At 37.2% G+C, this 144,179-nt stretch overlaps 1 pseudogene; it reads right to left on the minus strand.

Annotated features, from left to right (window-relative positions):
• Positions 1-3,378: 3,378 nt before the first annotated feature.
• Positions 3,379-115,908, minus strand: LOC102414418 (annotated as a pseudogene).
• Positions 115,909-144,179: the final 28,271 nt, after the last annotated feature.

Consider the following 144,179-nt stretch of genomic DNA (forward strand, 5'->3'; position numbering starts at 1 on the left):
CACAATAAGTTTCTGGGTCTAACAATAAATTAAAAATCAGTAACATGGAAAACATCTTTCCCAAACAAGGGGAGAATTTGTTTTGTTTTTCTTTAAAGAAATGGCAATAATCTTTTATCATGTAAGACTCTCAACTGATGGATCAAGAAGACTTGAATCTGTTTAAGAAAACAAAATTTTAAAGCTTTATGTATATTTTCAGGTTTTATTTTAATATCCAAAATTTAAAATCATCTTATGTCTCTTTAATGACCCCTAAAACTGAAGAAGTAAACAGATGCCAGGAAATAATATGCTGTGTAAGCTGACTTTTGCAGCCACAAAATGGCTTGAACTTTTTTTTTTCTTTACTATGTTTTATAGAAATGCTTGTGGTAAAATAAGAGGTGGCATTCTATTGGAGAAAACATATCAACATCAAGCTCTTTACTCACTCACTATGAGAATATTTGTTTGTTTATTCATTTGTTTTTGTTAATGTTGTGATTTCCTAGATAAACATATGGTATCCACTTCCTCTTTTTAGACTTTTAGTGTCTTTATTACATAGATGTGATCAAGGTCTTCCTGCAGAGAGTGTCTGAAAACTAAGCAAGAGAAGATGAAAATTTCATTGTTTTAATACTCCCTGCTTTTGACATTTTAAACAGGATTTGGTTAATACCTCTAGTTCACTTCCCATAAAGTTTAAAAAAAAAATACTTTTCAAGATAGAATCCAAAATTATTTTGTTACAGCTGAAATAACAATTCATTTAACTGGCAATTTGAAGTCTGGTTATGTCAGAAAAGATAGATGATTAGGAAATATATATTAATCTAAAACAAATCCTATTTGAGGGCTAAATCCTAAGTAATCCATTATGTAGTAATCCATCTTGTACAGTTAGATTCTCCTTTCTCTGCAATTCCACAGAACTGGGCTAGCTTTTTTTCTCAGTATCATAGTTGTCCATTTGCCAGGCACCCTTCCCATTATACTGTTCCTCTAGGTCATGAGCTGTGTCTTATTCTTTGTAGAGATTCCAGTGCCTGGATAGTGAATGACTGAATAAATAAGGTATGAACACACAAGTAAATAACATCAGGAAGAAAGATTTGAAACATAACTTGGGGTACATGATTATTCAAATGTAAAATAATGTATGGAAAATGATAAATTAAAAAAAAAAAGAGTAGTGAAATGAATTGTGTATAATTTTTTTTTCTAAACACTGAGCTATGGGAGTTGAATTAATATTTATTGGACTATTTGTTAGGCTTCTTGGATGATCTAATCAGTCAAAGAAGGAATGGGGAAGGGAGAAAGAATATAAGGATGACTCATTGGAAAAGACTCTGATGCTGGGAGGGATTGGGGGCAGGAGGAGAAGGGGACAACAGAGGATGAGATGGCTGGATGGCATCACTGACTCGATGGACTTGAGTCTGGGTGAACTCCGGGAGTTGGTGATGGACAGGGAGGCCTGGCGTGCTGTGATTCACGGGGTCGCAAAGAGTGGGACACAACTGAGCGACTGAACTGAACTGACCTAATCAAATTTTATTAATCAGGGTTGAATTTTAACCACAGAAACTTATCTAGCTTGTGCATTCAAATAAAGCTGAAAATCAGTTTTCTGCCATGTAAACTTTGGACTTTTTTTTTTCACGCTTGCTGCTGCTGCTGCTGCTGCTACGTCACTTCAGTCGTGTCCGACTCTGTTGGACTCCATAGATGGCAGCCCACCAGGCTCCCCTGTCCCTGGGATTCTCCAGGCAAGGACACTGGCGTGCCATTTCCTTCTCCAATGCATGAAAGTGAAAAGTGAAAGTGAAGTCGCTCAGTCCTATCCTACTCTTCGTGACCCCATGGACTGCAGCCTACCAGGCTCCTCCCTCTATGGGATTTTCCAGGCAAGAGTACTGGAGTTGCCATGGCCTTCTCCGTTTTTCACACTTAACCTTAATCAATTCAAAGAATTAATGGTTGTGAATTGTGGTACTGGAGAAGATTCTTGGGAATCCCTTGAACAGCAAGGATATCAAACCAGTCAATCCTAAAAGAAATCAACCCTGAATATTCATTGGAAGGACTAATGCTGAAGCTTCATTTGAAGCTGAAGGTCCAATAGTTTGGCCATCTGATGCAAAGAGCACACTCATTGGGCAATAGAACATGAGATGACTGGATGACATCATGGGCTCAATGGACATATATCTGAGCAAACTCTAGAGATAGTGAAGGAGAGGGAAGCCTGGAGTGCTGTAGTTCATGGAGTTTTAAAGAGTTGGACACAACTTAGTGACCAAACAACAACCACCTTTATTTATTTGAACAAACTTCGAAAAGTTTGCAAAATATAAATAACATTAGAAAAATATTAGGGCTTCCTAGATGGGTCAATGTATAAAGAATCTGCCTTCAATGCAGGTGATGCAGAAATATATTATACATAGGATTTTGACATCAGATATAGAAAGCTAGGTACAGCTACCAAAAGCTGGGTTTACAGAAGAGAAAGCTCAGGATTAGGACCAGAATAGAACTTAATAGAATAAGCCAAATAATTTTCAAATATTTAAATTTGTATTAAATGCATGAGGCATTTCTCTAGTATCTTACAGTTCCAAACTAGGTATTGACCAGCCACACAGGTGAACAGATAGGTGGCCTTGGTTCTCCTGATGGAAGCTTCCAGGGAGAGGTGGTCAGTTGCCTTTTTCTTGCAGGCCTCACAGTCCAACCTCCTGGGGGCTGTCACATTCCACTGGGAAATCTGGGATGGCTGTGTGGTCTGCAAGTCAGGCAGTGACAGACACAGAATGTTGTCCCCAGGTTTTGTCTGCCTCTGACTTCCCAGGGTGGGCCTACTGGACCAGGTTGGGAGGGTCTGGCCTCTGGGGGAAAAAGATGAACCCAGTGAGAGACATAGCTGATTTCCTCTCAGAACATGACATTCTGGATGGTCCACTCAGGGGTCCTGATCCCTCGCTTCCTTTCGAGGTCAATAGCTCCTCTGGACTCCATCTCTAAGCCCTTTAAGGATTCACATTGCCCAGCTTACCCAGGCTCTCAGGACACATGTCAAAGTTTTATAGCTCTACTCTCTAGCCATAAGACCAGCTGCATAACTCCCCACATTTCTTGAAGGAATTCGGGATGATGTTGGTGCTCACTGACATGAGCCTGTTTTTGGACACCAGTAACAGAAATGCAGTCATGTGGGTAGCGTGGGCCCTGGATGTGGATGGATGATCTGCAGCAGTGACCATGGAGTCTTTCTTGGCCAGCAGGAGTTGACATTGTCTCCAAACTTGGAACAACCTACCTGACCTGTGTCTCCTTGGAACCTGAGGCCACCCTGTCTGCGGCTGTCTACCTCCCCAGCTCCTACTCCTAAGTCAGCTGCTCTTAGTAGTGCCTGGTGTCCTACTCAAGTTTTATGACCAGCTGCTTGTCAACTGTAAAAAAAAAGTCCTTGATTTCATCTCAGTAATCCCACATTGCCTCCCTGAGGTAGTGCATGAGTTCTCAAAGAGCTGGGATCTTGTTTTTCTCTAGGGCAGACTTCAGGGAAATGATAATTGGAATAATACTTTCTAGGAAATTCCTCCTTTGAACTTAAGCAAGCTCCTTCTGCACCTCCTACATGAACACTTTGGCTTGGGCCAGGTCCTCCTCCTCCACAAGCTGGTCCTTGTCTGGTTTAGCCCTCAATGCCTGCAACCTGATCTCCTTCAAACTGAGCACCTCAAATGTGTCTGAGAGGAGTTTGCTGTCTTCTGTGTCCACAGGAGGTCACTGTCAGTGAAGTACACCAGGATGTAGCTGAAGATTCTGGAAGTGATGTTGAACCCCTGCTCATCAGTGAAGTAGTGTTCCAGGAGAAACTTGTAGATTTTCATCTACTTTTCCTTGTTCATATTCCCCTTCAGGGAGACTAGCCACTTCTCTCTCTCCACCTGGGGGAGCCTAGTGAAAGTTTTGTGTTTCTCAAAGTTATTGAAGAGGAAAATGCACTCAATGAGGTGCTGGAAAAATATGTTTGGGTTCCTCTTCAGGAGCAATGGGCCAGAAGGACTGCCCTGGTGCTGGTGACCTCTGGGTTCAGGTCTACTAGTGTGCTGATGAAACAGAGGAGCAGGCAACACTTTCACTTCACCAAGTCCTCCTGCAGGGGTCGGGTGAACAAAAGTAGTGTCTGCTTCTGGAAGAAAGTGTTCAGGTCCTTCAGATGTGTGCGGATGTAGGGGATGTACTTGTTTGTTGGGGCTGTGTAGTGGACACAGAGGTCACATAGGATTATGTTGTTGAGAACATTCCTGCCTATGCCCACCTTCTAGCCCCTCTTTCAGGCTCATGCGAGTCATGCCTTCTGTGATCAGACAAGCCATCATCACCTTGGGAAAGCTGTGGTTACAGCATAAGGACCTTGTCAAGAATAGTGTCCCCATCTTGTGTGAGAGCTGGAGGTGGGCATAGACAGGAGCTCTCATTGTCCATCACAGCCAGGATAACCCCCTCCAGCCAGACCTTCTGTAGATGGACACACCAGGATTGACCATCAGCAGCTCAGTAGAGATCGCAAAGCCTGATTGTTGACAGACATGGTGATACCAAAACACTGATTATGCAGGAAAGGAAGCTTGTCTCTCATACACAAGATGGCACAGTGTTTCAAGATGTTCACTAAGACCTGGACTGCAGATTTCCTGACGTTGGTCTTCTCATCACTAACCGTGTTCCTCAGCATCATCATGAAATCCTCTTCTGTTGAATTTTTCTGAGCACTCTTTTGGTGGCTCTCTACTCCTGAAACTGCGGGAGTGTTATCCAGAAATGCCTGCATGCTGTCCAACGGGGATGTAACAGAGGACTCTAGGCCATGTGCAAAACTGGACACAGCCTTGCTGTGGACCATTGGGTCCTTGTCTATACAGCGGGCAAACAAGATTTCCTGAACCAAGAACTTATGCTTCAGGAACTTCTCATGCTCAAGGGGAAGTGGGTCATCCACCTCTTGCCAGGTAGTTCCAGAAGAGCCAAGGCAACATCTAGAGTGAAACCTGGAAAAGACCTTAGCATCTGGTGCTAATTCACAAATTCGGGCCATGAAAGAAGCATATTCCTTACAAGGACACTTGTTGAGCAGCTGGCCCAGAGGATGAGCCACATGGGTTTCAGTTCAGTTGCTCATTCATGTCCGACTCTTTGTGATCCCGTGAAACCACAGCACACCAGGCTTCCCTGTCCATCACCAAGACCCAGAGCTTGCTCAAACTCATGTCCATCAAGTCGGTGATGCATTCCAACCATCTCATCCTCTTTCGTCCCCTTCTCCTTGTGCCTTCAATTGTTCTCAGCATCAGGGTCTTTTCCAATGAGTCAGTTCTTTGCATCAGGTGGCCAAAGTATTGGAGTTTTAGCTTCAGGATTAGTCCTTCCAATGAATATTCAGGACTGATTCCCTTTAGGATGGACTGGTTGGATCTCCTTGCAGTCCAAGGGACTCTCAAGAGTCTTCTCCAACACCACATTTCAAAAGCATCAATTCTTTGGTGCTGAGCTTTCTTTATGGTCCAACTCTTACATCCATATACAATTACTGAAAAAACCATAGCTTTGACTAGATGGACCTTTGTTGGCAATGTAGTGTCACTGCTTTTTAATATGCTGTCTAGGTTGGTCTAGCTTTTCTTCCAAGGATCAAATGTCTTTTAATTCATAGTTGCAGTCACCATCTGCAGTGATTTTTGAGCCCAAGGAAATAAAGTCTCTCACTGTTTCTATTGTTTCCCCATCTATTTGCCACGATGTGATGGGACCAGATGCCATGATCTTAGTTTTTTGAATGTTGAGTTTTAAACCAGCTTTTTCACTCTCCTCTTTCACTTTCATCAAGAGGCTCTTTAGTTCCTCCTTGCTTTCTGCCATAAGGGTGGTGTCATGTGCATATCTGAGATTATTGATATTTCTCCTGCAATCTTGATTCCAACTTGTCCTTCATCCAGCCTGGCATTTCACATGAGGTTTTCTGCATAGAAGTTAAATAAGCAGGGTGACAATATACAGCCTTGATGTACTCCTTTCCCAATTTTAAACCTGTCTGTTGTTCCATGTCCAGTTCTAACTGTTTCTTCTTAACCTGCATACAGATTTCTCAAGAGGCAGGTCAGGTGGTCTGGTATTCTCATCTCTTGAAGAATTTTACACAGTTTGTTGTGATCCACACAGTCAAAGGTCTTGGCCTAATTAGTAAAGCAGAAGTAGATATTTTTCTGGAACTCTCTTGCTTTTTCGATGATCCAATGGATGTTGGTGATTTGATTTCTTGTCTCTCTGCCTTTTCTAAATCCAGCTTGAACATCTGGAAGTTCTCAGTTCACATAGTTTTGAAGACTTGCTTGGAGAATTTTGAGCATTACTTTGCTAGTGTGTGAGATGAGTGCAATTGTCATAGGTTTGATATTCAGATTTATTGAACACCTTGCCACAGATGTGTTGTAGGACTGGATGTATATAGTTTCTTTTAGTTCACCCAGAACTTACAAGCTGGATGACCAGGTTTCTACTGCTGACAACTGGATACATGATGGCAAGGGGGCTGTGATGGCAGTCTTTGCTAACTTGTCTCATTAATATTATGTAAAGCATTTGATGGAAAACACATCTGAGAATCTTGTTTCCTTCTCTTGAATAGGGAAGCAAAGCAAATACAACCCATGATAGGCCAGTTCTGATATATATTTTGCTTCATGGAGATTTCCAGCTCGCATAACATGAAATTCATGAACAACTGGTTCAAAACTAGCTAATGCAACAAAGACTTTCTACACAATTATGTATACACTCTGGCTTCTCTTTTAGGGAGAACTTGGGAAGAAGTCTTGAAAGCTCTTCAAACATGAAAGGTGGCATTTAGAATTTGACAATGGTCTTCAGAAGAAGAAGAAAAAATCTCTTCATCTCCTTTGTCTCTTCATCCTCTTCTTTAGTAACCTCATCCATCTTTATCACCTCTTTCCTGCAGGGCTTCCCTTTTCCTTCTCTTCTTTGGATTGGCCTCAGTGTTCTTTGGTTGCTCTTTTTTCTTTTCTCATCTAAGCTGGATTCTTGAGCCCACTCCTCTTTAGAATCTGAACATATTTATCAAACAGCAGTGGGTGGAAAACTTGATTGAATTACCCTGTCTGCTACTTCCAGAACAAGAAGATAAAGCCCAGCAGTGTGAAGGTTGAATTCCTGCTGTTGAGCACTGTCATTTTTCTTAACCACCTTATGAATGAAGTGATTAAACATGGCCATCAGCATGTTGTGGGAAATTCTGTTCTCCCCAAAAAGGTCCAAATGCTCTTATTCTAAGGAGACTGGCTTGCCTTTTTGGAAGTTTTTGGTCTTCTGCCTGTGTTCAAAAGGTGTTCTGTAGGAGCTGTTCCATATGCAGATGGATTTCAGATGTATTTGTGGGGAGGGATGTGCTCTTCCTGTCTTATTCCTCTGCCATCTTGGAAGTTGTTCTGGACTTGTTTTTCCTAAAGTACTCTCTATTATTTTATGTAACAGGGTCACAAGGCAGCCTGCATTCGCTTATGTATTTCCTGCAAGATAACCAGAAACATGAACTTGTTCTTCCTTCTATTTATTTTTTTTTATTTAATTAACATTTTAATTCTTAGTATAAGGGATAATGTAACTTTCCTGAACCTATTATATTAAATATTCTCATGGTTGTAATCTGTCATTAAAGAATTACATTAGAAGATAGCTGGTAGGAAACACACTGAGGAAAAAAAGTTGTTTTTAACTAAATTCTAGAGAACCTCTGTTGCTGAAATTTGATCTTTGGAATACTGGAATAATATTACTATAGAATATGTTAGTACTGGAATACTAGGAATAGCAATTACTATGGAATACTGCATAGTAATTGTTAAAGCTTATTGAGCATAATCCAGGGATAGTTTTATGCTCTGTAATGACCAAAATGCGAAGGAAATCCAATAAAGAATGGATATATGTATATGTATAGTTGATTCACTTTGCTGTACAGTAAAAAATACAACAATAGTGTAAAGCAATTATACTCCAATGAAAATATATATGTATAAATAGATTATTTTTGATAAATTAATACAATGAAACATAGTTTTTAAATTCATGGATGATGGAACTATTATTTTCATATCCTAGCTTTGCTACTTGCATATTATTTGGAGAAAATTGCTATGCATTCTCAAAAATAATCCCAATTTATAAGATAATGCTACTTTTTGCTCAAGTTTATTACATTGTCATAAGATACATTTCAGAAAAGGTACATAAAATGCCTATGGATCATGTGGAGGCATACAACCCACAATGCCTGGCTCAGAATAAATGTTCTATGAGTAGTGTGTATATACTCAGCCACTTAAATGTCTAGAGATTTTAAAACATTGGCCCAAATCATACATCTTATATGTTACACTTTTAAACCATATCAGATAATAAAGTCCTCTTCTGTCTCTACAGACTGTTTTCCACTATTCTCCACAAGCTTCTGTAATATATGAATTTGAAAATTAGCAATCCTCAAAATGAAATTTAGGAAAGTTCTCTATCACTTAGCAACAGGGATTTTTCTAGCACCTCAGGTTATCACAGGTTATATCAATTCAGGTCAGTCACTCAGTGGTATCTGACTCTAGGCAACACCATGAATCGCAGCACGCCAGGCCTCCCTGTCCATCACCAACTCCCAGAGTTTATTCAAACTCATGTTCATCGAGTCAGTGATGTCATCCAGCAATCTCATCCTCTGTCGTCCCCTTCTCTTCCTGCCCCCAATCCCTCCCAGCATCAGAGTCTTTTCAAATGAGTCAACTCTTCACATGAGGTGGCCAAAGTACTGGACTTTCAGCTTTAGCATCATTCCTTCCAAAGAAATCCCAGGGCTGATCTCCTTCAGAATGGACTGGTTGGATCTCCTTGCAGTCCAAGGAACTCTCAAGAGTCTTCTCCAACACCACAGTCCAAAAGCATCAATTTTTTGGCACTCATATTTTTCACAATCCAACTGTCACATCCATACATGACCACTGGAAAAACCATAACCTTCAATAGATGGACCTTGGTTGGCAAAGTAATGTCTCTGCTTTTGAACATGCTATCTAGGTTGAACATAACTTTTCTTCCAAGGATTAAGTGTCTTAATTTTATGGCTGAAATCACTATCTGCAGTGATTTTCGAGCCCCAAGAAATAAAGTCTGACACTGTTTCCACTGTTTCCCCATCTATTTCCCATGAACTGATGGGACCAGATGCCATGATCTTCGTTTTCTGAATGCTGAGCTTTAAGCCAAATTTTTCACTCTACTTTTTCACTTCCATCAAGAGGCTTTTGAGTTCCTCTTCACTTTCTGCCATAAGGGTGGTGTCATCTGCATATCTGAGGTTATTGATATTTCTCCCGGCAATCTGATTTCAGCTTGTGCTTCTTCCAGTCCAGCGTTTCTCATGATGTACTCTGCATATAAGTTAAATAAGCAGGGTGACAATATACAGCCTTGACGTACTCCTTTTCCTGTTTGGAACCGGTCTGTTGTTCCATGTCCAGTTCTAACTGTTGCTTCCTGACCTGCATAGGGGTTTCTCAAGAGGCAGATCAGGTGGTCTGGTATTCCCATCTCTTTCAGGTTTTCCGCAGTTTATTGTGATCCACACAGTCAAAGGCTTTGACATATCAATAAAGCAGAAATGGAGGTTTTTCTGGAACTCTCTTGTTTTTTCGATGATCCAGCAGATGTTGACAATTTGATCTCTGGTTCCTCTGCCTTTTCTAAAACCAGCTTGAACATCTGGAAGTTCATGGTTCACATATTGCTGAACCCTGGCTTGGAGAATTTTGAGCATTACTTTACTAGAGTTTCAAATGAGTGCAACTGTGCAGTAGTTTGAGCATTCCTTCCCATTGCCTTTCTTTGGGATTGGAATGAAAACTGACCTTTTCCAGTCCTGTAGCCACTGCTGAGTTTTCCAAATTGCTGGCATATTGAGTGCAGCACTTTCACAGCATCATCTTTCAGGATTTGGAATAGCTCAACTGGAATTCCATCACCTCCACTAGCTTTGTTCATAGTGATGCTTTCTAAGGCCCACCTGACTTCACATTCCAAGGTGTCTGGCTCTAGGTGAGTGATCACACCATCCTGATTATCTGAGTTGTGAAGATCTTTTTTGTACAGTTCTGTGTATTCTTGCCACTTCTTAATATCTTCCGCATGTGTTAGGTCCATACCATTTGTGTCCTTTATCAAGCCCATCTTTGCATGAAATGTTCCCTTGGTATCTCTAATTTTCTTGAAGAGATCTCTAGTCACTCTGTTATTTTCCTCTATTTCTTTGCATTGATCACTGAGGAAGGCCTTCTTATCTCTCCTTGATATTCTTTGAAACTCTGCATTCAGATGCTTATATCTTTCCATTTCTCCTTTGCTTTTCAATTCACTTATTTCACAGCTATTCGTAAGGCCTCCCCAGACAGCCATTTTGCTTATTTGCATTTCTTTTTCTTGGGAATGGTCTTGATTCCTGTCTTCTGTACAATGTCATGTACCTCTGTCCATAGTTCATCAGGCACAATATCTATCTGATCTAGTCCCTTAAATGTATTTCTCACTTCCACTGTATAATCATAAGGAATTTGATTTAGGTCATACATGAATAGGAAAAGGAGTAAGTCATGGCTGTATATTGTCATCCTGCTTACTTAACTTATATGCAGAGTACATCATGAGAAACACAGGACTGGAAGAAGCACAAGCTGGAATCAAGATTGCTGCGAGAAATATCAATAACCTCAGATATGCAGATGACACCACCCTTATGGAAGAAAGTGAAGAGGAACTAAAAAGCCTCTTGATGAAAGTGAATGAGGAGAGTGAAAAAGTTGGCTTAAAGCTCAACATTCAGGAAACTAAGATCATGGCTTCTGGTCCCATCACTTCATGGTAAATAGATGGGGAAGTAGTGGAAACAGTGTCAGACTTTATCTTTTTGGGGGTTCCAAAATCACTGCAGATGGTGATTGCAGCCATGAAATTAAAAGACACTTACTCCCTGGAAGGAAAGTTATGACCAACCTAAATAACATGTTCAAAAGTAGAGACATTACTTTGCCAACAAAGGTCCGTCTAGTCAAAGCTATGGTTTTACCAGTAGTCATGTATGGATGTGAATGTTGTACTGTGAGGAAAGCTGAGTGCTGAAGAATTTATGCTTTTGAACTGTGGTGTTGGAGAAGACTCTTTAGAGTCCCTTGGACTGCAAGGAGATCCAACCAGTCCATTCTAAAAGAGATTAGCCCTGGGTGTTCTTTGGAAGAAATGATGCTAAAGCTGAAAGTCCAGTACTTTGGCCACCTCATGCGAAGAGTTGACTCATTGGAAAAGACACTGATGCTGGGAGGGATTGGAGGCAGGAGGAGAAGGGGGCAACAGAGGATGAGATGGCTGGATGGCATCACCGACTCGATGAACTTGGGTTTGGCTTAACTCTGGGAGTTGATGATGGACAGGGAGACCTGATGTGCTGGAATTCATGGGGTTGAAAGAGTCAGACACGACTGAGATACTGAACTGAACTGAAGTGAACTGATTGGTCTAGTGGTTTTCCCTACTTTCTTCAATTTAAGTCTGTTTTGGCAATAAGGAGTTCATAGTCTGAGCCACAGTCAGCTCCTGGTTGTTTTTGATGAGTGTATAGAGCTTCTCCATCTTTGGCTGCAAAGAATATAATCAATCCGATTTTGGTGTTGACTATCTGGTGATGTCCATGTGTAGAGTCTTCTCTTGTGTTGTTGGAAGAGGGTGTTTGCTATGAGCAGTGCGTTCTCTTGGCAAAACTCTATTAGCCTTTGCCCTGTTTCATTCAGTATTCCAAGGCCAAATTTGTGTGTTACCCTAGGTGTTTCTTGACTTCCTACTTTTGCATTCCAGTCCCCCATAATGAAAAGGACATCTTTTTGAGGTGTTAGTTCTAAAAGGTCTTGTAAGTCTTCATAAAACCTTTCATCTTCAGCTTCTTCAGCATTACTGGTTGGGTCACAGGCTTGGGTTACAGTATATTAAATGGTTTGCCTTGGAAACGAACAGAGATCATTCTGTCATTTTTCAGATTGCATCCAAGTACTGCACTTTGGACTCTTTTGTTGACCATGATGGCTACTGCATTGCTTCTAAGGGAATCCTGCCCACAGTAGTAGATATAATGGTCATCTGAGTTAAATTCACCCATTCCAGTCCATTTCAGTTCACTGATTCCTAGAATGTCTACATTCACTCTTGCCATCTCCTGTTTGACCGCTTCCAATTGGCCTTGATTAATGGACCTAACATTCCAGGTTCCTATGCAATATTGCTCTTTACATCATTGGACCTTGCTTCTATCACCATTCGCATCCACAACTGGGTATTGTTTTTGCTGTGGCTCCACCCCTTCATTCTTTCTTGAGTTATTTCTCCACTGATCTCCAGTAGCATGTTGGGCACCTACCAACCTGGGAGTTCCTCTTTCAGTGTCTTATCATTTTGCCTTTTCATACTGTTCATGGGGTTCTCAAGGCAAGAATACTGAAGTGGTTTGCTCTTCCCTTCTCCAGTGGATCACACTCTGTCATTCCTCTCCACCATGACCTGCCCATCCAGTGGCCCCACAAGGCATGGCTTAGTTTCATTGAGTTAGACAAGGCTGTGGTCTGTGTGATCAGATTGACTAGTTTTCTGTGATTATGGTTTCAATGTGTCTGCCCTTGATGCCCTCTCACAACACCTACCGTCTTACTTGGGTTTCTCTTACCTCAGACATAGGGTATCTCTTCATGGCTGCTTCTTACCTTGGACGAGGGGTATCTCCTCATGGCTGCCCCTCCTGACCTTAAACATGGAGTAGCTCCTCCCTGCCCTCCTGCGCCTGTGCAGCCGCTGCTCCTTGAACATGGGGTAGCTCCTCCTGGCCGGTCCTGCGCCGTCGCAGCCTGGCGCTGTAGGCCACGGCCCCTGACCTCGGACGTGGGGTAGCCCCTCTCATTATATAAGGTTAGATACAGGTTGCTGCTGCTGCTGCTAAGTCGCTTCAGTCATGTCTGACTCTGTGCGACCCCATAGATGGCAGCCCACCAGGCTCCCCCGTCCCTGGGATTCTCCAGGCAAGAACACTGGAGTGGGTTGCCATTTCCTTCTCCAATGCATGAAAGTGCAAAGTGAAAGTGAAGTCGCTCAGTCGTGTCTGACTCTTAGCGACCCCATGGACTGCAGCTTATCAGGCTCCTCCGTCCATGGGATTTTCCAGGCAAGAGTACTGGAGTGGTGTGTCATTGCCTTCTCTGAGATACAGGTTATATAAGGTTATATACAGGTTATATAAGAATGATAAATAATATTTGTCTCTTATAAAGAATGAAAGTTCTCAGCAGTTTATATTCTCTAGTAGTTGCTTATACGTTCTGCTTCTTTTATTTTTATGATTCTTAAATTAATTATTATTATTGAGCAAGTAGGAAGACAATTATCAAATGTAGTTTTGTCTTCTTAGAACAAACACTTTAAAATGCTCCTTTTAAAAAACAATTGCAATTTTAAATTCTCAGATGACTCATCCATTTTCTCTCTTACTTCTATTTAATAGGGGGAGGAGAGAGGTTTTATTTTTTCTTCTTAAAGAATTTTTTCATTGTTTTAATTTGAACAGTATTCCTGTGAACAAAATGTTGGAGTTTGGGATACGAGAGGGTAGATAAACTATACCAAGTTCCCAGATTATAAACACCACCTATACAATAAAAGATATTAGATTCACCTGGCTCAGACAGTAAAGCGTCTGCCTACACTGTGGGAGACCTGGGTTTGATCCCTGGGTGAGGAAGATCCTCTGGAGAAGGAAATGGCAACCCACTCCAGTACTCTTGCCTGGAAAATCCCATGGACTGAGGAGCCTGGTAGGCTACAGTCCATGGGGTCACAGAGTCAGACACGACTGAGTGACTTCACATCATACAATAAAGGAAAGGGAACACTGGTGTTACATATTAATCATTTCATATGTTCCATAGAAAAATATAGAATAATAACAACTGTATTTTCTATCCCAGGTGGTAATTCCGCATTGCTGCCAACATCTGCTGGAACATCAAAAAGGCAAGAGAGTTCCAGAAAAGCATCTATTTCTGCCTTATTTACTATGCCAAAGCCTTTGACTGTGTGGATCACAATAAACTGTGGAAAATACTGTAAGAGATGGGAATACCAGACGACCTGACCTGCCTCTTGAGAGACCTATATGCAGGTCAGGAAGCAACAGTTAGAACTGGACATGGAACAACAGATTGGTTCCAAATAGGAAAAGGAGTTCGTCAAGGCTGTATATTGTCACCCTGTTTATTTAACTTATATGCAGAGTACATCATGAGAAACACTGGGCTGGAAGAAGCACAAGCTGGAATCAGATTGCCAGGAGAAATATCAATAACCTCCGATATGCAGATGACACCACCCTTATGGCAGAAAGTGAAGAGGAACTAAAAAGCCTGTTGATGACGGCGAAGGAGAGTGAAAAAGGTGGCTTAAAGCTCAACATTCAGGAAACTAAGATCATGGCATCTGGTCCCATCACTTCATGGCACATAGATAGGGAAACAGTGGAAACACTGTCAGACTTTCTTTTCTTGGGCTCCAAAATCACTGCAGATGGTGATTGCAGCCATGAAATTAAAAGACGCTTACTCCCTGGAAGGAAAGTTATGACCAACCTAGATAGCATATTAAAAAGCAAAGACATTACTTTGCCAACAAATGCTCATCTAGTTACGGCTATGGTTTTTCCAGTGGTCATGTATGGATGTGAGAGTTGGACTGTGAAGAAAGCTGAGTGCCAAAGAATTGATGCTTTTGAACTGTGGTGTTGGAGAAGACTCTTGAGAGTCCCTTGGACTGCAAGGAAATCCAATCAGTCCATTCTAAAGGAGATCAGTCCTGGGTGTTCTTTGGAAGGAATGATACTAAAGCTGAAACTCCAATACTTTGGCCACCTCATGCAAAGAGTTGACTCAATGGAAAAGACTTTCATGCTGGGAGGGATTGGGGGCAGGAGGAGAAGGGGACAACAGAGAATAAGATGGCTTTCTGGCATCACTGACTCGAGGGACATGAGTTTGAGTGAACTCCAGGAGTTGATGACGGACAGGGAGGCCTGGCATGCTGCAATTCATGGGGTCGCAAAGAGTCACATAGACTGAGCGACTGAACTGAACTGAACTGAATCAGAGTTCAGTTATGCAGTTAGTATATTCTTACTATTGCCTTTTGATCACCAAGAAAATGGCTGTTTTAAATTTAAAGACTCAAAGAATTCAATTACCATATAAATAGTAGGAAGAAATAAAGCTTAATATACAGCTCGTTTATTATTATAAGATAGACATTGCTTCTATAATGCAGTGTAAGTCAAACGAACTAATCTTATTTACTAAAGCAATAGTGACTAGATTTACATTGTCAGATAAGACACCTACAGACACAAGATAAAAGAAAGTACATATACAAAAAATGGAATTATAATCTAACATCAAGGGATTTTTCTTTAAAACATATTAGCTTGGATAATCAAGAGTTTTTTACTTCATCTTTAACATTTCTATTAGTATGAACTTACAAATAGATATATTTCAATGAAACAAATTAACAAGATAGGACAAATGAAAGAATGAATCAATTAACTATAATATTCAATTCCATTAATAATTTTCAATAAACGATTTACAGTTCATTTAATATCACTGGGGCATAGTAAGGCCACAGGTTTTCTAATGTGTTTTTGTTGCTGACAATATGCTAAATGTTCTCAGAGATTTGCAAATTCCTAACTCATGGTCAACATTTTGTTGACGTTTATTGTCTTATTACTGTCAGCAATTTTTTCTAATTCCATTTGTTTACACAAAGCCTAGCTGTCTGACTACAGAGGATACTAAAAATCTTCAGTCCATAATTTTTTATGTCTGAACACAATTATTCATCTTACAGAAATATGATGAATCTCCTAAACGCCTAAAATATAACTAAGTAGCAAAGCAAGCCTGATGTCTGGGACCATGAAAACAGCTGGTTTTATACTGTTTTCTGCTACACTCTGTTCTTTCAGTTTTAAAGAATCTGTTAAAGAGTCTGTGGACTGTTCTGTTGGGATTGTCCCTGTGGACTTGAAGCAGTGAAATGGGGACACCATGAACATGGAATACACTGACACTTCTCTTATAAGTCTCTCATTTACCTTAAGATAGGGAATGGAATTTATATTATAGGTAGTGTCTGCTATTATACGTGGGTTTCCCAGACAGTTTAGTGGTAAAGAATCCACCTGCCAAGCAGGAGACACAGGTTTGATCCCTGGGTCAGGAAGACCCCCTGGAGTAGGAAATGGCAACCACTCTAGTATTCTTTGCCAACAAAGGTATATCTAGTCAAAGTTGTTTTTTTTTTTCCCAGTAGTCATATATGGATGTGAGAGTTGGATCATAAAGAAGGCTGAGAACTTAAGAATTAATGCTTTTTAACTGTGCTGTTGAAGAAGACTCTTGAGAGTCCCTTGGACAGTGAGTAGATCAAACCAGTCAATCCTAAAGGAAATCAATCCTCAATATTCATTGGAAGGATTGATGCTAGAGCTCCATTACTTTGGCCACCTGGTGAGAAGAACTGACTCATGGAAAAGACCCTGATGCTGGAAAAAGTCAAAGGCTGGAGGAGAAGGGGTTGACAGAGGATGAGATGGTTGGATGGCATCACCAACTCAATGGACATGAGTTTGAGCAAACTCTGGGAGATGGTGAAGAACAGAGAAGCCTGTCATGCTACAGTCCATGGGGTCGCAAAGAGTCAGACATGACTGAGTGACTGAAAAATAGCAATCAGTATTCTTGCCTGGGAAATCCTATGGGCAGAGGAGCTTCAAGAGCTACAGTTCTTGGAGTCTCAAAGAGTTGGACACAATTTAGCAACTAAACAACACATTGTGCATGATTTTTAATGATAAGTAAATGGATACATAGAATTATTTAGACAGAAAATGAGATTTGTATGAGATCTTACACCAAACCTTGAAGATAGGTATTTCTTTGCTTTATACTTCAAAATATATTAATATTAATTTTTAAGAATCTCAGATGAAGCATAGTTAATAGCATTATTTCCTTTTACATGAACGTCTAAAGGGAGTGCACATCGTTCAACCCCTGTTCATGCATTGCTACATTTTAGGTAGGAGTTCTGGTTGATTGAACTATAGAAAGAGAATTAAACAAAAGAGATTATACATGGATACTTTTGCTGGAAAAAAGTGTGGTACTTAAGTTGTTTCTATGATTCTTTTGAATTTTGCCAAATTTGGGTGCTACAATATCAAAGATCACCACAGTCAGATTTCCACAGTCAGTTCAGTCACTCAGACATCTGACTCTTTGCAGCCCCATGGACTGCAGCAGGCCAACTTACCTGTCTATCACCAACTCCCAGAGCATGCTCAAACTCATGTCCATCAAATTGGTGTTGCTATCCAACCATCTCATCCTCTATTGTCTCTTTCTCCTCCTGCCTTCAATCTTTCCCAGAATCAGAGTCTTTCCCAATGAGTCAGTTCTTCGCATCAGGTGGCCAAATTACTGGAGTTTCAGCTTCATCATCAGTCCTTTCAATGAATATTCAGGACTGATTTCCTTTAGGGTTGACTGGTTGGATCTCCTTGCAGTCCAAGGGACTCTCAAGAGTATTCTCCAACACCACAGTTCAAAAGCATCAGTTCTTCGGCCCTCAGCCTTCTTTGTGGTTCAACTCTCACATCCATACATGACACTGGAAAAAGCATAGCTTTGACTAGACATACATTTGTTGGGAAAGTGATGTCTCTGCTTTTTAATATGCTGTCTAGGATTCGATGGATGTGAATCTGAGTGAATCCAGGAGTTGGTGATGGACAGGGAGGCCTGGCATGCTGCAATTCATGGGGTTGCAAAGAGTCAGACACGACTGAGAAACTAAACAGAACTAAACTGAATTGAAGGTTGGTCATAACTTTTCTTCTAGGGAACAAGCCACCATCTGCAGCAATTTTGGTGCCCAAGAAAATAAAGTCTGTCATGGTTTCCATTGTTTCCCCATCTATTTGCCATAAAGTGATGGGACTGGATGCCATGATCTTAGTTTTTTGAATGTTCAGCTTTAAGCCAACTTTTTCACTTTCCTCTTTCACTTTCATCAAGAGGCTCTTTAGTTCTGCACTTTCTGCCATAAGGGAGGTGTCATCTGCATATCTGATATTATTGATATTTCTCCTGGCAATCTTGATTCCAGCTTGTGCTCTATCCAGCCTGACATTTTGTATGATGTACTCTTCATATAAGTTAAATAAGCAGGGTGACAATATACACCCTTGACATACTCCTTTTCCTATTTGGAAACAGTCTGTTGTTCCATGTCCTGTTTTAACTGTTGTTTCTTGACCTGCATACAAATTTCTCAGAGGGCAGGTCAGGTGGTCTGGTATTCCCATCTCTTGAAGAATTTTCCACAGTTTGTATCATAGTCTCTCTAAATTTTATTTCAACATTAAAAAATAGTGTTACCAAAAGTGGGGTCTGGCTTCTCACAGCTCTAAAGTCAATAAAGAGGCAAGACTCATAGAAAGGAAAGGAAAGGAAAGGAAAGGAAAGGAAAGGAAAGGAAAGGAAAGGAAAGGAAAGGAAAGGAAAGGAAAGGAAAGGAAAGGAAAGGAAAGCAAGTTTGCTTTAACTTAACTTTAAAGGCTGGCAACAGAATGTGGGGGACATTCCTGTCCAAAGGCTGACTTCCCCTACTGACAATCAGCATTCAAGAGATTTTAGAGGCAGAGGGAGGGGCTACATGCAGAAATGGCACAGTCAGCTCTCACAGTCATCTTAAAATTGGTCATGTTCTGATCTGATGAGCATCATATTGATTTTTTTTTCATTTCATACATCATATTTTACATGTTTCAATGCCATTCTCCCAAATCTTCCCACCCTCTCCCTGTCCCACAGAGTCCATAAGACTGTTCTATACATCAGTGTCTCTTTTGCTGTCTCGTACACAGGGTTATTGTTACCATCTTTCTAAATTCCATATATATGCATTAGTATACTGTATTGGTGTTTTTCTTTCTGGCTTACTTCACTCTGTATAATAGGCTCCAGTTTCATCCACCTCATTAGAACTGATTCAAATGTATTCTTTTTAATGGCTGAGTAATACTCCATTGTGTATATGTACCACTGCTTTCTTATCCATTCATCTGCTGATGGACATCTAGGTTGCTTCCATGTCCTGGCTATTATAAACAGTGCTGCGATGAACATTGGAGTACACGTGTCTCTTTCCCTTCTGGTTTCCTCAGTGTGTATGCCCAGCAGTGGGATTGCTGGGTCATATGGCAGTTCTATTTCCAGTTTTTTAAGGAATCTCCACACTGTTCTCCATAGTGGCTGTACTAGTTTGCATTCCCACCAACAGTGTAAGAGGGTTCCCTTTTCTCCACACCCTCTCCAGCATTTATTATTTGTAGACTTTTGGATCGCAGCCATTCTGACTGGTGTGAAATGGTACCTCATAGTGATTTTGATTTGCATTTCCCTGATAATGAGTGATGTTGAGCATCTTTTCATGTGTTTGTTAGCCATCTGTATGTCTTCTTTGGAGAAATGTCTATTTAGTTCGTTGGCCCATTTTTTGATTGGGTCATTTATTTTTCTGGAGTTGAGCTGCAGGAGTTGCTTGTATATTTTTGAGATTAGTTGTTTGTCAGTTGCTTCATTTGCTATTACTTTCTCCCATTCTGAAGGCTGTCTTTTCACCTTGCTAATAGTTTCCTTTGATGTGCAGAAGCTTTTAAGGTCAATTAGGTCCCATTTGTTTATTTTTGCTTTTATTTCCAATATTCTGGGAGGTGGTTCATAGAGGATCCTGCTGTGATGTATGTCAGAGAGTGTTTTGCCTATGTTCTCCTCTTTACAATATTGTACTGGTTTTGCCATATATCAAAATGAATCTGCCACAGGTATACATGTGTTCCCCATCCTGAACCCTCCTCCCTCCTCCCTCCGCATACCATCCCTCTGGGTCGTCCCAGTGCACCAGCTCCAAGCATCCAGTATCATGCATTGAACCTGGACTGGCGACTCATTTCATATATGATATTATACATATTTCAATGCCATTCTCCCAAATCATCCCACCCTCTCCCACAGAGTCCAAAAGACTGTTCTATACATCAGTGTCTCTTTTGCTGTCTCGTATACAGGGTTATTGTTACCATCTTTCTAAATTCCATATATATGCGTTAGTATACTGTATTGGTGTTTTTCTTTCTGGCTTACTTTACTCTGTATAATAGTCTCCAGATTAATCCACCTCATTAGAACTGATTCAAATGTATTCTTTTTAATGACTGAGTAGTATTCCATTGTGTATATGTACCACAGTGTTTTTACCACACTTAATCTTCAGTTCCAGGGTCAGTTTTTCCTTTTCTTTGAGGCAAGTTCTCAGAATTGTGGCAGCTTGGAGAAGGCAATGGCACCCCACTCCAGTACTCTTGCCTGGAAAATCCCATGGATGGAGGAGCCTGCTGGGCTGCAGTCCATGGGGCCGCTAGAGTCGGACACGACTGAGCGACTTCACTTTCACTTCTCACTTTCATGCACTGCAGAAGGAAATGGCAACCCACTCCAGTGTTCTTGCCTGGAGAATCCCAGGGATGGGGGAGCCTGGTGGGCTACCGTCTATGGGGTCGCACAGAGTCGGACATGACTGAAGTGACTTAGCAGCAGCAGCAGCATATCATGGCTATAGTCTGGTCATCACGTAGTTAATTTCTTCACCTGGATAGGGGGAGGAGAGTGGATTCAGTATCTACATGACAGCTCAAAAGTCCTGTAGACACGTTTATCTCAGTTGTGGCCTAGAAGTGGAGGGGAGGACTAAGGAGCTATTGTTTTGTTTTGTTTTTTTAATTTTATTTTATTTTTAAACTTTACATAATTGTATTAGTTTTGCCAAATATCAAAATGAATCCGCCACAGGTAGACATGTGTTCCCCATCCTGAACCCTCCTCCCTCCTCCCTCCTCTCTCCCCATTCCATCCCTCTGGGTCGTCCCAGTGCACCAGCCCCAAGCATCCAGTATCGTGCATCGAACCTGGACTGGCAACTCGTTTCATACACGATATTTTACATGTTTCAATGCCATTCTCCCAAATCTTCCCACCCTCTCCCTCTCTCACAGAGTCCATAAGACTGTTCTATACATCAGTGTCTCTTTTGCTGTCTCGTACACAGGGTTATTGTTACCATCTTTCTAAATTCCATATATATGTGTTAGTATACTGTATTGGTGTTTTTCTTTCTGGCTTACTTCACTCTGTATAATAGGCTCCAGTTTCATCCACCTCATTAGAACTGATTCAAATGTATTCTTTTTAATGGCTGAGTAATACTCCATTGTGTATATGTACCACAGCTTTCTTATCCATTCATCTGTTGATGGACATCTAGGTTGCTTCCATGTCCTGGCTATTATAAACAGTGCTGCGATGAACATTGGGGTACAGGTGTCTCTTTCCCTTCTGGTTTGGAGCTGTTGTTTAATGGGCACAAATTTTCAGCTTTGGAAAATGAATGGTTAGGAAATGGTGGTGAAGTTTTCTAAAAAATGTAAGTGTACTTAATGCCAGTAAAGTGTACACACATTTTTTTTTTAACATGGTAGGAAAAAATACTATATTTTCCTCTTAAGGCTGAGATAGAATAAAGTTCAAAGATAGAATTTTAAAATCTCATCCTTTAAGCTTGTACTATTTCTTTCATTATTGTGTAGAATTATCTGTATCTGTTTGGGATCACTCTTTACATCCATTTTAGTTAACAAAAATCTTGTTATTTGACCCCATTATTTATCTGTAATGACTGCAAACTTTCGACTAATTTTAAACAAATTGCAAGAGAGTTCCAGAAAAACATACTGTGGATCACAAGAAACTGTGAAAATTCTGAAAGAGATGGGAATACCAGACCACCTGACCTGCCTCTTGAGAAATCTGTATGCAGATCAGGAAGAAACAGTTAGAACTGGACATGGAACAACAGACTGGTTCCAAAAAGGAAAAGGAGTATGTCAAGGATGTATATTGTCACCCTGCTTATTTACCTTATATGCAGAGTACATTATGAGAAATTCTGGGCTGGAAGAAGCACAAGCTGGAATCAAGATTGCGGGGAGAAATATCAATAACCTCAGATATGCAGATGACACCACCGTTATGGCAGAAAGTGAAGAGGAACTAAAAAGCCTCTTGATGAAAGTGAAAGAGGAGAGTGAAAAAGTTGGCTTAAAGCTCGTCATTCAGAAAACAAAGATCATGGCATTCAGTCCCATCACATCATGCAAATAGATGGGGAAACAGTGACTGACTTTATTTTGGGGGGCTCCAAAATTATTGTGGATGGTGATTGCAGCCATGAAATTAAAAAACATTTACTCCTTGGAAGGATAGTTATAACCAACCTAGACAGCATACTAAAAAGCAGAGACATTACTTTGCCAACAAAGGTCCATCTAGTCAAGGCTATGGTTTTTCCAGTAGTCATTTATGGGTGTGAGTATTGGACTATAAAGAAAGCTGAGCGCCGAAGAATTGGTGCTTTTGAGCTGTGGTGTTGGAGAAGACTCTTGAGAGTCCCTTGGACTGCAAGGCGATCCAACCAGTCTATCCTAAAGGAGATCAGTCCTGGGTATTCATTGGAAGGACTGATTTTGAAGCTGAAACTCCAATACTTTGGCCACCTGATGTGAAGAGCTGACTCATTGGAAAAGACCCTGATGCTGGGAAAGATTGACAGCAGGAGAAGGGGATGACAGAGGATGAGATGGTTGGATGGCATCATCGACTCAATGGACATGAGTTTGGGTAAACTCTGGGAGTTGGTGATGGACAGGGAGGCCTGGAATTCTGGGGTTCATGCAGTCTCAAAGAGTCAGACACAACTGAGCAACTGAACTGAACTGAAACAAATTGTAGCCAAAATTTAGAATATGCACAAAAAGTGTAATGTTAAAATAGCAGCTAGATTAATTTATAAAGTAGTTCCTCAAAGGTACAAATATTTTCAAAGTCTTATTGATAGCAGGCTACAGAGAGAAAACATATTATTGCATTCATATATATATATATATATATGTTTTATCTCAACATTTTTATATAACAAAAATAATAGGCATATGAAACATTTTAAACTTTTGACAATTTTTACTTTAATATTACAACTTGTTTAGATGAAGTTTTTATGTTCCTAATAATTGCATATATTTACTTCATATTTTTCTAATTTACTAAGTGATATGTTTATCAAGATCATGTGTTATACCAAAACTTGTGCTTGTGTTATTACAAAAATGATTTGTCTGAATTTTGAGCTTTCCAACTGAATTTATATTAATAATCCCAATGACACAAGATGTTTCATTTTAACCAGAGTGAAATTCCAAAAGATTTTTGATTCCATGAATTAGTTTAAAAAATTAAATCATTGTTGGAATTAATTTGGCTTCTTTTTTATTTGAAGACATAATATTAACAATTTGTAAGTTCTGTGTAAACTTCTGCTGCTGTAATGAAGCCTACCAGTTAACATCTATGCATCACTTACAACATGTTCAAATAAATAATGTTATTGCAGGAGAATAGTTATTTAAGTGAAAAGTAATGTTTCATAAAGATACATATGAATCTAACTTCTATAATTGCACTTGGGAACAGGCCCCGGCCCAGGTGGCTCACTTGGTAAAGAATACACCTGCCAGTGCAGAAAATGCAGCTTTGATCCCTTGATGAGGCCAATCCCCTGGGGAAGGAAGTGGCAACCCACTCCAGTATTCTTGCCTAGGAAGTCCCATGGACAGAGGAGCCTCCTGGTTATAGTACATGGGATCCCAAAGGGTCAGATACAACTGAGCAGACATGGACACAATGGTATGTTCAGAGATGATGACTTAACTATCTAATTAGATGAAGACCACCTACTTTACGGAGGATAATCTGCTTTACTCAAACTGATTTGAATGTTAATGTCATTCAAAAAGTTTACCTCCTTAGCAACATCCAGACCAGTGATTGACCATATATCCAAGCACAGTGGAGTTGTCAAGTTGATGCATAACCACAAGGTCATTGAATGAAGTAGAATTGCTGCAATGAATATAGAATGTATTTCCAAAAAGAATAATATATTTATTTCTTGATATAACTGCCTCTTCAACCATGAAAGTAGTTTTAGGTTGAGAAAATGGGAGGCATGAGTCTTATTCTTTTGATTTAAGTAAGCTTTAGCAAAGTAGGTCTTGAGGGTCAAATTCCATTAACCAGCTTTTTTGTAAATAAAGTTTTATTGGAACAGCCATTCACTTAAGCATTGTGCACAGCTGCTCTCATGCTACAAAGGCAGAGTCCAGTAGTTGTCATGCAGACTTGGTGGCCCAAAATCTAAACTTGTTACTACATTTTTATTTATAGAAAATTCTAATCATTTGTCTAGAATCAAAACATACATGTGTTACCCAAACATCCTAGAATTTTAATATGAAACAGATAAGATCCAGGAAAAGTAAAGCTATAATATTCATCACACTTTCCCTCTGTCAAACAATGGGGAATAACTTCAATTGGTGGTAAATTTGTGCTGTTTGTAATTCTGCAGTAATTATAGTGTGTGTTTGAATGAATTGGACATGAGAATGTCTTATTACCTTTAGAAATTGCAACCAAAGTTTTCAAGGGACTACTTTTGTATTTGAGATGTTATTGCTCATTGCAAGAGCTTTACTAATATATATATATATATATATTTTTTTTTTTCTTTGTAAGGCCAGAGTTACTACTCTCAATACTTGCAAAATGGATCCTTGGAACAAAAAAATGAATTATGTGAACTGAGTGGGTTATAAAGTGTGACCAGATAGGCTGTTAGGAAATTAATTCTCAACTAGTTTTCTGGTTGGAGGCAACTTATGCTTTTTAATCGCTAACTTGCCACATCCCACTATATTTTGCATAGAGAATAATACATTCAATAATTTGGTTTCAAAGGCTAATGTGGTCATGAAAATTCAGTGTTTGTAGCCACTTAAGCTAATTGTTCCATTGAAAATATAATGAAGAAGCCATAAAGGAATTTCATAGATTTTTCAAAGTGCTGGAGCAATAAATGATCCCTCGTGGTTCCTCTTTGAAACATTATTTTCTGTGCTTCACAGCTCTTACTAACAGAATGAGAAATATCTGGAATGTATTTATGCATTAAAGGAATATGGACATTCCTGGTCAAGGCACAGATGGTAGAAATTAAAGTTCATTCCCCGGGACAGGATTCAGTATATGAATACAGAGATGCTGATAAATGATTTAAAAAGTTGAAGTTTACCATAGAGTGTGAAATCTTTCTAAGAAACATGTGAATCTATAACAGTATTGCCAGGTGATTCTCCAAATATGTTTTCATATATCTCTTAAAAATAGATTACATTTATTTTTAAGATATAAAATTTTTAGCTGGTACTTAACACCGTTTAGAAAGTAATAAGCAAAGCATGTATGCCAATATGGATTAGGAAAAACTAAAATTGCTTACATTAAAATAAAAGATTATATTATATCTAGTACTTAAGCTAAACTGCTGTTGTTAAAGCCAAATATTAGCTCCCTCCATTAAATCAAGCCCACTGGTTTAGAAACATCTAGTCTGAATTCAGATCATCAGTATTTCGGTGACCATACTAAGAATTAGGCATGAATTTTGTTGTTTCTTGTCATCAAAATTAATCTGCTAATTCTTACATAAAATAATGTAATATTTATAGTATATTTTAAAATGTCTTTTATAAGTATATATTACTTGCCAACTATGTATTTAAAGCATTGGCTTTGGAAAGGAAAAAGAATGCAGAATTCTAGGATGACTGCCAATGACCAAAGCCATTGAATAACCCTTATTATTTTATGTAAGCAGAACCTCTGAATATGATGGAATATCACTTCCATGATTAAGTTATGTTATATGACACACAAAAAAGTAACCTGATATTTTGAGAGACAAGAGCAAATTAGTAAAAAGAATATAACATTAGGCAATTTTCTTAATCCAGAAGAAAAAATAAAGTAATAAAAATCCATAACTTACTCTTTTCATCAAATTGTTATTTAATTTAGCTATAATTTATAAAATAAATTGTTGGTTCTAGATATTGATAAATAATGGAAAATGAAAAAAATACATCATCCCAACTTTTGCTTCATTTTCAGTAAAAGTTTAAAAAGAATATCCTGAGGTTGCTGAAATTGCTTTAGATTTTTTCTTTTATTCTCATTTATATATTTAGTTAGATTGGTTTCTCCTATGAGTGATGATAAAATAAAACATAGAAACTTTCACTGTAAAGTGTCAGATACTGTATCATTGCCATCAATCCAACTTAGGTAAGACAAACAAGCAAACTCATAACACTTTATATGCATAATTTCAAAATGTGCAAATATACCTTAAATATTTCTTTTAATATTAAAAATATACCTTTTCATTTATGACATTTTAATTAATTTATTTTAATAGGAAAATAATTACTTTGCAATATCATGATGTTTTTTTGCTGTACATAGACATGAATCAGCCACAGGTGCATCGCAGAATATCAAACAGTTGTGAATATACAACCATTTTCCCTATTGCCTATGTGCTTATTTTTAATTTTTATGATAAGCTTTAATTTCATTTATTGAAATGCAACTTTAACAGTAAAATTTGGGGTTTGTAATTTGTGTATATTTTTCTAAATTTCATTTTCTAGTTCTTAGTTTTTTTGCTTGTGTATGTGTCTTATAGTAGAATTAATCCATGGCTTTTCTTCATGGACGAAGAAAATCTGGCTTTTCTTTATGGATGGTTTTAGAAGCAATATCCTAGACTTTGGCATAATTTTTTAAAAGTTATATGCAGATTATATTTATATAACTTGAAAGTCATATCTGGACAGGACCCTTAAACACAGGATTGACTCCAGGACTGCAACAGGACTGAAGTGCTAATGGTGCTTCAGGCATGGATTTAGTTGTGAAAAGCAGGTAAGAATGGATGTACGAGTTGTACTTGATATTTATTACAAATAAGTACAATGAAGATAACTCAAGCATAGTTATCTATGCTTGAAAATAAATATCTTAAAATATATTCAAAAGCTATTTTGAATAAAATTTAAAGTGATGAGTATCTAAAGAAACTGCTGAGTTGCACAGGAAGTTCTCTGAGCTCTCTCCTAAATGGCCATGTACAACATTTACAGGGAGAGATTCATACTTATCCATTAATGCCAAAAGTGGTATACAGCAATAAATCCAGAATATTCAATTACCTTTACTTGGGTTTGAAGAAAGCAGTGGAAAACATTAGTAGATTTGAGGATCACCAAAACACTGGCCTCTAAGGGATAAAAGATATTGGTAGAAAATTCTTGATGAACCTTACCACCCTGGACCCCTAATAGTCCATGCAGAATAGGCATCAAGACGTGAGGAAAGGAAGCACTGGCTTTGTTGCTAGACATTAAAGATGTGCATTTCCTAGAATGCCCTGAAAATTTAGGTCTTCATTATTTGTTATTTTAACAAAAGCAATAGACAGTCTCAAAGAACACTGAAAAGCTTACCAAGCAAGAATTGTGCAGATGATAGCCCATGAAGATGGAAGTTGGGAGGTTAGAAATGCATAGCTTGCATTCTGTACCAAAGAGTGATAGCTGATATGAATTTTAGAAGTGAAAAAATTCTCTCCTTAGAAATGTGAGCTCAGATTTTGTATGTGAGCCTGCAGCAGTTGGAAGCCCTAGAGCATTTTTGACTCCAGGAATGTTCTTCTCTCACTTTAACTGCCAGCTCCTGGTGGAATGAGACTTGGACTTTGCAGGTGAAGCTCAAGGACAAAACCAGGAATCACAGTCTGGGATATGTCAAAAATCAAATCAGATGACAAATGCCGAAGATGAGTCCTATCCATGGGAATATATGGCCAACAAGAGTCAAAGGAATGGACAGGAATTAAAAGTAGGGAATAAGAGAAAGAAATTATAATATTAATAAAAAATAACAATGACAATAATAATGCCTAGCATAAATTGATCACTTGTTCTAAACATTGTCCTAAGCACTTTATGTATATTAATTCATTTAATTCTCTCCATGTACTTAAAAGATGGAATTTGTTATAACCAATCTTTTGTTTACAGATACAGAGACTAGATATAGTGAGGATAAAACTTGTTCTTATTCAGATAGAGAGCAGAAAAACTAATGTGAAATTGACTTAGAGATATTTACCCTGGTTACACTTGTGAAAGGATGCTGCTGCTGCTGCTGCTGCTAAGTCACTTCAGTCGTGTCCGACTCTGTGCAACCCCATAAACGGCAGCCCAACAGCCTCCCCTGTTCCTGGGATTCTCCAGGCAAGAACACTGGAGTGGGTTGCCATTTCCTTCTCCAATGCATGAAAGTGAAAAGTGAAAGTGAAGTCGTTCAGTCGTGTCCGACTCCTAGCGACCCCATGGACTGCATCCTACCAGGCTCCTCTGTCCATGGGATTTTCCAGGCAAGAGTACCGGAGTGGGGTACCATTGCCTATTCATTCAAAAGATAAACAATGAAGCAGGTAGAGCAGCTATTTGGATTTAGTTTGTAAAAATGTGTGAACAGCATACTAAGTACTTCAGATTTCATTATGTTTCTCTGCTCAAGTAACTCCATAACTCCTTTTTAATAAGAAATAAAGAATTGTCTAATAATTAGAATTTTTAAAATCCATTAGCCACCACAAGAGTTCTTCATTACTACATTGTTGAACATGCTTATGCAGAGTCTAGAAGTCTGTCAAGGGTTGTTTTAGAATAGAATCCTACATTATTTGAGATATTTTTAATTATAACCTCCAAGTTAGAGACCTTAAGATCCATTCTGACCCAAGGTACTTTTATTGTCTCTCAAACAGATATCCTATAATTAAATATATGACATTACAAATTTTTGAAAATATTATCCTGTATTGTAATATAACATGCTATGTGGGATTTTACTCAAAATTTAGAATAAAAATCACATGCTCAGATACCCTTTCAACCATCAATGTAATTTCAGTTTACTTAAAGGAATCTTTGCATAATAAAAGAATAATTACACTGAACTCCTATTATGTTTGTGTTAAAGAGATATGAGATGTAAACTCTGTTGTGCTTTCTCATTTTCTAATCCTGCCAGCTATTACTGATTATTTAAAGCCAATATATAACTTAAACTTCTTTTCATCTCTAGTCATCAATGTGCCTTGATATCTGTTTTTGAAACATTGTTAACATTCACTGAGATAGCAACCAGAATAGAGGAAGCATAAATTTATGTTTGCCTGTTGGATAATAAGAAGACTTAGGTTAGGCAAGAGTGTTAGATATTGAATTTGGTTTTGAGTTTGCTATGCCTGAAAGACAAAGAAGTAGGTGGTTTGGTTTTGCCTGAAGTTTTGTTGTTTTTTTTTTCCATAGAAAATTATAAATAGTCTTCAATTCAGTTCAGTTCAGTTCAGTCGCTCAGTCGTGTCCGACTCTTCGCGACCCCATGAATTGCAGCATGCCAGGCCTCCCTGTCCATCACCAACTCCCAGAGTTCACTCAGACTCACATCCATTGAGTCAGTGATGCCATCCAGCCATCTCATCCTCTGTCGTCCCCTTCTCCTTGAGAGAATGTTAAATTTCAAGCGGAGTTATAGATGTGCAATGCATCCATGTATAGATGATAATTAAGAGAATAGGAGTGAGCTTTCCCAGAAAAAGAATACAGAATGATTTGAGACCCTGGGAGAGAGAATAGGATATAGCACATTGTGGGGAAAGTGCTTAGCATCGGCAGAGTCCTTCCTCAGTTGGAGAAGCAGATATGGTTTAGCTGTAACTATGGAATCTTGGGAGTTAGGAGATAAAACTATTTCTCCTGTGTCTGGTCTTAGACTCACGGGATTTGAAGTTAAACAGACCCAGGTTAAATCTGAGTGTGACCATTTCAGTACACTCAATTTTATACTACTTACCTGTATATAAATCTACTATTCTTACCTGAGCAATTGTCTGTCCTCCTCAAAGAGTACATGCTCATCCTTGCCACTTTTCACATATACTCTCTGTTTTACACACAGGAACTAACAGACTGTTTTAAAATATAAGAGATTTTGTTATTAATCTTGCTTAAACGCTTTTAATAAAGCTTGAAGTCCTCATGGTGAACAAGTTCTACATGATCTGCCCTCCCCCAGCCCCTCCCTCTTGCTGTATCAGCCACACTGTCCTCCTTGCTGTTCCTTGCACCCTTGTACTATCCAAACGCAAGCCTGCCTCAGCACTTCTGCAGTTTGTTTTCTGGCAGTAATCTTCTTTCCCAGATGATTGCATCTCTCCTAGTTTTTACTAGGTTTGGCCTCATATGGGTACACACACACACACATATATCATATATATATATATATAAAAGACGGCAGGCTCATTCATTGCCCTCTAAAACATTTATCTGCTTAATTTTCTTGATGGTACTTATTGTCATTTAATATGGTACATATTTACTTGTTTAGACATTATCTGTCTTCTCCCACTAGAATGTAAACTCTTTGAAAGGATTAACGTTGTCTGGTTTATTCATGACTATATCCCCTATGTCTAGAACAGGTCCTGTAAACACTCCATAAACATATATTGAATATGTAATAATAGCTAATGCTGATAAAGCATTAATTGTATTCCTAGCACAGTTTTACGTGTCACCTGTATATCAATTCATTTGATCCTTGCAATGAAGATAATATTGCCTGTATGTACCATTATTATTCCTGCTTAGAAATAGGGTCACTAATGCACAAAACAGTAAAGAAATGTGGTCAAAAACACAAACAGTTAGGGGCTGAGCCAGGAATACTATCCAAGCAGCCTAGCTTTAGATTTTAAACTTGTCATGAAAGCAGTAGTGGGGATGGATAGATGGATAGATCTTCTAAAAACAGCTATATAACATTGTATACCTTCTCTAAGCCTCAGTTTCCTTGCCTGTAAAATGGGAATACTTATACAATTATCTACTTTATAATGTAAATGTCAGTTATTAACATTATGATGAAATGATATATTAATAATAGCACATCAATTTACCTCTCCCAGGCTGGGTTTTTCACATTTTATAAGTAATATTAGGCCAAAGGAACAGTAAATTTCTCCTGTTACCCGAGTAATGTCGTTTTAAGAGCATGGTCTCTTGAACCAGAATGCTGGGATTAAAATCTAGGTTCCAATGAGGTGGAGAATAATGTTCATTTACAACTGGACATAGAAATGCTAGCCTTACCTCTGGGGATGCCTGCATATCTGACCTTGACTTTTGGCTAATATCAGGGCAATAGAATTTATAATGGGCTGTTTATAAGGTGCAAAACTCCCATGGTGACACCCAGAGCTGGTTTGTTGGTTGGTATTTTTCACCTGACTTCTGTGGTTAGACTGCCGGGTTTGACTAGCTGGTCAGAGGGGCATGAAAAGACCCCATTTCTGGGGAACTTGTGTCCTGAGCTATTCTGAAGCCAGGAATCAGGACACACACCAAAAAACTGGTTTTTTAATGCAGAGACAAATCATGCCCATGTGTTCATAGGACCTTAATGAGATTTTCCCTGGATGTCTCACATTCTCAGTGCTTGTCTGTATACTCTCATTCTGTAGCATTTAAATAAAACTTCATTGTGAGTATGCTCTGGGAAATTTGGTAAGTCCTTCAAAACATACAAATGTATGCAGTCTTCACAAATAACAATTGCCTGTGTTGTTGAACAACTTAAGTTTTTTCTCTGGTACTCAGTTTTTCCTCTACTAAACAGGGAAACATTATCTTACATACCAGGATGATAAAAGTTTAATTTAATTACATATACTTCTCATAAAAGTATGTAATACATAGGAGAAATAAATGTTATTTTTATACACTTGATTCTTTCAAAGTCAAACATTATACAATGGCTTGACTCTGTGCTGATAGTAAAGATTATTTAAGGTCATACTTGCAATCTAATCTTGGCACTTCCAAAAGTACATTTGAATGTTATCATATAATTGTGTATTTTTGTTAACACTTAAAAATGTGGTGAAGCATCACATACACTTGACCACTATTCTTGACTTATCTATAACAACACAACATATTACCTAGGAGAAATGGACAACATGAAAAAGAACCAATTGTGAAAATGTCAACTGAGGAGTAATTTTCTTTAAAGCAATCTCATCTTTTAAATGCAATAAAAACTAGGAATTATAAAATAATGAATTGTTGAACTACCTCTTAAAATTTCATTTATCCAAACCCTGCCCAGTCGCTTACCAGTTATGACTTAGGAGAGGGAGTTAACCTCTCTGTGGCTCAATTTTCTCCCTTATAAAAGTAAGAAAAGTAATAGAGCCAAATTCATAAATTATTGTGAGAATTCAATGAGATAATCTATGTAACATTAAGTGCTCAATAGATACTCTACTTTCTTTTCATTTAAAATTGGTGATTTCAGAATTTCAGAAGAGCAAAATTAAAAAGTTGCAATTTAGTGTGATAAAAAGCATTTAGTTTCTTAAATTTATTCATGTATTTAAAAAGATACAGTGAGAAAGTACCGATTATATCATACTTATTATTTGATTATTTTCTGTGTTTATTATGGGCCAGTAGTCTGAAAGATGAAGGAATAAAATGCTGAAAGATAGTCACAGTCCTTCCTCAGAGAATTTATAATAAATAAGTAACTTAAAGAGTGATAAGTATTATAATAAGAGAAATGCCATGTAGCAGTAGCATATGTAGAAACATATAAACTATTATTAATACCTTGGAGACTTCAGGAAATCAACCAGAGAAAATTTGTTCATTTGTGACTTGAAGGACAGGTAGATATTAATCCTGTGGCTTACAAAGTTAATAACATTTATAGATATCCAGACACTTAATACAAGTTTGTTTATTTCATGGATTGGGTGAAGTCCAGAATGTCTGGAGAATAAATTAACAGCTAATAGTTTCATAGCTCAACAAGAAACAGTTGATGCAATCTAATTAAAATAAGTCATTAAATCAAGTTTTGTCATTAATAAACATTTATATATCCCACATTTTAAACTTCCTTTATGACTAAAGCAATTCCATTAGAAATTATTTTACAGCAATTCTGGGTGCAAGTTCAGTTCAGTTCAGGTCACAGTCATGTCTGACTCTTTGCAACTCCATGGACTGCAACACTCCAGGCCTCTCTGTCAAATACCAACTCCCAGAGTTTACTCAAACTCATGCCCATCTAGTCAGGGATACCATACAACCATCACATCCTCTGTCATCCCCTTCCGCCTTCACTTTTTCCCAGCATTACGGACTTTTCCAATGAGTCAGTTCTTCGCGTCAGGTGGCCAGAGTACTGGAGTTTCAGCTTCAACATCACTCCTTCTAATGAATATTCAGGAGTGATTTCCTTTAGGATGGACTGGTTGGATCTCCTTGAAGTCCAAGGGACTCTCAAGAGTCTCTCCAACACCACAGTTCAAAAGCATCAATTCTTTGGCACTCAGCTTTCTTTTTTTTATTTTTTTATAGTCCAACTCTCACATCCATACATGACTATTGGAAAAACTATAGCCTTGACTAGATGAACCTTTGTTAGAAAGTAATGTCTCTGCTTTTTAATATGCTGTCTAGGTTGCTCTTGGCTTTCCTTCCAAGGAGCAAGCATCTTTTAATTTCATGGCTGCAGTCACCATCTGCAGTGATTTTGGAGCTCCCCAAAATAAAGTTTGTCACTGTTTCCATTGTTTCCCCATATATTTGCCATGAAGTAATGGGTACAGTTGCCATGATCTTAGTTTTCTGAATGTTGAATTTTAAGCCAACTTTTTCACTCTCCTCTTTTACTTTCATCTGGAAGCTCTTTTGTTCTTCTTCACTTTCTGCCATAAGGGTGGTGTCATCTGCATATCTGAGGTTATTGATATTTTTCCCAGCAATCTTGATTCCAGCTTGTGCTTCTTCCAGCCCAGTGTTTATCATGATGTACTCTACATATAAGTTAAATAAGCAGGGTGACAATATACAGCCCTGACATACTCCTTTTCCTATTTGGAACCAGCCTCTTGCTCCATGTCCAGTTCTAACTGTTGCTTCTTGACCTGCATAAAGATTTCTCAACAGGCAGGTCAGGTGGTCTGGTATTCCCATCTCTTGAAGGATTTTCCACAGTTTGTTGTGATCCATGTAGTCAAAGGCTTTGGAATAGTCAATAAAGCAAAAGTATATGTTTTTCTGGAACTCTCTTGCTTTTTCAATAATCCAACAGATGTTGGTAATTTGATCTTTGGTTCCTCTGCTTTTTCTAAATACAGCTTGAACATCTGCAAGATCGTGGTTCATGGACTGTTGAATCCTGGTTTGGAGAATTTTGAGGATTACTTTGCTAAAGTGTGAGATGAGTGCAATTGTGCAGTAGTTTGTGCATTCTTTGGCATTGCCTTTCTTTAGGATTGGAATGAAAACTGACCTTTGCCAATCCTGTGCCCACTGCTGAGTTTTCCATATTTGCTGGCATATTGAGTGCAGCACTTTCACAGCATCAACTTTTAGGATTTGAAATAGCTCAACTGGAGTTCCATCACCTTCACTAACTTTGTTTGTAGCGATGCATCCTAAGGCCCACTTGACTTCACATTCCAGGATGTCTGGCTCTAGGTCAGTGATCACACCATCTTGATTATCTGGGTCATGAAGATCTTTTTCTGTACAGTCTTCCATGTATTCTTGCCACCTCTTTTTAATCTCTTCTGCTTCTGTTAGATTGATACCATTTCTGTCCTTTATTGTGCCCATCTTTGCATGAAATGTTCCCTTGATATCTCTAATTTTCTTGAAGAGGTCTCTAGTCTTTCCCATTCTATTGTTTTCTTCTATTTCTTTGCATTGATCGCTGAGGAAGGCTTTCTTATCTCTTCTTGCTTTTCTTTGGAACTCTGCATTCAGATGGGTATATCTTTTCCTTTTCTGATAGCAAGAGATTTTCTTAATTTTTCTTCATATGACAGTGTCTTTCTCCTGCATTCCTAAAGAATATTTTCACTAGATATTTATGGGTTGCCCATCTTTTCTTTCAACATTTGAAAAATGTTATTTCCTTTCAAACTCTTGGCTTCTGATGAGCAATCCTCTGATATTTAATTTGTTACTACCCTATAGATTGCACATCTTTTCTTGCTGGCTGGTTTAAGATTTTTCTTTTTCTTTTGTTTAAAAAAAAATGATTCTTATTTTCTGGTTATTTATTTCTTTGAATTTATTTATTATGATAATTATTTTGGATTGTACTAAGCTTCTTATATCTGTAGACTTAGGAGATTAACAAATCTAGAATGTCTTCAGACATTAACAGATCTAGAAAGTTTTCAACCATTCTTTCTTCAGTTTTTTCATTTGAATATTTCTCCTTTTTCTTTTCCTGGAACACTAATGGCTATGAATGATCTGTCAGAGTGTTGCTCAAGTTCTGATCTGGGCTGCTTCAAATTGCTTATGTAGACAAAGGTCCTGACCAAAGTGTCTTGTATATACTCAGTGTAGCTTTGAAGAAGATATAGATCAAGATTGATGCTTTTTACCAGTGCTAATCTAATTGTTCCAACACTTTCATTGAATTATGTTTGAAAATCAACTGACAATGTACAAGTAGGTCTAGTTCCTGTCTCTATTCTCTTCCATTGATCTATGAATTTATCACTTTAATAAAATTATGCTGCCTTCATTATTATAATTTTATAGATCCTTAAATTATATGTACTTCAACTCTTTTCTTCTTTTTCTAAACTGTTTTTACTATTCTAGTTCTTTCACTTCTTCACAAAATGTTTAGATTCACATTGACAGTTTATGCTAAAATATTGTTGCTTACAGGTTTAAAAGCTGCTGATATTGCATAGAAATTGCATTTATTATAGAATTATTTTTGCATTTAATTTATGGGTTAATTAGAGGAGAATTGACATCTTTATAATGTTGAGCAATCTGATCCATGAACAAAGAATACTGCTCTACTTATTTAGTTCCTGCTTAATTTGCCATATAAATGTTTTACAGTCTCAGTAAAAAATATGATTAGTGTTTCATACTTTTTGCAATGCTACTGTAATTTAAAAAATTCTAATTTTCAATTGTTCTTTGTTATCATAATTAATTATATACATTAATCTTGTATCTAGTATCCTTGATAATATAACACTACTTGATAATAGACCTTTTTGTAGATTCTTTAGAATGTGTTGCATAGAAAATCCTGTCAATTGTGAAGAAAAATAATTTTCTTCTCACTTTTTTTTCTGTTTTTTTTTTAAAATTTTCATACCTTATTGCACTGGATAGAACTTTTAGTGCAATATTTATGAAGACTCACATCATTATTCTGCTCCTAATATTAAGGGGAACATAGTGTTTCATCCTAAAGGTCAGGTTAATTATACATTCTTCAAGGACACTATTTATCAGGTTGAAAATGTTCACATTAATTCCTACCCCCTTATAGATTATTTCAATGATAAATTGATGTTGAATTTTGTCAAATGCATCAGTTGAGATTATAATATTTTTTTCATCTCCAGTCTGTGGTTTGAGCTACATTGATTGATTTTCAGATGTTGAACAACCTTAAGTTAACAGAGCAGACTCCACCTTATCACCGTATAGTATCAGCTTTCCCTTGCACTGCTCTGCATACCCTTAATACAATCTTGTTGAAGAAATACATAAATATTTATATTTATCTATATTTACTAATATTTTGTGGAAGTTTTTGCATTTATGTCCATTAAAGTTATTCTGCAGTTTTATTATAACTCCTTTTTTTGGTTGGAAATCAGGATAATTCTTACCTTGAAAAAATCAATTGGACATGTGTTCCTACCTCCTTCTCTAATGTAAAAAAGGGATTGTTTCTTAAATACTATATAGAATTAATGAGCAAGATTATTTAGGCCTAGAACTTTCTTTGTGGGAGAGTTTTTAAATATAAATTTAATTCATTTAAAATGAGACAGTTTGGATTATTCTTGAATTTCTATTGATGCTTTCTATAATTCAAGTAACTTATACATTCATACACATTGTCAAACATTTTAACATGTTTCTTTTTAATCTCCCCTTAGTTTTCCTTTAATATCTGCAAAATATTTATTGATGGACCAATTTTATTCCCAGTATTGGTAATTTATTTTTTTTTAACATTTTGAAGTAATAATAGATTTACAGAAGAGTCACAGGAGAGTTCCTGTGTATTCTTTACCCATCTTCCCCTAAAGCTAACATTTTACATAACCATTGCATAGGAAATGGCTACCCTCTGCAGCATTCTTATCCGGGCAATTCCATGGACGAAGGAGCCTGGCAGGCTACAGTCCATGATGTTGCAAAGAATCGGACATGACTGAGTGCGCACACACACAGCATGGTTATCAAAACTGAGGAACTGACATTAGAAAAATACTACTAACTAAAATGTTATCTGTATTTAAATATATCTTTTATGACTCCAGGGTCTAATCCATAGTCTTACTTGGCATTTAGTTGTCGTGTCTCCTTGATCTCCTCCCATTTATGGCAGCTTCTCAATCTTTGTGTTTCATGACCTTGGCACATTTTAAGTGTCTTTGTCAGTTATTTTATAGAATATCTCTAAATTTGACTTGTCTTATATTTCTTATGCTTATTTAGAGCTAATGCATTTTTGGTAAGAATATCACAAAAGTGATATGCTCTTTCTTGGTGATTTGTATCAGAGGTACATGTTGTCAATATGAAGAGGAGCCTGGCAGGCTACAGTCCATGGGGCAGCAAAGAGTAAGACATAACTGAGCACAACCAGAACAGTGATGTTGTAATTTCTATAAATTTGTGCCAAAGAATGTATCTTCTCCATTAACTTGCCCCTCCCTCAGTGTTAACCTGTTGCTTTTTGTTACTTAGTGCTTGCCAGTATGCTTTTGGAGAAAGTATCCTTGCCTCATGTGTAGGATTTTCTGTGTTTCCTCCCGTCTTCCCCATGAGACTCAAATTTTTGAATCTGTAGTGGGTTTTGTGTGGGAAAAAGTGTGTTCCCCTAGAAAAAAGAGATTTCTAATCATATTGATATAGGATCCTGAGCTCTAGAATATTTCTTGATACTCCCCTAAGTTTTTAGGGTGTTTTCTTTTATCCTTCTCCAACTCATAATCAAATTTCACTTGCATCTGACAACAGCAGAATCTGTTGCTCTTCTCTCTGGTGAAGGCTTTTCCTCAGTATGAGAAGTGAATGCACAAAGAGGGTAGAGTTTAGAATCTTTCCAGCACCAGCAGTAAATTCCTTCCTGCAGGCGTTGAGGGACAGAGATTCTCTTTGGGTTTATTCACTACTCTAGTCTTTCTTATAAGCTTCTAATGTAGATCTGTGACAAGGAACCTGCAACTGACTGTGATTTACCTCTTTTCTGGGGCTCCACGGGGTCCTATGGGCTTCCCTGGTAGCTCAGCTTGTAAAGAGCTGGTAAAGTTGGTAAAGAATCCACCTGCAAAGCTGGAGACCCCGGTTCAATTCCTGAGTCTGCAAGATCCACTGGAGAAGGGATAGGCTACCTACTCCAGTATTCCTGGGCTTCCTTGGAATCTCAACTGACAAAGAATCTGCCCGCAATGTGGGAGACCTGGGTTCAATCCCTGAGTTTGGAATATTCCCTGGAGAAGGGAACAGCTATCCACTCCAGTATTCTGGCCTAAAGAATTCCATGGACTGTGTAGTACATGGGGTCACAAAGAGTGAGACACAACTAAGCGACTTTCACTTTCACAAGGGGTCCTATACTGTCACTGCAGATCACATGCATTCTTTTCACATTTCTTTACATTAGTTCTGTTTAGTCTTATTCACTTAGTATCAGTCGTGTCTTCCTCTTAAGTTCTCTCACATGTAAATCAGTCCCTGGCGTCCATATATCTCTCCAAATTTATATTTTTTGTAGCCATTTCTCATTTATCGAGTGAGATTTTTCTTCCAGCTTTTTCATTCCAAAAGGAAAGGAGATCTTTATTTTTTTAATTTAAATATGGTTATAATTGAAAATAGCTAATAGCCTAATTTTAAAACAAATAGCCTAATTCTTAAAACAAATATATAATAGAATTTGGATGTTTATTATTTCCCCAGAACTTTTGCTAATGCAGCTAAGATGCAACAAATCAATGTTTCCAAGAGAAGTTTTTACAAGATAAACTTGTTTAAACCTACTTAAAAGAATTACCTCTAATCATGACAAATTTTTCCACATGCTTAGAGTTCCAAGACCTTAAGATCTTTGTCATTTATTTTCCCATTAACCAGTTCACTCTATGGGCAGAATATTCTGGGCATCGATAGCTCAGTCTCTCCTCTGTCTCTTACGATCTTTGCACTAATAGAAATCATGGATTGTCTTCTACTTCTCCATATTACAAATGTAACTAGCCAGACTACATATATGGAGACCAATTCTTTGGCTTGATATTGTTAGTAATTCAATAGATGTAATTCCTTAATTCCTTGAATTCAGTTATAAGGCCCATTTGTATTCCATACTAACTGCATTCTCTAATCCAATTGCTATAAAAAATAGTGGTCATATTTTATTCCTTACCTAATTAGTTATTCTTTTAAAAATTTTTAATACTTTTTGAGCCTCAACAGGGAAGAGGTGCTCTGTTGGGGACACCAATATCTTTTGCATGACTGTAGACTTTGTAGAGTAGGAAAACACAAAGTATATAGAAGTGACTTTTTGTGGAATCTAGCTATGTGTCTTTGGACCTTATAGGATTTGAGTGGAGCTTTGATTTTAATGATTTCTAGTGCCTGACAAGTTTTAAGCCTTGGGCTTTATGGTATTTTGAATTTGGTGGTGAGTCCTGTTTATGGAAGAAGCTTTGTTCATGGTTCAATGGCTATGTTTAGAAAAGTAAAGAAGTAGGAAAATGTAAACAAATCTTGGGGAAGGTGTTGGGAATGCAAACATGTAAAGGTAAATGAGTTTATGTGAGCAAAAGCAAATGCAAAAGGAAAAGAGGGATGAGTGGCTACTTTGGGGGCTAGAAAAGAATTTCATATATACTGCAGGGTACAGAAATCAAAATAGGTGGGCACAGATCCAGAGATAATTCAATTATAAGAAAAGTAGATGGGTGACCTCTCCAACACCAGGTAGCCAAGAGAGTAGCCACAATTCCAAGGGTATGTGTGCAGGCTCAGGTAGTGTAAATTTGCAAGCTGTTGCTAATTTGCAATACAGGTGCAGTATCTCCTAGGAATATTTGGCTGAAGCAAAGATTTGATGGTAAGAAAATGGATATTTTCAGTCTTTTTAAGCATTTATGATGTGCAGAATAATTTCAATTGCAGTTAAAATGCAAGGCATCTGAGCGTGCTTGTTCTATGGAGCACAGGGGAATTTCCAGCTTTAAATTGTTAGAGCTAGGCTTATGTAGACATGACTAAGTACACTGAATCAAATTCCATTCTGCGTTCTGGGCCATAGAGGATTCTGTGGAGGGATATAGAGACTTGTCCACAAGCTCAAGAATGAGAATTACTCTATGAAATTATTACAGTGTAGTTTAAGATGAGAGTATTATAGTAAGTAGGTATGCAGATACTGCTTGTGCCCATAAGGATTATTCCTGAACAACTTACGGAATTGAAAATGGAGGAAAACAGCATTTTAAGGAGCACATAACTGACGTTTGGTCCATTCCAGTTCACCTCACCCTTAATTTCTGCCCACTGTGGCCTAGGCTTCAGCAACATAGCAGTTTCAAGTCAAAAATATGGTGAGTATAATTCTCCAGTCGAAACAAATGTAGGGACCTTGCCTAGGAGGCAGATTTCATAGAATGGCTGGCTCCTAGATGTGGTAAATGTGTTGCAACAAAATTAAATTCTTGTTGGAATTTTTCCTAATTGAATGTTAATGAATCCATCATGGATTCCAGACAACTGGCACAGACTTCCTTGTGTTCCAGACTTCCCAGTGTTTCTTTTTTTCTTTTTTTCTTTCCACTAAAGCTGAACAATACATTTCTGTACATTCTCCTTCAGCTCAGTTCAGTTCAGTCGCTCAGTCGTGTCCTACTCTTTGCAACCCCATGAATCGCAGCACGCCAGGCCTCCCTGTCCATCACCAACTCCCAGAGTTCACCCAGACTCACGTCCATCGAGTTAGTGATGCCATCCAGCCATCTCATCCTCTGTCGTTCCCTTCTCCTCCTGCCCCCAATCCCTCCCAGCATCAGAGTCTTTTCCAATGAGTCAACTCTTCGCATGAGGCGGCCCAAGTACTGGAGTTTCAGCTTTAGCATTATTCCCTCCAAAGAAATCCCAGGGCTGATCTCCTTTAGAATGGACTGGTTGGATCTCCTTGCAGTCCAAGGGACTTTCAAGAGTCTTCTCCAACACCACAGTTCAAAAGCATCAATTCTTCGGCGCTCAGCCTTCTTCACAGTCCAACTCTCACATCCATACATGACCATAGGAAAAACCATAGCCTTGACTAGACGAACCTTTGTTGGCAAAGTAATGTCTCTGCTTTTCAATATGCTATCTAGGTTGGTCATAACTCCTTCACTTGAGTACAAATAAAACTCAGTCTTGGACTATAGTGATCCTGTGTACTCAGTCCCTGAGTGTTTAGCATTAGTGTGACTTTGTTTCCCAAATATATAGCTAATGCTTTGAAGATTTTGTTTCTTAATCTTTTATTCTCTTTAAAATATGAATGATTCCACTGAGAAATGTATGATAATTTGTTTATCTATTGACCAGGTGGTAGATGTTTGGGTTATTTACAGTTTGTGGTTATGTGTTGCTAAAAGCAAGAAACAGCTTGGACGCATCTTAAAAGGGAAATAAAATAGACATAAAGTCCACATACCTTATCATTTTACTCATATAAAATTCTGGAAAGTCTAATGATAGAAAGCAGCTGACCAATTGCCAGGATCCAGGAGTTAACCGGAAAGTGTTACAAGCGAGATTTTGGAAGTGATAAAAATATTATATATCATGATTGCAGTAGTGATTTCAGGGCTGTGCACATTTGAAAAGTGCACTAACTTGTACACTTGGCAATTTAAAAGTATGGACACATTTGCACATTTAAAATTGAACCAATACAATTCAGAGACTCTATAGAAACTTTAACAATCAACAGACAAAACAACATAGGCTGCAATTGCATAAAGAAAATAAACTTTGAGAAGAAACTTGAATTCAATAGGAAAAAGGAATCGGGGAGAAGAGTTTTAGATTTAAACTTAAGGTTTCAGTCTTTGAACTTCTAAATATGAAAGGAAAGAAAAATATTTTGAACTAAAATGTTTTATTGTTTTAAAATTCAAGAAAACTAATATTTAATCTTAATTTCTCACAGACAGTTTGTTACTCAGAAAGGATGTAATATAATCAAGTTTGGCCAAAATACTGATACCTAATTAAGATAGGTTTCAAATAGGAAAAGGAGTACGTCAAGGCTGTATATTGTCACCCTGCTTATTTAACTTCTATGCAGAGTACATCATGAGAAGCACTGGGCTGGAAGAAACACAAGCTGCAATCAAGATTGCCGGGAGAAATATCAATAACCTTAGATATGCAGATGACAGCACCCTTATGGCAGAAAGTGAAGAGGAACTAAAAAGCCTCTTGATGAAAGTGAAAGTGGAAAGTGAAAAAGTTGGTTTAAAGCTCAACATTCAGAAAACGAAGATCATGGCATCTGGTCCCATCACTTCATGGGAAATAGTTGGGGAAACAGTGGAAACAGTGTCAGACTTTATTTTTTTGGGCTCCAAAATCACTGCAGATGGTGATTGCAGCCATGAAATTAAAAGACATTTACTCCTTGGAAGGAAAGTTATGACCAACCTAGATAGCATATTCAAAAGCAGAGACATTACTTTGCCAACAAAGGTCCGTCTAGTCAAGGCTATGGTTTTTCCAGTGGTCATGTTGGATGTGACAGGGAGGCCTGGCATGCTGCACTTCATGGGTCGCAAAGAGTCGGACATGACTGAGCCACTGAACTGAACTGAACTGAAGCTATATTCATAATTTTCTGTTTTTAAACATGGTTTTAGTTTAGAAGATATACTGGCCTCTCAAAGTAGTTGGGTAGCTTTACTTATATCTCATACTCTCTTTAAGAGTTTGGATAAGATTAGGATGAGCTGTTCTTGAGATTTGGATGGACCCTGACTATAAACCACTTACATTATAACATATTCTATTAAAAAGTACCTAGAAAAAGGCTGAGAGTCAGTTTTTTAGAATAACATACTCATCCAACCAAACAAATTCCCCCCTCCCCACCCCACAATTGTATTTTTGATTTTGAGAATATGTTTGGCTTATTATAGCTATTTTATAAAGATGCCACAGTCATGATTTTGCTTTATGCTATGTACTCTGAGTCCCATTTTTGTTTAATTGCTGGTGATGAACTTTATACTATTTCTAAGGTTCTTGGACTTGGAGGGTTTTCTGTGTCTTTGCTGTGTTATATTATTTTTACATTTAACCACATTTTTTTAAAAATTATGAAGAAATGATGATGACATTAATAACATTACAAGGTTTAAACAAGAAAAAAAAATCCTTCAACGTATATCACTGAATAAAAATTAAAGCCTGTAAATTGCTGACTTCTTTTTTAAATTTTTATTGGAGTATATTGATTTACAAAGTTGTATTAGTTTCTGCTCTACAACACAGTGAGTCAATTATGAAATCAAATTATGAAAGTGAAAGTGCTAGTAGCTCAGTCGTCCCTGACTCCTTGTGACCCTGTGGACTTGAGCCAGCCAGGCTCCTCTGTCCATGAGATTCTCCAGGCAAGGATACTGGAGTGGGTTGCCATGCCCTTCTCCAGGGGATCTTCCCAACCCAGGGATCAAACCTGTGTCTCCTGTATTGGGAGATTCTCTACCATCTGAGCCACTAGGGGAAGAGTTACACAGCAGGAATAAGTTGTACACATGCATACATATACTCTTTTTTAGAGTATATGGGCCATATAGGCTCATATAGGCCCTATAATGGCCCATATAGGCCATTGCATAGTATTGAGTGGAGTTCCCTGTGCTATAGAGAGGTTCTCATTAGTTATCTTATATATATATATATCACACACACACACACACACACACACACAAACTAGTGTGTAAATGTCAATCTCCCAATTTATTCCCCATTCCCTCCCTTCATCTTTCCCCCCTGGTATGCTGTGTTCTTAATTTAGCTTAAGATGTCTATTTAGAGCTTCTGTGTAACCTTTTTTTGCTTGAACAATTAGAGCAGACAAACACATTTTTTGCCCTTATGTTACTAGCACTTTTGTTTCATATATTTTGCTACTATTTATTATGTATTTAGAATTTACTTTCTAACATTAACATCATGACAACTGTTTTCTTTTTATTCGCATTTTTTTCTAGATCTCATCCATTCTTTTACCTTGCAAATCACTTGGGTTTAGGCAAGTCTCTTTGTACACAATATACAGTTGAATTTTATAACCCTGTATAGTTGGATTTAATTTTATAACTCGGAGTGGGAAGTTATTACATTTACGTATATTGACTTGGCATATAATTTTGGTTTTATTTTGTAATCTTATTTGCTTTTCTGTTTTTTTTTTTTTTTTAATGTTTTACTAGCAGTTTCCTTTGTTTTCTAGCATGTACTTTATGATCTGTATTATTGTTTCAATTCTGTTTTCTTTGGATAATCTGGAAATTATAGAATACTTTTCATTCTATTAACATAATTTCTTTATATGTTTATATCTATCTTTAATCTATATTTCTTGATTTATAGACCTCAGAAACCAAGCTAAGGGTAGTGACCCTCTTTATAAAAACTAAACAAAAAATTACTTATGCCTTGTTCTATCACCATTCCCAAATCAGTTTTTATGTCTGAGATTTTGCCTCAGGTATTTTTAAGATAAATCATAATAAATTTTACAACTGACAGTGAATTTTTCACAAGTTGTAACACAACTCGATAGCCATAATTATCAAGTTAATACAATTCTGTGTTTATAGCTAGATTTAATGCTACCATTAACTTTGATACTGTTGTGTTCTGATTTTTATAGTTTTTATTTCCATTAATTGTTCAGTAATTTAGAGGGTGACATGAAGTAGATTTTATTTGGAAATTATATAGACTATATGCTTCCACAGAGTGGTTGGGGACTTTATTTTTACTAAAATTATTTGGATGTTTGACATCTGGTGCTTATTTATTAAAATAGTTATTAGTAATCTAGTGACTCTTTCCTTTCAAACACATTTTCAGGTGCTGAGTATACAGCACTGCATGAGCAGTCAAAAAGACACAGATTTAAAACAATTCTTGACATGTGATTCCATGCTAGTAGATTAGTCATGGGACTGGTTGATACAGACTGAGATTAGCTGAAATTGGCTCCAAGGTACAGTTTGGTCCCTTGTCTGCCTGCATGTTTGTTATCTTCTCTGGACCGTTGAGTGAATTGAGGATTGGAATATACCAGTGAGAGGCATGGACACTTCGGGCACAGAGGATCTTCTCATGGGGTTGGAAGAAGCTCAAAAGCAGCAGGAGGAAACATGTGATATCTCTTAAGGCTAAGCTTTCAGAGAAGGCAATGGCAACCCACTCCAGTACTCTTGCCTGGACAATCCCATGGACAGAGAAGGCTGCAGTCCATGGGGTTGCTAGGAGTCAGGCACGACTGAGCAACTTCACTTTCACTTTTCCCTTTCATGCATTGGAGAAGGAAATGGCAACCCACTCCAGTATTCTTGCCTGGAGAATCCCAGGGACGTGGGAGCCTGGTGGGTTTCCCTCTATGGAGTGGCACAGGGTCAGACATGACTGAAGCGACTTAGCAGCAGCAGCAGCAGCAGCAGTGGTTATATGCTGCCTTTCCTCACATATCTGTGGTCAAGCAAGTTTTATGGTTAAGTCCATCATCAACGGGGCAGGGAAGTAAATTTCACCTCCAAAAGGAAGAACTACAAAGTCATATGAAAAGAGTCTATTTTGAATGCAAGGAGGAGTGGGGAACTGGGATCAATAATTCAAGTTGCACTGTGTCAATTTTTTACATTTTTCCATGTAATGAATGCAAATATTTTCATTAATGATTCAAGATTTCCTTTACTTCACTGAACATTTACTTTTTTTTTTTTAAGAATTTGAATATTTCCTCCTTCATTGCCTTTGTTCTTCTTTTGGGGTAAACTAGAATCCCACTGTTTCAGATCTCCTTTGTCTGTCCTCTACTTATCATGTTCTTTATATGAACTGATCCTCTCAGCCCTTTTCTTTCACATTATATATGATTTTTGTGAACCTGTCTTCCATGAAACTGATCTAGCTTTTTACATTACTGATTCTTTCCTTTCTGCTTCATTTCCACCCTATGGTATCTAATTGAGTTATTTTTCCTTAATTTATTGCCTTTGTGTACCTGGCCCAATCTTATCTTTTTCTTCCTTCAGTAGAGTTCTTATTTTTTATATCTTAGAGTATGAATGGAAATCTATTTTCCAATTTTTCCTCATTTATTTATTTTTGTATAAAATCTGTTTACTGCATTTTATTTACATGTATCCTTTTCTTTTGTTTGGATGATTAAATTTGGACATAATACCCCTTTCTCTATCTGTATCCTATTCCTAATCCTAGGACAAATCATAACTATGTACCAAAGTATCTTAGTTATATTTTGGCTGAACTGCTCAGTTGTATATTAAATTGCCTATTTTGATGTTCGTTTTGAGGTCTAATTATCCTTTAAAAATTACCATGAAAAAATAGATTTTTTATTATGCTTTAAACCTGCTTGTCCCTCTAGCTACCCATATCATTAAATGATAGCCTTGTCAATTCAGATGTCAAGCATCCTCTTTTAATTGGGATTAAGCAGTAGTTTATCTGGAATATACTCTTCTAAATTTGTAGTATGAGATTATGATCATTTCCTAGCATTTTAGCATATATAAAGATCTTTTAGCCTCTTTTTGATAAATTATGTTGTTTTCAGGGATGGGATATCATAATTATTCTTCCTTTTTTCCAGAAGTACTAGCTTTTTAATAATTATGAGGACAGCTATCACTCAAAGAAACTCCTTTTGGGGGAGAAAGTAGTTTTTTTTTAAATGGAAACAATTAATGAGGTTTTACATAAATCATTATTCTAATGTTTTCAGAATTAATAAAATTATCAATTTACAAAAAATAAACCCTGTCTGTCAAAACCTCATCTCTGCGAAAGATTCACACTGGTTTGTTTTTGCCTGCTCCAGCAATGTTACTATGAGGTTCTCAGCTTATACTGGAGAAGGCAAGATCAAAGTAGCAGACTTGTTGTTTAAAAGGAAATGCTATTTAAAAGAACAGAGAATCTGTAATATGCTAAAACCTAATTTCATATGATGCTTATATTAGTTTCCTGTGGCTACTGGCACAAATTAAAATAAACTGAAGGCTTAAAACAACAGAAGTTTACTTTTTATTTATTTTTAACAATTCTGGAGGCTCCTGAATGTATGTGAGTGCTTGCGCGCGTGTGTACAAAATCTCCCTTTACTTCCATCTTAGAAGGAAAGAAAGTGAAGTCTCTCAGTCGTGTTTGACTCTTTAGGACCTCATGGACTGTAGCCTACTAGGCTTCTCCATCCATGGACTGTAGCCTACTAGACTTCTCCATCCATGGGATTTTCCAGGCAAGAATATTGGAGTGGGTTGCCTTTTCTTTCGCTAGATCTTCCCGACCCAGGGATTGAACCCGGATCTCCTACATTGTAGATAGACGCTTTACCGTCTGAGCCACCAGGAAAGTCCGGAACTCTAACGCCAGAAGTCGGAAATCATCTCTGGGTTAATATCAAGGAGTCAGCAGGGCTCTTGCTGTAGAATGTAGGCAAGAATCTATTCTTAGCCTCTTTTAGCCTCTGGTGGCTGCTAAAATTCCTTGTTTTGTGGGAATTCCTTGTTTCTGACTTCCCTCTTAAAAGACATGTGGTGGCTCAGATGGTAAAGCGTCTGCCCGCAATGAGGGAGGCCCAGGTTCGATCCCCGGATTGGGAAGATCCCCTGGAGAAGGAAATGGCAACCCACTCCAGTACTCTTGCCTAGAAAATTCCATGGATGGAGGAGCCTGGTGGGCTACAGTCCATGGGGTCGCAAAGAATCGGACATGACTGAGCGACTTCACTTTCACTTTCAAATACATTTAAGATCCATCCTTATAATTCTGGATGTCTCAAGATCCTATTAATTACATTTGCAATTACCTTTTAATTTATTGTGTAATGTTTTTAGGTTCCAGGGAATAGGACCTGATATCTGTTGTTCAGTTGCTCAGTCATTTTATTTATTTATTTATTTTAATTTTATTTTATTTTTAAACTTTACATAACTGTATTAGTTTTGCCAAATATCAAAATGAATCCGCCACAGGTTCAGGATGGGGAACACATGCTCAGTCATTTTAGACTCCTTGCGACCCCAGGGACTAGAGCACACCAGGCTTCCCTGTCCTTCACCACCCCACAGAGTTTGCTCAAGCTCACATCCATTGAGTCGATGATGCCATCCAACCATCTCATCCTCTGTTGCCATCTTTCTCTCCTGCCCTCACTTTTTCCCAGCATCAGGGTCTTTTCCAAAGAATCAGCTCTTCGCATCAGGTGGCCAGAGAATTGCAGCTTCAGCTTCAGTCCTTCCAATGAATATTCAGGGTTGATTTCCTTTAGGATTGATATCTGTAGGGAAATGTTTTTTTCAGCCTACCACAATGCTGTGGCATATCCTGTCTCTATTCTACTTTTAACTAAAACAAGTTCTTCCGTAATTCACCTTCATTTGGTCCTCTTTCTTTCTCCCAAATGTTAGCTGCTTTTATTCTCTGTCCTTTGGGTTTTTAGTCCATTGGAGGGAAATAATCAGCTTTCCTTAAATCTCTCCTTAAAAGTACTCTCATCCATATTAAACCACACACACTTCATGTTATTTATAAATGTACTTTTAACATAAAATAATTTCAAAAAAGTTTTAAACCTATTTTACTGGATAAAAAATGCAAGCATCTCATTTCATATAGAAATAATGCTTACTGTATATGATAGTTTCTATAAGTAGCCCATGCCAAATTTTATAAACATTTTATTATTAATATCTTTTACTCATTATCTAATTTTCTTTGTAAATAATTTTTTCCTTCTCCATAATGACATTATGAATGTGTAGATTTGTGTGTGTGTTTATTTTCAACCTACTTAAATGGGTTTAGAAATGGAGAAATGTAGCTTGTACCAATGAGAATACAAAAAGAAAAGTCATAAATTTTGATCACAAAAGAATATACTTCTTTTTGTAAAAAAAAAAAAAATCCAGGTGTATTGAGATATAACTGACATGTGACATTGTATTAGTCCAAGGTATGAAAAACAATATTAGCATAAATTGTGAAATAGTCACCACAATAAGGTTCAGTTCAGTTCAGTCGCTCAGTCGTGTGCGACTCTTTGCAACCCCATGAATCCCAGCACGCCAGGCCTCCCTGTCCATCACCAACTCCCGGAGTTCACTCAGACTCACTTCCATCGAGTCAGTGATGCCATCCAGCCATCTCATCCTCTGTCATCCTCTTCTCCTCTTGCCCCCAATCCCTCCCAGAATCAGAGTCTTTTCCAATGAGTCAACTTTTCACATGAGGTGGCCAAAGTACTGGAGTTTCAGCTTTAGCATCAGTCCTTCCAAAGAAATCCCAGGGCTGATCTCCTTCAGAATGGACTGGTTGGATCTCCTTGCAGTCCAAGGGACTCTCAAGAGTCTTCTCCAACACCACAGTTCAAAAGCATCAATTCTTTGGTGCTCAGCCTTCTTCACAGTCCAACTCTACATCCATACATGACCACAGGAAAAACCATAGCCTTGACTAGACGGACCTTTGTTGGCAAAGTAATGTCTTTGCTTTTAAATATGCTATCTAGGTTGGTCATAACTTTTCTTCCAAGGAGTAAGCATCTTTTAATTTCATGGCTGCAGTCACCATCTGCAGTGATTTTGGAGCCCAGAAAAATAAAGTCTGACACTGCTTACACTGTTTCTCCATCTATTTCCCATGAAGTGATGGGACCAGATGCCATGATCTTCGTTTTCTGAATGTTGAGTGTTAAGCCAACTTTTTCACTCTCCACTTTCACTTTCATCAAGAGGCTTTTGAGTTCCTCTTCACTTTCTGCCATAAGGGTGGTGTCATCTGCATATCTGAGGTTATTGATATTTCTCCCGGCAATCTTGACTCCAGCTTGTGCTTCTTCCAGCCCAGCCTTTCTCATGATGTACTCTGCATAGAAGTTAAATAAACAGGGTGACAATATACAGCCTTGACCTACTCCTTTTCCTATTTGGAACCAGTCTGTTCCATGTCCAGTTCTAACTGTTGCTTCCTGACCTGCATACAGATTTCTCAAGAGGCAGGTCAGGTGGTCTGGTATTCCCATCTCTTTCAGAATTTTCCACAGTTTACTGTGATCCACACAGTCAAAGGTTTTGGCATAGTCGGTAAAGCAGGAATAGATGTTTTTCTGGAACTCTCTTGCTTTTTCCATGATCCAGCAGATGTTGGCAATTTAATCTCTAGTTCCCCTGCTTTTTCTAAAACCAGCTGGAACATCAGGAAGTTCACGGTTCACATATTGCTGAAGCCTGGCTTGGAGAATTCTGAGCATTACTTTACTAGCATGTGAGATGAGTGCAATTGTGTGGTAGTTTGAGCATTCTTTGGCATTGCCTTTCTTTGGCATAAGTTTAGTTAACCTCAATTACCTGGTAGTTAAGCATTTTTTCTTGTCATGAGAACTTTTAAGGTCTACAGTCTTAACAGCTTTCAAATATACAATACAGTATTATTAACTATAATCATTATGCTGTATATTACACATGCAAAATTTAATTATCTTATAATTGGAAATTTTCACCCTTTTATAAAAGGGACAAAAATCCCACAAACTCATAGATACAGAGAATAGAACAGACTGACGTTTGCCAAAAGTAGGGGTAGAGAATGGTGGAAATGGATGAACATGGTCAAAAGGTAAAAAGCACATTTCTGACATAGAAATTTTTATTGATATTATTTGAGAGACATGGCCTGGAATTGCTAAATACATAATAACTGATAATTCTAGCTTTTTAGCTTAAATATCACAATTTCTAGGTTGAGTCACTGAGACTGTAAAGCAAGCATGAAAGACCAATAGCTTGCATTTGGAGATAACTTTTAATGTATGCATTTTTAATGGTAACACTTATTGGATTCTAAGTGCAAATCATAGAATTAATTAGCAACCTTAAGGATTTGCAACAAACTTAAGAGTTAATATGCTTACTAAATTGATACAATTCTTTTGTATTAGGTCCATGACTGTCTTTGACTCTTAGGTCTATACATTTTTACTAGCTTGCAATTTTCTAGTCCAAATATATATTTTTTCATTATTTATCAGTAGGCTAAGAAGTGAACTAAGAAACAATGAAGGCACTGAACCCAAGGCCACATCTGTTCACTGCCACCAATTAGAGTTGCATTAAAATAATCCCTTTTTTTTTGTTATAATGATGACTGAGTTTTATTAAAAATAATAAACTCCCAGCTATTAAATCTGTAAAAAGCAGAAATGGCTCTGTTGGCAACCAGAGCAGCACATTCTCAACCACATACCAATAATGCTTACAGAATACAAGAAATGATCCAGCTAGACTATTCTGTGAGCTGAACTGAACTCCAGGCCACAACACTGCCCCACTGCTAACAGGCTTGACTGCTGATCCCCCAGTCATGATAACTCTCCTCCTGACAGTGTGCTATCAAGAAGTTGTCCCACTACCTTGGAAACTTGTCATCAATTCCAGCCCAAGTACAAATCCTGGTAAAAGCCAGCAAGCCCTTCTAACTCACATTCTCCCATATGTGATACCCCATGCTTGCTCTGAGGTATGTCTCCCGTGATGGAGCAAGCCCACTAAACATCTTCATTATTATTACTGTCTACTGATGTGTTTCTTGGGGCATTTGATCAGTGCGATTTAACCATGATCTCTCGAAAGTTCAACCATCTTCTTTAACATATTCTTCACAACTGTATTTTCATTGCCATATCTACTAACAAACTTCTGCATCACTTTAAACACCCTTGCATAGTCATTTGTGTCATTCATACATATTTACATATGTCCACCCTCCTCCTCCTAATCCTCCTCCATCAAAGGATAAGATGCCCTCACCTTTGAAGTTAGGCATGTCCCTGTTACTTTCTACGTTTAATGAGTCAAGGGTGTCTATCTGGCACAGAAACTGCAAAAATTAATCATACCTACTCTTCCTTCTGTCTAGTTGATTTTGAAAGCATATATTGAAATGGACCCTCTCTTACTCCACAACCCAGAGGAACTACAATGAGAAGATGTTCTTTGCCCCTCCAGGCTTGTTCTAGATACACAGCATAAATAAAAATATTTTTTTTAATTTTATTTTATTTTTAAACTTTACATAATTGTATTAGTTTTGCCAAATATCAAAATGAATCCACCACAGGTATACATGTGTTCCCCATCCTGAACCCTCCTCCCTCCTTCCTCCCCATTCCATCCCTCTGGGTCGTCCCAGTGCACCAGCCCCAAGCATCCAGTATCGTGCATCGAACCTGGACTGGCAACTCATTTCATACATGATATTTTACATGTTTCAATGCCATTCTCCCAAATCTTCCCACCCTCTCCCTCTCCCACAGAGTCCATAAGACTGTTCTATACGGGGAATTCCTTGGCAGTCCGGTGTTTAAAACTCCTTGCTTCCACTACAGAGGGCACAGGTTCTGTCCCTGGTCAGGCAACTAAGACCCCACAACCTGTGGTGCAGCCAAATAAAAGAAAAAAATTAATTAAAAAGAAATTAAAAAACAGGTTTAGCAGCTGGGAATTTTGAATATTGTAAAACCACAATACCAACTAACTTTGCCTGACTGATAACAATGCACAGTCGTATTTGTGAATGACTTTTGCCTGCAATGTTATAAAATTCCTAGACAATTCAGAGCTGTGATTTGTAACTGAATTTCATTTGTATATCATTAATAGGTACCTTTATTTATGTTAAGAATTAAATCTAATGATTCAGAAACTCATATATTTGTCAAAGTGTAGACTGTTGTTAAAAATGCATTTTGTCCAATTACTTCTACAATATTCCAGAGTCATATATGCTAAGAATTATTTGAAGTCTATTTTCAAACTTCAGAATTTTACTTTTTATAATTACTTATTTTCGAATTGGAGTTATTTAGTTAGATGACAGTTTTAATACAGCAGATAAATTAGGGAAAGAAATCTCTTTAAATGCTTGTTGTAACTAAACCAACCATTGGGCTTTCCTGGTGGCTCAGTGGTAAAGAATCCACCTGTATTGCAGGCAGTATGGGGAAGATTCCCTGAAAAAGGAAATGGCAACCCACTCCAATATTCTTGCCTAGAAAATGCCATAGCTACAGTCCATGGAGTCACAAAGAGTCAGACACAACTAAATGACTAAAGAACAGCAAACCTACTGTAGCGTCTATAGGATAATCTTCAGTAGCGGGGCATGTTCATTATGTGCTGGTCCAATATACCAAAGGGAGAGAATTGGGTTTATAAATATTTTTTTTTAGTTTTAGAAATATCCTCCTATGACATTAAGGAAGCACTTTATTTATAAGTTGCTTTTTGCAAACAAACTGAACCACAAAGCACAAATCGTCAGCTGGATCCTCTGAGAGACAGGTTGCTCACAGTGAAAACATAGGCTGCCTCTGTCCCCTGTACTCTTACACAACTGAACTCCACTTCCTTGGAATTATGGGCACTTAATAAAAAAGAGGGGAATGGCACTAGTTTAAGCCTTCAGATTAAGTAACCTCAAGGAAAAGCAGTGGCACCCCAGAACAGATTTCACTCTGAGCCTAAGACAGAGGTTCTGAAACCACTGATGTTTGCAGATTTATTGTCTAGTCAGACATTTACTGCTTCCCAAGACATTCTTCTCGGGACTTCTCTGTTACCTCTACATTGATAGACATCTAGAAAAAATTAAATCTCTTCTTATTTCCAGTTGCATACCAGTATCTCCAGGAGTAAATTTCTGGTTGTATTTTTGAGTTTTTTTTTTTTTTTTTTTTTTTTTTGTCTCTTTGTTTAGGATGTTTTAGGAAAGAACAAAATCATCAGACAGAGAATCTCAGAGGTGCAGTGCAAATCGTACCAGGCTAAAGACCTGCCTTGCCTCCCAAAACAAAGCACTCTGTTCTCCCTGACCTATGCTAGACTCTCAGGACTATGATTATGTTAAAAAGAACAAAACAAAACAAAAAACCTCTCAGTGCCATAGCCTGTATCTATCTAATACCTAACATTTCAATCCTGGTAATGCAGACTTGCCGTAAAATACATGTCCAAACTTTTGAGGTCTTATTCTCCTGTTTATCCTGTGCCTTAGTCAAATAGAACCTTTAGCCCTTCCTCACACATTCTTTGCACTACAGCCTGTGTACATTTGCTTACGCTTTATCTTCTGTTTGATTCACTTCCCCTGTCCTACAAGATCGGACTCAGTTTTTTTCTGATGAGTCAGTGTCTTCTTTCCTTTTATAAAAATTTATTCAAGCTAAAGAAAAAATTCAACCATTTTTTTCACCCCCCCCACCTCTGGCAACCACTAATTTGTTCTCTATATCTTATGAGCTTGATCAATATATGGGCTTGACACACACACACACACGTGTGTATGTGTGTGTATATATATATATATGTGTGTGTGTGCATATATATATGTATATACACATGTACAGATACATAATTCCACATACAAGAGATGCTATGCAGTAATTGTCTTTGACTTATTTCACTTAGCATAATCCCCTCAAAGTCCAACCATGTTGTCATAAATGGCAATATTTCATTATCATTTTGTGGCTGAATACGATTTTTTTTTTCACTGCTGAATGATATTCTGTTATACACATATATATATACTACAATTGTTTTATGAGCCCATTTAAAAACACTTATGTTGTTTCTATATTTTGACCACTGTAAATACTGTTGGAATGAACATAAATATCTTTTAAAATTCTTGTTTCCATTTTATTTTTCCATATAAATACCCGAAGTGCACCTGCCAGATCATCAGATACTTCTATTTTCAGATTTTAGAAAAGTATTTATTTCATTATTTATTTACTTGAGTAAATAAGCTGCACTGGGTTTTAGTTGCGGCACACATGGGATCTTCATTCTTTGCTGTGACATGCGGAATCTTTTAATTGTGGAATACAAAATCTTTGTTGAGAAACTGGACCACTTAATTGCAGCTTGTAGGATCTAGTTCCCTGATCAGGGATCAAACCCTGTTCCCCTGTATTGGGAGCATGGAGTCTTAGCCACTTAACCACCAGGAAAGTTTAAATTTTCATGCTATTTTCATTAGTGACTGCGCAAACTTATATTTCCAATAACAGTGCACAAGGATTCTCTTGTCTCCACGTCCTTGCCAGTATTTGTTTTTACTTGTCTTTTTTTTTTTTAAATATAAATGTATTTATTTTACTAGCAAGTGTGAGATGAGATATTCTTGGGGTTTTGATTTGCATTTCCCTGATTAGTGATACTGACCATCTTTTCATGAACTTGTTGGTCATTCTTTTGCCTTTTTTTGCAAAAAAGTCTGTTCCTCAGACACTCTGCCCATTTATTAATCAGATTGTTTGCTCTGCTATTGAGTCATATAAGTTCTTTATGCATCTAAGATATTAGTCCTTTATCAGGTATATAATTTGCAAATATTTTCTCATTTAGTAGATTGCCTTTTTATTCTGTTGCTGGCTTCCTTTGCTGTGCAGAAGCTTATCATTTTGATGTAGTCCCACTTGTTTATTTTTGCTTTTTCTTGTGGTGTCAGATTCCAAAAGTCATTGCCAAAACCTGTGTCTAGAAGCTTACCACCTGAGTTTCCTTCTAGGATTTTCATGGTTTCAGGCCATATATTCCAATCTTTAATTTGTTTTGAGTTAATTTTTGTGTATGGTATAATATAATGGTTCAGTTTCATTCTTTTGCATGTACCTCTTCAGTTTTTCCAGCACCATTTATTAAAAGACTATCCTTTCTCCATTGTATATTCTTGGCTCCTTTGTTGTAAATTAGTTGACCATTTATGTGTGGGTTTATTTCTAAACTATTTATCCTAGTCCATTGATCTATGTATTTGTTTTTATGCCAGTACTACATTGCTTTAACTACTATAGTAATTTGATACAGTTTTAAATTAGAGAGTATCCTGCTTTCAGTTTTGTTTTTATTTCTCTAGAATGATTTGGCTATTCAAAGTCTTGTATGGTTCCATATAATTTAGTACTACTTACTCAATTTCTGTGAAAAATGTCATTGGAATTTTGGTTATATTTGATCTTTATATTGCTTAAGTAGTGTGGCCATTTTAACAGTATGGATTCTTCCAGTCAACGAACATGGAATATATTTCCATTTGTGTCTTTTTCAATTTCTTTCGTTAATGTTCTCTAGTTTTCTATATATAGCTCTTTCATCTCATTGGTTAAATTTATTTCTAGGTATCTTATTCTTTTTAATGCAATTGTAAATAAGACTACTTCAATTTATCTTTATGAAAATTTATTACCACTATATAGAAATGCAACAGATTGTTGTACATTGGTATCTTGCAACTTTAATGAATTTGTTGATTAGTTCTAACAGTTTTATGATGGAGTCTTTAGGCTCTTTTATATATAATGTCATCTGCAAACAGTGACAGTTTACTTTTCCCCTTCCAATTTGGATGCTTCTATTTCTCACTTTTGCCTAATTGTTCTGGCTGGGATTTCCAATACTATGTTAAATAAAAATGGTGAGAGTGGGAACCTTGTCTTATTCTTGATATTAGAAGAAATGCTTTCAGATTTCACCATTGAATACAATGTAACTAGTGGGCTTGTCACCTATGGCCTTTGTTTTGTTGAGGTATGTGCCTCTACACCCACTTTGTTGAGAATTTATATAATAAATGGATATTGATTTTGCAAAATGCATTTTCTGCATCTATTGAAATGATCTTATTTTATTATTCATTTCATCAATGAGGTATATAACATTTATTGATTTGGAGATGTTGAACCATTCTTACATTCCTGGAATTAATTCTACCCTGGTCATGATATAGGATCCTTTTAGTGAGTTGTTGAACATTTTAATTTTAAATATGTTTATTTTAAATTATTATACTTGTAAATTGAGAAAAATAGTGACAATTTAAAAATTATGTTTTTTTTATACTTCTGTTTAGTTCATATAGTTACTTAGAGTGACTGTGTGTTGATTTATATTGCCTATAGCTTATAGGAATTTATACTTGTATTAATTGATTTATTTAGTTATACTTTGGTACAAAGGATAAATTAGTAAAAAAATTTGAATGAAAATCTCTGTCCTTGTATAGTTTGCATTTGTAGTGGGGAGAGACATAAAGAAATAAGCAAATATACAGTAAAATCAAATAATGAAGAGACTAGAAGTTTGGAAACAGTACAGCTTAAAATAGTAGCACTAGGAGTGTAAAACAAAATGTAACATTTGAATAATAATCTAAAGGAAGTGACTGAGCATGCAATTGTAATAACTTTTAGTTTTATTCTGTGTTATAAAAATACATTAGCAGATTTTGAAAGAGAAGGATGACATAGTGTGCCTTATGCTATATCAGTATCACATTGGCTGCTCAATAAATATTACTCAATAAGTAATATTTAAACATACTTGTTGATAATGTATTCATAGTTACATGATATAAAAATATCCCCTTGGCCTCTTAAGTCCAACATTTAACTTACCTTTTTTATTAAACTAAACATTTCAGTAACTCACCACATATTTTAATCAATTACCAAGACTTCCTAAATACTAAATGTTTGCAAGAAACATCCTATTTTAAATATCAGTTATCTCTGGTTCACTAATCTCTATCACTTTAATAAGTCACCAGCAAACCTTGAATTGATTAATACCATTCCCTGAAATGATTTTTTCTAATTCAGAACATAGTGCTATGTTCTTAATTTTATTAAGGATATAGGAAAATGTCCTATTTGAAAAGAATTTGTGAGGTTTTTGCAAAATTATAATTAAAATTTTAAGCGGTCCAGGATGTGGGTACACACCACAATCTCATGATGTAGGTGTATAAATTAGATTGTGGAGGGGGGAAATAAATACAACAACAGATAAGAATACTGTGGGAAATTCTGAAAGAGATGAGAATACCACACCACCTGACCTGCCTCTTGAGAAATTTGTATGCAGGTCAGGAAGCAACAGTTAGAACTGGACGTGGAACAACAGACTGGTTCCGAATAGGAAAAGGAGTATGTCAATGCTGTATATTGTCATCCTGCTTATTTAACTTATATGCAGAGTACATCATGAGAAACGCTGGACTGGAAGAAACACAAGCTGGAATCAAGATTGCGGGGAGAAATATCAATAACCTCAGACATGCAGATGACACCACCCTTATGGCAGAAAGTGAAGAGGAACTAAAAAGCCTCTTGATGAAAGTGAAGGTGGTGAGTGAAAAAGTTGGCTTAAAGCTCAACATTCAGAAAACGAAGACCATGGCATCTGGTCCCATCACTTCATGGGAAATAGATGGGGAAACAGTGGAAACAGTGGCTGACTTTATTTTTTTGGGCTCCAAAATCACTGCAGATGGTGACTGCAGCCATGAAATTAAAAGACGCTTACTTCTTGGAAGGAAAGTTATGTCCAACCTAGATAGCATATTCAAAAGCAGAGACATTACTTTGCCAACAAAGGTCTGTCTAGTCAAGGCTATGGTTTTTCCTGTGGTCATGTATGGATGTGAGAGTTGGACTGTGAAGAAAGCTGAGCACCAGAGAATTGATGCGTTTGAACTGTGGTGTTGGAGAAGACTCTTGAAAGTCCCTTGGACTGCAAGGAGATCCAACCAGTCCATTCTGAAGGAGATCAGCCCTGGGATTTCTTTGGAAGGAATGATGCTAAAGCTGAAACTCCAGTACTTTGTCCACCTCATGCGAAGAGTTGACTCATTGGAAAAGACTCTGATTCTGGGAGGAATTGGGGGCAGGAGGAGAAGGGGACGACAGAGGATGAGATGGCTGGATGGCATCACTGACTCGATGGACATGAGTCTCAGTGAACTCCGGGAGTTGGTGTTGGACAGGTAGGCCTGGCATGCTGCAGTTCATGGGGTCGCAAAGAGTCGGACACGACTGAGTGACTGATCTGATCTGAATGAACCATGGATAGGGGGTTGAAATTTAAGGTAGAAGGGCCATGAAAAACCTTATTTTAAGAGTGACATTTGAATGAAAATCTGGGAAAGTAAGAGAACGGTCAAGCAAATGGAAATGAAAAGAGAAATCAAGGCAAAGAAAATAGTAAATTCACTCAAGAAAGCACCTTCCTGGAATGTTGGAGAAACTTTGAGATAGCCCGTGAATTAGAAATAAAGTTAAGAGAAGGGAGGTGGAAGCCATATGAGGCCTCATCCATTATTAAATAGTTAATGGGAATAAATAATCTGGGAATTTACGAGTTTTTGGCTTTTATATATACAGAAAGTCATTCATTATTTTTGACAGAAGATTGACAATACTTGCCTTATATCTAGATGAGATTACTGTTGCTTCTCTATGAAGAACAGACAAAGCTGAAGATGGTTTAGCTCACATAGCAGAGTATCTAAATTTTTAAAATTGAGGTATAATAGACTTATAAATTCATATAAGATTAAAGTGTACAACATGTTGGTTTGCTACATTTAAATATTGCAATATGATATCACCATAGAATCAGCTAATACCTCTGTCATTCTCATAATTATCATTTCTTTTTTGTAGTGAGAACTTTTAAAATCTAGTTTCTTAGCAATTTTTAAGTATGTAATAAGGATTATTAACTATAGTCATATTGTTGTTTATTAGATCTCTAGAACTTACTCATCTTTAACTGCAAGTTTGTATTCTTTAGCCTACATCTAAGATTAAACAAATAAATGACTAGCTTTGACAGCTAAGTCACAAATAGGATTTTGACTGATGCCACTTCAAAATTTCTTCCTCTATTCTGAAAAATAGCTGACAGACTGTTTGAAACCAAAGCCAATATTTCAGAAATTGTGTGTTGGTGATCTAAATGACAGATTTAGCCCATAGATTTATTTTGTTTGGCATATAACTATTGGGAGCCAACATTTAAAAATTGGAAGTATCCATATAAAATATGGCTTTGCAGGTTATCTGGAAATGTCAGACACTCTGGTAACATTAGACCCAGTATCAACAATAGGAGCTGGTTAGTGTCTGCCTTTACACAAAGCTGTAGACTTTCTGATTTTCAACAGTTGTTACCAGACAGTACCGAAGCTTTAATAACCAAAGCTAATGGTAAGTTGCATTACATTATCACATCTGCTCTACTATTTTTCTTACAATACAGAAATATTCTGCTATAAACTTCTCTCTGAAAAATGACAAAAATATAGGAAGAAAGTTGCCACCTTGATTTTTATTTTCTTAATCTATGAGTATTTGAGCTTGTGACTTTTGACTTTTACATATGATGCAACAAATTTAATTATCCCATATAGGAAAATAATTAGACAACACATTCAATTGAGTTATATTTTGATATTAGAAAACAAAAAATTTATTGCCGAGGCACATTCTAAGACATTCTTCATTAAATTCTGAAACTGGTAATGAGGAAAATTGTTATGGGTCTAAAGGTCTCTTCACTTTTCTGAAATTGTTTCATTTCATAGCTCATAGCTCTGCTGTAAGACAAAAATTCATTTGTTTTCCTATATTTTGCTTAATTATATACACATTTTAAGTTCTAATGTGCCTTTAATGTGTATAGAAAGAGAAATATCCACAAAGATTAGTATATTTTTGAAATATACTATTGGTTTGATGTTTCTTATAATATAACTATTATAATACTTAATTACACATAGAAATAATATATATATATCTACATTTATTTCTATGTATTTAATAAATACACCTTTGTAGCCACAGATGTAGAATCTCTATGCCGTCAGCAAAAACAAGACCAGGAGCTGACTGTGGCTAAGATCATGAACTCCTTATTGCAAAATTCAGATTTAAATTGAAGAAAGTAGGGAAAACCACCAGATCATTCAGGTATGACCTACATCAAATCCTGTATGGTTATACAGTAGAAATGACAATAAAATCAAGGTGTTAGATCTGATAGACAGAGTGCCTGAAGAACTATGGACAGAAGTTTGTGACATTGTACAGGAGGTAGTGATCAAGACCATCCCCAAGAAAAAGAAATGCAAAAAGGCAAAATGTTTGTCTGAAGAGGCTTTACAAATAGCTAAGCAAAGAAGAGAAGCTAAAGGCGAAGGAGAAAAGGAAAGCTATATGCATTTTAATGCGGAGTTCCAAGGAATAGCAAGGAGAGATAAGAAAGCCTTCCTCACTGATCAATGCAAAGAAATAGAGGAAAACAATAGAATGGGAAAGACTAGAGATCTCTTCAAGAAAATTAGAGATACCAAGGGAACATTTCATGCAAAGCTGGGCACAATAAAGGACAGAAATGGTATGGGCCTAAGAGAAGCAGAAGATATAAAGAAGAGGTGGCAAGAATACACAGAACTGTACAAAAAAGATCTTCATGATCCAGATAACCACAATGGTGTGATCACTCACCTAGAGCCAGACATCCTGGAGTCTGAGGTCAAGTAGGCCTTAGGAAACATGACTATGAACAAAACTAGTAGAGGTGATGGAATTCCAGTTAAGCTATTTCAAATCCAAAAGATGATGCTGTGAAAGTGCTGCACTCAATAAGCCAGCAACTTTGGAAAACTCAGCAGTGGCAACTGCTGAATGGGAAAAGGTCAGTTTTCATTCCAGTCCCAAAGAAAGACAATGCCAAATAATCTTCAAACTACTGCACAATTGCACAAATCTCACACAGTAGCAAAGTAATGCTCAAAATTCTGCGAGCCAGGCTTCAATACTACATGAATGGTGAACTTCCAGATGTTCAAGCTGGATTTAGTAAAGACAGAAGAACCAGAGATCAAACTGCCAACACGATTTGGATCATAGAAAAAGCAAGAGAATTCCAGAAAAACATCTACTTCTGCTTTATTGACTATGCAAAAGCCTTTGACTATGTGGATCACAACAAACTATGGAAAATTATTAAAGAGATGGGAATACCAGACCACCTGACCTGCCTCTTGTGTAATCTGTATACAGGTCAAGAAGCAACAGTTAGAACTGGATATGGAACAACAGACTGGTTCCAAATAGGAAAACGAGTACATCAAGGCTGTATATTGTCACTCTGCATATTTAACTTCTATGCAGAGTACATCATGTGAAATGCCAGGCTGGATGAAGCACAAGCTAGAATCAAGATTGTCAGGAGAAATATCAATAATAACCTCAGATATGCAGATGACACCACCCTTATGGCAAAAAGTGAAGAAGAACTAAAGAGCCCTTTGATGAAAGTGAAAGAACAGAGTGAAAAAGTTGGCTTAAAACTTAACTTTCAGAAAACTAAGATTATGGCATCTGGTCCCATCACTTCATGGCAAATAGATGTGGAAACGATGGAAATAGTGACAGACTTTATTTTGGGGGGGCTCCAAAATCACTACAGATGATGACTACAAGCTATGAAATTAAAAGACACTTGTTCCAAGGAAAAAAAGCTATGATCAACCTAGACACCATATTTAAAAGCAGAGACATTACTTTGCCAGCAATAGTCCATCTAGTCAAAGCTATAGTTTTTCCAGTAGTCATGTATGGATGTGAGAGCTGAACTATAAAGAAATTGAGTGCCAAAGAATTGATGCTTTTTAACTGAAGACTCTTGAGAGTCCCATGGACTGCAAAGAGATCCAATCAATCAATCCTAAAGGAAATCAGTCCTGAATATTCATTGGAAGGACTAATGCCGAAGCTGAAACTCCAAAAATTTGGCCACCTGATGCAGAGAACTGACTCACTAGAAAAGACCCCGATGCCGGCAAAGATTGAAAGACTGAGGAAAAGGGGACGACATAGGATGAGATAGTTACATGGCATCACCGACTCGATGGACATGAGTTTGAATAATCTCAGGGAGCTGGTGATGGACAAGAAAGCCTGGCATGCTTCAGTCCATGGGGTCACAAAGTGTTGGGCATTACTGAGCAACTGAACTGAACTGAACTGATTGAATAAATATGAATCATATCATATCGATTAATTGAAAAATTATGAAGAATAAATAGTCTCTTAAATAATAAGGGATGGTACTTTGGAGTAGCTATGTTCCTGAGAGAAGCCAAGGCATAATGGTTATTATGTATTTAAGAGGAAGATAACTAGAACTCAAAAAACTGAAGTATGAAAGAAGAACCTTATTAAACACAATATATCAAAGTGATTAGAATAAGAGCCCTGGGTCTCATTTGAGGGAGGTGTATGTTTATGTCCTGGATCTGGCTCTGTATTGAATAATTTGAAATTATGCTTTCTGTGCCCAATTTTCCTCATTTATTAAATGAAAACAATAGTACCAATCTCAAAGTCTTGCTGTAAAGATTAAATAAAACATTTAATAGTTGTATTCTTGCTTCAGTATCCTCTTCTCTACAGTTCAGTAGTTGAATATCTTAAATATTATTTTAGATTCAATTACATTTATTCTTTTGTACAATTTATTTCATTTGAGATTCCATCCAGTGGTCCTGGTTATTGAAAAAATAGAAAATGGTAAGTACGATAGAATATTAAAATTTTTGCCATAAAAATCTAGGCCTTTTTTTGAAATGTTACATTGAAGCAAAACAGTTACATCATTAATTGGTAGAGGATTTATTTTTTTTCACAACTGACACAACTAATATTCATGAATCTAGTATCTGAAAATCCAAACTTAAAAATATAAGTCATGAAAATAGGGAACAGTTCTTTGGTGAATTTTGTCAAAGAGTTCTGGATAGAATGATTTTTTAAAAATGTGAATTCATTTCAATCTTCTATCCAACACTGAGTTTCCAATGTTTACATCACAAAGGACCCTATATAACATCAGAAAATCTTTTAGGGTTCAGGCTATAAAATAGAATGTATGCCTTGAATCCCCCACAAATCGGCAAGGTTCAAGTAGCCTGGATTTGTATTTGGCTATGTGACATTAGGAAAATTACTTATTTTCTCTATGCCTATTTCCCCCTCCTCCAAAGTAAAAAGGTGAAATTAGTATAATTTCTTAGGTATATTTTCATATAAAATGAGACAAATCATTGAATCAGTTTCCACAGCTAGTGACACAAAGAGTTTAGTAAAATATGGTGATTTTTGTAAATACATAAACACAGAAAACACAAAGGATCTATAAGGAGATGGCGTTATGAGTTAAATTGTATTCCTCCCAAATTCATATTTGACATCTAAACCCCCAGAACCTCAGAATGTGACTTCATTTGGACATGAAGCAATTGCAGATGTAATTGGTTAAGATGAGGTCATATTAGAATAGAGTGGATCTGTAATCCAATATGACTGCTGTCCTTATTCAAAGGAGAAATTTAGAGACTAACACATAGACAAGGAGAGGATCCTATGACAATGAAAGTAGAGGTTTGGTTAATGCAGCAGCAGCAAAGGAAAGACAATATTGCCAGCAAAACATTATAAGCTAGGAGAAAGTTTAGAACTTGTTTCTCCCTCATAGCCCTCACAAGGGGCAACTCCACTTACACAATCAGGTTTCAAGTCTCTAGACCTGTGAGACAGTTGATTTGTGTTGTTTAATCCACACTTTGTGGTATTTTATTATGGCAGTCCTAGAAAATTAACACAGATGGTAAATAGTAGTTATCTCTAAATAAAGAAATGATTAAAAATTTTAATTTTCTAATGTGTCATTTTGTTAAACTTTCTAATATCAATATATAGTACTTTTTATAACCAATATATGATAAAAGTTATACATCTATTTTATTTCATAATTTAGAAAATTAATAGTAAAATATGCTGATTATACTTTATATAGGACAACCATGTGAATTACTGTTTTGATAATATTTATCACACATAAGGCCTTACCTGTTTGATTTGAACTAAAATGAGTTAGAATTATGCTATTGGGACTAAACATAATCATGAAGAATTTGGGGAACTAAGAGACCCTACAAAGAATGACAGCTCAAATGCCACAATAGTCATTGTCATGGCTCAAAGCAGGATCTTGTAAAGCAAAATATGAGACTTTTTTTTTTTCTTTCATGTGCATGGTTAACACATTAGCCTTAAGATGGGCTCATTTTGATTTCTTAAGTATCGAAAAGCGCCTGATTAAGAGAGGGCGGAAATCAGATTTTTCTAATACAAGTGAACTTAGCAGGAATTTTGTCTTAGTATAGACTCTTAAAAAGAGGGAGAGGGAACCAAAGTCATTATATGAATGGGAAAGTCAGAAAAGGGTGTAATGGGATAATACAGGAAACTTACATAATATTCTCATTTACACAGATTTTTTTTTAAATCCCTCGGTCTGCTGCTGGGCTGCTGCTAAGTCGCTTCAGTTGGGTCTGACTCTGTGCGACCCCATAGACGGCAGCCCACCAGACTCCCCCGTCCCTGGGATTCTCCAGGCAAGAACACTGGAGTGGGTTGCCATTTCCTTCTCCAATGCATGAAAGTGAAAAGTGAAAGTCAAGTCGCTCAGTCGTGTCTGACCCTCAGCGACCCCATGGACTGCAGCCTACCAGGCTCCTCCGTCCATGGGATTTTCCAGGCAAGAGTACTGGAGTGGGATAATAGGCAATGTGGCAGACACAGGAATCACTCCAAATAAATATATATTACAGAATACTAGTCAAGTTCTGCGTGCTACATAGTAGGTACACATTTCTTTATCTATTTTATATATAGTAGTCTGTATCTGTTGATCACAAGTTCCAAATGTATCCCTCCCCCTCCTTTCCACTTTGGTAATCCTGTTTGTTTTTTATATCAAATTTCTCTTTAAGTAAATCAATCAAATATTCATACACCCAGTTAACATTTTTCATTTTCTATACTTGAAGAAAATACTTAGTAAAGGTCATAATCATCCCTCTTTAAATATTATTCACTTTAATGTTTTTGAAGTTTAACAAGTCATCACTGTTCCTAACTTGTGTTTGCATCGTTTAATCATAAAACATTATACAGCTCTCTTACTTAGAGTTGTTGTTAAACATTCCAAAAGCTCTTTGGAAGGGTCTCTGATGCCTCTTACAAGCTCTGTTTTGTTTATTTGCCCCTTTGGAGAACCTCCAGCTGACATCTGACTGCAGAGCCTTCTATACTGGTTTTGTTTATTCTGAAGGAAATCAATATTGTAAAGGTTACATTACTTGGCCCTCATTTTCACATTACTTTAAAGCAAAGAAAGGAACTGGGACATCTTAGGTTTAGGATTAAGGCCCTTTACCAAGCATCTTGCAAGCAAAATCTTTGTTCAGTCTTACTGTCCAGATACTTCAGTGGTAATTGCAACAAACAGAGCTAAAATTTCTTCCCAACAGCCTTGTCTTAGCTGCTGAAATGGACAAATTCATGTTATGAACAATGCAACTGATTATGAAATTAAATAGAATTAAATAAAATGATTAATTCAGGGATTGTAAGTAATCACCATAAGAGGCAGAAAAAGGTGAAGCTAAGAAGAGAAAGAGGAGAAATTTTAAAGACCTTGAAGCTCCTTTTTGAACAAATATATTGATAAGATCATCATGGCCTCTTTACAAGTCTTCATTTTCTGAATTTTAAAAAGTTCCTTCAACTGCAAAGTTGAGTATGTACTGTTATAAATGGTGAAATGGTGTGTTACTATTACTGGGAGCTATAACATTTTCCTGACCTTCTGAAAGAAGGCCATCTTGTCCTGGAGCACTTGAAGCACTAGAATTTCATCTTTTGTCTATTATTATAACATGAATCACAGAGATAGAACATCAATTATAATTAGGCAATGCATTTTAGAGCAGAATTTTTCCATCCATCTACACCCTTTGCTTTGGTAATGGCAGTGCTTTGCCTGCATATTGGCTCAAGTTTGTGTATTACTTTGCAGGTTAGTTTCAGCTCACAATTCACTAAGAGGAACCAACTACTTCTTAAAGAAATGAAAGAAGCAAAGCACTAACCATGGGCTCTTTCCACCTGCTGGTATCTGATTACTTATTAATTTAGTGGTCAAGGCTGAATGGTCTGTAACTTAGAAAGTCCTCTAGTCGTGCTTGTCTCCATGCTAGCCAGGGTTCAGATTACTTCTTTATTGCATTTAGCATAGAGCAAACTGCTTCCAGTTATTTTATTTGTTTTTATCTCCTCATTACCCATAAACCTCAAAGATTAGAAGCACAATGCCTTATTACACACTATATCACTGGAACATTCTTTCTCCCAAAAGGGAAATATTTGCTGTTGTTAAAATGCATCCTCAGGGCTCTATAATACTAAATATCTCACAGAAAACTCTAAAGTTCTATTATGTACATGATAAACTCCCAAGGAAAATGTGCAGAGTGGAGATGATTATTGGTTACTGATTCTTCACATATCATTTTCATTTCATAAATATATCTAAAAAAACATAGTCTTGCAGTTTGAAAAATATAATACATTAAAACATATTAAATCAGCAGAAGAAATTATTGATGTATATGAATCACCTGGAATGAGAGTTTAGTATTAGACTTAAATAGACTCATCCAGATAGGATATTATTATCATTACAACAAGAATAATAAATTATCTGTTAGCTTTAATGACAAGGAAATGTGGTATTATAATTAATCAAACATTTGGATTAATGCTATGGTGCCTATCATAGTTTTATGCAAATATGGCATGTTAAAAGTATTATTAAAATCATGCTGCAAAGAATTTAATAGATAACAAGTAAGATAATATTGAGGTGTTCACATATCATAATTCTAAATAAATGCTGACTAATAGAGTTTTGATGACTATAATACTGAATGAAATAAAAGTAAAGGAAATATCTACGTGTCCCAATGCTAAGCACTGAAATTTCAAAACCAAGGTTAAATAAGCCACCCCTCAGGGTCCAGTAAAAGTCATTTATTCACTCTTTTATCACGTACTTATTGAACATCAAAAATGAGACACTCAGTTGAGTAAGGGCTATAAGTACTTTAGAGGACAAGACATAGTCAAGTCCTCAAGAAACAAAAAGTCTCAAGGGCAATTTAAGCAGGTAAGCATACAACCTATCATATAAATGACCTTTCTCAGAGCCTGCAATAATCTAGATTCATGGAGCCAGTAAAGGGAAAAGTTGAAGACCATTTCAGACAGCCAAACAGTAAGGACAGTGGACCAGAAGAGAAGAAGCATGGCCAGAGGAAAAAATGAGGTTTTAGAATTAGAGCAGATTTTAGATTATAAAAGGTCATTGTCATAAATTATGAGTATTTATTTTCATCCTAAAATATAACATAATTAGATAAAAATTAGCTGAATTTCATTGGATCAATATCATATTATGGACATTGAGAAAATACTTGTTTCAGGCCTTGTAATATCACACAGAAAATTAATAATTAAGCAAAAAAAAAAAAAGAAGAAGAAGCCAGTTGCATTTTAATGGGAGAGGGAGAGGGTGGGACAATTTGGGGGAATGGCACTGAAACATGTATAATATCATATAAGAAATGAATTGCCAGTCCAGGTTCGATACAGGATGCTTGGGGCTGGTGCACTGGGATGACTCGGAAGGATGGTACAGGGAGGGAGGTGGGAGGGGGGTTCAGGATGGGGAACACGTGTATGCCCATGGCAGATTCATGTTGACGTGTGGCAGAACCAATACAGTTTTGTAAAGTCAAAATAAAAATTAATTAATTAAAAAAAAAACTAAAAAAAAAAACACACAAAAAACATTTTGTTAGTTCTGATAGTGTGGGTGGATAAGGAGAAGATGGCTCCAGTCCCTAATTTCAGACTACAGCTATTTGAATAGCCTTCTAGAGCAGCTACACAGTAATATGAAATTTATCAAGGGCATGCTAGCAAAACTTAATTTATTACCATTAAAGGCTGTGGGGAAACATTATGATAATGAAATTATTAGGACAGAAATTAGAATGTGGACTACAGGGTTTATAGGTATGACTTGGTTTACTTCATTCCATCACTTATTCATAAATTATTTATATGAATATATATGAAAAGTGAAAGTGTTAGTCACTCAGTCTTGTCTGACTCTTTGCAACCCCATGGACTGTAGCCTTCCAGGCTCCTCTGTCCATGAAATTCTCTAGGCAAGAATACTGGAATAGTTAGCCATTCTCTTCTCCAAGGAATCTTTCTACCCAGGGATCAAGCCCAGGTCTCCTGCATTGCAGGCAGATTCTTTACTGTCTGAGCCACCAGGGAAACCCCATAAATGTATATATGTATGACTATAATTTACGATTAAATGATGGAATGTTATATATACATATATGTGTATATAAAATAAATGTTCAGTAGTTACTATGCCAGGTAATTTTGTGATCACTAGGGACACTATGGGTTGATGAATAACACAGATTAGGCCATATCTCTGCCTTTGGGGAATTACACTTTTTTGTATTATAAGCTTTTTACTATGAGCCTCAGTTTAGAATTATATGAAGTTGCAAAACATGTTTAGTTTGGGTAAACTTGCCAACAGTAGGGTGTGTGTAAGATTATGGGGAGATTTTATAGCAAACACAATGAAGGGATGGTCTATAAAATACAGTTTGAATGAATATTTTGTTTTTAGACTTCAAACTGTGTTTGACTATATTGAACCTTCAGCTTTTATTTACATTTTGAAACTTGTAATCAAAAGAGAAATATTAAGTTTTATTTAAAAGTAAGGATTCTTACACTTTTCCTAAACTGACCATACTGGGCCTATGTGATCTTGTGGAACCTCCATAATGTTTCTGGATAGTATTTGTACCTCTTGAGTTGGGGTAGGGGAAGGGAAGCCCACTTTGAAAGAGAGTCTCACATGTGAAAAATTCATTTGATATGGCAAATTTTATGGGATTTTATTTTTTAAAGACCTTAATTTTGGTTCCACAGAAAACTTAAGAGGAAAATTCAAATAATTCCCATATACTCCCTACTCTCACACATGCATGGCTCCCCCCATCAACAACATTACAACTTTTTGTGAACCTATATCGATGGATCATAACCACTCAAAGTCTATAGTTTATATTATACTTCACACTTGGTGTTGTACATTCTATGAGTTTGAATAAATATATAATAACATATAGCCATTATTACAATGGGTCTTCCATGGTGTTTCATGTGATAAAGAATCTGCCTGCAATGCAGGAGATCCAGGTTCAATCCCTGGGTTCGGAAGAGACCCTCTAGAAGGGAATGGCAAGCCACTCCGTGTTCTTGCCTGGAGAATTCCATGGACAGAGGAGCCTGGTGGGCTACAGTCAGTCCATGGGTTGCTAAGAGTTGGACACAAAGAAGCAACTTCAGCAATACGAGAACCATGAACTGCCAGATATTCAAACTGGTTTTAGAAAAGGCAGAGGAACCAGAGATCAAATTGCCAACATCTACTGGATCATCAAAAAAGCAAGAGAGCTCCAGGAAAACATCTATTTCTGCTTTATTGACTATGCCAAAGCCTTTGACTGTGTGGATCACAATAAACTGTGGAAAATCCTTCAAGAGATGGCAATACTAGACCACCTGACCTGCCTCTTGAGAAACCTATATGCAGGTCAGGAAGCAACAGTTAGAACTGGACATGGAAGAACAGACTGGTTCCAAATAGGAAAAGGAGTATGCCAAGGCTTTATATTGTCACCCTGCTTTTTTAACTTATATACAGAGTACATCATGAAAAACGCTGGGCTAGAAGAAGCACAAGCTGGAATCAAGATTGCCGGGAGAAATATCAATGACCTCAGAAATGCAGATGACACCATCCTTGTGGCAGAAATTGAAGAGGAACTAAAAAGCCTCTTGATGAAAGTGAAAGAGGAGAGTGAAAAACTTGGCTTACAGCTCAACATTCAGAAAACAAAGATCATGACATCTTGTCCCATCACTTCATGGCAAATAGATGGGGAAACAGTGGAAACAGTGTCAGACTTTATTTTTGGGGGGCTCCAAAATCACAGCAGATGGTGACTGCAGCCATGAAATTAAAAGACGCTTACTCCTTGGAAGGAAAGTTATGACCAACCTAGATAGCATGTTCAAAAGCAGAGACATTACTTTGCCAACAAAGGTGTGTCTAGTCAAGGCTATGGTTTTTCCTGTGGTCATGTATGGATGTGAGAGTTGGACTGTGAAGAAAGCTGAGCACTGAAGAATTGATCCTTTTGAACTGTGGTGTTGGAGAAGACTCGTGAGAGTCCCTTGGACTGCAAGGAGATCAAAGCAGTCCATCATAAAGGAGATCAGTCCTGGGTGTTCTTTGGAAGGAATGATGCTAAAGCTGAAACTCCAGTACTTTGGCCACCTCATGCGAAGAGTTGACTCATTGGAAAAGTCTCTGATGCTGGGAGGGATTGGGGGCAGGAGGAGAAGGGGACGACAGAGGATGAGATGGCTGGATGGCATCACTGACTCGATAGACGTGAATTTGAGTGAACTCCCGTAGTTGGTGATGGACAGGGAGGCCTGGCGTGCTGCAATTCATGGGGTCGCAAATGGTCAGACAGGACAGCGACTGAACTGAAGCAACGAACACTTACTTATTATTATAATAGCATACAGAGTATTTTCACTAAATGCTTCACAGAATGCTTTCACTAAAGCATTCTGGGCTCCACCTACTCATTCCACTCCCTCCCAAATCCCAGAAACCACTGATCTTTCTATCTCTTCATAATTTTGCCTTTTCCTGAATGTCATCAAATTGAAATCATACAACCTACCAACAAGAGTTCCCTTTCTCTACATCTTTGGCAACATTTGTTACTTAGTCTTTTTGAAAATAGTTATTCTAATAGGTGTGAGGTGATATCTTATAGTTTCAATTTGCATTTCTCTGAAGATTAGTGATATTGCACTGTTTTTTTATGTAACTTCAGAGAGGGCAATGGTAAGCCCACTCCAGTACTCTTACCTGAACAATCCCATAGACAGAGGAGCCTGGTAGGCTCCAGTCCATGGGGTCGCTAGGAGTCGGACACAACTGAGCGACTTCACTTTTATTTTTCACTTTCATGCATTGGAGGAGGAAATGTCAACCCACTCCAGTGTTCTTGCCTGGAGAATCCCAAGGACAGGGAAGCCTGGTGGGCTGCTGTCTATGGGGTAGCACAGAGTTGGACACGACTGAAGTGACTTAGTAGCAGCAGTTTGTGTAACTGTTTATCCTCTGTATATCTTCTTTAGAAAAATGTCTATTTGTAAAAAGAAAGTATTAGTCACTCAGTTGTGTCTGACGTTTTCCCACCCCAAGGCCTGTAGCTTACCATTTTCCTCTGTTCATGGCATTATCCAGGCAAAGATTCTAGAGTGGATAGCCATCCCCTTCTCCAGGGGATCTTCTGGCCAGGGATCAAACCCAGGTATCCTGCACTGCAGGCAGATTCTTTACCGTCTGAGCCACCAGGGAAGCCATATGTATGTTTTTTTTGGAAACATGTCTATTTATACATACCTAAATAAAAGATTACGGAGAAGGAGATGGCACCCCACTGCAGTACTCTTGCCTGGAAAATCCCATGGATGGAGGAGCCTGGCAGGCTGCAGTCCATGGGGTCGCGAAGAGTCAGACACGACTCAGCGATTTCACTTTTACTTTTCACTTCATGCATTGGAGAAGGAAATGGCAACCCTCTCCAGTGTTCTTGCCTGGAGAATCTCTGGATAGAGGAGCCTGGTGGGCAACAGTCGCTGGGGTCACAAAGAGCTGGACACAACTGAAGTGACTCAGCACACACACATGCAAATAGAAGAATCAGTTTAGATCTTCTGCTCATTTTTTAATTGGATCTTTTCCCTGCTATTGAGTTGTGAAAGTTATTTACATGTCTATTGGACATTAATCCTCATCAGATATACAAATTACCAGTATTGTTTCCCATTTAGTAAGTTACATTTCATTTTGTTGATAGTTTCTTTGCTGTGAAGAAACTTTTAAGTGTGATATAGTCTCACTTGTTTACTTTTGCTTTTGTTGCCTTTGCTTTGGGTGTCAAGTCCAAAATTATTCATGAAGTTGTCTTCATGTCAAGGAGCTTACTGCATGTTTTCTTTTAAGAATTCTATAGTTTCAGATTTTATATTTAAGTTGTTAATCCATTTCTAGTTAATTGCTGTGTATGTTATATTATAGTGTTATAATTTCTTTCTTTTGCATGTGGCTGTCCAGTTTTTCCAACACCATTTATTGAAGAGATTGTATTTTGTCATTGTACATCCTTGACTCTCTTGTCATAGATATATTGACCATATATGTTAGGTTTATTTCTTGGCTCTCTCTTCTGTTCTATTAATCTATCTGCTTTTATGCCAATATCTAATGTTTTGGTTATTAGTATAGCTTTGCAATTGATTTTGCAATCAGGGAATGTAATGCCTCCAGCTTTGTTCTTTCTTCTCCAGATTCCTGTAGCTATTTGGGTTTGTTTGTGGTTCTAAACAAATTTTAGGACTGTTAAATTTCTGTAAAAAAATTGTTATCGAAATTTTGATAGAGATTGCATTGAATCTTTAGATTGCTTTGAGTAGTATGGGCATTGTAACACTATTAATTTTTCTGATCCATGTACACAAAGTATCTTTCCATTTATTTGCATATTCTGTAATATTGAGTTTTCCAGTTTTTTGCTGCTGCATACACAATTTAGAATTAGTTTGTAGATAACTACAAAATAACTTGCTTGGATTTTGATTGATATTGAACTAATTTGTGGATCTAGTTGAGAGGAACTGATATCTTTACAATATTGAGTCTTTTTATCCATAAGAATGGATTATCTTTCTATTTATTTAGTTTCTCATCAAGGTTTTGCATTTTTTTTTCTCTTAGACATCTTTTACATACCTCTTTTTAGATCTATACCTTTTTATTTTTTCATTCAAGTAGGTGGTAATTTAAATGATATTGTGTTTCCTTCATATTTCATTTTCTAATTGCTGGTATATGGAAATGTGACTTCAGGATATTAGTCTTGTCTCCTGCAAATTTGCTATAATCTACTAGTAGTTCAAGGAAGGTTTCCATTGATTTCTTTGGATTTGCTGCATAGATGATCATATCATCTATGAACAGAGACAGTTTCATTTCTTTCCAATCTGTATACTTCTTGTTTTCTTTTCTAGTCTTACTGCATTAGCTAGAACTTCCAGTACAATGTTGAAAAAGAGTAGTGATAAAGGACATCCCTGACTTGTTCCTGGTCATAGTAGCAAAGCTTTAAGGTTCTCATCATTAAATATGATATTAACTGTAGATTTCTATAGGCATTCTTTATCAACTTGAGGAAGTTTTCCTCTATTCCTAGTCTGAGAATTTTTATTATGAATATCTGTTGGATTTTGTCAAACGCTTTTCTTATTGCATTTATGAGTGAGATCAATTTGACATTTTTTAGTCTGTTGTAATGAAGGATTATTTTAATTGCTTTTTGAATTTTGAACTACCCTTGCATATAGGATAATCCCACTTGGTTCTGATGTACAATTCTTTTTGTATATTATAAGATTTGATTTGCTAATATTTTGTTGAACATTTTTGCAATTATGTTCATGAGAGATATTGGTCTGCAGTTTTTTTCTTTTCCCCTTGTAACTGTGGTATTGGAGAAGACTCTTGAGAGTCCCTTGGACTGCAAGGAGATCCAACCAGTCCATTCTGAAGGAGATCAGCCCTGGGATTTCTTTGGAAGGAAGGATGCTAAAGCTGAAACTCCAGTACTTTGGCCACCTCATGTGAAGAGTTGACTCATTGAAAAAGACTCTGATGCTGGGAGGGATTGGGGACAGGAGGAGAAGGGGATGACAGAGGATGAGATAGCTGGATGGAATCATGGACTCGATGGACAGTGAGTCTGAGTGAACTCCAGGAGTTGGTGATGGACAGGGAGGCCTGGCATGCTGCGATTCATGGGGTTGGACACTACTGAGCTACTGAACTGAACTCAACTGAACTGAATGTTTTTATTAGATTTTGGTATTTGGGTAATTCTGGACTCATAGAATGAGTTAAGAAATATTCCCTTTGGTTTTATCTGCAGAAAAACATTGTGATGAATTGTTGATATTTTTCCTGAAATGTTTTATAGAATTTACTGGTGAACACACACATATGTCTCTGTTTTGGAAGGTTATCAGTACTGATTGAATACCTTTAATATATATATATATATAGGCCTATTTTATTGTCTTCTTGTGTTCGTGTCTTGTGCATCTGTGCATGCATGCTCAGTCTCTTCAGTCATATACAATTCTTTGTGACCCCATGGACTGTAGCCTGTCAGGATCCTCTCTGCATAGGATTCACCAGGCAAGAGTACTGGAGAGGGTTGCCATGTACTCCTTCAGGGGATCTTCCCAACCCAGGGATGGAACTCATATCTATTATGTCTCCTGCATTGGCAGGCAGGTTCTTTACCTTTAGTGCCACCTGGGAAACCCTTGTGCAGCTTTTGTCTTTCAAATAATTAGTCCATTTCATCTAGGTTGTTGAATTTATGGGTATAAAGTTGTTCATCATATTCTTTTACTAGTCTTTTAATGCCCATGAAGGCATGGAAGCATTAGGTAGCTCAATGATGTCCAACTGTTTCTGACTCCATGGACTGTAGTCTACCAGGCTCCTCTACCCATGGAATTCTCCAGGCAAGAATACTGGAGTGGATAGCCATTTCCTTCTCCAAGGGATTTTTCCGCCCCAGGGATCAAACTCGGGTCTTGTGCATTGCAGGTAGATTCTTTACTCTCTGAGCCACCAGGAAAGCCCTAGATCTGTAATAATGTCCCCTCTTTCATTTCTGATATTAGTAATTTGTATCCTTTCCTTTGGTTGGATAGCCTGGCTAGAGGCTTACCAGTGTCATTGATATATTCAAGGACTCAGCTTTTGCATTTGTTGATTTTCTCTATCGATTCATCATTTTCAAATGTATTGATTGTTGCTCTAATTATTTCTCTGTTTACTGTGGATTCAATTGGTTGCTCTTTGTCTAGTTGCCTAAGGTAGACTCTTAGAATATTGATTTTAAAACTTTTCTTTCTTAATATATTCATTCCATGCTATGAATTTCTCTTTAATATGCTTTCCCTGTGGTAGTTTTTGTTTTAATGCCGTACATAATTTATATTTCACTCCATAGTATACCTTTTAATGAAAACATAATCTAGAATAATTAATACAGCAATTGATACAACATTCCTTTCTGTGGATTCAGGTGTTTTTAGCATGCCTTATGCTGCATAACTCTAAGGATATAAACATTTAAAGTAAGAAACAAACTGGTAAATTAATAGTTTTCAAGGAAAACAACTGTGGTTGGAAATATGACCTGGAAGGCAAGACCACTTCCTCAGGTTACAAAAATTCTGTTGCCTCTCAACAGTTACCTGTTGCTTTAATACTGTTTCTAAACTGTTATTGACTATGTGGATCACAATAAACAGTGGAAAATTCTGAAAGAGATGGGAATACCAGACCACCTGACCTGCCTCTTGAGAAACCTATATACAGGTCAGGAAGCAACAGGTAGAACTGGACATGGAACAACAGACTGGTTCCAAATAGGAAAAGGAGTATGTCAAGGCTGTATATTGTCACCCTGCTTATTTAACTTATATGCAGAGTACATCATTAGAAATGCTGGGCTCGAAGAAGCACAAGCTGGAATCAAGATTGCTGGGAGAAATATCAATAACCTCAGATATGCAGATAACACTACCTTTATGGCAGAAAGTGAAGAGGAACTAAAAAGCCTCTTGAGGAAAGTGAAAGAGGAGAGTGAAAATGTTGGCTTAAAGCTCAACATTCAGAAAACCAAGATCATGGCATCTGGTCCCATCACTTCATGAGAAATAAATGGGGAAACAGTGGAAAGTGTCAGACTTTATTTTTTTGGGCTCCAAAATCACTGCAGATGGTGACTGCAGCCATGAAATTAAAACTTACTCCTTGGAAGGAAAGCTATGACCAACCTAGATAGCATGTTCAAAAGCAGAGACATTACTTTGCCAACAAAGGTTCGTCTGGTCAAGGCTATGGTTTTTCCTGTGGTCATGTACGGATGTGAGAGTTGGACTGTGAAGAAAGCTGAGCACCGAAGAGTTGATGCTTTTGAACTGTGGTATTGGAGAAGATTCTTGAGAATCCCTTGGACTGCAAGGAGATCCAACCAGTCCATCCTAAAGGAGATCAGTCCTCGGTGTTCATTGGAAGGAATGATGCTAAAGCTGAAATTCCAGTACTTTGGCCACCTCATGCGAAGAGTTGACTCATTGGAAAAGACCCTGATGCTGGGAGGGATTGGGGGCAGGAGAAGAAGGGGATGGAAGAGGATGAGATGGCTGAATGGCATCACTGACACAATGGACATGGTTTTGGGTAAACTCCGGGAGTTGGTGATGGACAGGGAGGCCTGGCATGCTGCGATTCATGGGGTCGCAAACAGTTGGACACGACTGAGCGACTGAACTGAACTGAAGTAAATAATAGAGCTAATAGTCCAGGGAATTCTCAAATTGAAAGAAGTGTTTGCTATATTAAATCAAGCTCAGACTTTAAAAGTTGTTCAAAGAACATTATGTATATTTTGTGCATCTAACTTTCTTGATGCTATGTAGTCTATGGCAGTAGAAGGGATTGGCATAATAGCAGTATTGAAAAATTTGAAATTGAACCTTCTTGAGCGAACACATTTGTTAAGAAGTTGTTTTTTTAAAATATCTATTGCTAGTAAATGGTTTTCAGTTTACCTGAAAATGTGTTTGTTTTCCCTTTAATATTAATAGTTTTCCTAAGTATATGATTTTATTTTGACAAATATTTTCTCTTGCCACTTTGATTTTATGAAGTAATATTTTCTTTGCTGTTAAAAACAATCCTGTCTAATAACCAATTATTTGTATGCAGTCTGTCTTTTCTATTAGTCTGCTTTTTGATCTTTGTCTTTGATATACTTTAGATATAAATTTCTTTGTCATGTGCATAGAATATGATGCCTTTCATGAGATGGAGGACTTATATTTTTCATCAATCTTGGAGATTTCTAAATGTATTTTTAAGTATAGCCTTCCCATTGTCTTCTTTATTCTTTTCTGGAACTCAGATGAGATGTCTTGTACACCTTTTTGTGTTACTGACTGCGTCTTTTCTCAATTTCAAATTTTTCTCTTTCTTTGCGCTGAATCATAATTTAAGACCAATCCAGTAAGTGTTTCTACACTTGCTTTTGATTTGATCTTTAAGCTATCCTAAGATTGTATTTTATTTTGTTCTGTGTTTCTTTCATGGCAATACCTTTAATTACCAGAAGTTTAACTTAGCTTATTTTTAAGTATGCAGTAATATTCTAAAATTCTGTCATTTTTATTTCTCACTCATTTAAAATTTTTGTATGCATTCTTTTCAAAACCTCCTATATCATTATTTTGGGCTTCTCTGTTAGCTCAGACAGTAAAGAATCTGCCTGCAGTGCAGAAGACCCAGGTTCAATCCTTAGGTCAGGGAGATCCCCTGGAGAAAGTAATGGCAATCCACTCCAGTATTCTTGTATGCAGAATTCAATGGACAAATCGTAGAGTCACAAAGAGTTGGACATGACTGAGTGACTAACACTTTCACACTTTCCTATAATTATTTTATAATCTATATATAATACTTCCAATCCTGGATTATTTGGGTATAAATTTGTTTTGAACTGTCCTGGCTAACTCATGCTTATGGTAGTCTTCTCATGGCACTTGGTATTATGCTTTTTAATAAACTCAGATTTATTGGTACTTAATCTGTATCACAAAGATTGGGACATGACTGAGCACACACGCATAATCTAAATGAATTATGGGACACCTGTGTTGAGAGATGCCATCTATAAGGAAGGGTCCAAGAACCAAAATTCTATGTTCTGTAAAGTCATGCTCCTCTACACACTTATGTTTCAACAATTATGAAGAAATGAGAAAAGTTATGGCTTCCATATTCAATAGCAACCTAGATTTAGCTTGTCTTGTTTATTGTTTTGTTATTTTTAGATAACTACCTTGTTTTTGTGAGTTCAAAATGTTTAAAAATATTTTCTATAATTTACCTAGCATTTATATATTTTATTGATTATATTTATAAAATATATATTAAAAATACCTATGTTTTTTATTGATTTTATATTCTAGAATATATTATGACATTTACTGGAGTAGTTTTCATTAATATTGAAATTTTCTCAAAATTTATCCTTACTAATTCTTACCTATACTACTACTACTACTACTAAGTCACTTCAGTCGTGTCCGACTCTGTGTGACCCCACAGATGGCAGCCCATCAGGCTCCCCTGTCCCTGGGATTCTCCAGGCAAGAACACTGGAGTGGGTTGCCATTTCCTTCTCCAATGCATGAAAGTGAAAAGTGAAAGTGAAGTCGCTCAGTCGTGTCCGACTCTTCCTAACCCCATGGACTGCAGCCTACCAGGCTCCTCTGTCCATGGGATTTTCCAGGCAAGAGTACTGGAGTGGGTTGCCATTGCCTTCTCCAATTCTTACCTATCAGATGAGATCAGTCATTCAGTTGTGTCCGACTCTTTGCGACCCCATGAATCGCAGCACACCAGGCCTCCCTGTCCATCACCAACTCCCGGAGTTCACTCAGACTCACATCCATCGAGTCAGTGATGCCATCCAGCCATCTCATCCTCTGTCGTCCCCTTCTCCTCCTGCCCCCAATCCCTCCCAGAATCAGAGTCTTTTCCAATGAGTCAACTCTTCGCATGAGGTAAAACAAATATTGACTCATAGGTTAAATTTAACTTAATCAAATTAATCCTACCTTTTTATTTAATGAAATGTTGGTTTTAGTACTTAATCAAGTATTAGGAATCAAAAGTCTTAAATTACATTTTAGAAATCAATATAAGATTTTCACTACTGACATGATGGACACATTATAATGGTACATAGACATTTTTACATAGTTGCAAGTATTTTCATATATATATTTGCAATTAAAAAGACTATCTTTCTAAATTTGTGTGAATTTATTCATTTAAAAATGAAAATCTCCAATGAGATTTGAATATATATCAAAATGTTCCTTTAACAAGTACATTAAGCCTTCAGCAATGTAATGCAGAAAGACAGCAAGGGAATGTTATTTGGTAGCAATGGTCAGAATATTAGTTACTTCCTGAGTGCTTAGACAAGCTGGAAGAATCCCAAGCTGGTTCCTACTTAAATTATAAAAGGCAAGCATGGCAAGACCCTCACTATTAACACATCTTTGTAACTTATACTAACTTATATTAAAGTCTACCTTACAAGAAGGATGGAAAAATGGGTTTTTTTCAGACATGTATCTGTGCCCATAAAAAAAAAAAAAAAAGAAAGGATGTATGTAAATTCTTAAATATACTTGTTGAATGGAAATTCTTTTGAGATTTTTTTTCTACTTGTAAATGGATTTTTTAAATTATTTTCAAAAAATTATTCCTTGTAATATAGCTAGATTTATCTCTATACTTTTTTCATGAAATACATCATACACTATTTTGAGAACACATTGTTACAAAAGGTTCTTAAATATACTGTTAATATATTATGAGCAAGAAGCATGTAAGTCATTCTCCCAATTTTCTTCATTTATTGATGTAATATTAAGAGTTCTAGACATAATTCAATGCCAATAAAATAATACCATACTATAAACATAAAAATTCATAAAGAATTAATTATAACATTGAATAGAAAAGTTTTCAAAAATTGTTTTATTGTCATCTTAAGCATCACTAGAACTCATTCTAAGTGAGTTACTATTCTTGAATTTTTTTTCAAATAGTTTATGGTCATGAAGCTCATTAACAGAGACTAGGCAGATTAAAATTTAATTGTTATGGTGAGTTATCTCAGCACCTGAAGTTGTATGCAAAACTACTATCCAGAATGTCAAAATAAAAGCCAATGTCTTCTGTTTTCCTCAACAGGGACATTTGAGCAAGACAGTTCTGTGTTCTTTGCTATGTTAATGACTCTATCCCCCAAGTAGCATAGGCCAGTGGCCTCCCTCCATAATCATGAGATCAATAGATAGTCCTCATACCACCAACAGTCTCCAGAGAAGCAGTATAATCCAAGTTAGTGATACATATAGGAATATATACCCAAGTTTTGCATTGATATAATTTATAGGTCTTTTCCTCTCTCTCATTATATATCATATCCTAAAATGCCTATATTTTCTCCAAACATATGATCTTCTTCTGATATAGGTATCTCAGACAACCACAAAGTCTTATATTATCCATATTGCACAGTTTTTTTAAGACTAACCTTTGAAGACTCAGTAAGTGTTGACCATAAAATATTTCTCATATCAACATGTAAAATTTTACCCTTCTTGCTACAATGTGATGTTGTTGCCATTTTAATATTTTTACAATTGACATTTTTTTAATATATTGCTCAATTCTTCAAGGCATATATATTGGGCAATTTTTTCTATAATTTCCATAAATTTATTTTTGTCTGCAAATTATAATTTTTTGTATTTTAATTTTATAACCCTAGTTTCTTATGAGTATGTATATATGTGTATAAAAGAAATAAGTAAGTCATGCATATCATTAAAATATTTGTAATGAATTAAATAACTTACCCTGCTAATATTACAAACTAAATAATAGTTTTTTTTTTTAACACTTTATGTTCTTTGTGTTTGGAGAGTGTTAGATACTAGCAAAACAAAAAGTCACATGAGTTACACAGATGTTTTCATAATGTAAAATATTTAATTTTATTCAATGTCAATTTTTTTCTTGATGTTAAGTCACTCAGTCAGGCATTTGCAAACTCTTTGCAAACCCATGGACTTCAGCATACCAGACTTCCCTTTGCATTACCTTACACCAATTTTTAATCCTAGATAAAATTGGGACTAATATGCAACTTTATATTACTAATGGATTTTAATTTTAAATGCAATATAAATAAAAGAATGATTAAAATTTTAAAGTTGCTAATGCTTGTAGATAATACATATATGACCTCAACAAAGTCACATAGCAAACTCAATTGTACAGATCTATAGTATATATGTATTCAAGTAGTATGTTACTACTGTTGTTGTTTAGTCAATAAATTGTGTCTAACTCCATGGACTGTAGCTTGCCAGGCTCCTCTGGCAATGGAATTTCCCAGAGAAGAATACTGGAATGGGATGTCATTGCCTTCTCTAGAGGATCTTCCTGACCCAGGGATTAAGGCTGCGTCTCCTGCATTGGCAGGTGGATTCTATGCTTCTGAGCCACCAGGGAAGCTATGTCACTCAGTTCAGTTCAGTAGCTAAGACGTGTCTGACTCTTTGTGACCCCATGAACTGCAAAACGCCAGGCCTCCCTGTCCATCACTACCTCTCGGAGTTCACTCAAATTCACATCCATCAAGTCGGTGATACCATCCAGCCATCTCATCCTCTGTCGTCCCCTTTACCTCCTGCCCCCAATCCCTTCCAGCTTCAGAGTCTTTCCAGTGAGTCAACTCTTCGCATGAGGTGGTCAAAGGAATGGAGTTTCAGCTTTAGCATCATTTCTCCCAAAGAACACCCAGGGCTAATCTCCTTTAGAATGGACTGGTTGGATCTTCCTGCAGTCCAAGGGACTCTCAAGAGCCTTCTCCAACACCACAGTTCAAAAGCATCAATTCTTCGCTGCTCAGTTTTCTTCACAGTCCAATTCTCACATCCATAGGTGACCACTGGAAAAACCTTAGCCTTGACTAGATGGACCTTTGTTGGCAGAGTAATGTCTCTGCTTTTGAACACGCTATCTAGGTTGGTCATAACTTTCCTTCCAAGGAGTAGCATCTTTTAATTTCATGACTGCAATCACCATCTGCAGTGATTTTGGAGCACAGAAAAATAAAGTCTGACACTGTTTCCCCATCTATTTCCCATGAAGTGATGGGACCAGATGCCATGATCTTTGTTTTCTGAATGTTGAGCTTTAAGCCAACTTTTTCACTCTCCTCTTTCACTTTCCTCAAGAGCCTTTTTAGTTCCTCTTCACTTTCTGCCATAAGGGTGGTGTCATCTGCATATCTGAAGTTATTGATATTTCTCCCGGCAATCTTGATTCCAGCTTGTGCTTCCTCCAGCCCAGCATTTCTCATGGTGTACTCTGCATATAAGTTAAATAAGCAGGTTGACAATATACAGCCTTTATGTACTCCTTTTCCTATTTGGAACCACTCTGTTGTTCCATGTCAAGGTCTAGCTGTTGCTGCCTGACCTGCATATAGGTTTCTCAAGAGACAGGTCAGGTGGTCTGATATTCCCATCTCTTTCAGAATTTTCCACAGGTTATTGTGATCCACACAGTCAGAGGCTTTGGAATAGTCAATAAAGCAAAAATAGATGTTTTTCTGGAATTCTCTTGCTTTTTCCATGATCAAGTGGATGTTGGCAATTTGATCTCTGGTTCCTCTGCCTTTTCTAAAACCAGTTTGAACATCAGGAAGTTCACGGTTCACATATTGCTGAAGTCTGGCTTGGAAAATTTTGAGCATTACTTTACTAGTGTGTGAGATGAGTGCAATTGTGCGGTAGTTTGAGCATTCTTTGGCATTGCCTTTCTTTGGTATTGGAATGAAAATTGACCTTTTCCAGTCCTGTGGCCACTGCTGAGTTTTCCAAATTTGCTGGCAAATTTGAGTGCAGCACTTTCACAGCATCATCATTCAGGATTTGAAAGAGCTCAACTGGAATTCCATCACCTCCTCTAGCTTTGTTCATTGTGATGCTTTCTAAGGCCCACTTGACTTCACATTGCAGGATGTCTGGCTCTAGGTGAGTGATCACACCATCATGATTATCTGGGTCGTTAGTATCTTTTTTGTACAGTTCTTCTGTGTATTCTTGACACCTCTTCTTTATATCTTCTGCTTCTGTTAGGTCCATACCATTTCTGTCTTTTATTGAGCCCATCTTTGCGTGAAATGTTCCCTTGGCACCTCTAATTTTCTTGAAGAGATCTCTAGTCTTTCCCATTCTGTTTTTTTTCCTTTATTTCATTACATTGATCGCTGAGGAAGGCTTTCTTACCTCCTTGCTGTTCTTTGGAACTCTGCATTCAAATGCTTATATCTTTCCTTTTCTCCTTTGCTTTTCACTTCTCTTCTTCTAACAGCCATTTGTCAGGCCTCCCCAGACAGCCATTTTGCTTTTTTGCATTTCTTTTCCATGGGGATGGTCTTGATCCCTGTCTCCTGTACAATGTCACGAACCTCCGTCCAGAGTTCATCAGGCACTCTATCAGATCTTAAATCTGTTTCTCACTTCCACTGTATAATCATAAGGGATATGATTTAGGTCATACCTGAATGATCTAGTGGTTTTCCCCACTTTTTTCAATTTAAGTCTGAATTTGGCAATAAGGAGTTCATGATCTGAGCCACAGTCAGCTCCCGGTCTTGATTTTGCTGACCATATAGAGTTTCTCCATCTTTGACTGTAAAGAATATAATCAATCTGATTTCAGTGTTGACCATCTGGTGATGTCCATGTATAGAGTCTTTTCTTGTGTTGTTGGTAGAGGGTGTTTGCTATGACCAGTGCATTTTCTGGCAAAACTCGATTAGTCTTTGCCCTGCTTCATTCCGTATTCCAAGGCCAAATTTGTCTGTTACACCAGGTGTTTCTTGACTTCCTACTTTTGTATTCCAGTCCCCTATAATGAAAAGGACATCTTTTTTGGGTGTTAGTTCTAAAAGAACTTGTAGGTCTTCATAGAACCACTCAACTTCAGCTTCTTCAGAGTTACTGGTTGGGGCATAGACTTGGATTACTGTGATATTGAATGGTTTACCTTGGAAACTAACAGAGATCATTCTGTCGTTTTGGAGATTGCATCCAAGTACTGCATTTCAGACTCTTTTTTTGACCATGATGGCTACTTCATTTCTTCTAAGGGATTCCTGTCCACAGTAGTGGATATAATGGTCATCTGAGTTAAATTCACCCATTCCAACCCATTTTAGTTCACTGATTCCTAGAATGTCGACATTCACTCTTGCCACCTTCTGTTTGACCACTTCCAATTTGCCTTGATTCATGGACCTGACATTCCAGGTTCCTATGCAATATTGCTCTTTACAGCATCAGACCTTCCTTATATCACCAGTCACATCCACAGCTGGTTATTGTTTTTGCTTTGGCTCCATCCCTTCATTCTTTCTGGAGTTATTTCTCCACTGATCTCCAGTAGCATATCGGGCACCTACAGACCTGGGGAGTTCCTCTTTCAGTCCTATCATTTTGCCTTTTCATACTGTTCATGGGGTTCTCAAGGCAAGAATACTGAAGTGGTTTGCCGTTCCCTTCTCCAGTGGACAACGTTCTGTCAGACCTCTCCACCATGACCTGCCCGTCTTGTGTGACCCCACAGTCATGGCCTAGTTTCATTGAGTAGACAAGGCTGTGGTCGTGTGATCAGGTTGACTAGTTTTCTGTGATTATGGTTTCAGCGTGTCTGCCCTCTATTGCCCTCTCACAACACCTACCATCTTATTGGGTTTCTTTTACCTTGGATGAGTGGTATCTCCTCAATGCCGCCCCTCCTGACCTTGAACGTGGAGTAGCTCCTCTCGGCCCTCCTGCACCCATGCACCACTGCTCCTTGAACGTGGGGTAACTCCTCCTGGCTGCCGCTCCTGATCTCGGACCTGGGTTAGCTCCTCCTGGCCGCCACCCCTGACCTCACACGTGGTGTATCTCTTCCCAGCTGCTGCCCCTGACCTCAGACATGGGGTAGCTCCATGCGACCGCTCCTGCGCTGTCGCAGCCTGGCACTCTGGGCTGCCACCCCTGACCTCGGATGTAGGTAGCTCCTCTCGGCCTCCCCCCACCCCCAACCTTGGGCGAGAGATACCTATACGGTCCTATAGGAAATTAACTCTGTTGGCAACTTGATCTTGGACTTCCAGCCTCCAGATCCATGAGACAACATTTTTCCATCATTTAAGACACCCAGCTTGTGACATTTTGCAACATTTTGCCATGTCACTCAGTTCAGTTCAGTCACTCATTCGCGTCTGATTCTTTGCGACCCCATGAAGGGGGTTGCCAGGCCTCCCTGTCCATCATCAACTCCAGGAGTTCACCCAAACCCACGTCCATCAAGTCAGTGATGCCATCCAGCCATCTTGTCCTCTGTTGTCCCCTTTTCCTCCTGCCCCCCAATCCTTCCCAGCATCAGAGTCTTTTCCAATGAGTCAACTCTTCGCATGAGGTGGCCAAAGTATTGGAGTTTCAGCTTTAGCATCATTCCTTCCAAAGAACACCCAGTACTGATCTCCTTTAAAATGGACTGGTTGGATCTTCTTGCAGTCCAAGGGACTCTCAAGAGTCTTCTTCAATACCACAGTTCAAAAGCATCAATTCTTCAGCACTCAGCTTTCTTCACAGTCCAACTCTCACATCCATACATGACCACAGGAAAAATCATAGCCTTGACTAGACACACCTTTGTTGGCAAAGTAATGTCTCTGTTTTTGAATATGCTATCTAAGTTGGTCATAACTTTCCTTCCAAGGAGTAAGTGTCTTTTAATTTCATGGCTGCAATCACCATCTGCAGTGATTTTGGAGCCGAAAAAATAAAGTCTGACACTGTTTCCACTGTTTCCCCATCTATTTGCCCTGAAGTGATGGGACCAAATGCCATAATCTTAGTTTTCTGAATGTTGAGGTTTAAGCCAAGTTTTTCACTCTCCTCTTTCACTTTCCTCAAGAGGCTTTTTAGTTCCTCTTCACTTTCTGCCATAAGGGTGGTATCATCTGCATATCTGAGGTTATTGATATTTCTCCCGGCAATCTTGATTCCAGCTTGTGCTTCTTCCAGCCCAGCATTTCTCATCATGTACTCTGCATATAAGTTAAAAAGCAGGGTGACAATATACAGCCTTGACGTACTCCTTTTCCTATTTGGAACCAGTCTGCTGTTCCATGTCCTGTTCTAACTGTTACTTCCTGACCTACACATAGGTTTCTCAAGAGGCAGGTCAGGTGGTCTGGTATTCCCATCTCTTCCAGAATTTCCCAAAGTTTATTTTGATCCACACAGCCAAAGGCTTTGACATAGTCAATAAAGCAGAAATAGATGTTTTTCTCGAACTCTTGCTTTTTTGATGATCCTGCAGATGTTGGCAATATGATCTCTAGTTCACTGCTGAGTTTTCCAAATTTGCTACACTAAAAATCAATAATATTGAACCTGGCATTTCAGAAAACATAGATTAATGGATATCATACAGTAAACAACTCTACAATGGATTTTTTAACAAAGAAACCTAAAGTTTCATAGATGTTGAGTGTTAGGAACCTTATATTCAAGGAAGTGTTTAATTTTTCACATAAGGGAATGAGGAAGGTAGTCTGACACTAGCCTCCCTATCTTTAAGATTTTGCATAACATAAAGCAATATAGCAAGGTGATTAAAAGCAAGAATGACAGAATTTGAATATGTAGCTTTTATTTCACATGTTTTGCCGTGCTTAGTTGCTCAATCTTGTCTGACTGTTTGCAACCCCATTGACTGTAGCCCACTGGGCTCCTCTGCCCATGGAGATTCTCCAGGCAAGAATACTGTAATAACCTCCTCCTGGGAATCTTTCTAACCCAGGATCAAACCCAGGTCTCCCGCATTGCAGATGGATTCTTAACCATCTAAACCAGCAGGGAAGCTTAGAGAAATATACTAAACTTATCTATTTCTTTTTTTTCATATGCTAACATATGAAAATATGCCAATATCTGTTTGCATTCTTTGATAATTAAATATTAGCATATGCAAAGAACTCTATAGCACAGTGCACACTCATCAAATAAGAGCTATTGTATGAGTTTTACAGAGTATTGGGGGCATGTTTCTGCTAGATGGTCTTTCTGTTCATTATTTCAATACTTTGTTTTATCTTGTTTCTATGGTTGTGGTTTTTTTTTAAACAGCAGTATGTTAGGTAATGTTTTACTGGTAGACACAATTTCCAGTTTCACCTTGAAAGCATGCTCACTTGGTAGTGATCTGCATTCTTTCTGATGTGCAGCTAGGCACTTCTGGCAATTACAGAGCTTGCATTTTTTATGACATTGTACCATAAATTTATATCCCAAATCAGAACTGTTTGTGCTGATGATCTTCGTGAGTGACTAGTTTTCCATGTAAAGCGTTGGGTCAAACAGATGTATCCTTGCTGTTTGCCATGATAAATGATGTTTTATTCTATTGTATAACTTTTCAAAAAAGATGGAATCTTTTTAGAGTTCATACTGTTCATGGGGTTCTCAAGGCAAGAATATTGTGGCCTCCTTTCTCCTAGACTTTTTGCTGTAAATTTCTTGGTTACAAGGATTGATAAGTACCCCTGGACACCTGAATATCAGTGTAAGCTTACTTGTCTAGCTTCATGCTTGCTGTTTATGTTTTGACCTTAGAATATTTACTTAGCTTTGTTAAAGTCTGTTATATATTTAAAATAATTTTTACTCATATTTTATCAAGTGTTTCAACATGTGTGGCAGGAGACTAAACATTGCAAGAAATAGCAATCATGATTGATTTTTTTCTCTTAAGACAGTGTTCTAGAGTGGTATACAAAAGTGACTGAGCACAAGTAAAGATAAGATGGCTAATTTGAAAGCTTTTGAAGTAGTTACAATGAAAGAGAAGAATGACTAGGACTAGTTTAAACAACAATGAGTAAATGTGGTCAAAACAGGAATACATTTGGAAGTAGAGTCTAATAGGAGTCATTGAAGGATTAGTTATGGATTGAGGAAATCATAGAGGAAAATGTGATTTCTAAGAGTTAAACCTGAAAAACAAGGAAAATGAAAGTATATTTTAATTACCTGGGGAAAAATGAGAGCAGCACAAAAATCCCTGAGTGAGACTGGAGATACACTAAAGATTTGCTGTAGAATTCATCAGATTTGATGACAGAAGGGTGACGTGTGTAGCAGAGAGGGAGATGGCTTATACATGATGTTCTAGGTTGAGGAAGTTTCCAATGATTAAGATAATTAAAGTGGCAAGGGGAGAAGGTATGCAAAGAGTGCTGATACAAATTCAGTTTTTGGCATATGTATGGGACAATCATATATATATAAAGGATTTCATCTTGAGGATAAAGTTCTGAGCCAGAGATAAAAATTTTGAAGGCATATTTACATTAATTATCTAAGTTTCTGAGACATGATACGTAAACTTTTGGAACTTATTGGATACCTTTTACAAAGTCAGGAGCATTTATGAAAATATTAAATGAAATTATACCACAATATTGGGGAGATTCCAAGTGTCTATTCATATTTTGGATTTGTTTTACTTGCAATATAGCTTTTATTTATAACTTCTGTTCTTTGCAATAATGAAATCCATTAATATGTATTTGAGTTTTTAAACTTTGACTTTAAATGCTACTCTCCTGTGGCAGATAAACTGATTGAAATTAAGGCCCAGAAAATTATTTGATTACTCTGTAGTTTAGATGCTTACTTTCAATTTCTTGTATTATGTAACTTTGCTTCCAGGCTGAAATCTGCAAACAACTACAACACTGTGACTGAATTGGCCAAAACACAGGAATTTGTTTTAATGATCCCCATATTTTCAAATTTGTCACTTGAAGTATAGGACCCTCTCTAGAGAGCAGAATCAATAAACCTTGAAGAATGCATATGGAACATTATTTAAACTAAGAGCTGAAGGGAAGTTCAGAGATGCAAAGGGGCACTGAGGGTGAACTGCAGGAATCTACTAGGGACAACAGGCATATGAATGAAACATGTATCCACAGGATGGTAGCTGTGGTATAATGAGAAAAGTAAGAAGAGAAAGAGCAGGGAAAATAGTTACTTACAGAACAGTAAGGGCCCTGTGTAAGTGCAAGTTCACAAAACTGATGTATTCACCTATTCATTTAAGAAAATGATTGGGACTTCCTGGAGCTGTGCTTGGTTCCAGCAGTACGGAATAGAATAAAATTTTGAAAGGAATACTGATCATTGTGATATTATTTATATACTCTAAGTAGCATTCAGTATTGCCATGGGAAGTCTTGGGAAGAACATTTGACACCAATCAGTAGGTTGGGAAAGGTATTCATCCCACTGGGAGTTTAATCTTTCAGGGATATCTTGGAATTAGAAAATGGAAAAGAAAACCTTCAAAGGAGAGAGGAAAGCATGTGCAAAGGCATGAAGGCAAGAATCAATGAGTGTCCTTGAGATATGGTGCCTCCAATGTGTCTATGGTATAGATCAGAGAGGATATAAAAACGATGAGCCTGGAAGTGTTTTAAAGGGCTGAGATATAACGGAGTTTGTGTGTTATCCTCAGGAGTTTGCACCTTAATTTGAAGAGGATGGAGAGGCACTGAATTCTTAGAAGCACAGAATGAAGTAAGAGATATGAACTTTGATAACAAGGCAGAGGATAACATGAAGAAAGGCGAAATCCATTTTGGACTTATAAATGACTGTAGTATTTAAGAAGCAGTGGTAAAAAAATGAGGTATAAGTAGAATTTGCAAATAATCCAACTACTAAACATTAAAATCCCCAAAGTCTTTGAAATTCATTCACAGGTGTTTTATATGAAGATAGTTTTTCTAAGAAAATGCACAAATATTACCTACAAGATAAAATAACAAAGAATAATTAAATATAAATATCATGTACAATGTTTGGTTAGCTTATTCAATGCATAACTGTAGCAACAAATGTCTAATGGACATTAACTTTCAAGAATGTTACCAATCTCTTCTATACATGTCTGCTCCTCTGTTAACTGTCTGAAAGAGAGACACCAATACATAATATGTTTCAATGACTAACAGGATGATTAAGACATTCTCAAACTTAGCTTTAAACATTTCAAAATCTTATAGTTTTCATAATCATTTAATATTTGCCTTTTTTTCTCAAGAAACTTTTAATAGATGTGGCATGCTCACTAGCTTTAAACTATTGAATGATAATAATGACAATTACAAAGTAATCAAAATGAAGTCAGGAACATCTTGACTTTAATCCCTTCACTATTATTCTTTTTGTATGACCAGTGCTAAGCAAATTTCCTTGTCCTGCCATGAGCCACTGTATTATCAAAATGATTTTGATTAAATTAAATATTTTATTTGTTCATCTTTTCAATTATCACATTAATAAATATTTCTTGAAGGTTTTAGTGATGTGAGTTACTGAGCTAGGAATCAAGGATATGAAGAGAATCTAAAGAATTAAGTGGATAAATAGGAGCAGGTCCTACAAGAAACTTATGACAAGATGCAATTAATGAAGTGATATAGTTTAAATCCATATCAATATATAAAGCCACAAAAAGCCTTATGTTAACTTGATTTGTTGGTAAGATAATGGTCAGCAAATTATCTTTGGTTAAGGTTAGTGTGGCTGCATTAAAATAAAATATGAATTAAACTGGTAAATGCAGTGAAAAAATATCCCATGAAATATTTACTAGAATTTATAATGTAGAAAGTTGGGAAACCTTATCCTTTTAAAACATGTGATTATATATATGTTTTGCTTTTACCATTCCAGTGGCAGTGTGAAAGATGCATTTGAAGGTAACAAAAATACAAAAAAATTAGGACGGTACTGTATGAGTCCAAACTAGAGAGAATAAGTTCTATTGAGAGTAGCAAAGAGGGTACAAGATCCAGGGATGCAAAACTGGTCAAATCTAAAAAAATATAAAGGTGGTTCAATGTAGCATTGGAGGAAAGTAGTTACATGAGGTTAAAGAACAGGGTTATAGGAGTAATGGAATGAAAGAGCCAGAAGTAAAAATGATGGTTATGAACAATTATTTGCCAATATATTTTAAATACTTGGTAAAATGGATACATTCCTAGGAAAATGCCGGAACAAAAATGATAGAAGAGGTATTTGAATAGTTATCCATCAATTTTAGAATCTGAGTCTGTAATTTTAAAATCTTTTCACAAATAAACTTTTACATCTATGTGGCTTCACTCATAAAATTTAACAAATGTTGAAATTGATAAATTCTACTAAACTATGAACATCCCCTAAGGAATAAAAAAGTCAGAACATTCCACAACTCACTTTATGAGGCTTAAATAACCTTGATACAAAAACCAGATAAGGATATTATAAGAAAATAAAATTTTAAAGGAACATAATTCATGAATATAGATGCAAAAATCTTAGAGTATATTATCAGTATAAATCCAGGGTTTTATAAAAAGGGATAGTAAAGAAAATCACTATCATTTAAAATAGGAATAAGTTCACTTCATAGAATTGTCATCGATATACATAGTTAAGAGAATGAAATGCAATTTGCTCAATTGCAGAAGGTATTTTTCAACTCATATAACCTATAAAAGTCTTGTATCTAACATATAAATTATTAAAGCAATAAAAAAAAAATCAAGAACCTAATTTTAAGAAGTCTAAGAAAGAATTCCTTGGTGGTCCAAGGATTAAGACTCTGCTTCCACTACAGGGGAACCAGGTTCAATCTATGGTCATAGATCTCACATGCCACATGGTGTGGCCAAAAAAAAAAAAAAAAAAAAGTAATAAACTTTTCTTCCCAAGTGGCTCAGTGGTAAGGAATCTGTCTGCCAATGCAGGAGACACAGGAGATGGGGTTCAACCCCTGGGTTGGGAAGATCCCCTGGAGAAGGGAATGACAACCCACTCAAGTGTTCTTGCCTGGAAAATCCCAAGGACAGAGGATCCTGATGGGTTGCAATCATGGGGTCACAAAGAGTCGGACATGACTAAGCATGGCAAGGGAGACATAAAGAATCAATTTATGGTTAAATTATTTTAATTAGCTTATAAATACAGAAAGGTGCTAAAGTCTTATGTAATTACAGAAATGCCAATGTATATCCAGCTGAATGATCAATATTAAGAAAAAAGAAGGAAAAGTAAAAATCTGACAAACTGATGGTGGAAATACAGAGCAGTGGGAGCCCCCATATACTATTTGAAGGAATATAAATTGTTAAAATTTCCTTTTGAAAATTATTTGGCATTATCGACAAACATTTGCAGGTTGCTAACACTGAATCTGCAAAGACTGTATGAGACAGGAATTCCATTTCTACATATATACCCAATTGATATTCATGGGTATGTGCATCAAGACTATTAGAGCTGTCATGGGAATGCTAAAATAGACCAGAAAACAACTAAAATACCTACTAAGAGTAGATTAGATAGATTGCTGTAAATAAATACAATGGAATACTATAGAGCAATGAAAACAAAGGAATTATAAACAGTTTAACATTTTATACATATTTGGTGAGCAAAAGAATACAGATAGAAAATGATACATGCTGGAGGTTACATTTACATTAGCTCCAAAATACTGGCCAAATAATACTATAGCTTTTACTGTGGTACTGAGATGGGCAAGAAAGCTATTACTCAATATCAAGATAATATATGTCTCTTGAGGAGAGCCAGAGGATGTAGAAAATGAAAGTGATAATGAAATATCTTTGGGGAGGTGGCAATATTCTTTTTTCTTTGGATCATTAGGTTGTACACTTTTTCTTGTATTTTCTCTGTGCTACATATTGTAATGAAAAATGATACAAGCTACTGCTGAATGATAAATTCTCATTGGTTTAGTTCTGTTTATTTCAAATAAGTTTATCCTACTCAAAATGACCCTATGTGTAGAGTTATGTAATTCAACTCCTCAGAAATGTGTTTTCTAATGATGGGAAAGACTGATATTGATAGTTACTATATGGTTTTACTCTGAGAGGTAAATGAGAAAATGATGATTAAAAGGATCTGAAGTAGCAGATTTTCCTTATGTGTCAAATTTCTAATGTCAAATTATTTTCTAATCGAATTATATCATGTCAAACAAACTTACTCTCATCTTCATTCTCTTTTCTTTATTTCTTCTCCACTTCAATAATGATAGAAGTCTGTCAATTTATTATCAAAATATCTAAAGTCTCCTTCAACTTTCCTACTCTTTCTACTATGATTCCTTTGATATTAATTCAATAATGAGAGGTGGCTATAAAATAGCATCATATTGAAGAGAAATTACTGATATGGAAGTTGAAGGATTTAATAATTAGGAAAGTTCAATGGAAAAGCCTTTAAATGAGTGAAGGAAGGAAGTGGTGTTTATTATATGTTTAATATCAGAAACATGCTATGTAGAAAATTTAATAAATTGTGGATATAGTTGATTTGTTATGATCATTTGGATCATATAACAGGAGGGAATGCTCAGGAATGTGATAGGATATTAAGTGATAGGATATTCAGATTTAAAGAAGGATATTTGAACTACATGTTTATACAATAATATTTATTAAAACACTTTATGTAAATTAGATGAATAAGAAGAACAGTGGGGTTAAAAATTAAGCCAATGGCATACAATTTGATATAGTGATTGGAATAAGCATGAGCAAAGAAACCTCGTTGTTGTTTAGTCACTTAGTCGTGTCCAACTTTTCGCCACAGCATGGACTGCAGCACACCAGGCTTCCTTGTTTTTCACCATCTAGCAGAGCTTGCTCAAACTCATGTCCATTGAGTCAGTGATCCCATCCAACAATCTCATCCTCTGTCATCCCTCTCTCCTTCTGCCTTCAGTCTTTCTCACCATCAGGGTTTTTTGCTAATGAGACAGCTCTTTGCATCAGGTGTCCAAAGTATTGGAGCTTCAGCTTCAGCATCCATCCTTCCAGTGAATATTCAGGGTTGATTTCCTTTAGGATTGACTGGTTGGATCTCTTTGCAGTCCAAGGGACTCTCAAGAGTCTTCTCCCACATTACACTTCAAAAGCATCAATTCTTCAGTGTTCAGCCTTTTTTATGGTCTTACTCTCACATCCACAAATGACTACTGAAAAATCCATAGCTTTGACTAGAGAGACTTTTGTTGGCAAAGTAATGTCTCTGCTTTTTAATATGCTGTCTATTTTGATCATAGCCTTTCTTGCAAGGAGCAAGTGTCTTTTAATTTCATGGCTGAAGTCACCATCTGCAGTGATTTTGCAGCCCAAGAAAATAAAGTTTCTCACTGTTTCCATTGTTTCCCATCTATTTGCCATGAAGTGATGGGACTAGATGCTATGATCTTCATTTTTTTGAATGTTGAGTTTTAAGCCAACTTTTTCAGTCTCCTCTTTCACTTTCATCAAGAAGCTCTTTAGCTCCTCTTTGCTTCTCGCCATAAGGGTGGTGTCATCTGCATATCTGAGGTTGTTGCTATTTCTCCCAGCAATCTTGACTCCAGCTTGTGCTTCATTCAGCCTGGCATTTCACATGATGTACTCTGCATATAAGTTAAATGAGCAGGATGACAATATACAGCCTTGACATACCTCCTGTCCAAATGTAGAACCAGTCCATTGTTCCATGTCTGGTTCTAACTGATTCTTTTTTACCTGCATACAGATTTCTCAGGAGACAGGTAAGGTGGACTGGTATTGCCATCGCTGTAAGAATTTTCTAGTTTATTGTGATCCAGACAGTCAAAGGTTTTAGCATAGTCAATGAAGCAGAGGTAGATATCTTTCTGGAATTCTCTTTCTTATTCTATGATCCAACACATATTTGCAATTTGATCTCTGGTTCCTCTGCCTTTTCTAAATCCAGCTTGAACATCTGGAAGTTCTTGGTTCATGTACTGTTGAAGCCTGGCCAGGAGAATTTTGAGCATTACTTTGCTAGTGTGTGAAAGAGTGCAATTGTGAGGTAGTTTGAACATTCTTTGGCATTGCTTTTCTTTGGGATTGGAACAGAAACCTACATAACTACAAAAAAAGCACACATTTCAGATGCACACAACAGTATAGATGAATCTTAATGGTATTGTGATAGAAACTAAGTATAGTGAGAACAGGCAAAATCATAGTGAGAGAAAGCAGATTAGTAACACGTATGTACTGGCATATGTGTTAATGGCAAAGTGTCAAGAGGAAGCTGTTGAGCTGATGAAAGTATTCTATATTATGAGTATGGTGGTGTTTACATACTATGATTTCTATAGTAAAAGGATAATAAAATTGTATTTTTATGATGGCGGAATTTTGTTGTATGTATCTGTCATCAGTTGGTCTGTATTCCCCAAAATGAGATGTTGAAGTCCCAGCCTCTGGCACCTGTGAATTTGATATTATTTGGTGATAGGATCTTTATTTGCAGATGTAATCAAGTTAAAATGAGATACAATATTAAAGTCCTGTCTAAATCCAATGACCAATCTCCTTATAAAAGGCCATGTGAAGTCAGAGGTACAGAGTCAGAGAGAATGTCACTCAGAGACTGGAGCGATACAGCTGTAAACCAAGGAGTGTCAAAGATAGCTGGTAATTGCAAGAAGGTAGAAGAGAATCATCATAATTTTATTTATTTTAAAACCTCAAGAAGGAACCAATCTTGCTGACATCTTGATTTTAAGCTTTTAGCTTCCAGAACCATGAGAAAATAAAGTTCAATAAGCCACCCTATTTGCAGTCATTTGTTATAGGAATCCTAGAAAACTAAAATAGTATATTTTACCAGAGTAAAAGCTCCCTTTTGGAAGATAGCATAAGGGAATATTGTGAATAATATATGCAAATAGTACTGGTGAAGTGACAAGTTACTATTATGAGTAAAAAAAGAAAAATGCTTAGATAATGATAGTTATTAACTTAAAGTAAAAAAAGATTGGATGACACATGACCATCTTTAACTGATTTTAAAGTTGTGTACAAAATTGCTTTGTGTTTTAAATTAAATCCTAGGTTGTATATTAGTTAGCATTACCTAACTGATGTAATAACTAGGCCCCAAATGTGTTATATGTTTGCTCAGATGATAATACCGGGCAGGTGAAAAAGCTGGCAGTGATCCAGCTTGATGTAGCTCTGCCACATTCAACAGTTTGTTTCCTACATCTCCTGTGGAGAAACACAGAAGAACACAGGTGGGATGGTTCTATGAGCCAAAGCTGGAATAGGTGCCAATCACTTCCACACATATTTCCTTGGCTGGCACACAGTCATATGGCTTAACCTAACTGCCAAGGAACCTAGTAAATTTGTTTAGCTGTGTACTAGCTCTTGAAGAAATATTGCTTCAGTTTGAAATGAGCAAAAATTGAATTTTATCAGCTAAAGAATTTCTGTGAAAGTTCATTATCACCATACCACTTTAGATCAGGCTATAGCTGTAATATTATAATTTGTCTTCATGTAGCTACTCACTTCTCTACCTCAATCCAATGTGGACTTCTTAAAATGTGAGCCTCTTCTTGCCATGTCTCAGTTTAATACTCTTCAGCAGAGAGCCAGTGTTGATTTAAGTGAAAATACTTAATAGAGTCTAGGAATTCAAGCATGATCTGAGTTCTGTTTATATTTCCAAACTTACTTAGTTCTGGTCCTGTATATTCTGTTCTCAAACCAATTTTAGACCTCTCACAACACCTAAAATATCATACTTCAGTGTCTAAAACCCATCATGCTTTCTCTTACCTGGAGTGTCCATATATGTGAACTATTTGCTGAACAATATCAGTCCTGGGTGTTTTTTGGAAGGAATGATGCTAAAGCTGAGAGTTGACTCATTGGAAAAGACTGTGATGCTAGGAGGGTTTGGGGGCAGGAGGAGAAGGGGACAACAGAGGATGATATAGCTGGATGGCATCACTGACTTCATGGACGTGAGTTTGAGTGAACTCTGGGAGTTAGTGATGGACAGGGAGGTCTGGCATGCTGCAATTCATGGGGTCGCAAAGAGTCAGACATGACTGAGCGACTGAACTGAACTGAACTGAACTGAAGTTCGTTCAAGTTTTTTCATATGCTGTAATGGAAAAATGCTAAAGCTGAAACTCCAATACTTTGGCCACGTCATGTGAAGAGTTGACTCATTGGAAAAGACTCTGATGCTGGGGGGGATTGGGGGCAGGAGGAGAAGGGGACGACAGAGGATGAGATGGCTGGATGTCAACACTGACTCGATGGACGTGAGTTTGAGTGACCTCCGGGAGTTGGTGATGGACAGGGAGGCCTGGCGTGCTGTGATTCATGGGGTTGCAAAGAGTTGGACAGAACTGAGTGACTGAATGGAAAAACTTGAACAAACTTTTTGACCCAACCCAATACTAGTCTTCTCTCTCTTTACCTTGATAAACTTTTCTCATCATTCAGATATAGCCTCAAAAATTATTTCCTTAAGGAATACTTTTCCATTGACTCTTATGCCCCAAGAGTAAGTTTGTTTTCCTAAATTTAGGTTTATATAAAATCGTGTACATATTCCTTTAGAGCACAAGCACATGAATAACTTTCAATAATTATAATAATTAGTTTTTAAATCTGAGTTCCCCAGTTAAAAATTCACAGGCAGGGATTGTGGCAGTGTTGTCCACCACTTCCTGTTTCAGTGATTATCATGTAGTAGGTTGCTAAAAGGCCAATTGATAGAGTTGCTTACTGTTTGATAGAAGGGTATCTAATTATGTATTTACAAAGTGGATTTTTCTTAAAAGAGACATAGTAAGGCAACAATTTTTTTTTTTTTAATTTGAATCCACTGAGGTAGCATACCATTTGGAGAAGGCAATGGCACCCCACTCCAGTACTCTTGCCTGGAAAATCCCATGGACCGAGGAGCCTGGTGGGCTGCAGTCCATGGGGTCGCTAAGAGTAGGACACGACTGAGCAACTTCACTTTCACTTCTCACTTTCATGCATTGGAGAAGGAAATGGCAACCCACTCCAGTGTTCTTGCCTGGAGAATCCCAGGGATGGGGGAGCCTGGTGGGCTGCCATCTGTGGGGTCGCACAGAGTCGGACACGACTGAAGTGACTTAGCAGCAGCAGCATACCATTGATAATAGCACAAAATAACACACACTTAATCCCTTCCTCATTTTATAATCAAGTGTGTAATAAAAGTACACAGTGGAAAAGACAGGGACTTATTGTTTGGTATGGAACTCATATATTCTAAAGATGCTATTAATATTTTAAATTTATTCATTTCTATATTCACATGAAGTCTACATTAAAGAACAGACTTTTTTCCCAGATACATAGTTGATTTCACAAACATATTTAAAACATCTATAACCCCCTGCCTCCCATCACAAAGCAATAGTGCTTGATTAGGACTGATAGAATAAATAAAATGAAATAACAAAGATAAAGTTTGAATGCCCTAAATTGCAAAATTTGGTTCATTAAAAAATTATTAATGTTTTAAATGTGCATAAATATAATGTATAAGGCAGAGGTTTATTAAATATTACTCTCAGAACTTATCTCTTATAATCATAAGACATTATGTCCAAAATTTCCATGAATCTAAAATACTCATCACTTATAATTTGTCCATTTTTCATAGATAGCTCCCATTTATCATGGAAAATTTCACTGGGTTATTAAGGTGGAGAGTGTGGTGAGCTGGAACCCTCTTGCTGGGCTGGGAGATAAAGCAAGGCAGTGCTCCTGTAGTACTACCCCAGTGAGCACTGACGATGCTCACAGCCACTCCACCTGGGTCACAACCCAGGACCCCTGGTCTTTCTCTGCATGGCTAGACTGATTCTCTTCCCAGGGCCAGATTGGTCCAGATCTTATGCCAGGCTGTGGTGTAGAGTGAGCAGGGCCAGGGTAGTCACACCATTTGGGTTAGGGAGTGCGGGAAGGTGGCAGCTGCCTGTGAAAAGCTCTTCCTGTCTTGATTGTTGCCAAGCCAGGGCACAAGCACTCCTGAAAAGTAGAATAAGCTTCTACAGCACTTCTGGTCTTATCAAGTGGTTCTCCTAATAGCCAAGGGGGCTTGTCTCCTCCATGTAGGACACCAGGATTGGGACACTCCCTGTGCGGCCTGACCCACTTACTCTCAGGGTGAGTCTGCCCATACAAACTTTTTCTCCCTTTCAGACCCCTCTTAGGGGCTGAGTCCCTATGCCTTTCTTCATCTACCATGTCACTTGGAAATCTTTCTTACAGCTTTGATTGTACAGGAGTTTGTCTGCCAGTTTCCAGCTAGTTTTCTGTGAGAACTGTTCCACAGGTAGATATACTTTTGATGTGTTTATAGGGAGAGGTAATCTACATGTCCTCCCACTCTGCCATCTTGATCCCTGCTCCCCTATGAGTCATGTTGAATTAAAATTTCAGCATCATTATTAAGAATTTCCTAAAATTTCCCTTCAGGCTTTCATAAAAAGACAGTTTTAAAGAGTTTGGGAGTGGATTAACAATAACTCTATATCATTAGGGAAACATTTTATATCTCTTTAAACGAAACTTGGGAAATCTCAGTTCCATATTTTTTTCCTTTACATTTTTTTTCTAGAGATTGTTTTCATTCTAATACTAAAAGAATGCTTTTAAGAACATTATTTTAAATATTTTGGACTAATAGATGTCTCATTTGGGATTTTTAAATGTAAATGCTTGTAAATTACATTACTAACTTATTCCATGTTGCTACTGAATATGGAAGATGTGCTTGGCTCTGTGTGTGTGCACACACTCATAAGGTATGATACATAGTCAAATAATTTACAAATAGTGTATTTTGCAGCCATTTAATAGTAAAAGCTAAATTTAGTAATTTGTGGAATCTTCAACAATATCATCCAATGATAGATAATACCCCGAATGTGAAACATGTTACGTCCAAATTAAATTCCATCTAGCCCAGCTTAGACCTGAGCCTAGTGTTTCCTAAACTAGTGTTTCCTGATAAGAATATGAAAAGTTCATTTAAAAACAGTTTCATAAGCATGATTATTAAATGAGTAAAACTAAATTATTAACTTGAAAAGAGGATTAAAATATATATTTAATTCTCTGTACTACAATGAAGAGAAAGAAATCTTTAAGGATTACATAATTCTCGAAAAGTAAAATACCCAAGGCTAACTTTGGTGATGGTGGTTTAGTTGCTAAGTTGTGTCCAACTCATAAGACCTCATGGACTATAGCTCACCAGACTCCTCTGTCCATGGGATTTCCCAGGCAAGAATACTGGAGTGGGTTCCCATTCCTTCTTCAGGGTATCTTCCCAACCCAGGAATGTAACCAGCATCTCCTGCATTACAGGCAGATTCTTTACCACTGAGCCATCAGCGAAGCCCAATACTAGTATTATGTATTATCTTAGGAAAGGCTTGTTTATTCCATATTTATTTCTTCTACTGCATGACTTTTTCCACATTGAGTAATATTGCCACAGATTTACCTGTCTCAGACTTCAATTCCTTCTAATCTTGGAGGTATGTATATATTTTAAATAATTAAATGATAAAAACTTCAAATTACTTTACAAAATATATGTAGCAATGTTCTGCTAAGCTGGAAAACTCAATATTCACTAGGGCTGATTTGCCAACTTACCCCACAATACACACATTGCATAACTTTACCTATATCACCTTCTCTCTCCTACCTTCTCTCTCATACATCTTGGGTACTTGATTTCTACCAGAAAGAATGAAACACTAAAGTCTCAGTGAACATTGATTCATTTTTTTTCCCCCAGCTCACATTAAAGGAAACATCAGTTTTTTTAGATCTATTTCCATTCTCTCTCACCAACTATTATTGACAGTGATAAACAACAATGAAAAGAATAACAACAAAGTAAAACACCCCTATGCTTTTGAATTGTGGTGCTAGAGAAGACTCCTGAGAGTCTCTTGGACAGCAAGGAGATCAAGCCAGTCAACCCTATAGGAAATCAACCCTGAATCTTTATTGGAAGGACTGATGCTGAAGCTGAAGTTCCAGCACTTTGGACACCTGATGTAAAAGCTGACTTATTGGAAAAGACCCTGATGCTGGGAAGGATTGAGGGCAGAAGGAGAAGGGGACACCAGAGGATAAAATGGTTAGATAGCATCACTGACTGAATAGACAAGAGTTTGAGGCAACTTTGAGAGATAGTGAAGGATAGGGAAGCCTGGAAGTCTATGAAGTTTCAAAAAGTAGGACAAAAGTAAGTGACCAACAGCAACACCCCAATTAATGTGAGATATATTTTAATATCTATATGGTGGAGAGGTCATGAACACAAAACTCTTCATTATTATAGACAAAATTAGGTAATAACCAACAATTGATAAAATAAAAATATCTAACTACAGAAAAATAACTGCAAATGAATGTAGAGAAAAAAACTTAGTGGAACCTATTAATAGAATGTAGTTTGACATTTACAGAGGTGACCTGGAGGGTGGTTGAGAAGACTACCCAGATAGATAAGCATCTGAGAATTGAAACTCAGAAAGACATATCTGATAAGGAAATTTAGGTTGAAGTCCCAGGTAGTGAAATGTTCTTCTCAGGTTTCTGTCCAGGAGTATGATGAGAGTCTGACCTTTACTGGGAAATGTCCTGACAGCTCTTCTTTCTCCTTACTCTCTCTCTCTCCACTGTTGTAGAGAGAGTTGTCGTGTTGCTGAGGAAGTTAGAGGACTTGTAGACAAGTTAAAACAAAACAGTAATCCATGTAACATTTTATTTTTGGTGAGTAAACAAAGCATATCTAGTCTAAAATTTATAAACATAAAGCAAGCTTACTTTGTTTTATTGTACTTCACAGATGTCATGTATTCTATAAACTGAAAGTTTGTGGTAACCTTCCGTTTAGCAAGTATGTTGGTAGCATTTTCCCAGCAGCATTTATTCCCTTTTGTGTCTCTGTTTCCCATTTTTGGTAACTCTCGGTATTTCAGACTTTTCCATTACTATGTTTGTTATGATGACCTGTGGTCAGTGGTCTTTGATGTTATCCTATGATTTACTGAGGGCTCAGATTGTGATAAGAATATTTTAGCCATAAAGTATTTTTAATTAAGGAATGCACATTGTTGTTTTTCTTTTTTTTTAAAGACATAAGGCTATTGTACATTTAATAGACTATAAAGTAGAAACATAACTTTTATATGCCTCAAGAAACCAAAAAATTCATATGACTTGCTTTATTTAGAAATTTGCTCTATTGTGGTGTTCTGCAACTGAAAACACAATATTTCTGATGTATACTTGTACCCCCAAATTATACAACAGAGTTTCTCACAGGAAAATGAGACGCACTTAGGAACATCTTTGTCCCAGTAAACAATAAGGTGAAGTACTTGAATATCTTAATCTTACAGGCCTCAGACTCATTTTTTGTTCAGCCAGAAAAGTGATCAAATGCCCATAAAAAAGGATGATTTTCAATGGCACCCTGGGTTCACAAAAACAAAAAAAAAATTAGTGACAACTTAAAGCTCTTTCTTTTTCATGGATTCAGTTAACCACCTAAAACTCTGTGAAAATGAAATGGTGACTTAATCTTAAAAGGGTGGGTGTCATGTCATTATCATAACCTTCTACACTTCACATAAATCTCCAAGTTTTTTTTCTTATTTAGGAAATCTATGAATGCCAAATTTTACTGGAATTATCTCCCTTGGGGATATATAAAACACACAAAGAGAGAGTTTAAATTTCCATGACCAGTCAGGCCAACCTCATGCATTTCATTTAAAAATAAAAATTGTATTTTCCATACATTTTCCACTTCTTTGTCAACTCTTCTGATAAGATGAATTCTATGCCTTGATGTGCAGAAGCAAGATGTTTGAAATAAGAGAGATAACACATATTGCTCAGTAAAAGCAGCCTATTCCTGAAAGAAAGAACCCAGGGTCTGTGAGACTTACCGGTGTGTTCAATGAAGCATGGTTGATGAAATGAGCAGGCTTGGGACTGAGGTGCTCATTTACAAAAGTGGAAGAGACAGGTCAGCTATTGACAACTGGAACCACCAAACTTCTGAACCAAATAAACAATAAGTTTATATGCATTCACAGCAATGATGAAAACAAATAGGAAAAAGATAGACTAATCAGAGGAAAATTATTTCTGAAGTCAGGACACCATGCTGTGCTAAATTATCTTTTCTGGTTGCTGCCTAATGAATTTTAAATCAATAGTTCTAGTGTACACTTATGTATAAAATTTTCAGTCAATGTATTTTACTTTTTAACATTGTGGATAAAGCTATTGTAGCAGAAAATTGTAAATGATTCAGAAATGGAAAAGAATAGATGAAAAATTCTAAAAACCTGACAAAAATACAGTGGAAGAGTTGTGGTAAGGAGCTATCAAAATAATGTTTGTGGAGAGAAACACTTATTTTTCAGTATATGTATCATTCATGCTTATGGTGTTTGAAAATGTTTCCCTCTAAATCTTTGACTTTTTTCATTCACCATGATGTTGCCAGGCACACCATTTTCTCTAGAGTAAATGCAAAGTGAAGAAGTGAGACTCACTCTCTCAATAATTTTGTTTGCATCACAAAGAGCCCCCACAACAAGAACCTCTGTCTCCTTCCTGTCCTTGACTCTTCTGCAAGTTTTACCGCCATTTCTTCTTATCAATTTTACTCTGCTAATAAATGCTTTCATCAAGATTAAACACTGGGGGGCTTTTATGGAAGAGAAAGATAAAACTCTTTTCCCCTGCCAATGGGGAAATAAATGTTTCATTCTGTTGGTTATTTGATCATTTTTTTACAATCTATATGTTTTGTCATGTGTGCATTATATGTGGGTAAAGCATGTATATGAAGGTGCATATATGTTTGTGTGCTTAGTCTATGATTATATCTATATGATATTAAATAATAAGACAAAGAGATAATCTGCCAGATAAGCTAGCTATATAATATTCAGAGACCAAATCTGTGTCTTGTCAAAATGAGGTCAATCAGTCAAGTTCATTTTTTCCTTCTCTCTGACTGTTAAATTTATTCAAAAGGCTCTATTTGTCTATCTCAAAGATCTGATTAATTAGTAGTTTTCCCCCTTAGAAGAGCACTAGTTTTCTTCATCTGGAATCATTATACTTCGCAAACACCCACATTTAATTCCCTTCAATCTATTTATCTTAGAAACTGAGGCATTGAACGAGTCAGTATACCTGATTCCTTTGTGGTTTAACCAGTGAGAGCATGTGTAGCAGGCCATGCTCAAAGAGAGTCTTTTGTCTCCAGGTCTGTCTTTGTACTCAAAAGAGCCAACTGGGAATAACATCTGTAGTTTACTTACAAATGGTATTGTTATGTGGCCACAGCTTCAGACAGTCTCCTAAATGCCAGCTATATGTTGGCAATCAAAACAGCGTGGGTACCCATTCAAATCTGTATTCTCTTGAATATGCATAACCTCTTCATCACTGGAGAGTTTGCCAGCGTTGAGAACTTGGATTCAAACATGAAATTTAAAACCCACAAAATGATTTTTTGTCAAAAATGAAAAACAAGATTGCCATTTAAACAGATGATTAGACAATAATCAGAAAAAGATTCACAATGATGGGTAGAAAAAAATACACAAGGAGAGAAGAGAATAAAAAAAAAAGGAAAAGTTAGAAAGCCTTTGAATGACATGTAATATATTGCTTAATTTATGAGTGATCAATATTACAGGGAACATGAGCTCTATAAAAATAATAGTAACAATAACCCTGTGTACGAGACAGCAAAAGAGACACTGATGTATAGAACAGTCTTATGGACTCTGTGGGAGAGGGAGAGGGTGGGAAGATTTGGGAGAATGGCATTGAAACATGTAAAATATCATGTATGAAATGAGTTGCCAGTCCAGGTTCGATGCACGATACTGGATGCTTGGGGCTGGTACACTGGGACAACCCAGAGGGATGGAATGGGGAGGGAGGAGGGAGGAGGGTTCAGGATGGGGAACACATGTATACCTGTGGTGGATTCATTTTGATATTTGGCAAAACTAATACAATTATGTAAAGTTTAAAAATAAAATAAAATTAAAAAAAATATAAAATTTCATAATGTATTTACCATTTACCATGGATTTCTAAAATTTAGAAATCTATTCTTCATATCTACTCGCTGTGATTAATCTACTTTTACAGATAAAGAATTGGAAAGAAGAGGCATTTTAAGTAACTTCCTCAAGATCACACAACTAATGGCAGATATATATGGAATTTAGAAAGATGGTAATAATAACCCTGTGTATGAGACAGCAAAAGAGACACTGATGTGTAGAACAGTCTTATGGACTCTGAGAGAGAGGGAGAGGGTGAGAAGATTTGGGAGAATGGCATTGAAACATGTAAAATATCATGTATGAAACGAGTTGCCAGTCCAGGTTCGATGCACGATACTGGATGCTTGGGACTGGTGCACTGGGACGACCCAGAGGGATGGAATGGGGAGGGAGGAGGGAGGAGGGTTCAGGATGGGGAACACATGTATACCTGTGGCGGATTCATTTTGATATTTGGCAAAACTAATACAATTATGTAAAGTTTAAAAATAAAATAAAATTAAAAAAATAATAGATATATTGTAAGCTGAAGGCAAGTGCAATACTTAATAAAATTATTAAAAATCAATTGAACAATCAATTATAAAATTATGAACTAAAGACTAATTTTTGTAACAAAAGTGTTAAAAAATGAGGGGATGAGGAGATAAGAGAGAACTGGTATAACAGGAAAAAGTTTAAAGGCAGATGTTGAAACCAGGATGAATGATACTTGCATAAAAAATACAATTTACTAGGTCAAGAAAAAATTGAGTAAAGTCATAAGTGAAGCAATACAGGCACAATAGTGAGCTTGTATTTTTTTCCTGTGGCTGCTGTTACAAATTACCACTGCTGGGTGGTTTAAAACAACAGAACTTTATTTCTCATAGTTCTTGTGGCCAGCAGTCTAAAATTAGGATCACTGAATGAAAAGGTGTCAGTAGAACTGTCCTCTCTCTGGATGCTCTAAGATACGGTACACATCTTGCCCCTTGGAACTTCTGGTGTTATTGGCATCTCTGGTGCTTGCGGCCAAATCACTGCTGTGGCTGCTTCCTTGGGCACATTGACTTCTATTTCTGTTAAGTCTCCCTCTTCCCTCCTCCTAAATGTGCACTTGTGGTTGTATCTAAATATCTGTACGTGAATACCTTGATTTAGCCATATCTGCCAAGATTGTTTGCTCATGTAATGTAACATTTAGACATTCCAAGGATTAGAAGTCTAATCCCCAGGGTCTGGGGACCATTATTCATTATTATTTCCACCACATGAGAACTCCAAGAGACAGCAATGAGACTGAGCTAATAGGCAACTGAAGGAAGGAGGTTAACTGAGGAAACAGAAGTAGAAACTAGCGTTATTTTATAAATGATCCCAAAACCCAGAGTAATTTATACTTAGTAAGATAATACATGATCTTCCAATCTACTTGGTCCTGAAGATACCTTTTATAATAACATATCATTCTACAAATTTCCTCAAGATATTTTTAAGCTTTTATTTTTGAGTGTTATTATAAAAGCACTTTTGAATATTAATGTTTTTGAAAAACATATAATCTTAAGGTGATACTGATCTTTGTAAAACTTCAGGTAATGTGATAAGGATGTATTCAATCCATATGAAATTTTCAAGAATATAGGTCAGTGACACAATCAACATGTTTAGTTTTCATTATGTTAACACTTGTAATTAATCAAATCTCAAATGATGCTCAAAAATACCTTTTAAAGATTCTAAAATGATTATTTATTGTCTGATCTCATTGCTAACAGCATTATGATTTGGAAGGGAGAAAAACATGTTTCAAGGTGACCACATATAGAACAGTTTTTTGGACTCTGTGGGAGAGGAAGAGGGTGGGACGATTTGGGAGAATGGCATTGAAACATGTATAATATCATATGTGAAATGAATCGCCAGTCCAGATTCCATGCATGATACTGGATTCTTGGGGCTGGTGCACTGGGATGACCCAGAGGGATGGTACGGGGAGGGAGGAGGGAGGAGGGTTCAGGATGGGGAACACGTGTATACCTGTGGCGGATTCATGTTGATATACCAATACAATATTGTAAAGTTAAAAAAAAAAAAAGCCTATTGATGAAATATTAAAAAAAATTTAAATATAAAAGCTGAATTAATCTTTTTAGTTGAAAATTAAAATAACATGAATTTGAGAAATGAAGGCACTACTTTTTTTTTTTTCATTTTTGTCACATGCTATTACTCTAGCATGACCATATTTTTCTCTACAGGTATGAAGGAAAAGTCTTAAGCAGTAACATGTTATTGCTTCCTCATTTTATGAGCAGCAAAATCCCAGAGAGAGTTTGATACTTTCTATGACTCAAAAAAAAAAAAAAAGATCTGGGAATTGTACTCTTGATTTGCCAGTAAACTGCTTGCCTTCATTTATGAGGTGGTGCCTTTAAATATTACATGTGTTTACATATAGTTAGATTCAAATTCAAATACAGTTATAGAAAGCATCATGAAATGTCTTCAACTTAATAAGATTAAAACATCAATATATTATTTGTTCTTTGTACTAAATAAATCATGAGATCCTTTATTTAACAATCACACTCAAACCTAACAATATTTACCACATTGATTCACAAGGGGGATATATTTTTAAGTACTTTATTTCTTTGTTAATACACATCATATATTGATTTTTAAATTTTGTTTTATGCATGTTTACAATAGTAATCAAAAACAAAAAGACATATAATTTGCTGTAACATAATTGAGGCAATAAATGTTTCTCAAAACACCAATGTTTTGTGGTGAAGGAAATGGCAACCCACTCCAGTATTCTTGCCTGGAGAATCCCAGGGACAGAGGAGCCTGATGGGCTGCCGTCTATGGGGTCGCACAGAGTTGGACCTGACTGATGTGACTAAGCAGCAGCAGCAGCGGTAACGTTTTGTGGATATAAGAAAAATTATTGAACCAAATGTTGGGAAATCAGAAATTGTAGGCTAATTTGTTTTACCAGAAAAAAACATTTCAGTTAGCCCTGTATTAATTCTGAGTAAAAAAAAAAAAATTCTCTGTATTAGCAATAGCAACATATATCAGAAGAAAACTGAGTAATTACAAACAAAATAAAATATTTTGTGTTATATTTTGTTCCAATCAAGAAAAATAAAATATTTGATGGGTAAGATTATCTTCTCCAATTTAAAATGTTCAGGTGTCTAGCATAACATTTTATTCCATATTTAACTATTGCATTTAAACTGTTTGCCATAAAAACAAAAGCTATTAAACATACAATTCAGGTCAAGAGATATTTTCAGTAAAAATTGTTTAGAGTATAGAAAATCATAGTTTAATACAGTTAAATAAAAAAAAAATCTTTTGAGTCAAAACAACATTTGAATTCCAACTGAAGCACATACACACTTTGTGACTTTACCCTTTCAGAGCCTCAGTAGCCTTATGTAAAATATGGATGTATATTCAATTGTTCTGAACAGTAAATATGATCTACTTAATAAAAACAGCTAATGATCATTTAAAGCTTATTATGTGAAAGACACTGTGTAAAACTGAGTGTAACACATATTCACTTATTTAATCCCCACAGTAACTCAGTGAGTAAAGTACAAATATACTCTATTTTACAGAGGAGGCAAATAGATATAACGAATGTTAGGAACTTGCCCAATTATCACACTGTTACTAGATAGAAGAGACAGGATTAAGACTTAAACAATTTTGCTTCAGAGGCTTCTCTTAATGATCAATAGCATAATGGCACAGCAATAATCTACCTCCCTAGAACTTATCTAATATGATGGAATAGACTATGTGCTCAATGTGAGTGTGAGTCATGGTTGCTCAGTCATGTTCCACTCTTTGCAACCTCATGGACTATTTAGCCTGCCAAGCTCTTGTGTCCATGGAATTCTCCAGGTGAAAATACTGGAGTGGGTTGCCATTTCCTTCTCCAATGTCCTCAATAAATGATAGCTATTTTTAAAACTCTTGACTCTCATCCTATGCATATTTAGGAGTATGGACAATCAGTAAGCCTTTCTAAGTCCTAATCTTTCATTATGTGATTGAAAGTATGAATTTAATTGCTTCCTCCTAAATCACAAATTCTATAATGATGCCATCATGTTATGTTTATACAATGATGTGCAAAAAAGCAATTTAATTTTTCTTCAATAAATTAAGCTATGACAATTCTCTCTATATATTATATCTGTAATATATAATAAGCATTTTTTTATGATGAATACTTGTAAATCATGAATGAAACTCAAAGTAATTACAGTAGAATTATACAAAATAACTTTCACTTTAGAGTGAATCTAGCACATTTAGTATTTGTCTGCACTTGAGAAACTCATGTCTTTTAAGACCAGAAAATGATTCTAGCTGATGACGTGTTCATATATGAATAACTCAACCTTTTGTTAGTTTGTGCCTGAAAGAGTGCAATTTGATACATAAAATGAATTTCCTCCCCTCAAACGTCGCTTCAAAATTCAATCACAATACTTTGGTGATTTCTTTAGCGAAGTCTTTCCAGTCTAATTATAATTAAATGGAACAAATGTTTATTGGAATTTACTCTGTCAAGTACTACAGAAACTGTGCAGGAAAAAATAAATAAGACCAATATATAGTACCTACTCTCCAGAGATTAACAGTTGCAATTGCATGTCCACATACACATTCTAGACAAAGCAGAGTGAGATAAAATAAGCATGTGTATGTGTGTGTGTGTGTGTGCATGCACATGTGTGCTCTACATGCATGTGTGTCTATTTGGAGGTATTCATTAAGAAAAGAAAGAAAACTTCAGGTTATAAACTGAAGATGAAATTGAAATCAATGAGGCACATTATACAGGATTTTCACTGACGACAAGCACGGGGAGTACAATCACGCCCAGTAAACTGGAATAATAGCATTACTTCTAGAAAGTTTAAAAACACTTTTGGAATGAATATTTTTTAGAGTTCTTTCAACTCTGTTGAAATTTAGAACCATACTTAAAAGATTAAAGTGGTAGAAAAAAGATTAAAGCAGGAGAAAACAACAACAAGAAATTCTTCCTTGATCAAAGACTTTTGATCAGACATACTTTTTAAAAACATTTTTGTATCAAACCAAAGTCATGTCTCTGACACAATGACAAGTTCTAAATACGGATCAGTGAAGAAAAGTACTTGATTTGTTGGGATCAATTTATATGTGGCACTGATAGACTGTAATGGCAATACATTCATCTAAAAATGTTTCAAAGCACAGAATGCAGCTACACCTTGGAAACCTGAAAAGGCCTTTTACCTTCGGAAGGTGATCTTATAATACTAAGAACATAGTAAGCTTTTCTTAATCTGGATTTTAAATTTGGAATAGTGTTCTCAGCATCTCAGACATAAAGTTGGCTTGTCTATGGTGGTCGTGGTTTCTGTTGAAAGGATGGGTGCATTTATTAGAAACTCCACTAATTTTTAAGATTTTACACACATGATGCTAGTAAAGTAAAAGTGGCTCAAATAAAAATAAGCTGATTTTTCTCAAAAGTAATGATGTGAGAGTAATCTATCCAAGAATATTGAATTAGCATCATGGTATCATAGACACAGGCCCTTGTATTTTCTGGTTCTACCATCTCTGTGACACAGCCCTCATTTACAAGGTCCAAGGTTACTTGTTGCCGTACTTGTATTCTCACAAGAAAAATGCAGGAAGAAGGGAAAGGATGGCAGAGCTGTTCTTTTAGGAATATGACCTGAAATTTCTACTCATCCATACTTCTTATATTCCATGAGTCATCACTTTAGTGTGACTATTCATTAAAGTTGTAGGTAAGGCTGAAGAATGCATCTTCCAGTCAGCTGCCATGTGCCAAGCTACAATTTCTATTCTCTACAGAAAAACAAGGAGAAAGGTATTGTGTAAGAACTCAGTTTCTCCCACAATAATTTTCACATTGTATTGAAGGTGGTTTCCCTTGATAGTTCAAAGTCTCTGACAAAAAGGAGCTGGCCTGTTTTGCTGGGTAATTAGATGGCACCTTGAGGTTTTGTCAGCAGCTTAGAACCAAGCCATTGTGGAGGAGTTTACTGTTCATTTCAGCTAAGGGGAAATGGTGTTGAGTTAGAGAAAGGAAGTACGTTTTGTCCTTTTCTATGATCTATCCAGGGACAAAGATTCTGAGCCATTGTAACATGTTCAATCACGTTTAAACTCATTTTGGACTCTCTTCTCTTCCAATATTTTATAGAAATATATAATATAAAGATGTACAATTGTGGAAGAATTTTAAGGGACTTTTCAAATATTTTCTGTTCTCCCACTTTGGTGTTTATTTTATTGTACCTGTTGTTTACACATGTGCATTCTATGTCGCTTCAGTCAAGTCCAACTCTTTGCAACCCTAGGGACTGTAGCCCACCAGGCTCCTCTGTCAATTGGGTTCTCCAGGCAAGAATACTGGAGTGGGTTGCCATGCCCTACTCCAGGGGGGTCTTCCCAAACCAGGGATCGAACCTGTGTCTCTTAAATCTCCTGTATTGGCAAGCTTGTTCATTATCACTATTGCTACATGGGAAGAATGGTTTTCATATAATCAGGAAACTAAAGGGAAGTGTAATACACGTGATTGTCAAGTGGCTCTGGAACCATGTTGTAGATTTTCCAAGGGGTTCCCATACCCAGAAAGGTAGGTATTCCCATCTAAGAAATGATCTACTATGTACTGGGTTGGTCAAAAAGTTTATTTGGATTTTTCCATGACATCTTATTGAAAAACCTTAAAGAACTTTCTAGTCAACACAACAAATATGAAAACACTTTAATCCATGGAGATCTAACTAATGTCTCTCATGTAATCAATCCAGTTTAAGATCTTAAACTAAAAACCAAATTCTGAAAATTAAAATTGTAATGACAAAATAAAAAAAGAAGTCCAGCAGCCTCAGCATGGTGGGTCTAGTAGTATATTGGCATTTTGTTGTGTCTGGCAATACCCTAGGTATAAATCCAAACTTGTCATTGTCCTACTTGCTACAGTAGCCAGTGTTGCATAAATGAATAAAATACTGTCATTCAATTTCTAATGGAAAGGAGCAGACAGTGGTTGGACAAAGCCTCCTTTGATATTAAAGGCAACCATTGGGTTGGGTGGATTTGTGAGAAAAATTCATGACTTTACCCAGTCAAATGGAAGTTTCATTTTTAACTTGACTCTGGTAATCCATAGAAGATTTTACCTATTATTGTTTCACCTGACCTAACAGTTATACATGGAATCCATTGCAATTGTATTTTTTTCAAATTCAACTTGAATCTGAACGGAATCTTTTATTTTTATAATGATGAAAGAGAGAGCTTTGTATCTAAGGCCAATATCTTTAGAATAAAACAGGATCAGGTAACTGTCAGAGTAATACACAGCTAAGGAAGTTGCTAGAACAATAAAATGTATCAAAAACTATCCTGTGACAACACCCATTGATTAGAGAAAAGACCCATTCTCCTGACTATTGACAACACAGCTTCCTTCATTGCTGTCTGTAATGCATAACTAAAAGGCTTGACTTACAAAAACACAATGCTTCAGAGGGATACCATTTTTTTTTTTTTTTTACAACAATGTATCTCCACTGCTGCTGCTGTTGCTGCTGCTAAGTCGCTTCAGTCCTGTCCGACTCTGTGCGACCCCATAGACAGTAGCCCACCAGGCTTTGCCTTCCCTGGGATTCTCTAGGCAAGATCACTGGAGTGGGTTGCCATTTCCTTCTCCAATGCATGAAACTGAAAAGTGAAAGTGAAGTCGCTCCGTCGTGTCTGACCCTCAGCGACCCCATGGACTGCAGCCCACCAAGCTCCTCCGTCCATGGGGTTTTCCAGATAAGAGTACTGGAGTGGGGTGCCATCGCCTTCTCCTGTATCTCCACTAACAGAGAGCAAAGGAAATAGAGCTATTGCTGAAGCAATAGAATTCATAGAAATATCAACAACGATTTCCTTATGGACACACTAGCAGAAAATTGCAAGATATCATTTCAGTAAGGGATAAAAGTAATTCCAGGAGGTACGGAGAAGTCAAACAACCTCCCAATTCATTAATCAAAGTGCCTACAGCTCCCTTTTCAGGTCAGGTGAAACAACAATAAATATTTGCAAAGTAAATTAATCTGTACCAAAAGCAATTTAATAAATAAAGGGTCAAAAGAACAAAGCACAGAGCTTTTAGCTCTTGCCAATTCTGTGAGATTTGACTACAAAGTAGAAAAAATAGCATAAAGAAAATAAAAATACAAAGAGCTGTTGAAGAAAAGCTGGCCCAACTCATTTTATATCCATTCCTTGAATTCAATTTGAATTATAAAATGGTCACATAATGTAAATTGTAGCAGGTAATTAGTAACGAAAACACAGACCTAAAATTTTCATTTTGAGTACTGGCGGAAAAAATTTAAAAGTGCTTAGTATGAGAAGAGGTGGATGTTTATTTTACTAAATTGCAATGGGGAGTTAGAGGAATTTTCAGTTGGAGAAAGAATTCTTCTAGGAGCAAGCTCAGATAATTCCTTTGTTTCTGTGTTTCATCTGTCCCCAAATTGAGTAAACACAGATTTTCTAAAAGTTCACGGAAATATCTAACAAAAATGTTTATTCTGAAGCAGTGCTTGCATATTTTCAGTTTATTTTCATTAAAAATCAAGGGTCTTCATGATATAAACTAAAGTTTGAGACCAACCACATTAACAATAACTGAAAAAAAAATTACAATTGAATTTCTACTGTCTGAGCAATTTCTTGTGTGGCAGGCCATATTCTACACTTACAAGTTTAAGAAATTATGAAACAAAACTCTAGAGCCCTATGGATGGCTAAAAGCAAACACAGCTCGAGAGTACTGGATATTATTTTGTATTGGACATCCTCCTTCTTGCCAGGCATGCATCTCAAGCCCACCCATCCATCATGTGTTAAACTGAATCTGTTTATTTTGTACACTTTGTATTCTTTTTTTAAAAAAACATAATTGACTTCAGTGTTACTAAAAGCTTAAAGGAATTTTCAATTCTCTTCTTTACAACCATCAAATCACAAACACGTGTGTTTCTGTTTCTAAAATGTGCTTGTCCCTTACTTTATTTATATTGAAGACTATTGTATTAATCTAAGTCCTCCCACTGCTCATCTGAACCATCACAGTAATTCCCTAGGTACTCCTGTTTCTGCTACACAAAAATCAATTTTCTCCTCTTGGAGCAGTATATAAAAACAAACCTGCCACCATCAGAGTTTGAGAGCTTGCCATGGTTCTTATTACAAAGGTGAAGTTTTTAGGCATAACTTTTAATACATTCTGTGATTTGGTCCTATACTCCCTCTTCTTAACCCCACTTACCTCTCCATGCCCCGTTCATCAAATTTCTTGTGTTTCCATACACATACCTCACTGTTTTTGTCTCCTTGACTTCACTTAAATGTTTATTATGGGTATTTGTGCACTGTGTGTTTAGTGCTTGTCATGTCTAGAGTAATAATAGTAATAATGATAATAATAATAGTAATCAATTCTATAGACTTATTTCCTCTAAAACAAGACTCGTTGTAAGAAACATGCATATATAAATGCATTTAAATCTAACAAAAATACTATCAGAGATGTACTATTATATCTCATTTTATACATAAAGGAACTTAGGCACATTTATTCTATTTAACCTACCTAGTCATTTGGGAGTGGAATATAAATCTAGGCAGTCTGGTTTCAGATTTTATGTTATTTAATTTTTTACAATTGGTTATTTCTACTCATTGTTTTAAAACAAATGTAGGACCTCAATCCTCTAAAATACATTCAATTATCCATGAGATAAAATTAGGTACATGTGCTCTCTACTGTAGCCCTTATATATTGAATTCTGTTTTCCCTGAAATTGAAACAAGCCATTAGACTTGCTTAATCAAAAAAAAAAAAAAAAAGGATATAAAATCTGTTTAATCTATAAGCTTCTAAGCACATAATGTAGTTGATAAATGTTTGTTGAACAGAATATTCTTATTGTTTATATAAAACACATTTGCATAGAAATCTGGAGTATATATCTTTTCTGAGTTTCTTCTTTAGTAATTCTATTCAATTGGGTAAAAAAAAAATTAAATGTTATTATGCATGTAAGCTATCTAACTTATAGCAATCAGTTCTATTTGACATGATTTATAAAGTGTATTGGGCTTCCCAGATGTCTCAGTGGAAAAAAATCCACCTGCCAATGCAAGAGACTTAGGTTTGATTCACAGTTTGGGAAGATCCCTTGGAGGAGGAATTAGCAACCCAGTGTAGCATTCTTGCCTGAATGGCAAGAGGAGCCTGGTGGCTACAGTCCATGGAGTGTCAGAGTCAGACACGACTGTGTGCTTATATATGTATGTATGAACCCTTCTTTTTTGGAGCACCCTTAATTATGTAGCAGTAGCTAAGGAGATACGCATCAGTTCAGTTCAGTTCAGTTGCTCGGTCATGTCTGACTCTTTGCGATCCCATGAACTGCAGCACACCAGGCCTCCCTGTCCATTACCAACTCCCAGAGTTTACCCAAACTCATGTCCATTGAGTCGATGATGCTATCTAACCATCTCATCCTCTGTTGTCCCCTTCTCCTCCCGCCTTCAATCTTTCCCAGCATCAGGGTCTTTTCAAATGAGTCAGCTCTTCCCATCAGGTGGCCAAAGTATTGGAGTTTCAGTTTCAATATCAATCCTCCCAATGAACACTTAGGACTGATCTCCTTTAGGATAGACCGGTTGGATCTCCTTGCACTCCAAGGGACTCTCAAGAGTCTTCTCCAACACCACAGTTCAAAAGCATCAATTCTTTGCTGCTCAGCTTTCATTATAGTCCAACCATCACATCCATACATGACTACTAGAAAAACCATAGTAGACAGACATTTGTTGGCAGAGTAATGTCTCTGCTTTTTAATATGCTGTCTAGGCTGGATATAACTTTTTTTCCAAGGAGTAAGTTTCTTTTAATTTCATGACTGCAATCACCATCTGCAGTGATTTTGGAGCCCAAAAATATAAAGTTAGCCACTGTTTCCACTGTTTCTCCATCTATTTGCCATGAAGTGATGGGACCAGATGCCATGATCTTAGTTTTCTGAATGTTGAGTTTTAAGCCAACTTTTCACTCTCCTCTTTCACTTTTATCAAGATGCTCTTCAGTTTTTTTTTCACTTTTGCCATAAGGGTGGTGTCATCTGCATATCTGAGGTTACTGATATTTCTCCCAGCAATCTTGATTCCAGCTTGGGCTTCATCCAGCCCAGCATTTCTCATGATGTACTCTGCATATAAGTTAAATATGCAGGGTGACAATATACAGCCTTGACGAGCTCCTTTTATATATTGGAGATATGCATGAAGTGAAGTGAAGTGACTCAGTCATGTCCGACTCTTTGCAATCCCATGGACTGTAGCCTACCAGGCTCCATCCATGAGATTTTCCAGGCAAGAATACTGGAGTGAGTTGCCATTTCCTTCTCCAGAGGATCTTCCTGACCCAGGGATCAAATCTGGGTCTCCCACATTGTAGGCAGACACTTTACTGTCTGAGCCACCATACATACATACATAAAAGAAATATTCCCTCATAACATGGAGATGTGGAAGAAAACAAGATCCATTAGCACTGAAATAATCTAAGTAGGAGAACAGTGGTAAGATTTGGAAAAAATTGTCTCAGTAAAGAGACTATGTTTAGAACATGCCTCAACCAAACAACTTATGCTTTGCTTATCTCAAAGAATGATAGAAAATAAATGTAGGTAGATATGTATGAGTAGAGATTTTAACCCTGAAACCCAGAAGAGATTTCAATGTGGTAGAAAAATCACTAGTTAAAACACAACACTGAATAACTTTGATATTGACTTGCCAATATTTATATTGATAAAATGAATCTAGGTAGATGTTCAGTTCAGTTCAATTCAGTTGCTCAGTCATGTCCAACTCTTTGCGACCCCATGAATCGCAGCACGCCAGGCCTCCCTGTCCATCACCAACTCCCGGAGTTCACTCAAACTCATGTCCATCGAGGTGTTGATGACATCCAGACATCTCATTCTCTGTTGTCTCCTCTCCTTCTGCCCTCAGTCTTTCCCAGCATCAGGGTCTTTTCCAATGAGTCAACTCTTCACATGGGATGGCCAAAGTATTGGAGTTTCAGCTTCAGCATCAGTCCTTCCAATGAAGGCTCAGCACTGATCTTCTTTAGGATGGACTGGTTGATGTTAGAACTCAGTAACTAAGAATTTAGTATCATTGGTATGTCTGAAATAAAAAAAATATTTTTAGCTGGCCTACTCTTTAAATAGATGGTATAAAATGCCAAAATGCAAAATGAATACTTGTACAAAAAAGCAGGTTATCCCCAGGTACTTTAAATTTTCAGTAAGCATTGAATGACTTTTAAGAAAATATACAAGTGAAAACAAAAAACTAGCAATCATGCATAGTAGATAAAAAATCGCTAAAGAATGACTTGAACCATTTTGAATTAATTTCTATCATCTATAAGTCTCTTTCGTCTCAAATCATTGTTATAATATTTCTAAAATATTTACTTTGAATTCTTGTTTTGTATATCTCTGTTTATTTTCCAAATATAATATTATTGAATTTATTATGTATTTTCTTAGCCCACCCAGGCTGCTTTACCAAAATATCATATCCTTGGTGACTTACACACACTAAAATTTTACTTCTCAAATTTCTCAAGTCTGGAAATCTAAGAACAGGGTGCTAACATGCCAGCAGGGTGTCAGGGTCTTATTGAAGGTCTGTCCTGGTTGTGAAAGTGAAAGTCACTCAGTCATGTCCAAGTCTTTGTGACCCCATGGACTATACAGTTCATGGAATTCTCCAGGCCAGAATACTTGAGTGCGTAGCCTTTCCCTTCTCCAGGAGATCTTCCCAACCCAGGGATTGAGCCCAGGTCTCCTGCATTGCAGGTGGATCCTTTACCAGCTGAACCACAGGGAAGCCCAAGAATATTGGAGTGGGTAGACTATCCTTTCTCCAGTGGATCTTCCCAACCCTGGAATCAAACTGGGGTCTCCTGCATTGTAGGCAGATTCTTTACCAACTGAGCTATCTGAGAAGCATTTTGCTAAAACAAAGATGTAGTTATAGACTACCAACTTCTCACTGTCTTTGAGTGGTGGAAGGAAGTGAGAGATCTCTCTTAAGACTCTTTTTTAGGAGCACTAATCTACTCAGGAAGGCTCCCCCCTTATGACCTATCCACCTCCCAAAGCCCCCCACCTTGTACTACATCACCTTAAGGGTTAGTATTCAACACATGAATTTGGGAGTCCACAAACACTCATAACATTTATATATTTATCTGTTGATGTTGACTAGAATATTATTCCTGTTTGAACTATTCAACTCAGTCAGTTGGTATGTTGTTAGTCTAACAGACTTGGATTCAGGGTAAAATTACTGTAAAAAAATGTGACAATCAAACATGCTTAACTGAGCTATAAGACCATTTCTGATCAGTTAGATCCATGTTGCTTACTGAATATGCAATAGAAAGGAAACTACTGGATGGAGGTTAAATCTGTTAGCATACCAGTTGGGTAATATAATTTGTTAGGCAGTTCTAAAAGCTGCTTGGGAAATCATTAGAATCAGGAATTGAACAACAAAAGCCTTAACTTTACAGACAATCAATTCATTAGTTATTTTATTGACCAAAAGAGTAACTATGAAAGATAATGTAAATATATTAATGTTTAAGAATCTCAGTTATTTTTAAAATGATAAACTCCACATGTATGACACTCCAGCTTTAGACTAGAAACACTCGAGTGAGATGGTATGTGTTAGACAACTGAACCATTTGCAATCTTAAACGTGTTTGATTCTCTTCAAGGCATCCTATTATTTATCTCCATATTACTATGTAGTGATGTTAACTTTAAAATGGCTTGCACTTACTGCTAAATTTTAGGCTAAAAAATCATAAAAGATTTTTATATTAAAGTATCTGTCTGCACATTTACCTGTATGTTAAGTATCCACTCTTAATTTTGGGAAGAATTGAAATAAAAACTAATTGCAATTCATTTTTAATGTTAAGAATACTCAGACCCAGAGGGATGGAATGGGGAGGGAGGAGGGAGGAGGGTTCAGGATGGGGAACACATGTATAAAAAAAAAAAAAAAAAGAATACTCAACCAATTAAAATTAAACATACATAGCTTTACCTAGATTAAAATTTGGGAGACCGAGGCATTAAACTGAAATTGATATTGCTTAAAACTGCCTTTACATGATGCCAATTCATATATTTTTCACCATTATTAATTTTTTTTTTCAAGTCAGGAAATAAGACCAAATTCTGCTTCTAAACATAAATTTAATCATGTGACTACTGAGTTGGCCATCAATTCAAAATGAAAAAGGTGATTTACTATCTTTTGGGGGACTTATTTGACAGAGAGTAGATCAGTTCATAGCTATTCAAGATATGTCTGACACCAATTATTTAATTGGTGATTAATTAAATAAATTGCCATGCCCCAGGCTAATATATACCTGTGGCATTAACAGCTTTATTTTAAAAGAGAATTTTTGCCATTTTTGTTGGTTGATTGGTTAGTTTATTGAAATGGAAATGGAAGCTTAAAAACCTGAAATCTACAGAAAGAAAAGCTGGACTATTAAAGTTGAATGCTAAAAGAGCAATCTTGAGAGAATTTAATATATACAAACAAAGACAGTCTTTATATTAAAATAATTCAGATGTACTGTTATTTTCACTGTAATGAGAGAAACAAAATGTACTAGTAGTTCATGATTTGCCAATGGTTTCAAGGCTAATAAAGGATGATTTTTATATTCTTATAGACTTATATCATGAAATCTACAGCAAATCTCTAAAGCAAGGCTTTATGCATAGGCATGTACACTTTGAGGCTTATAAATAAGACTCAAAATTTTTTCTGTTTTGTTCGCTTTGGTTTTAATGCTGAGGCATTTGTGCCAGTTATATTGCCACTTCTTCCCTTTAAAAAAAAAATGCTTAAATTAGCTTAAACAGCTTAAAGTTTCCAAAAAGAAAAAAATTCATAAAATTATGAAGTTGGCACTATTTTATTTTTCTCCTGTGATTTTCAATGTGATTTTAATTTTTATCAAACAAAAGAAAATATATATCTTAAGCCTGGAATGTATGGTCATGGTGTCGCCTCAGCCGTGTCCAACTCTTTGCTGCCCAATGGACCATAGCCTGCCAGGCTCCTCTGTCCATGGGATTCTCCTGGCAAGAATATGGATAGGGTTGCCATATACCCCTTCAGGAAATCTTCCTGACCCAGGGATTGAACCCACAATCTAGACTTTTTCTAGGGATAAGAGAAAATAAGTTTATTTATTTATTTTTATTTCCTAGATGGAAACTATATCACATAATTGTTTTTAGCAACTAGAATGAATAGTTTTGCTTTTTTTAAACACTAAAATTAGTGAGCACATTTATACTGATTTCAGTTCAGTTCAGTTCAGTCCCTCAGTTGTGTCCGACTCTTTGAGACCCCATGAATCGCAGCACACCAGGCCTCCCTGTCCATCACCAACTCCCGGAGTTCACTCAAACTCACATCCATTGAGTCGGTGATGCCATCCAGCCATCTCATCCTCTGTTGTCCCCTTTTCCTCCTGCTCCCAATCCCTCCCAGCATCAGAGTCTTTTCCAATGAGTCAACTCTTCACATGAGGTGGCCAAAGTACTGGAATTTCAGCTTTAGCATCTTTCCTTCCAAAGAAATCCCAGGGCTGATCTCCTTCAGAATGGACTGGTTGGATCTCCTTGCAGTCCAAGGGACTCTCAAGAGTCTTCTCCAACACCACAGTTCAAAAGCATCAATTCTTCAGTGCTCAGCTTTCTTCACAGTCCAACTCTCACATCCATACATGACTAATGGAAAAACCATAGCCTTGTCTAGACGGACCTTTGTTGGCAAAGTAATGTCTCTGCTTTTGAATATGCTATCTAGGTTGGTCATAACTTTCCTTCCAAGAAGTAAGCATCTTTTAATTTCATGGCTGCAGTCACCATCTGCAGTGATTTTGGAGCCCCCCAAAATAAAGTCTGACACTGTTTCCCCATCTATTTGCCATGAAGTGATGGGACCAGATGCCATGATCTTCGTTTTCTGAATGTTGAGCCTTAAGCCAACTTTTTCACTCTCCTCTTTCACCGTCATCAAGAGGCTTTTTAGTTCCTCTTCACTTTCTGCCATAAGCATGGTGTCATCTGCATGTCTGAGATTATTGGTATTTCCCCCAGCAATCTTGATTCCAGCTTGTGCTTCTTCCAGCCCAGTGTTTTTCATAAGCATGGTGACAGTATACAGCCTTGACATACTCCTTTTCCTATTTGGAACCAGTCTGTTGTTCCATGTCCAGTTCTAACTGTTGCTTCCTGACCTGCATATATGCTTCTCAAGAGGCAGGTCAGGTGGTCTGGTATTCCCATCTCTTGAAGAATTTTCCACAGTTTATTGTGATCCACACAGTCAAAGGCTTTGGCATAGTCAATAAAGCAGAAATAGATGTTTTTCTGGAACTATCTTGCTTTTTTGATGATCCAGCGGATGTTGTGAATTTGATCTCTGGTTCCTCTGCCTTTTCTAAAACCAGCCTGAACATCTGGAAGTTCATACTGATTTAAACCTCTCCATTTATTGTTGTCACTGAGAGTTTTGCTTCTCCCAAAACATCATGAAAAGTATACTAAAGGGATTACTTTAAAAATAAAAGGACTTAGACCAGCAAGCTTGGAGGGAACAAAGAGACACTAATCACAGGATTTTGTGATCTGGCAGGTAGATAGATTAAATGCATAGACCTGAGACAGCCTTTAGGACACTAATGAAGAGAATGGAGAAACAACATAAATTGTATGAAAGAATTCTCAAAATCTTCAGGAAAGATGAAAGCTACCCAGGCTGAAATATTCACACATGGAAAAATTATGATTAAAAATGGTCTCAGCAGATTTTGATCTAAGCTTACAAGATAAATCAGAACTGGTTAGAGGAATATTTAGTGTTTTGTTTTTCAAATAAAAATATTATATATAATGAAAGAAATTGTGTATATATACACATTTATATATATAAGAAATATGTTAATGTAATAAATATTGTAGGTAAATAAAAATAAAATACTGATAAAATAAATTTTAGAAAAATGAATTTTTAGTGAAATATGAGTAAATGTTATTAAAATATATATGAACTAGTAATTGACCAAAATACATGAATGTGTACCTAGAATCATTATTTTTAGTGTCCCAACCATCAGTGCAAAAATATTTCCTTGCTTTAATATGCATGAAAGTGAAAGTGGCTCAGTCATGTCCGAATCTTTTTGACCCCATGGACTATACAGTCTATGGAATTCTCCAGGCCAGAATACTGGAGTGAGTAGCCTTTCCCTTCTCCAGTGGATCTTCCCAATTCAGGAATTGAACTGGGGTCTCCTACATGGCAGGCAGTTTCTTTACCAGCTGAGCCACAAGGGAAGCCCTTAATATGCATAGAACAAATTAAAAAAAAATTATTTTGAAAATCTATATTCAATAAAACAAAACATTGTATCAGTCTATGTTTCAAAAGTGATAAAAGTCAATATTTTTAACACTCTTTTCTTTCTGAATAGGTCCCAGGTTGAACTGTACATTTTTGCTTGTGCATGTGGGCTCAGTCGTGCCCAACCCTTTGCAGTCCTATTGACTGTAGCCCTCCAGATTCCTCTGTCCATGTGATTTCTCAGGCAGAGATACTAGAGTGGATTACCATTTCCTCCTCTAGGGGATCTTCCTGACCCAAGGATTGAACTCATCTCCTGTGTCTCCTGCATTGCAGGAGGATTATTTACCACTGACCTCAAATCCACAGAACTCTTTCAGTGTGCCACATATACTGGTTGAGAGGTCTGTCCTAGAGCATACTCAGATAGTTGAATGACCCTGAGAAGAAGACTAAGTACATCATTTATCCTGAGTATATGAAATAGTGAAAGGTTGACCGGTACTTTAGATAGCCCTTTGAAATATAACAAATGTTTCAGTTAAGTATATCAGTTCAGTTCAGTTCAGTTTAGTCACTCAGTCGTGTCCAACTCTTTGCGACCCCATGAATTGCAGCACGCCCAGGCCTCCCTGTCCATCACCAACTCCCGGAGTTCACTCAGACTCACCTCCATCGAGTCGGTGATGCCATCCAGCCATCTCATCCTCTGTTGTCCCCTTTTCCTCCTGTCCCCAATCCCTCCCAGCATCAGAGTCTTTTCCAATGAGTCAATTATTCTCATGAGGTGGCCAAAGTACTGGAGTTTCAGCTTTAGCATCATTCCTTCCAAAGAACACGGCTGAAGTTAAATAGATGAAGATTCAAGATTATTGTTTCCAGGTATAATGTCACCATTGAGAGAAGACCTGTAAACTATGGTCTTCCCTAGTGGCTCAGTTGGTAAAGAATCTGCCTACAAAGCAGGAAACTCAGGTTCTATCTCTGGATATGGAAGATCCTTTGGAGAAAAAAGTGGCAACCCACTCCAGGACTCCCTGGAGAATTCCATGGACAGAGGAACCAGGCAGGCTACAGTCATGGGATCACAGAGTCAGACATTACTGAATGACTAACTTTCACTTCACTTTTCACTGTAGTCTATAGATCTCAATAGTCAGTGAAATGTATGGGGCTGTGGTTGGAACAAATGAGATGGAAAGAACCCTGAGTTCTCCCTGAAACCTCTGCCGGAGTTTACTTTTAATCTACTCACTTAAAAACTTATCACTAACATGTTGTTGTTGTTCAGTTGCTAAGTTGTGTCTGACTCTTTGCAACCTCATGAGCCCTAACATGCCAAGTTCCTATGTCCTCCACTATCTCCCAGTTTGCTCAAATTCCTGTTCACTGAGTTGGTAATGTTATCTGATTTTCTCATTCTTTGAAGTCACCTTCTTTTGCCTTCAGTAACTAACATATATATATATATATACACGCACACACACACACATACATATATATGTATATGTATAACATATATATATACACATAAAATTAATCATTTTTCATTGATTAGATATCATTGTGCCTCCCATGCTAGACTGTGTTTTGACTCAAGATTAAATTTGCAAATCATTTACAGAGTATGACATATATTCTTATCATAATTGGGAGTTATGTTTCCTTATTATATAAAGTAGAAAGCAGAAATTCTGAAAGCAAAACTAGGACTTTCCAAAGGAAAATGATTCTGAGACTGCTCAAGATTAAAACTTCAAAGTCCAGCATTCTAGATCATGAAAGGGTTATTGGACAAGGAAAATGTTTTTATCACATATATATTTTCAAATTTCCTGAAAGAAAGCCTAAGTGTAATTGTTCAGCTCCTTCTGTTATGCAATCATGTAACTGGCTCTAAAGAGATTTAGATGAGTGTGGATTAAGCAAGTGGGAGGGGTTATTGAAGATATCTTTGAGAAGCAGAATAAACAGTTCCTATCAAATTAGGTATTAGACATGGTCCACAATAAAAATGAACTCATTGTGGGGTCTACTGCTGCCATGGTGCTTTCCTCCCATGTAGAAAAGTCAACTTACTACCAACTTCTCAGGCGCCATTACTCTGGTGTTCTTCCAAAACCAGAATTGTCTTCTTGTTTCAGAATTTCCATGCCTTACCCCTAAAGAAAACTTGTTTCTTCTGGGCACTTCTTCCCTCAGGCCATCTCCTGATTGCTAAACTGGTGGTCCATTAGTTTGACAAATGAAGACGTTACAATGCTAACTCAAATTCAGTTAAGCTTTTGGGCATCTAAGCCAAGTTTATAACAGATGCTGTGGAGATTATAAAGAGGAGGTGCAAATCTAATTTTCCAATGACTAAACTAGCTGTATTGGTGGCCATTCCTTTCTTCTCTCTCACATAAAGGAGCCTGAAGGGAATGGCACTAATTAATGTATTTTTGAGAAGTGGTGGCTGTTCGGGTGCAGGAGGGCCTAGAGGAGCTATCCCATGTTGAAGGTCAGGAAGGGAGGCAGTGAGGAGATACCCCTCATCCAAGGTAAGGAACAGCGGCTGAGCTTTGCTGGAGCAGCTGTGAAGAGATACCACAGGCCCAAGGTAAGAGAAACCCAAGTAAGATGGTAGGTGTTGCAAGACGGCATCAGAGGGCAGACACACTGAAACCATACTCACAGAAAACTAGTCAATCTAATCACACTAGGACCACAGCCTTGTCTAACTCAGTGAAACTAAGCCATGCCTGTGGAGCAACCCAAGACGGGTGGGCCATGGTGGAGAGATCTGACAGAATGTGGTCCACTGGAGAAGGGAAGGCAAACCACTTCAGTATTCTTGCCTTGAGAACCCCATGAACAGTATGAAAAGGCAAAATGATAGGATACTGAAAGAGGAACTCCCCAAGTCGGTAGGTGCCCAATATGCTACTAGAGATCAGTGGAGAAATAACTCCAGAAAGAATAAAGGGATGGAGCCAAAGCAAAAAGAATTACCCAGCTGTGGATGTGACTGGTGATAGATACAAGGTCCGATGCTGTAAGAGCAATATTGCATAGGAACCTGGAATGTCAGGTCCATGAATCAAGGCAAATTGGAAGTGGTCAAACAAGAGATGGCAAGAGTGAATGTCGACATTCTGGGAATCAGCAAACTGAATTGGACTGGAATGGGTGAATTTAACTCAGATGACCATTATATCTACTTCTGTGGGCAGGAATCCCTCAGAAGAAATGGAATAGCCATCATGGTCAACAAAAGAGTCTGAAATGCAGTACTTGGATGCAATCTCAAAAACGACAGAATGATCTCTGTTCATTTCAGAGGCAAACCATTCAATATCACAGTAATCCAAGTCTATGCCCCAACCAGTAATGCTGAAGAAGCTGAAGTTGAACGGTTCTATGAAGACCTACAAGACCTTTTAGAACTAACACCCAAAAAAGATGTCCTTTTCATTAAAGGGCATTGGAATGCAAAAGTAGGAACTTAAGAAATACCTGGAGTAACAGGCAAATTTGGCCTTGGAATATGGAATGAAGCAGGGCAAAGACTAATAGAGTTTTGCCAAGAAAATGCACTGGTCATAGCAAACACCCTCTTCCAACAACACAAGAGAAGACTCTACACATGGACATCACCAGATGGTCAACACCGAAATCAGATTGATTATATTCTTTGCAGCCAAAGATGGAGAAGCTCTATACAGTCAACAAAAACAAGACCAGGAGCTGACTGTGGCTCAGATCATGAACTCCTTATTGCCAAATTCAGACTTAAATTGAAGAAAGTAGGGAAAATCACTAGACCATTCATGTATGACCTAAATCAAATCCCTTATGATTATACAGTGGAAGTGAGAAATAGATTTAAGGGCCTAGATCTGATAGATAGAGTGCCTGGTGAACTATGGAATGAGGTTCGTGACATTGTACAGGAGACAGGGATCAAGACCATTCCCATGGAAAAGAAATGCAAAAAAGCAAAATGGCTGTCTGTGAAGGCCTTACAAATAGCTGTGAAAAAAACTATCATACAATCCTGCAATCCCACTCCTGGGCATATATCAGGAGAAAACCATAGTTCAAGAAGATATTTGCACCCTTATGTTTGTGGTAGCACTATTTACGATAACCAAGACATGGAAACAACCTAAACGTCTATTGACAGTTGAGTGTACAAACGAGATGGGGCACATATATACAATGGAATATTACTCTGCCATAAAAAGAACAAAATGACCTCATTTCCAGCAATATGAATGGGTCTAGATATTATCATACGAAGTGAAGTAAGGCTGACTGAGAAAGACAAATATCAGATGATATCACTCACATGTGGAATTTACTTGGAAAAAGCGATAGAACTTAAACTTTTCAAGACAGAAGTCAATTTACAGAGATGAAGAAGAAAGTCATGATTATGAAAGGGGACATGTTGGTGGAGGGACAGATAAATTATGTGCTTGGGATTAACATATACAAGGATGGACTGTATAGCACAGGGACCTCGACTCAATGTTCTGTGATAACCAATACGAGAAAAGAAGCTGAAAAAGAATGACTGTATATATGTATAAGTGAATCACTTTGCTGTACATATGAAACAAACACGATGTTGTGAATCAAGTATACTATGATAAAATTTTAAAAACTCAAAAAAAAAAAAAAAAGAAAAGAAGAGAAGCGAAAAGCAAAGGAGAAAAGGAAAGATATAAGCATCTGAATGCAGAGTTCCAAAGAATAGCAAGAAGAGAGAAGAAAGCCTTCCTCAGCGATCAGTGCAAAGAAATAGAGGAAAACAACAGAGTGGGAAAGATTAGACATCTCTTCAAGAAAATTAGAGATACCAAGGGAACATTTCATGCAAAGATGGGCTCAATAAAGAACAGAAATGGTATGGACCTAACAGAAGCAGAAGATATTAAGAAGAGATGGCAAGAATACACAGAAGAACTGTACAAAAAAGATCTTCATGACCCAGATAATCACGATGGTGTGACACTCATCTAGAATGAGACATCCTGGAATGTGAAGTCAAGTGGGCCTTAGAAAGCATCACTACGAACAAAGCTAGTGGAGGTGATGGAATTCCAGTTGAGCTATTTCAAATCCTGAAAGATAATGCTGTGAAAATGCTGCACTCAATATGCCAGCACATTTGGAAAACTCAGCAGTGGACACAGGACTGGAAAACGTCAGTTTTCATTCCAATCCCAAAGAAAGGCAATGCCAAAGAATGCTCAAACTACCGCACAATTGCACTCATCTCACACGCTAGTAAAGTAATGCTCAAAATTTTCCAAGCCAGGCTTCAGCAATACGTGAACCATGAACTTCCTGATGTTCAAGCTGGTTTTAGAAAAGGCAGAGGAACCAGAGATCAAATTGCCAACATCTGCTGGATCATCAAAAAAGCAAGAGAGTTCCAGAAAAACATCTATTTCTGCTTTATTGACTATGCCAAAGCCTTTGACTGTGTGGATCGCAATAAACTGTGGTTTATATAAACTTATAGAATTCCCATTCAGAAAGAGATGGGAATACCAGACCACCTGACCTGCATCTTGAGAAATCTGTATGCAGGTCAGGAAACAACACTTAGAATTGGACATGGAACAACAGTCTGGTTCCAAATAGGGAAAGGAGTATGTCAAGGCTGTATATTGTCAACCTGCTTATTTAAAATATATGCAGAGTACACCATGAAAAACACTGGACTGGAAGAAACACAAGCTGGAATCAAGATTGCCGGGAGAAATATCAATAATCTCAGATATGCAGATGACACCGCCCTTATGGCAGAAATTGAAGAGGAACTAAAAAGCCTCTTGATGAAAGTGAAAGAGAATAGTGAAAAAGTTGGGTTAAAGCTCAACATGTGGAAAATGAAGATCATGGCATCTGGCCCCATCACTTCACGGGAAATAGATGGAAAACAGTGGAAACAGCATCAGACTTTATTTTTTGGGGCTCCAAAATCACTGTAGATGGTGACTGCAGGCATGAAATTAAAAGACACTTACTCCTTGGAAGCAAAGTTCTGACCAACCTAGACAGCATATTGAAAAGCAGAGACTTTACTTTGCCAACAAAGGTCCGTCTAGACAAGGCTATGGTTTTTCCAGTGGTCATGTATGGATGTGAGAGTTGGACTGTGAAGAAGGCTGAGCGCCGAAGAATTGATGCTTTTGAAGTGTGGTGTTGGAGAAGACTCTTGAGAGTCCCATGGACTGCAAGGAGATCCAACCAGTCCATTCTGAAGGAGATCAGCCCTGGGATTTCTTTGGAAGGAATGATGCTAAAGTTGAAACTCCAGTACTTTGGCCACCTCATGCGAAGAGTTGACTCATTGGAAAAGACTCTGATGCTGGGAGGGATTGGGGACAGGAGGAAAAGGGGATGACAGAGGATTAGATGGCTGGATGGCATCACTGACTCGATGGAGGTGAGTCTGAGTGAACTCCGGGAGTTGGTGATGGACATGGAGGCCTGGCGTGCTGTGATTCATGGGGTCGCAAAGAGTCGCACACGACTGAGTGACTGAACTGAACTGAACTGAATGTGTTTTTAATGGAAAAAAATATTCCATTATCTGTCTGTTAAGAGTTAATGTAAGTAGAACTCTGTTATGTGGGAGTTTATAACTCAGTCTTAGGAGTCCTGCTCAGTAGTAGTAGTAGTAGTACTGTTAGTCACTCAGTTGTGTCCAACTCTTGCAACCTCACCAGGCTACTCTGTCCATGGAATTCTCCAGGCCTGCTCAGAAAGGTTCCTTATTAAATGTAGCTGCTACTATATATATATATATATATATATATATATATATATATAATTTAGTACTGGTCTTTTTCTGTTAAATGATCACAAGATCACAAACAAGTGAACATTTACATTTAAGAATACTTGATAGTTTAAGTGACAGTATCCCAGTTATAATGAAAACAGTCATTTATAGTTTTAAGTAGTGATTGGTGTTTGTGTGTGTGTGTGTGTGTATATATATATATATATATATATATATTTGTATATCAGTATATAAAAGAATTTAAATGCCTAGAATTTTATTATGAAATAATGGATATATCTAAGATTCCAGTGAATGATCTCTTACTAATTGTCATACACGTACCTAATAAAGGCAGATTTAGCAAAGTAAATCATTAGCTTTGCCATGGCAAATGTAATCATAAGTTTCTGAATTAATTTATTAATTCATATTACTTAGCTTAGGTATTATCTAGAAACATATTTAGACATTTGACTAAAGCCTTTTGATAAAAATCACATTTTATAAAATTACTCAATATAGCCCACCACTGTTATCTAGATCTGATGCTCCAAACTCTCTGTTATATGATCTGGAATGATTTACTTGAAGATCATCATTGGCATGATCAGTTTACGTGAAGATGTATTAACATATAAGACAGAACATTGCTTGAGGCAATTAGTAGCAAGCATACTTTCTTCTTCCTCTCAGCCTTGCATCCAAAATATTAATTAGATGGCTAATGTGAAAATCAAGAGAATTTATATTTTAAATTAACATTTTTTGGCATTTATTCCATATTTCCCCATATCCTTGAAACATCTTAGGCACATGGCAGTTCAATATTAAAGGAGAGAATCAATAATTCAAATGAATGTATGAAGGCGACAAAAATAAACAATTAAGATTTTGTTATTAAGGAGTGCCTAGAAAATTGACTCAAATTATCATATGTTGAACATAGCCTAAGTAATTTATTATGCTATGTTTAAGGAATTCCAGATGCTGATCAACTAATAAAGTGTTGGTTTTAAAACTTTAAAATTTTTACTTTTTGCATTTGTTTGATATAGGATAACCTGGTCACTGCTAAATCTTGAAATTGCAGATAATTAAAGTATGTTTAGTCAGCAAACTTATATTTTCTCCCCAAAGGAAATATATTCTTGCTGAAATATGATCATAGGCCACACCACTGGGTATTTAATCTTGGAGACAGTGAATTTTCCTGTATTGTAAGACTGGGATGATCAGCAGTAGCTATCTTTATTCTTTTTAGTGTCCAGATTATGCCTCTTGCTTCATTGGAGAGAGGAATTGAGGACTATCTATGGGATTTTCTGCACTGTCAAACTATGCACTGATTTTAACAAAGATATTAAGCCTTCAGTACACAAACCTGCTGGAGTCAACAGCATTTTAATTTTACAAATATCTTCAGTTTCTAAATCACTGTGAAATATAGCCTAGAAGGACAGAAATGTACTGCCAATGGAATGCCCTCACAACAACTGTTCTACTTTTAAGCATTTTTAGTGCTTCTCTAAATACTTTCTTGGTTATTATAAAAATGGGATAAGGCTTTATAACAAGATATCTGAGTGATCCTGGAGACAAAGGCAGATTGAGTTGTGAAGTATGCAATGACATTTTAGCAGATAGAAGAATTGTCATGAGCTAATAATTTGTATTGTTTTCATTTTGAGTGGTTCTTTTCTCCTGTTTCTGTAGCTCAATAATGGATTCTTAATTTGCTTTTTCAGTGAGCATGAAATCCTGCTCACTGAACACACAACACATGCATGTATACTGTACAGAAAAAAACAAATGACAAATTATACAAATTACTTGACTAACTATGAATTAACAGTTATTTTTAAAATATATTTTATACTTTAGAGACTTCCCTGGTGGCTCAGATGGTAAAGAATCTGCCTGCAATGCAGGAGATCTGGGTTTGATAACTGGGTTGAGAAGATCCCCTGAAGAAAGGAATGGCTACCCACTCCAGTATTCTTGCCAGGAGAATTCTACAGATAGTGGAGCGTGATGGGCTACAGTCGATGGGGTTGCAAAGAATTGGACACAATTGAGTGACTAACACTTTCACTTTCATTTTACATTTAATAAGTTTTTTGATACCCTAATACTATAAAATTTTATAATATATAGTTTTATTAATAAACATATTTTATATCTTTCAAAAATTGTTTGGGCAGCACTCTCATTTTAACTCAAGATAATAGCATGGTATTCTTCAGAATAAGAAGTCATGACATATCATTAAAAAGAGGAAATATAGTTCACAAACTGCATAACTATGTTATTAAATGCTCCAAATATTTACATTGAAACATCAGAAAAAGTTCACAATATCATATTCATGCATACACAAACACAGTATCTGCAGGAGATAGATAAGTATGATTTAATGAATAAAAATATTGTGTGTTCTAAGATGAAGCTATGATTTATAATAGTTTCAGATCATGGTAGAGAAGCAGCATGGATATAATTTAGCTGAATGTTCTCATTTTGCAGATAAGAAAAGGGATTCTTCAAGAACTAAATGGGAAAAAAAGAGAGGAGATCCCAACTAGAACTCTGATCCCTTGGTTCTGGTTCCATCTTTCTATCAAGTGCTATATCAATTTAATATTTGAACATAATTCTTGTTATGTTTGCCTACTGAAGACATTAAGGTAAAAGAAAATTAAATATCTTGTCCAGAAACTAGCTAATAATATAACAAAATCATCTTGAGGTGTTTGACTCAAAAACCTGTGATCTTAAGACTCCAGATTCTGCTGCTGCTGCTGCCAAGTCGCTTCAGTCGTGTCCGACTCTGTGCGACCCCATGTACTGCAGCCTACCAGGCTTCTCTGTCCATGGGATTCTCCAGGCAAGAAGACTGGAGTGGGTTGCCATTTCCTTCTCCAATGCATGAAAGTGGAAAGTGAAAATGAAGTCACTCAGTCGTGTCTGACTCTTAGCGACCCCATGGACTGCAGCCCACCAGGCTCCTCCATCCATGGGGTTTTCTGGGCAACAGTACTGGATGTTGCCATTGAAGGGGTGCCATTGCCTTCTGCCCCGGATTCTGCTAAGTGTCCAAATCTGAACAAGATGAAAAGACAGGTAACAATTCTAGAGAAAACATTTTCAAGTTACATGTCTGCTAAAGAAATTTTCTGTATTACATAAAAAGTTCTCAAAAATCAATAGTAAGAAAACAAAGCAATAAACAAATTGACAAAATATTTTGTGATAATAAACAAATTGACAAAATATTTTGTGAAACTTCACTGAAGAAGATGTACAGATGATTATTAAGCAAATAAAAAGATACTGGACATCATCGGTCATTAGAATAGCAAATTTATGCCACAATGACTTATCATTGTACAATTATTAAAATTACTTAAATAAACTAATCAAACTAAAAGGCTAGAATACAGTGGTTTAGCAAGTATGTATAGTAACTCCAACTCTGAGAGATTATTGGCATGAATACAAAACAGATTTTTAATATGTGGTTATCTCTATAAAGTTAAAAACAAACTAAACATATGATCTTGCAATCCCCGCTACTAGATATTTACCCAATTAAAATGAAAATTTATGTCTCATAAAAACATGTACATAATGACTTAAAGCAGTTTCATTTGTAGTTGCTCACATCTGGAAGCAATCCAAATATACCTCAAATGGGGAAAAGCAAAATCTGCTGTAAACCCAAGCAATGGAATTCCACCCCAAAATAAAAAGGAACGAACTACTAATAGAACCAATAGCATGGATGAATTTCAAACATAGTATAGAGTGATTAAAAAGCAAGACACAAGAGTCTAGGCCATGTGATTTCATATAGTTTGTGGTTTTGCAAATGCAAAGCTATTAATGCAGAAAACAACTGAGTCATTTCCAAAAGCATGGAGTGAAGGGACTGGTTGGTTATAGAAGGGTGACCAAAGCCTTCACATTTTGCTCAGTCTAGTTAAAGTTTTGATAGAGGTCTTCCTAACCGTAGGTGCCTGAATTCCCTTTTATTAGGGCACTGATTTCAGATTTTATGAGGTAAATTTCTTGCATCTTCTGACATCTAAAAAATCACTAATCTCATCAATGGAGACATCTGTGCCTCTTAAGTAGCAGTAATCTTTAGCCAAAATGTGTGCTTGATTACAAGTATCCCCCTTGCTGATATGTTTATACTGACCTCCTCCACTACCTCTTTGAAGAAGTTGCACAGAAGTGAAAGGCTGTCTCCTGGACTGTAGTTCTCATTTGGTTCTATATAAAGCGTAACTCACAAATCTCACATTGTGTAATTTTCTTCAGTCAATAGCTTTAGCCAAATTTTAGCCAAAAGACATACTTTTTACATACTTTTCCCCTATAGATGTCTGATTATAAACATAGGTGTTCAGAACTGACATCCCCAAAATGTGCAATCTTGGCATGTGGATTATTTTGAGAAAAAGGCAATGGAGATCCTACAAGCTCAAGAGAAACTATTGCCTCCCACTTAACTACTTGGACTTTCCTGGTGGCTCAGCTGGTAAAGAATCCACCTGCAATGTGGGAGACCTGGATTTGATCCCTGGGTTGGGAAGATCCCCTGGAGAAGGGAACCACTACCCACTCCAGTAAATCACTCCAGATGGTGACTGCAGCCATGAAATTAAAAGACACTTACTCCTTGGAAGGAAAGTTATGACCAGCTTAGACAGAATATTAAAAAGCAGAGACATTACTTTGCCAACAAAGGTCTGTCTAGTCAAGACTGTGGTTTTTCCAGTAGTCATGTATGGATGTGAGAGTTGAGCTATAAAGAAACCTGAATGCTGAAGAATTGATGCTTTTGAACTGTGGTGTTGGAGAAGACTCTTGCAAGTCCCCTGGACTGCAAGGAGATCCAATCAGTCCATCCTAAAGGAGATGAGTCCTGAGTGTTTACTGGAAAGACTGATGTTGAAGCTGAAACTTCAATATTTTAGCCACCTGATGCAAAGAGCTGACTCATTTGAAAAGATCCTGATGCTGGGAAAGAGTGAAGACAGGAGGAGAAGGGGACAACAGAGGATAAGATGGTTGGATGGCACCACTGACTCAATGGACATGGGTTTGGGTAAACTCTGGGAGTTAGTGACGGACAGGGAGGCCTGGCGTGCCGCAGTCCACGGAGTCCAAAGAGTCGGACACAGCTGAACAACTGACCTGAACTCAACTGAACTCATTCCAATATTCTGACCTGAAGAATTGCATGAACTGTATAGTCCATGGGGTCATGAAGAGTAGGACATGACTGAGTGACTTTCACTTCACTCACTTAATTACTTAGAAGAATCTAAATTGTATACACTTCTCAAAAAAGAGGTATTACCAAAGATAAATTTTATCTAAGTGGTTCCATCTGCATGTCAGGATAAATATTTGCTTTTCTTCTTATTGTTCTGTGAATGACACTCCTGTCCTTGAAGTCCCTGCCCAGACCTCATGCCTTAATTCAGGATGTTATATATGCCTTTTGTGTATGTGGGCGTTCCTTTATTTATGAAATAATTTTATTTTCTCCTCTTAATTTTTCTCATGTCAATTTAATTCTTAAAACATCCAGAAGAACATAAAAGCATAGAGGAAAATTCTTTCTCCCCAATGTAAGTTAGTCAACATAAAGACAATAGTAAAAAGAAAGAAAACAGAGGAAAGATTTAAGACAAAATGAGAAGAGTGTGGCAGAGGATGAGATAATGTCACCAACTCAATGGACATGAATTTGAGTAAACTCTAGGAGATAGTGGAGGATAAAGGAACCTAACATCCCACAGGCCAGGGGGTTGCAAAGACTAGTACACAACTTGGCGACTGAACAATAACAACATAGGAGGGATGGGGAGATGTCCAGAGAATATAATAACCAAGTTGAGCCCAAACACCAAGTTAAAATAAGCCAGGATCAGCTACAGAAAAGAATATTGTGAATGCTTTTGAGGAATTTAAAGAAATACAATGTGAATTGACCAAAAGGTGAGAAGAGAATCCTGAGTGACACCCTACTTACAGGTTAGAAGGAAAAAACCCACAAAGCATAATTATTTGGCATAAGCCTGAAGGAGTGCAGAAATAGCACAGTAAAAATGGAAATACCCCTCATTCTATTTCACTCAGAGATAGTATCTTCTCTGTGTTATATCAGAAAGGGTATCCCCAACATCTTCTTGAAAACAGAATAACCTGAGATCTGATTTATCAAACTGCTGGCAGGATAATTTCTTGACCATTTGAGTAGGTCAAAATAGAAGATATTAGTGTCTCTTTCTTCTTGTATTTATTTCATCTGATTACTCATAGGACTTTCCTGGTGGATCAGACAGTAAAGTGTCTGCCTACAACGTGGGAGACTTGGGTTCAATCCCTAGGTCAGGAAGATCTCCTGGAGAAGGAAATGGCAACCCGCTCCAGTATTCTTGCCTGGAAAATCCCATGGACAGAGGAGTCTGGTAGGCTACTGTCCATGGGGTCGCAAAGAGCCAGACATGACTGAGAGAGTTCACTTTAAACTTTAAAACAAAAGGAAAATATATTGGACTTCCCATGTGGCATTATTGGTAAAGAATTCATCAGCCAATGCAGGAGACATAAGAATGCAGGTTCAATCCCTGGGTTGGAAATATCCCATGAAGGAGGAAATGGCAACCCACTCCAATATTCTTGACAGGAGAATTCCATGGACAGAGGAGTCTGGCACTCTATAGTCCATAGGGTTGCAGAGTTCAGCACAACTGGGCATTGTTTGAGCACCACTACCACCACGTATCATAAAAGGCATTGTGAAGTGAAAGTTGCTCAGTTGTGTCTGACTCTTTGTGATCCCATGGACTATACAGTCCATGCAGTTCTCCAGGCCAGAATGCTGGAGTGGGTAGCCTTTCCCTTCTCCAGGGGATCTTCCCATCCCAGGAATTGAACCCAGGTCTCCCGCATAGGAGGTGGATTCTTTATGTCTGAGCCACGAGGGAACCCCAAGACTAATGTAGTGGGTAGCCTATGCCTTCTCCAGCAGATCTTCCCAATCCAGGAATCAAACCAGGGTCTTCTGTATTGTAGGCAGATTTTTTATCCACTGGGCTATCAGGGAAGCCCCCAAAAGGCATTGAAATTGCTGGTAAAAACTAGGAGTTCCCTTTTCTCCACATCCCCTCCATCATTTATTGTTTGTTGATATTTTGATGATGGCCATTTTGACCAGTGTGAGGTGATATTTCATTGCAGTTCGATGTATATTTCTCTAATAATGAGTAGTGTTACACATTTTTCGTGTGTTTATTAGTCATCAGTATGTCTTCTAGGAGAAATGTCTATTTAGGTCTTTGCCTGCTTTTCAATTGGGCTGTTTGTTTTTATGTTACTGAGTTGCATAAGCTGCTTGTACATTTTGGAACTATGAAAGACAGTATGGAGATTCATTAAAAAATTAGGAATAAAACTACCATATGGCCCAACAGTCCCAATACTGGGCATATGACCTGAGAAAACCAAAACTGAAAAAGACATATGTACCCAATGTTCATTGCAGCACTATTTACAATAGCTAGGAAAAGGAAGCAACTTAGTTATCCATTAACACATGAATGGATAAAGAAGTCCTGGTACATATATACAATGGAATATTCAGTTCATTTCAGTTCAGTTGCACAGTCCTGTCCAACTATTTCTGACCCCAGGAACTGCAGTACACCAGGCTGCCCTGTCCATCACCAAATCCTGGAGCTTGAACAAACTCATGTCCATTGATCAGTGAGGCCATCCAACCATCTCATCCTCTGTCATTCCCTTCTTCTCCTGCCTTCAATCTTTCCCAGCCTCAGGGTCTTTTCCAATGAGTCAATTTTTCCCATCAGATGGTCAAAGTATTGGACCTTCAACTTCAGCATCAGTCCTTCCAATGAATATTCAGTAATGATTTCCCTTAGGATTGACTGGTTTGAGCTCCTTGAAGTCCAAGGGACTCTCAAGAAGCTTCTCCAACACCACAATTCAAAAGCACCAATTCTTAGGCACTCAGCTTTATTTATGGTCCAACCATCACATCCATACATAACTACTGGAAAAACCATAGCATTGGCTAGATGGACCTTTATCAGTGAAGTAATGTCTGTGCTTTTTAATATGCTGTCTGGGTTGGTCATAGCTTTTCTTCCAAGAAACAAACATCTTTTAATTTTAAGGCTGCAGTCATCATCTGTAGTGATTTTGGAGCCCAAGAAAATAGTCTGTCACTCTTTCCATTGTTTCCCCATCTATTTGGCATGAAGTGATGGGACCAGATGCTGATTTTAGTTTCTTGAATGTTGAGTTCTAAGCCAGCTTTTTCACTCTCCTCTTTCACTTTCACCAAGGTGCTGTTTAGTGCCTCTTCACTTTTGCCATGAGGGTGGTGTAATTTTCATATATGAGATTTTGAAGTTTCTTCTGGCAATCTTTATTCCACCTAGTGCTTCATCAAACCCAGCATTTCACATGATGTACTCTGCATGTAAGTTAAATAAGGAGGATGACAATATACAGCCTTGGAGTACTCCTTTCCCAATTTGGAACAGTCAGTTGTTCTATGTCCAGTTATAACTGTTGTTTCTTGACCTGCACACAGATTTCTCAGGAGGCAGGTCAGGTAGTCTGGTATTCCCATCTCTTTTAGAATTTTCCACCATTTCTTGTGATCCACACTGTCAAAGGTTTTGGTGTAGTAAATAAAGCAGAACTAGATCCTTTTCTTGAACTCCCTTGCTTTTTCTATGATCCAATGAATGTTGGCAATTTGACCTCTGGTTCCTCTGCCTTTCCTAAATCCAGGTTGAACATATGGAAGTTCACTGTTTGCATACTGTTGAAGCCTGACTTGGAGAATTTTGAGCATTACTTTGCTACTGTGTGAGGTGAGTGCAATTGTGTGGTAGTTTGAGCATTTTTTGGCATTTCCTTTCCTTGGGATTGGAATGAAAACTGACCTTTTCCAGTCCTGTGGCCACTGCTGAGTTTTCCAAATTTGCTGGCATATTGAGTGCAGCACTTTCACAGCATCATCTTTTAGGATTTGAAATAGCTCACCTGAAATTCCATCACCTCCAGTAGCTTTGTTCATAGTAATGCTTCCTAAGGCCCACTTGGATGGCCCACTTCAGACTCCAGGATGTCTAGCTCTAGGTGAGTGATCTCACCATCATGGTTATCTGGGTCCTGAAGGTCTTTTTTGTATAGTTCTTCTGTGTATTCTTGCCACCTTTTCTTAGTATCTTCTGCTTCTGTTAGGTCCATACACTTTCTGTCGTTTATTGTGTCCTTCATCACATGAAGTATTCCCCTGGCATTCCTAATTTTCTTGAAGAGATCTATAGTCTTTCCCATTTTTTGTTTTCCTCTTTTCTTTGCATTTATCATGGAGGAAGCCTTTCTTATCTCTCCTTGCTATTCTTTGGAATTTTGCATTCAGATAGGTATAGCTTTCCTTTTCTCCTTTGCCTTTACCTTCTCTCCTTTTCTCAGCTATTTGTAAGGCCTCCTCAGACAACCATTTTACCTTTTTGCATTTCTTTATCTTGGGGATGGTCTTGCTCACTGCCTCTGTACAATGTCATGAACCTTGTCTATAGTTCTTCAGGTACTCTGTCTATGAGAACTAATCCCTTGAGTCTATTTGTCACTTCACTGTATAATAGTGAGGGATTTGATTTATGTCATACCTGAATGATCTATTTGTTTTCCTACTTTCTTCAATTTAAGTCTGAATTTTGCAATGAGTTCATGATCTGCACCACAGTCATCTTCTGGTCTTATTTTTGCTGACTGTATAGAGCTTCTCCATTTTTGGCTGCAAAGAATATGATCAATCTGATTTTGGTATTGACCATCTGGTGATGTCCATGTATAGTCATCTCTTGTGTTGTTGGAAGAGGGCATTTGCTCTGGCCAGTGTATTCTCTTGGTAAAATTCTGTTAGCCTTTCTCCTGCTTCATTTTTGTACTCCAAGTCCAAAATTGCCTGTTACTTCAGGCATCTCTTGACTTCCTACTTTTGCATTCCAGTCCCCTCTAATGAAAAAGACACCTTTCTTCGGGTTAGTTCCAGAGGGTCTTATAGGTCATCATAGATCCATTCAACTTCAGCTTCTTTGACAGTAGTGCTTGGGATATAAACTTGGATCACAGTGATATTTAATGGTTCACCTTGAAAATTAACAGAGATTATTCTGTTATTTTTGAGATTGCATCCAAGTACTGCAATTTGGACTCTTTTGTTGACAATGATGGCTACTCCATTTCTTCTGAGGGATTCTTGCCCACAGTAGATATAATGGTCTTATGAATTAAATTCGCCCATTCCAGTCCATTTTAGTTCACTGATTCCTAAAATGTCAGTATTCAGTCTTGCCATCTCCTGACCACTTCCAATTTACCTTGCTTCATGGACCTAACATTCCAGGTTCCTATGCAATATTTTTCCTTACAGCATTGAACTTTACTTTCATCACCAGTCACATCCACAACTGGGTGTTGTTTTTGCTTTGGCTTCGTCTCTTCATTCTTTCTGGAGTTATTTCTTCACTCATCTCTCATAGAATATTGGGTACCTACTGACCCGGGGAGTTCATCTTTCAGTGTCCTATCTTTTTGCCTTTTCATACTGTTTATGGGATTTTCAAGACAAGAATATTGAAGTGGTTTGCTATTCCCTTCTCCAGTGGATCACATTTTTTCAGAAGTCTCTACCAGGACCCGTCCATCTTGAGTGGCCCTACATGGCGTGGCTTGTAATTTCACTGAGTCAGACAAGGCTATGGTCCCTGTGATCAGTTTGACTAGTTTTCTGTGATTGTGGTTTTCATTCTGTATGCCCTCTGATGAATAAAATAAGAGGCTTATGGAAGCTTTCTGATGAGAGAGACTGACTGGGGAAAATTGAGTCTTGTTCTGATGGGCAGGGTCATGCTCAGTAAATCTTTAATCCAATTTTCTATTGATGGGTGTGGCTATGTGCCCTCCCAGTTATTTAGCCTGAGGCCAAAGTGTCACCCCAGGCCTCCACTGGAGACTTCTGGACACTCACAGCCAAGTCTGACTCAGTCTTTTGTGGGGACACTGCTCCTTTCTCCTGGCTTCTGGTACACACAAGTTTTTTTGTGCCCTCCAAGAGTCTGTTTTCCCAGTTCTGTGGAAGTTCTGTAATCAAATCCCACTGGTCTTCAAAGTCAAATTCCCTGAGGGTTCTCAGTCCCTTTGCTGAATCCCCAGATTGGGATATCTTTTGTAGGTCCTAGAACTCTTAACAGTGTGAGAATTTCTTTGATATAATTGTTCTGCAGTTTGTGGGTCATCTGCTGGGCAGCTCTATGGTGGGGCTAATGTTGAGCTCCTGCAAGAGGGCTTATGCCACATGCTGAGTGACCCAGGCCTGCTGCAGCCAGAGCCCCTGTCCCCACAGCAGGCCACTACTGACCCATGCCTCCACAGGAGACACTCACTCAAAGCAGATCTGGCTCAGTCTCTGTGGGGCCTCTGGGGCCTGGTGCACACAAGGTTTTGATTGAGCCCTCGGAGCATGTCTGGTGGCTTGGGATTTGATTCTAAATGTGACTTTGCCCCTCCTACTGTCTTGTTGGGGCTTCTTCTTTGTCCTTGGACATGGGGTATCTTTTTTTGGTGGGATCCAACATTCTCCTGATGATGGTTGCTCAGCAGGAAGTTGCAGTTTTGGAGTTCTCACAGGAGGAAATGGGCTCAAAGATGCCATCTTTCATCGTTTGGAGAATTAATCAGCCATTAAAAAGAATACATTTGAATCAGTGCTGATGAAGTGGATGAACCTAGAGTCTATTATACAAAGTGAAGTAAATCAGAAAGAGAAAAGCAAATATCATATATTAACACTTACGTATGGAATCTAGAAAGAGGTACTGATGAACCTACTTACAGGGTAGCAGTGGAGATGCATACATAGAGAAGAGACTCATGAAAATGGGGGAGGGGGTTAAGAAGGAGAGAGTGGAACAAATGGAGAGAGTAAAACAGAAATATTACAGTAAAATATGCAAAACAGATAGCTAGTGGGAATATGTTTTATGACTCAGGAAACTCATGGCTCTGTGAAACTTGCAGCTCTGTGACAACCTAGAGGGGTGAGATGGGATAGAAGGAGGGAGGGAGGTTGACCAGGGAGGGGGCATATGTATATCTATGGCTGATCCATGTTGATGTATAGTGGAATCCAATATGCTATTGTAATTATCATCCAATTAAAAATAAATTTAAAAAACAAACAAAAAAAGGCAAGGAAGAATATGTTAAAATAATGTAGTTTCCTGACAATGTAGTTTCTGAAACAATCGTCTTTTGTGCTTTCTATTGTGCTTATGGATATTAACAGCAGGGAATCTTAAATAAAACCAGGAGTTTCCATGCATATTCATACAGTCAACTATTTGAAACTGAACACAATTTACCTATGTTATGTAATGCTAAAAAAGATAAAAAAACAACAGGCCCAATTAAGGATGCTTGTAGGTAGAAAATGATCAAATATCTTGAATACATGACCTACTACATACATAGTAGATATATGCTTTACTTTTTTATTCTTCTTTAAGACTCACATTTTTCACTTTAATGTTACTGAAACATAATTCATTTTATAATTATATATGTATTTAACATATTAGTGTTCTACTTTTATTGATTGTAATTCAGTTCAGTTCAGTCACTCAGTCATGTCCGACTCTTTGCGACCCCATGAATCGCAGCACGCCAGGCCTCCCTGTCCATCACCAACTCCCAGACTTCACTGAGACTCACGTCCATCGAGTCAGTGATGCCATCCAGCCATCTCATCCTCTGTCATCCCCTTCTCCTCTTGTCCCCAATCCTTCCCAGCATCAGAGTCTTTTCCAATGAGTCAACTCTTCACATGAGGTGGCCAAAGTACTGGAGTTTCAGCTTTAGCATCAGTCCTTCCAATTAACACCCAGGACTGATTTCCTTTAGAATGGACTGTTGGATCTCCTTTCAGTCCAAGGGACTCTCAAGATCTTCTCCAACACCACAGCTCAAAAGCATCAATTCTTCAGTGCTCAGCTTTCTTCACAGTCCAACTCTCACATCCATACATGACCACAGAAAAACCATAGCCTTGACTAGACAGACCTTTGTTGGCAAAGTAATGTCTCTGCTTTTGAATATGCTATCTAGGTTGGTCATAACTTTTCTTCCAAGAAAGAAGAACGCTTTTCAAGCGTTCAACCTTCCAAGA

This window comes from Bubalus bubalis, chromosome 7, assembly GCF_019923935.1.
Source record: "Bubalus bubalis isolate 160015118507 breed Murrah chromosome 7, NDDB_SH_1, whole genome shotgun sequence".
Taxonomy (NCBI): Eukaryota; Metazoa; Chordata; class Mammalia; order Artiodactyla; family Bovidae; genus Bubalus; species Bubalus bubalis.